This window comes from Mustelus asterias, chromosome 7, assembly GCF_964213995.1.
Source record: "Mustelus asterias chromosome 7, sMusAst1.hap1.1, whole genome shotgun sequence".
Classification (NCBI taxonomy): Eukaryota; Metazoa; Chordata; class Chondrichthyes; order Carcharhiniformes; family Triakidae; genus Mustelus; species Mustelus asterias.
Window position 1 is genome coordinate 88,137,460 of NC_135807.1, and position 144,179 is coordinate 88,281,638.

The following is a 144,179-nucleotide window of genomic DNA, read 5'->3' on the forward strand; positions in this document are numbered from 1 at the left end:
TGAATAGACAGAGTTCATATGGGTTCAAAGGAGGCTGGAATGTTTGCTTTGCTTGGGCTAGAGAGAAGGAATTTCCAGTGTAACCTTCGCAGTGAAAGACAGTCCTTGGATTATAAATTACCTGGCTGGGAAAGGAAAAAGGAAGCAAGCCATTGGGAACAGAAAATAGTGTTGGAGTGGTTCTGGAAGAACAACCTGTCCGCTAAAAGGGACAGAGTAAAGTATAACTATAGCAGGAAATCTTGGGTTGTGCTAAAAAATAAGTGGGGAGCTTCCTTTCTGTAGTTTCGAGTATTATACGCCTATAAAATAATGTTTATGTCAATGTTGCTTTTAGTTTGTTTTTTATAGTACAAGTCTTAAAATTTGAAATCTTGTCTTTTCAGTCAGCCATTGGAAATTCAATTATCTTTTCCAATGTTATCAGTCTTTATGGGGATCATGACATTATTCATACCTTTGGCTTTCTATGGGGCGAGTTTACCATCGCATTGTTCCCGTTTTCAGGCACGACATGGTCGTAAAGGGGGGCATAAAGTGATTAGCGCGATTGGCACTGGTTTTCGCGACCGGCACCATTTTATGAGCGCCGGATTTCCGGCGCTGTCAGCCTCTCGCTGGAAATGGGCGAGAGGTAGGTTAATGTTTTGAAATTTATGTAAAGAAGAATTTACATTTCATTAGTGAGCCTGGTGCTCAATCATCCAGGCTCGACCCCCCCTTTATGACCTCGCCGGGAAAGGTACTCGTCGGTGAGAAATAGACATGGTCCCCACGAACGGGGAGTAGTCGACTTGCCGTTTGCAGTAAAACTGGAGCTCATTGAGGCCTCCCAGGGAGGCCGAGGGCAAGGGGGATGCCCCTTGGGCAGTGTCATACAGGCAGTGCCATCCTGGCACCTGGGCAATGCCAATCTGGCATCTGGGCCATGCCCACTGGGCACTGCCAAGGGGCAGGGGCCCACTGCCACTCTGCAGCGATCGCTGGGGGGAGGGAGAGGGGGCCCGCTGTCACTCTGCAGCAATCGGTGGGGGGAGGGCAGTGAGGCCATGATCGGTGGGGGAAGGAGGGGGTCCGCGGCGGGAGGGGGTCGATGGGGGCTGTATCCCGGGCTGTTGGTCTTTGCGATTGGGGGGGTGCGGAGGGGAGTGGGAGGGAGCTGCTTTAGGCTGCTTGCACTACGGGGGCCCCAACAGCTCTCTCTTTGTTTGTCAGACCCCTGCTACTGCTAATGCGCATGTGCAGTATCAGAGGCCTGCGCATGCGCGCTACCTCCCTCTGCAGGCTTTCGGGCGCAATAAGCCCCACCCACAGGCCTCTGCAACGAGCAACAAGTTCTTCTCAGACTATATGCTATAAATATCCTTGGAGTTGTTCCTGCATCCTTTACCAAAGCTGCAACATGTACTCTGTTAATGTGTGAAAACATCTGCTGTACTTTAGTGAAGTGTTAAAGGCAGAGCAGGAACAGCTCCAGGGAAAGCCCTCGAAATGGCATCCAGCAGTGTGCTGTTTTCATGAATAGAAAGTAATAGAATCACCATTTCACTGTTTCTATCCTCTATACTGTGCAAAATGTGAAAGCAACATTTTCATACTTTCATGTCTCTAGAATAGATATTTATGCTCTTTCATAACCAAAGATGTCAGCTATTTCCTTCAGCAGAAAAATGTTCTGGCTGATAATTGCTCTGAGATCTATTAAACAAAGTGATTAATTAAGTGGCATAGTGCAGATATAGATAGTGAAGGAATGCAGATGACGCTCACATAATTGAATTGCAACAATATATTGAACAACTCTGATTCCATGTGCTGTGAAATTTAAGTTTAGCAAACTAATGGAATTGCTAGAAATTTAGAGACTACAGTGGATGTGTTTTCTGAATTGACAATTGGAATGCTGTTTTTAAAAGCCTTGTGTTACAGTCCTCGTTCCATGGGGATAAATTTGTAGAATGTAGGCAGAAATATTTTGTCACATCATGGATATGATTCTGGTTAAAGAAGCAGGACAACTGAGCGGTTGGAGTAGAGTTGAACGATAGTCCTCATAACCAGATTAGCTTCATATTGTGAAAATAAATAATGAAGGTGTGCAATCCATGATAAGCAGGGTGGACTAGAAATTAGCAACTGCATTGAATTGAAAGCTTAGATGAATTGGTTGTAATGGCTTATTCCTTTTTTATAGATTTTCTGAATGAAATCCATATCCTTGTAATACATTCCCTCTGCTGACCTGCTCAAAATCGTGTTTAAATGGGCACATGGCATTAAGTTCATTTGAGAAAAAGGGGCCATAAAAAATGGTTTGTATTAAAGCAATTTTACAGGATTAAGATCAATGTGCTGCATCCTTAGATGGTGCTGCAAAAATGGAGAATAAGCAAAAGTAGTAATAAAGTTAGGGTTACCCAATCCCGACATTAAACACAACATTTGTTATAAGTTATGAATTTTCATGTAACGTTTTATGCAATGTTACTGGATGTTCGCTCTATGGTATTTGCATTTTTTTGTAACCTGCTTAGCATCATATTTCTGAAGATCATGTGTTATAATAAAAAATGCCTTTATCAAAGTTTGGGCATAATCTTGTGTGTCCCCCGTGTGGTGACCCTGGTGGCCTCGGCAACTCGGCAATGGGAGGTGTGGTGGCACAATGTTGCAGCATTGCTGCCTCACAGCGCCAGGAACCCGGGTTCAATTCCAGCCTTGGGTGACTGCATGAAGTTTGCACATTCTCCCCGTGTCTGCATGGGTTTCCTCCGGGTACTCCCGTTTCCTCCCACAGTCCAAAGAAGTGCAGGTTAGGTGGATTGGCCTTGGTAAATTGCCCTTAGGTTAGTGGGGTTACAGGGTAGGCCTGGGTAATAGTCAATGCAGACTCGATGGGCTGAATGACCTCCTTCTGCACTGTAGGGATTCCATGAATTCTATTCTTCTATGAGTTCCACAAGCTTTCCCCTTTTAAATTCGATTCATTATCTTTTTAAATAGAGCACTTGTTTTTCAATTAGAATCCTATTAAAAAAAAGAGCTGGTATTTATATAGTGACCTCAGAACGTCCCACAGTGCTTGACAGCCAATTAAGTACTTTTGAATTTTAGTCACTGTTGTAATATCAGGAGAACGTCACTGCTCTGTTTCAGGTTGTGCTGTGGGATCTTTTTGCATCAACCTGAGAGAACAAATGGGCATCACTTTAATGTCTGATTCAAAAGAGGGATGCGGTATTGTATATACCTTCTTATCTGATGTAGCATTGAAAACCTTTTCAATTAGAACATTCCTTGGACCATTTCTTCGCTGCTCAGTTCTAATTAATAATCATTCAGTTTCCCCTGAGTACTGATCTTCAAGATGACACATGCCCCTTGATTACATGTGTCCACTCTGTAGCCTGAGGTGGGAAATTGATGTTAAAATCCTTGTCGCCCAATCTTTGTGTGACAAACCTGCCACCGGGATTGTCCAGTCCCGCTGAAAGTCAATGGACTTTTTGGACGGGCCATCAAATCTTCCCTGACGTGTTGGGACTGGAAAATCCCAGACTTCGGGTTTTGCTAAGCACCAACCCGAAACTCAATTGCTTTGGTTGAAATATCTTTAGGAGGACCTTATAAAGTACCTGATCAATGGAATTTCCATCCGGGGATGAGAAACAGAAATCAGAACTGTTTCTGAGTCCGGAGCTTGCTCGTGATGGGAAACAGTCACTCCTTTGGATTTTGATTGGGCATCCATTTAATTGACATGGAGACAGGTTCTCCATCCAATTGAGTGTGGTTGGTGATCTCTTGAAGTCAGTGTGCCACTGAGTGGCCTGCCTGGCTTGAGGTGAACAGCAAGCTGCAAGGGATGGTAAGTAACTGAAAGGGTGCATTAATATGGAGCTGCCCTCTGATGAACATTTTAAAAACTTCAGTTAAAAAATTGATCCAGCAGCAACAATCACAATAATTTACATTACAGCAGAAAAAAGTGCTGATTGGTTGGCATGTCAATCCTTCCTCATAGTTTCTAACAGCACTGTGGGTGTACGTACACCGCATGGACTGCAGTGGTTTAAGAAGGTGGCTCACCACCAACTTCTCAAGGGCAATTAGGGGTGAACAATAAATGCTGGCCGAGTCAGTGATGCCTACATCACGTGATAAAATGTTGCCATGAAAAAAGCAGCAGAGAACTACAGGTTCTCTGAGTTCCTGGGTGATTCAAAAAAGGTGCAAGGTTTGAACACGTTACTTTTGTTTGCAGGAAACAGTCCCTGTGTATGAATGTATGGCACTCTGTGAGCTTTGTGCCACTCTGAAGGGATAGATCACTGCCTAGAAAGACCCTGCACACCACCTCAGAGGAACAAGGCACCCAAGCCTTAGAGGAGGCAACAACACATCTTTCCCCCGCACCCTCCACCAGCACAGATACAGTCACCTTGATAAGCATGTGGTCACGGATTGGTTCAGTGCCTCAAGATGGTGAGAAGCTCACTAAAACACTGGAACAGCCCATGCAGGTGACTGCAGCTGAAGGTTTTGATGGCAACTGTTAAAGAGAGCCAGATCCAGCAGACCAGTCAGTGCCTTCTGGGTATGAATGCAGACCTGCATACCATCCATTTTGCCTGAGCTTGATAGGCCACAGTGGTGAAGTGAGAAGGGGACATGGCACCTGGAGACCTTCAGCTGCCCCTCCATCTCCAGTGGGCACGGAGGTGTCGTTTGTTGCGTACCGAGAAGCTGGAGGATCTGCATGGTGCCACGTCCCCTCTCCTGGCATCCCAGGATGTACAGTTGCTCCTCAGCCCCTCTGCCATTGACCTGACTGTCTCCAGTGGATTGGGCAACAAAGCAGGCTTCTGCACTGGAGAGAAGCCCCACAGCATGTAGGCATCCTCAGAGCCTCAGGCACTCAAAGGACAGACTCCAAGATCATCTCAGACCTTGTCCAGGAGCCTGCCTCTATCTCAGCCAGGTCCAAACATCTTATCAGAGCCTTTCAAAATGCTTTAGAAGGAGCACCCAGATTTACCTGAGTGGAATGGGTGTTTAGACGTTTGATACTGAACTTTGATCTTTGTGTTTGATTAAAAGGGTATTAGTGCTTATATTGATTGGTCCTTTATTCATTGACAGCCTTATGGAACCTTTGGATCCCCATGTACATGTTTGAATGGCTGAGAGCAAAGGCTGGTCCTATCAATGCAATACAGCTGCATATATCCAGAGACTGAGATTCAGTTAATGTTAAGTAATCCTGCTACTCTTGAATGGAATGTTCTGCAGTTGCCCCGCAGATTGACTCCATTACCCAAATGCTTCCTCCTCTCTCTTGTTGACCAAAGGTTGCACAGCAATGAAAGGCAGCACCACTCTGGTTGTCCGTCCACCCAGAGTCAGAGTCTCAAAACCATCACCTTTTAATCAGATGTTTGATGGTACAAGATCCTCATGTGCTGCTCATTGAATTCAAAAGGCTGCATTAAATCCAAATCAGTGGCATGTAACTTCGAGTTAATAAGCTTTTTAACAACCTGGAAGACCTTTGTGCTACTTCCAAGTGGCAATGCCACCTTGCTTCTTTTCCACCACACACCTGATTTACTTCAACTTTGCTGCCATCAGGGCTCTGTCATGAAACTCCCTGCATATTTCCAGGGCCCCTGCCCCGGTTCCAGCTCCAGTTGTGTAAAGATGCTTGTTCACCAGTTTAGGGAAAACACAACTCGTTTATTTACAGGTTAAAATACACAGAATCCTGCAGACTCGAGGCTGCAACCAGCTCCCGAGATGACTGAGTACAGAAGCCCACACTTATTAAGGTGATCCCCCACCCTGCTCCCCGATTGGTTCCCCAGCTCATGTGACCCTCATTCTGCAGATTGATCCTTAACGGGACAGTCACCAAAGTCGCCTGCATTAAATTCCGCCCCTAGTTATATTAGGGCAAATCCACGGAATCCGTGCTCCCAGAGTAGGGTATAGTTAGATGGAGGAGGTCATTTTTAACTTTATCACCTGAAGAGTAACCGAGAGAGTAATTTGTCTGCCCTATGTGGAACCCACCTAATTTACATCTAATCAATGGGATGGAAAACGAGTCACTGCTACAACAGGCAGACAATCCCCTCCATCTGATTACCATGTAAATGGGGAAGGTGAATCTAAAACAGGGGCTGTAACCCTGTAGTCCCAATTGTTTAATCAACACTCCTCATCTACCAAGGCTTCCTTCCAAGATCGTAGCTTCTCTGAGCTTGTCCTTTTATGTACAAATGAAAAAATGCAAGTGCAACATAGTTGCTGTATGCCGAAAGTAAATTGGAAGTACATATTCTTCGCAGGCATCTATATCATTATTTCACAACAAACTGGTTTGGCCTGGCTTAGTCCAGTTCTATATTTTTGCGTTTCATCTCAAATAGCAGATTTAAGCCCTACAGAATTAATTTCCCTGGTGCATTCATATTAAATTTATGTCTGCACTATTTTAATACAGTTATTAACCTGTTTATTTTAAATGGGCTAAAACTGCATTTAAAATAGGGCAGGGACAGATTTAATGCAAACAGGCTAACCATTGTGCTAAAAATAGAACCATTAAGAAATTAAATAGCTGTAAGTGTCCATAACAAGTGCGATTTAATTTTGGTGTGGTTTGGATGCAGGATCACTTATCCTGAACAGCTGACCATGGAACACTGCAGTTTCAGGTCAAATGTAAGTGAAAGTCTGCTGTTTTCACCTGAATGAATACAATGTTTTCCGCAGCATTCCTAAAATAGAACTGACCTTTGAAAGGGTAATACATCTGAGAATAATCTGTTTTTATCTTTCCATGTTGCCTGTGAATGACAAGGTCCACCTGTGTTATTCGACAAGGTGCTAATACACTTGAAAAAGTGGATCAAGTTCACCTTCAAAAGTGTAACAAATGAATAAGATAAGGGGAATGTATTCAGCTGCAGAATTCCTCGGGCTGTTCTGTTATGATGTAACTGCAAAGTGGAGATTTCCAATTGAGGCAACATCAAACAGAACCAGCATCTGGGTCAGACACATGCTTTTGTTAAACTGAAGTTGCCAGTTTATTGCAGCAAGTGCAAGAAACATAAGGAACATTCTTTTTTGGGTACTGACTGCCCATTCTTGACAGCATTTCGTTCCCACACTTCCTTAAAGTTAAGTGAAGTTTATTTATTAGTAGGCTTACACTAACACTGCAATGAAGTTACTGTGAAAATCCCCTAGTTGCCACACTCTGGCACCTGTTCGGATGCACTGAGGGAGAATTTAGCATGGTCAATGCACCTAACCAGCACATCTTGCAAACTGTGTGAGGAAATCCGAGTGCCTGAAGGAAACCCATTCAAACACGGGGAGAATGTGTAGACTCTGCACAGTGGCCCAAGCCAGGAATCGAACCCAGGTCCCTGGTGCTGTGGGGCAACAGTGCTAACCACTGTGCCACTGTGCCACCCACATGGAAATGGTCTGTGAAAGTAGAGGGAGTGAAGTAACACCAATCACATTAGATCAGAGAGCTCTAAAAGCATGCAGCAAACCCCCAGGCAGCTGGGAAATTGTGTTCTGCTGCATCTCCAGTAGCAGCCTGGTAGATCTTCGGAGGGGAGGCTATGATTGAGAATAGATGGTGGGCAATTGTGAGAGGCCTATGAGAGGAGATGGAAGAGATCAGGGGTGAGTTAGGGAGAAGAGGTGATCAGAAGAGGGGAGGAGGTGATCAGAAAGATACCGGGTAGGAGATTGCAATGGTCTTTATGATGACTGTAGAGCCATTAGAAGCAGGAGGCCGCATTCTGGTAAACAGTTTTTCTTAAACTTGTCCTTTCAATGGTGGCTTTTGGCAGTCCCTTTAAGGACCAGTAGGAGGCCTAGCATCAGCTGCATTCAGGGCAGCCCAAGTTGGAGAAAGGATCTGGAAACTGGCCTTGGATCCCCTTTCTGCCTTTGCAAAGGGCCCGACGCCTGTTTCGGACATGGGCCTTGAATGTCTACATTGCAGCTGTTACATTATGGGCCGGTGCACCTTGAGTGCAGAATGCTTCTGCATGCTCCCTGCTATATTGAATGCTAAGGTACCTGCTTCATTGCTGCTTCATCCCGGCATCATTAACCAATTTCTCTGCCAGGAAATAACTTTTAATCAGGGAATTCAACTAACCAAAAATAAATTGAGAAAACCCAAGTGAGAGCTGATATAGTGCATGACTCCTTCATCATGCAGTGCATCAAGGGAGTTACTAGGGACAGTGCATCTTGACACACTGAAAATTGAAGCTTCAGCACCCTGGGGCACAGTGAAACCAATGGTGGCAGTGAATTTCCTTAGACATTTCCCCATTTTTCCTCCTTAGTAGGAGTTCAACAGAAACACCAATCATTCATAATGTTTCTGCAAAATGTCCAAGTGTGAGAAGCCTCTAGAATGTATATTGTGATGTTAAATTTAGAAATATCCAAGACCTGGCCCGGTATACAACTTTAATCAGAGTAATGAGGGTGCAATTGGAGTAAATAGATTGGATGAGGTTGTTCAAGAATTCTTCAATGTAGTTAGGTATATACAGCTCTAAAATCAGGAAACATAGACTAAACAAATGGAACACAAATTAAATTAATAAACATGTTACAAATAAAAGTCAGAAGAAACGTAGAAGCATAGAATCCCTATAATGAACAAGGAGGCCGTTCGGCCCATCAAGTCTGCACCAACTCTCTGACAGAGCATCTTACCCAGGCCCGTAAACTTGTGTATATCCGCTACTAATCCCCCCAACATACACATCTTGGACACAAAGAAGCAATTTAGCACAGCCAATCCATCTAACCTGTACATCTTTGGACTGTGGGAGGAAACCGGAGCACCCGGGGGAAACCTGCGCAGACATGGGGAGAATGTGCAAACTCCACATAGACAGTGATCAAGGCTGAAATCGAACCCGGGTCTTTGGCGCTGTGAGGCAACAGTGTGAATCACTGTGCCGCCCGAAGTTGCATTCACAAATCCTGCAAGGAGAAGAAGGAAATTCAGTGGGGTGGATATAAGTAAATGCAGAAACATGTCAAAAAGTTGTTCTGATGGGCTAAGAGGGATCTAGAAAAAAGGATAGCAGCAGAGGTCAGACACAGCAGTAAAATACAGAGGTCCATCAGAGATAAACTGAAAGCTAATAAAGATACAAGTCGGATTGAAACTGAAGAAGAGCACAGAACAGTCAATATTCTGAATGATTACTTCTTCCAACTGCTCAGAGAGGAAGATATGACCTATATGCCCAGCGGTAAGCTAAGTGAAATCAGTGAATTAGATGGGTAAAAGCTAATAAATCATCTGATTAGCCAGTATCTCTTGGTGGTGGCACTTCTGTCCATAGGGCCCCGATCCCAGGGAAGGCCTGCCACTGCCGATTGACATTTAATGCAGTAGACCTTCCTAAAAAGACGCAGGAGTCTCATCAGTTCTCCAGCCAGTGGGCAAGACCTTTGTTGCCTACGTTAAATACAACTCGAAGATTGCCTGTACAGAAAGAGAAGATGGTGATCGTTGATTTGCCAAGAGTCCTTTCAATCTCAGGCTCATAGAATCATAGAATCCCTACAGTATAGAAGGAGGCCATTCATCCCATCGAGTCTGCACTGACAGCAATCCCACCCAGGCCCTATCCCTGTAACCTGACGTATTTACCCTACTAAACTCCCTGACACTAAGGGGCAATTTATCATGGTCAATCAACCTAACCCACACATCTTTGGAGTGTGGGAGGAAACCGGAGCACCTGGAGGAAACCCACGCAGATACGGGGAGAACATGCAAACTCCACACAGGCAGTCATCCAAGGCCAGAATTGAACCCCGGGCCGCTGGCAGCAATGCTAACCACTGTGCCACCGTTTGTTGCTACTGGGAGAAAATAGGTTCAAAGTATAAAGGAAGCTAATGAATTCCCAAATGGCAAATAGAGAGTAGCTTCTAATAAAATTTCGCAGAAGTTTCTTTAACGATGGAAGTAGAATGGCCATGTTCCTTGCATTTTCCAAAGTACTGGGAACTGCAGAAAAAAACAACATTTGCTGGGGCAACATGGCATCAAGCTTTCACAGAAAAATAAATATTGTGCCTTCAACATTTAGACTATTGCTCTAGGCTATCACATGTTTATCCAATACTTATTTAGAACTGTTGCTGTACCTATAGTTTAATTTGCAAGCCTGAGTCATTGATATTATGAAACCCATATTTTATTTCAAAGAAATTAGTATTTGTTGAGCTGAAGCTATCAGTTAAATGCAATGACTGAACAGCAACAACTTTTTTACAGGAGTGTGAATGAAACTCCTTCTGAACCATTCACAAAACAGAAAACCTAAGTATTGAACTAAGCGTGGAAGAAGCCATGAGACACAATGGATGGAACTCTGTCACCTCGCCCGCTATGGAATCGGTCCGGGCGAGGGTCCAACAACGGAAATCTCCATTGACCCCGGGCGGGATTTTCCGGTCTCGCTCAAGTGAGGCCAAAAATATCCCGCCCAATGAATTTGGATAATGGACCCATGCTGAAAACGGAACTTTTCTAGCCATAATCTAATTATATCTAAGCCATGGACTTGGAATCAACTTGCTATGACCATGTTTGGGCAATTAGTCTGTTTGTGAATGGAGATCACGTGTTGAGCCAACTTTTGAATGTTAAGAAACTGCTTTTCTCCAGGCCAGGGAACAGAAAAAGAAGAGATGCAGAAGAAAAAGGACCCTTTGTGGTCTCTGTCTCTCCATTCATCCCGCAAGCTTGAGCTCTGCCTGTTGTTTGACTAGCAAATGCTGAGGGCAATGCCTAAAAAATCAACCCACCAACTGCTGACTCTCAGAAAACAAACAGGGATCATCCATCAACATCTTTAAATGGTCCCATCGCAGAATTAGCAAAGTCTATTGAGCCCAGTCTGAAGCCACCAAGACATCAATGTACCGGATCTGTATCCAACTTAGCTGTTTTCGACTCTCAAACGACTTAACCGTTCTTCCCGTTTGTAACTTATGTGTGTGTGTGTGTGCGTGTTTTTATTATTTTTATTTCGATTAGCTGTTAAGTACAATAAATGCTAATATATTTTTTAAGAACTTGCAAGGAAATCTATTTCTGTGTCTTTTGCAGTGAAAGCACTTACACAGTTAAACAGTCACTGAATTGGCATGAGTATTCTTTTTTAAAAGCAAATGTTTGTGATGAGATGTACCCCAGGCTACTGTGGGAGGCGAGGGAGGAGATTGCTGAGCCTCTGGCGATGATCTTTGCATCATCAATGGAGACGGGAGAGGTTCTGGAGGATTGGAGGATTGTGGATGTTGTTCCTCTATTCAAGAAAGGGAGTAGAGATAGCCCTGGAAATTATAGACCAGTGGTTGGTAAGTTGATGGAGAAGATCCTGAGAGGCAGGATTTATGAACATTTGGAGAGGTATAATATGATTAAGAATAGTCAGCATGGCTTTGTCAAAGGCAGATCATGCCTTACGAGCCTTGTTGAATTTTTTGAGGATGTGACTAAACATATTGATGAAGGAAGAGCAGTAGATGTAGTATATATGGACTTCAGCAAGGCATTTGATAAGGTGCCCCATGCAAGGCTTATTGAGAAAGTGAGGGGGCATGGGATCCAAGGGGATATTGCTTTGTGGATCCAGAACTGGCTTGCCCACAGAAGGCAAAGAGTGGTTATAGATGGGTCATATTCTGAATGGAGGTCGGTCACCAGTGGAGTGCCCCAGGGATCTGTTCTTGGACCCTTACTCTTTGTGATTTTTATAAATGACCTGGATGAGGAAGTGGAGGGATGGGTTGGTAAGTTTGCTGATGACACAAAAGTTGGAGGTGTTGTGGATAGTATGGAGGGATGTCAGAAGTTGCAGCGAGACATTGATAGGATGCAAGACTGGGCGGAGAAGTGGCAGATGGAGTTTAACCCAGATAAGTGTGAGGGGCTCATTTTGGCAGGTCAAATAGGATGGCGGAATATAATATTAATGGTAGGACTCTTGGCAGTGTGGAAGATCAGAAGGATCTTGGGGTCCGAGTTCATAGGACGCTCAAAGCAGCTGTGCAGGTTGAGGCTGTGGTTAAGAAGGCGTATGGTGTACTGGCCTTCATCAATCGGGGAATTGAGTTTAGGAGTCGTGAGATAATATTGCAGCTATATAGGACCCTGGTCAGACCCCACTTGGAGTACTGTGCTCAGATCTGGTCACCTCATTACAGGAAGGATGTGGAAGCCATAGAAAGGGTGCAGAGGAGATTTACAAGGATGTTGCCTGGGTTGAGGAGCATGCCTAATGAGGATAGGTTGAGTGAGCTCGGCCTTTTCTCCTTGGAGAGACGAAGGATGAGGGGTGACCTGATTGAGGTGTATAAGATGTTGAGAGGTATTAATTGAGTGGACAGTCAGAGGCTTTTTCCTAGGGCTGAAATGGTTGCCACAAGAGGACACAGGTTTAAGGTGCTGGGGAGTAGGTACAGAGGAGATGTCAGGGGTAAGTTTTTCACTCAGAGGGTGGTGGGTGCGTGGAAGGGCTGCCAGCAATGGTGGTGGAGGCGGATTCGATAGGGTCTTTTAAGAGACTTTTAGATAAGTACATGGAACTTAGTAAGATAGAGGGTTATAGGTAAGCCTAGTAATCGCTAAGGTAGGGACATGTTCGGCACAACTTTGTGGGCTGAAGGGCCTGTATTGTGCTGTAGTTTTTCTATGTTTCTATGTAAATGAGTGGAAACAGAGGAGAGATAGTCTAACCTTTGTCACCTGACCGTGACATAGGCATATAATCAGGACTATATTAGCTTTTGGGGTGCTGCTTTTTTGAGGCTGTTGGTCCACTATTACCAATTCTCCAGCTTTTCCCCTTTTTCCAGTTCAGACAAAGGTGGCATGAACCTGTCTTTATTTTTTCCCAATGAGCCAGATGTGCATTTCCAACAATTTCTGGTTTTATTTCAGATTTTTGAAAAAAGTACTTTCACAAAGAGTAGGGTTTTCTGATTATACAACTTAAATGTTCTTCCCTCCCAAAGTCTCCAGCCAGTGGTAGCTCTTGTTTCCCACAGTGGCAGAGAGTGGACTTATCAAACATTTATTTGCTGTCTGCCCTGGGAAATGGAATCTGGGTCAACGACTGTGGTAATATCCTGCACAGAGGAGTGTTAGACAACCCTGTTAACCTGAGTGGAGAAATTAAATCCCACACATTTTAAAGAACTTTTAACTAACATGGAAGTATGATTTATCTTGTGTAATTGACAACACAGCAGCTTGAAATTTAGAGCCACAAGGTAGAATTTTATGAGATTTTTTCTAAATGTCCAACTAGCGTGAAAACGGGAAAGTTCCTGATCTGCTTTTTGGGGGAGTTTTCTCTTCCAGTTTTATGCACTCAATTATTGAAAATATGGGCTAGACCATTTCTAGCTACTAGAGGCAGTGGGCGGAGCTGAACTTGCCAGATAGCCTGCAGCTCAGATCGGAGCCACAAACTGCATGTGCAGACAAAGTACTAAAAAAAGCAGCTTTCCTGACAGAACCCCCCGAGCCACATCCAGCTTCCTCCTCTCCCCTCCCCCCTCCGGGATCCCCTTGCACATGGCCCTCTCATCACCCCGCCCCCCCCCAATCAGCCCCAATTGCTGAGTGACATGACCCTCTCTCCCCTGCCCCTGATCATCACAGAGGCACAATTTCCTCCCCCCACCCCCACCCCCCACCCCACCCCAACTTACATCAGCACACCTGCAATTACTGACTTGGCTTGCCCTCCGTGGTAACAAGGCAAAGTGCATTAAACTCACTGGAATGCTCTAATGGACGCATGACTCACCCAAACTGCCTGTAGCTGCTCTGCCCTAACAAGGGAAAGCTCCAGAAACACCCCAAGGATGGACAGATGGGCAGGCAGCGCAGGAAGAAATGGCTTCCAGCAAGACAACCCCCAATTTTCAGGTAGTGATCTGACCAGGTTGCTGCAGGCGGTGGAGGCAAAGCGGGACACCCTTTTCCCCTCCAGCAGGGCACTGTACCAGAGGAAAGGATGGAAACGCAGCCTGAGAGGAGGTGGCAGCATGCATTAGTGCCAGGGCACTGACCAGGAGGATCGGGAAGCAGTGCCACAAGAAACTGAATGACCTAATCCGGGCAGCAAGGGTGAGTGTTTAATCTCATCCATTCCCCCTAAATGAGCCCAGATCCTTCCACCACCTGCACCCTATATGGTTTCAGCCCCTGACCCCCAAACACCTCCCTCCTCCCCGCCCCCCCCCCCAAGTGTGCCACAACCCTTGCCCTCTGAGGGCTACCCTCTGATACCCTCCAGGACTCGTGCCATCAGATTTTACATGGCTCCTTCTGTCCCCACAGGACAAGAATGTCCATAATCACCAGGAGAGGGCAAAGGCAGGAGGTGGTGTGCCTGAGATCTAGGTCCTCACCCTCTTTGAGGAGTGGGCACTAGAGCTTGCGGGAGAGGAGGGGATGCAGACCATTAGTGGCAGCAGGGTCGGGCTGGAGCATAGAAGTGAACAACTGTCAATCCTCCACTTGTTGGAGAAATCTCAAGTAAGTTTCATGTAACCCAGATTCCTCTCTCTCCCTTGCACTTAACCTTGTGTTCTGTGTTGCAGGAAGGGACCCAGATGCATCGGGGCCATCTGGCATCACGGCCCCCACTGCTGCTCCCACCCATCCTGCCCGACAGTTCGGAAAACTCCTTGGAGGAAGCGTGTGAAGGGACCTCCGAGGCTGGCACTAGTTTTGCATCAGCAAAAGTCAGAGACTCTCACATCGATGGGTCAAGTTAGTGGCACGGCATCTGGGTTACCCTTTGGTACGCATAACACACCTGCTGATGTACATCGGGTGGAGGAGGGAATGTCCGAGGACTCTGGTACATGGGGGCCTGTCGGAGGGGAGGACTCAGCTGGCCCCAGGCTACCTGCTAGGCCTCTGAGATCACTTCTCCCTCAGCTGCTGGAGATGCAGCAACAGAGCCAGGGAATGCAGGAGGGGCTGACGACCACACTGGACCAACTGCGAGGCTGTTGGGAGGAGTCCCAAAACTTTCAGGCAGACCAGCTATTGCCTGTCTTGTGTGGTTCCCAGGTCAACGCTGCAAGGGTGGCGTCCACAATGGAAAGCTTGGGCAGGAAATCCTCACCATGGGTGGCAGGCCCCAAGCGATGGCCGAGTCACAGCAGGCCACAGCTGAGGGACTGAACAGGCTTCTCGAGATTCTGTGGCCCATGGCTGAGAGGCCCGAGAGCTTCCAGGAGACCCAGCGGGACAGCACTGAGACACAGCGGGCGACAGCAGCAGCCCTTGAGAACGTGGTCCAGTCACAGAGGGCCATGGCTGAGGGGCTGCAGAGTGTGGCCCAGTCTCAGAGGGCACTTGTTGCTGCCATTGACAGGTGGCCACCGACTCAGAGGGGCCATGGCAGAGGGATTGACCACCATGGGTAGGACGCAGGTGGTCCTCCAGGACTGGCATGGCCAGGTGATGCCGGAGCTTCTGGAGCTCACTTCAGAAGCACCGCTGTCCCATGGAGTGACCCAGGGCCCACAGGAACCTGGAGGGAGGAAGAAGGGCTTGAGTCCATGCTGGGGCCTTCCACCCAGGAGACTGCAGCTGTGGTTACACCTTTTGACTCCCCTCTTCCTAACACCGGGTCATTTCAGGGGCGACTGGCGGCTACATCCTGCTCCTGGTGGCCATCTCCCTCTACTCCTGCGAGTTGTAAGGCCTGGAATTCCTCTGCCCACAATTCATCCTCCTCCTCAGCTCCAGCAGCAACCAAAAGAACAGCAAGATCAATGGGTTGCATTGCAAAAGCCATCTCGTCAATCTGAAGATGGGGTTGTTGGGGAAGGGGAGAGACGGATGGAAAGGTTAAAGAACTCTGCTCGCCCCAATCCAGCAACACACACTCCCTATACCCCTCCCCCCACACAGCCCCCCAGCAATACACACTCCCCACATTCCCCCCACAGCCCCCCAGCAACACACACTCTCCATACCCCCCACAGTCCCCCAGAATCCCAAATCAGTACCCCCCCACATTCCCCCCCAATTCAAACACACCCAGAACCCATGTAGTAGTGGCCACAGACAGTGCTGCTTGACAAGTCCTGAGGCTGCAGCACTGCCACATTAGAGAGTTTCCAGCCCATCCCCCACCAGCAACAGTGCTTGCTGCTGCCAGCACTAGGACCCAGAGTCAGCGCTGAGACCTGAGGTCAGCGCTCAGACCTGGGTCCATGCTGATAGTCCAGATTCGGACCCCGTGAACAACAGCAGCCCCCCCCCCCCCCCCCCCCCCCAAAAGCACAATATGGCTGCCATGAAACAACTTCACCCATCAGCAGCACGGAGCAGTTTGAAAGCAGAGATTTACCTCCTCACTCACCCTCACCCAGCACCTGAAACTGACTTTTATACTTGAGGTGTTTTCCTCACTGATTCCAGCTGCAGTGAACGAGGTGGTTAAGGCAGGAGAGCTGGGACGATTGGGAGTTAAGATCATTAATGACATTGTGATGAATGCAAAAAAATGCAAATTGACATTTCACCCGTTTTGGGCGGGATCCCGATCGCACCGAAGTTTTTTGCTGTTAATATGGGAATGGGAGTGAACACGGGTGCCATTCCCGTTAGTCACATCATGCCCAATTTTCCCGCAGCAAAAAAGATGCGATGAGGTTGTAAAATTCCGCTCACAGTCATTTATAGCATAGCTGGAGACTATTCAGCCCATTGAGTCCATTGAATCATAGAAACCCTCCAGTACAGAAAGAGGCCATTCGGCCCACCGAGTCTGCACCGACCACAATCCCACCCAGGGATAATGACTCCCTGCTACTGCAAGTTCACCTGCAAGTTTATTTCAAGTACATTCAATTTTACAGAATCAGTGCAGAATGAGGCCATTTGGCCCATTGAGTCTGCACTGGCTCTCTGAAAGAGCCTTCTATCTAGTCACACTCCTCTGCATTATTCCTCCTTTGAAATGATTGATTGTTTCTAAAACTACTGGCCTTCTGGGCAGCAAGTTCCAGATCATTACCACCCGCTGTGTAAAAATATTCATCTTGCATCCCTTGCCCAGAATATTAAATCTGCGTCCCCTCGTCCTTGTACAATCAGCTAAGGGGGAAAGTTTTTCCCTGTGAACCATATATAAGCCTGTCATAATATGGTATCAAACCTCCCTTCAATATCCTTTGGTCCAGGGAGATCAAGACCAGCCCTTCCAACCTAACCTTGCGGGAGATTTTATGGAGCCCACAAGAGTGGGAAATGTGGCATATGGGGGCTGACCGAATTAGGCGGCATGAGGTACAGAGACAAACGGCTGGATTTTCAGGGAGTCAGGCTTCTGATAATGATTGTTTTGGTGCTTTGAAGAGATATTGGTGGTCTTTGTCCCATAGGAAAGGCACATGCTTTCTCAACATTTAATTAGTATTGAATATTTTTGAGCAAAATTGGGACTGTATGGACACAAGGAATTAAAGACACCCAGACATCTTTGAAGATTATCTTGAGGAGTTGGTATGGTCCTAATATCCTCTATTTTACTTGGATCAGACATATGCCAGCACTGGAATAAATAGAACCAAATAAATAGATCTACTGCATATACTTCAGACTGTTGAAGAGCAATCCTTTTTTTACATGCCGTAAGTGGAGATTATGGTCATGTTCTCGCTTTGTTCTTCCTATAACAGCAAAATCACCTGTGATACAGATGCATCCTAGTTGAGTGAATGTAATGTGGTCCATGTGACTTTGAAAGAGATCCTGGCTAACAGCTCAAAAAGAAGTAATTGAAAACAGTATTGTCTGAACGGGGTATGAAAAGTAACTCTTGGGACTTCTCCATGAGATGTACTGACCAATAACAAAGCTTGTCATCAAGCTTCAAGAGGAATTTTGCACCGGTAAATCTCCGATTTAACTCTTCTAATGTGGGTATTTTGTAAGGACAATGTTTCATAGATGCATTTGAATGTCATGGATTAAGGCATGCTCTCAGTGAACTGTCCTCCTTTCAGACACATGATTGAGCTGCAGAAATCTGTGTGCTCTTGTACTCTTCCAATTATTCCATCTATCTCCATTTTGTTTCACTCGACCTTCAACTTGTCTTGTTAGTGGATGCTACACTTATGGTGGATCAGTTGGCAGATTTGCATTCTTCTGCAAGTGTAATGTTTCAGCTCTCATGCAACTACCAATGTTGTTAAAATATTTTGGGTATTTTGATATTAGGGTATGTGCTGAGGTGATAGGAGTATTTCTGGGGTTTATCTGCCTTGTGTTCACAAGAATGATCCCTGGAATGAAGAGCTTGCCACATGAGGAACGGTTGAGGATTCTGGGCCTGTACTCATTGGAATTGAGAAGGATGAGGGGGGGATCTTATTGAAACTTACAGGATACTGTGAGGCATGAATAGAGTGGACATGGAGAGGATGTTTCCACCAGTAGGAAAAACTAGACCAGAGGGCACAACCTCAGGCGAAAGGGACAATCCTTTAAAACAGAGATGAGGAGGAATTTCTTCAGCCAGAGAATGGTGAATCTGTGGAACTCTTTGCCGCAGTAGGCTGTGGAGGCCAGGTCATTGAGTGTCTTTAGGACAGAGATAGATAGGTTCTTGATTAATAAGGGGATCAGGGGTTATGGGGGAAAATGGGGATGAAAAAAAATCAGCCATGATTGAATGGCAGAGCAGACTCGATGGGCCGAGTGGCCTAATTCCTATGTCTTATGGTCTTATGATGATGTCTAACTGATTGTTACGAATATGAGATCCCGACATGCCAGTGGACCTGCAATCACTAGACATTGTATTTCCATGATGTAGAACATCTGTGGTACCCAGGAGGATTGACTGGACTTGCAAACCAGGACAATGGATCCGGCACATGGACAACTATACACTGAAAGTGTCACAGGAATAGGTTTTTCCATGGCCTTTCACACCTGTGGATTCATAGCTTTTAGAATTTGTAGATGTAATATGTTGGCCCTTGCCCTTGTGTCAATCCTGACCAATAGCAAATAGTTACCAACCTTCTTGGGGCAGATATTTTGAATCATGACAAACATTTTGGATGGTGTGGCGGCAACTATTCTTTCCACAAGATTGAAACATGTGGTCACTGCTCTTCATCTCATTGTGAACATCATCATCATTTTCTGGTTGATCAGTCAGCTCATGTATATGTTTCTGATGGGATATTGGATGGTATGTCTTATTGTTTGAAGGTATCTGTTGTGTACAATCTGTTTGGGTCAGTGCATGGCTCCATCAAACTCGAAAGGCCCAGCTTTCAAATCAAGACTGTGAAAGCATGGCAGCCAGTTCTCAAATTCAGCTGTGAATCCATACCCAGGACACCTTGGAAGACGGGGTGCACAGATACTCCGGGCCCCATTTTACCATTCTGATTCTAAGTGCTCGGCGGATGTGAAACTGGGAGTGTTTCAGATCTGACTTTGGGACCCGTTCTCCGGCACCCCCATACATACTCTGCCTGCAAAAATATCAGCGACTCCGAAACGCACTGCACAAGCCTGTGGGCGGGGCTTAACACACCCAAAATCCTGCAGCTCCAATCAGCACTACCACCCCCTGCCAACCAACCAAATTCCTCTACTTGAAAGGCTGATCCTTATATCAGATTGCACTCAGCCCCACTGTCTTGATCCTTGGGCCTCTGATGTGGAGGAAGGAGCAGGTTAAGTCAGCGAATGTCCTCATTGGTCTGCTCCTCAGTCTGGCCAAGGTGGCGATCAACACGTTCTGGTATTGCCCGGTTAAGGAGGCTGCCTATCTTGACTGGCTGTCTTTCATCTGCAGTTATGCATATAACTAGGTGTTCTTGGAGAAGAAGAATGTGGGACCTGTCAGTATAATGGTGCACAAAATTGGATCACTATTTTGGGCACATTCATTCACTCGATTCTGACTGGTCCAGTGAGGTAACTGATTTGATCTGTTTTGATTTATTATTGTCACATGTTGGGATACATTGACATGTATTGTTTCTTGCATGCTATACAGACGAAGCATACCGTTCATAGAGAAGGAAAGGAGAGAGTGCAGAATGTAGTGTTACAGTCATAGATAAGATGTAGAGAAAGATCAACTTAGTGCAAGGTAGGTCTATTCAAAAGTCTGATGGCAGCAGGGAAGAAGCTGTTCTTGAGTCATTTGGCACGTGAGCTCAGACTTTTGTATCTTTTTCTGGATGGAAGAAGGTGGAAGAAAGAATGTACGGGGCGTGTGGGGTCCTTAATTATGCTGGCTGCTTTCCGAGGCAGTGGGAAGTATAGACAGAGTCAATGGATGGGAGGCTAGTTTGCATGATGGATTGGGCTACATTCACAACCTTTTGTAGTTTCTTGCGGTCTTGGGCAGAGCAGGAGCCATACCAAGCTGTGATACAACCAGAAAGAATGCTTTCTATGATGCATCTGTAAAAGTTGGTGAGAGTCGTAGCTGACATGCCAAATTTCCTTCATCTTCTGGGAAAGTAGAGGCATGGGTGGGCTTTCCTAACTATAGTGTTGGCATGGGGGGGACCAGGACAGGTTGTTGGTGATCTGGACACCTACAAACTTGAAGCTCTCGACCATTTCTACTTCGTCCCCATTGATGTAGACAGGGGCATGTTCTCCACTGTGCTTCCTGAAGTCAATGACAATCTCCTTTGTTTTGTTGACATTGAGAGAAAGATTGCTGTCATCGCAACAGTTCACCAGATTCCCTATCGAACTGCCATCCATCAAATGAGGAATGAGGCCAGGTTAGCGACTAAAGATTGCAACCATGCTCCTGAGCCAGGCCACTTGTGAACATTGCCAGAGAGACTAACTGGTGTATACAATTACTATGTGGGAACCTGCTTGGTTGTAAATTGATGATGTCCTTTTTTGACTGAATCAATAAGATGCATTTTGCATAATATCGTTAAAAAATGTTAATTTTAAGTTAATTCCAACATTAGTTGAACTGAAGCTTTTCTACCTGCGATCATTTGCAATCTTAATTGCAGATAAGATAACAGGAGGTACAACACGTTAATTATTTTATTCAGACCAGGGAAAATCAAGTTCTGAAAGTTACAGATATATTTCACAGCCAAGATAACATTACTTTATTTAATTATTCCATGTTACAAATTTCAGAGCTTGCTTTGTTAACACAAACTCTAACCAGTACAAAGAATTTATTACGTCTCGCGGTTTGATGGTAGATAATTTCTTTTTGATTTGCACTATTTGGTCTAGGGTTATCACATGCGCCCAGAACAGTCACAGAACAAAAGAGATGGACAGCACGTGAAAGATTTAATAGCTGTCCTGATGTATAAAATCTAGTACAAAACTGGCTTCTATCAACAACTAGTTCCTAAAACTAAAAGATTTGAAGACTTCAAAGTAATATAACAATGGTTCAGTTAAAATTTCCAATAAATAATGGATATATAATAAATAGTTCAGAAACATGATCTTGGATCTATTTAGTTGAGTGTTTGCATATCTCAGTTCATCCTCAGTTAAACTCCATTACTTAGCAACTTGACATTTGGAAATAATTACAGGAGTACTTTATGACAATTCTGCCACGTTGATAAACAATCATTTACAGATATGTTGGGTTACTAAAGTAGTCTTGCAAATAGCAAATCTGCTTGTCAATAAAATCCAAGACCTTGTGACTGAGGAGGCTGAATCGATCAGAAAGATATAATCACAACTGTTGTTAAGACTTGAAATTAAGTTCAAAAATATGTAATGTTTGCGATTGAGATAAATGTACTGAGCAACTATGTGCAGCTTTGAGACACTGTAGCTTTTAATAAAGTTTATAAATAACTGTTAGCTTTAAATTGTACATTATATTAACTAACATTTGGTCACCACATGTCATCTCCAGCACTACTTCTGGTACTCGCCCTTTCTCTATTCTTGATTCGTAACATCTCCATAATGCTGCGAGCATAAATATCTCGCAAATTAACATTTACAACAGAATCAAATGCTGAATTCTTGGTGAGCCTCTTCAAAGCATCACGGTGTCGAAGGGCAGCATCTTTCATCTTCAGAGTAAAGTAACAGGAGGAAAACCTGTCATTTATAATAGCTATGGGTAGTGATAAAACTAATATGCCAGTCAAAATGCATAAAAAAGCAATTATCTTCCCGATAGTAGTTTCAGGTCGGATATCTCCATAACCCACAGTGGTCATGGATGTTGTTGCCCACCACCAGGCAGAGGGGACACTAGAAAATGTTGAGTCTGGGACACTGTGCTCCACAGCATACTCCACAGTTGAGAAGATAGAAATGCCCACGGACAGGAAAAGAAGGAGTAAGCCAACCTCTTCATAACATAGAGCGACAGTCATTCCTAAAGATTTCAGACCTGCATAATGACAAACAATAAACAATGGTCAAAAAGCACTCAAATATTATCCAAGTTAATTCCACACACTGGTCCAATGATTGGTCCTCCTCATGTAGAATGTGGTCGAGTGCTACTTCCATTGACCATTTCCTGACAGGTAATTAAATTGCTGAGCTGTGAATATTTCCTGCTCAATGCTGTTCTGTGTAAGTGGCTTGGAATTGATGTTATGTTCGACATGATTTGGATACACATTGTGATCTAAGCAAACAAGCTGATATAACTTCAAGGGAAAAGCAATAAGATGTTGAAACATTTTTTTGGTTTGTAGCAGAGACCTCTATGCTTCTTCTATGAGTGTTCATAGACACTCATGAACAACAATATTCCAGTATTGCTGACAAGAATATCAATGCAAGGGAAAGCAACTAATTTATACTGTATGAGAAGACAGTGAAAATTGTTTGGCAAGCAGATTCTGATTGGTAGAGGTGTTGCCATGGAAAATGCACCAGTTGATGGTGACTGACAGTTAACTGTCAAATATTGTTTGACATTTAAACCAGGCAACTTGACTTGGCATTGGTATTCTTGTGAATTATCCTGATGAGTGCAAGATTACTTTGACAAAATGTCTCTTTTTCCAGCAATACTCTCAAATTATTATTAATAATATTCCACTTGTGTGGACCATGCGCCAGTTTCAAATGGGGAAACATCTTTAGAAATGACTTTCATCATAAATTTTTACAGGAAGTCCTTTGGCCCATTGTGTCTGCACTGCCCATCAAGCACCTGTCTATTGTAATCCCATTTTCCAGCACTTCGTCTGTGGCCTTGTATACCATGGCATATGTACACGCCTTTCAACTGATCATCTTAAAACACTGAAAGTTCCTTCTATTTTACATTGTGTAGGTTTTTATGTTTTCTCTGAGATATTTAGAAGTTGCCCTTTGTAGATGTTACTTTGTTTTTCTCTTGTCTGCTACCCCAGAATTTCTCTCTCAGTTAATCACTTCCACCTGCACTATCCTCAATTCGGAGGAAACACAGGGCAGGAATTTACAGCCTCGCTCATCCTGAAACGGTAAATTGCCCGAGGTCAAAGGACCTTTCCATGGTCTGCCCCTCGCCCGCTCCGTGGCGGGCAGGACGGTAAAATTCCGGCCACAGACTCTGCAAATATTATTAATATTAATTCTCATATCAAGGTGTGTTTGTAAAGTGTGAAGAACCTTCCCCTTGCCCATCATCAGACTAAAATAGATTTGGAGGAAACCAGGTTCAATTCTGGGCCTATGAACCCAATTCATTGGGGTATTTACTTTCTCCCTGTGAGACAGGATATATAATCCTACAGGGAAAACTAACAAATGTTCTCAAAAGCAGGATATACATCTTTTCCAGATTTGTAGAAGAAACTTGATTTTTAAGCTGAAATGTAGTCAAAATGATCAGGGGGCACCACTTAGTCACTGGCATGTAACAACTGCAAATCATAGTTATTTTCCACTGGTGTGACCCTCGACCAGTGTGATAATAAAGCAGCCCTTATACATCGTAAGGACTTGGCATACCACAGGTTCCTGCTGAGGTAAATTGGGTGCAACAAGGGCACCTCAACATTGATGCTCTCAGAGGTCATAGAGTCATAGAGGTTCACAGCATGGAAACAGGCCCTTCAGCCCAACTTGTCCATGCCACCCTTTTTTTTAAAAACCCCAAAGCTAATCCCAATTGCCCGCATTTGGCCCATATCCCTCTATACCCATCGTACCCATGTAACTATCTAAATGCTTTTTAAAAGATAAAATTGTACCCGCCTCTACTACTACCTCTGGCAGCTTGTTCCAGACACTCACCACCCTCTGTGTGAAACAATTGCCCCTCTGGACACTTTTGTATCTCTCCCCTCTCACCTTAAACCTATGCCCTCTATAGTTTAAGAGTCCCCTACCTTTGGGAAAAGATGTTGACTATCTACCTTATCTATGCCCCTCACTATTTTATAGACCTCTATAAGGTCACCTCTAAACCTCCTCCGCTCCAGGGAAAAAAGTTCCAGTTTATCCAGCCTCTCCTTATAACTCAAACCATCAAGTCACAGTAGCATCCTCATAAATCTTTTCTGCACTCTTTCTAGTTGAATAATATCCTTTCGATAATAGGGTGACCAGAATTGCACACAGTATTCCAAGTGTGGCCTTACCAATGTCTTGTACAACTTCAACAAGATGTCCCAACTCCTATATTCAATGTTCTGACCGATGAAACCAAGCATGCCGAATGCCTTCTTCACCACTCTGTCCACCTGTGAGTCCACTTTCAAGGAGCTATGACCATGTACCCCTAGATCTCTTTGTTCTGTAACTCTCCCCAACGCCCTACCATTAACTGAGTAAGTCCTGCCCTGGTTCAATCTGCCAAAATGCATCACCTCGCATTTGTCTAAATTAAACTCTATCTGCCATTCGTCAGCCCACTGGCCCAATTGATCAAGATCCCATTGCAATTGGAGATAGCTTTCTTCACTATCCACTATGCCACCAATCTTGGTGTCATCTGCAAACTTACTAACCATGCCCCCTATATTCTCATCCAAATCATTAATATAAATGACAAATAACAGTGGGCCCAGCACTGATCGGGGCGGCACGGTAGCACAGTGGTTAGCACTGTTGCTTCACAGCTCCAGGGTCCCGGGTTCGATTCCCGGCTCGGGTCACTGTCTGTGTGGAGTTTGCACATTCTCCTCGTGTCTGCGTGGGTTTCCTCCGGGTGCTCCGGTTTCCTCCCACAGTCCAAAGATGTGTGGGTTAGGTTGATTGGCCAGGTTAAAAATTGCCCCTTAGAGTCCTGGGATGCGTAGGTTAGAGGGATTAGTGGGTAAATATGTGGGGGTAGGGCCTGGGTGGGATTGTGGTCGGTGCAGACTCGATGGGCCGAATGGCCTCCTTCTGCACTGTAGGGTTTCTATGATTTCTATGATTTCTATGATCCCTGAGGCACACCGCTGGTCACAGGCCTCCAGTTTGAAAAACAACTCTCTACGACCACCCTCTGGCTTCTGTCAAGAAGCCAATTTTGTATCCATTTAGATGCCTCGCCCTGGATTCCCTGAGATTTAACTTTATGCAACAACCTACCATGCAGTACCTTGTCAAAGGTATGGATCTAAAATAAAAATTATTAAGGGTGAAGCCATGAGGCCACTTTGAGCAGAGGGAAAACCCTTCCAGGTGAGTTGTTTAGGCCAAGGATATGTCCTTTCCTGCCTGGGATCATGTCTGAGTAAGGAGCCCCCTGCTTTGATGGCTCTCCATTGAGCCTGTGGTCTCCACGGGTGGGATTTTCCAGTCTCGCCCACCCTGCCACTGAAAAATTCCACAGACCTTTTGCTTGTCCATCAAATTCATAGCCCTGCGCATGGTGGGCGGAAACAGAAGATTTAGGCCTAACTGTGGAGAGTGGGGGGACTATCGAGCGGACAGTGGAGGTGTGTGGAGGGCATTGGGGATGAGGGGGGGTGCAAGTGGGGCAGTTCACTGGCTGGAAACAGGCTGTGAGTTTGCAAAATTTCCCCTAACCAGGATCTTAAACATTTTATCTGACTATCCACCTCTATGAAGCTATCTATTCATCCTACTCCCAACCTGTCCCTGGGATAGGTCTCCAGTGTTGAGAATAGAAACATAGAAACACAGGAGTAGGCCATTTAGCCCTTTGGGCCTGCACCAACATTCAAGATGATCATGGTTGATCATGCACTTTCAGCATCCCACTCCCACTTTCTGTCCATGTCCCTTGACCCCTTTAGTCACAAGGACCATGTCCAGCTCCTTCTTGAATATATCTAACAAACTGGCTCTCACAATTTCCTGTGGTAGAGAATTCCACAGGTTCACATCTCCCTGAGTGAAGAAGTTCTTCCTCATCTCAGTCCTGAATGGCGTACCCCTTATTTTTAGACTGTGACCCCCTCGTTCTGCACTTCCCCAACATCGGGAACATTCTTCCCACATCTAGCCTGTCCAGTCGCATCAGGATTTTATATGTTTCTATGAGATCCCCTCTCATTCTTCTGAATTCCAGTTAGTACAAGCCCAGTCAGTTCAGTCTCTCTTCATATGTCAGTCCTGCCATTCCAGGAATCAGTCTGATGAACCTTTGCTGGACTCCCTTGATAGCAAGAACATCCTTCCTCAGACAAGGAGACCAAAACTGCACACAATACTCAAGGTGTGGCCTCACCAAGGCCTTGTATAACTGCAGTAAGACTGCGTCCCAACATTACTTCTCCCTTTTTCCCAGCCCATTCTACCTTCAAGCTCGCCACCATAGGGGTAGGACAATTCAGACCAATGTGTCAATACCGTATTATAACACTGCAGGAAGAGGAATTTAAATTGGATTCTGTGAATCTCACTGGCAGAATAACACCTTCAAACTCACAAAATAATTTACTGTATATTTGGCAGTATTCAACTGCCCATACTTGCCGTTGCACCATTAGCTAGGCTTGCAGCTTCGAGTACACCTCCCTGACAATGACGGGGTTTAGTTCCACACCCCGTTTGGTTCCACACACAAATAGTTGAAAACCTCTGTCACCTGCTCAAGAAAACCCACTGTCAATCTGCACCATAATGACTCCAGTGTCAGTCAAAGTCAAGCTCACCTGTTGCACCTTTTTACTGTCATCTCCTGCCACGTATACTAGATGATTGCCCTCAGATAAGGATGTCCTGTAAGAACAGCCTTCCTTATATTCACCTCATTCGACAACATCTCTACATGCCCAGTTATCAAACAGGATGTTCATGTGCTGTACTGTCATGTTACTTTACTGCACACTTTGCTTTCTGCCTCCATCCTTATTTTGCATGTTTTGTGTCTCCAACAGTCTTCATAAAGGGTGAAACATACATTGCAGCTATTTATACTATCATTAAAGCCTCAACAGCTTTTTGCCCCAACTTAACTTAAGAGTTTACATCCCACAAGTAACTTCTTTGGGTTTTATGCGACACTAGCACTAATACTGGGACAAGAAGAATTGGTGTGCTGGGATGGGGTCCATCTGAATTGAGCTGGAATAAGGATCCGAGCAGAAAGGATAAACAGAATAGTCACGGGGATTCTTTAAACTAGTTGGTGGAAAGGGTAGCTCAGATGGAAAAATGAATGCAAATAATCATTTTAAAACAACTGAAAAAGACAGCAATAGTCAGAAATTGTAGCATTAAGTGCTACAGGTAAAGGCAAAACCAAAAGGGACACCTTAATTAAATCAAGAGAGAGAATGATTTGATTTGATATGAAACATGTGAGTACAGCAACATTAGAGCAGGAGGACAAGTTAGCATGTGTAATCCAAATAAGTGTTTGTTACTCAAGTGCTCAGGTAAGGGACACATTGAATAGGTTCCGAGAGCAAATTCAACATAAAGGATAGGACATGTGGTAATCATTACTGAGACATGGCTGCCAGATAGTCAGGACTGGAATATACCTGGATGTGAAAGAATATAGTAAGAAGTTTAACAACACCAGGTTAAAGTCCAACAGGTTTATTTGGTAGCAAAAGCTACCAAATAAACCTGTTGGACTTTAACCTGGTGTTGTTAAACTTCTTACTGTGTTTACCCCAGTCCAACGCCGGCATCTCCACATTGTGAAAGAATACACCAGGCTATAATTTCTACAAGAGATATAGATGATCTGGTTGAGGAAGAATAACATTAGTGATTAAGGGCTAAATCATTTCAATGATAAAAGATGATACAAAGATAAAGTGGAGGCTTTATGGGTAGAATTAAGAAATTTCTTCTTCGGGTCTCTGTCCACAGCACCATGACCTCCAGCACAGGTAGGTCAAGGGGGCAGGGGCCATATCCACCCTAGCCAGAATGGGGATTGTCCCCTGTGCTGTTGGCGCCAATTCGAACCATACTGACTGTCCAGCCAACTGAGCCAACTGCCCCCCCCCCTCCATCCTCCGTCCCTCATCCTGCTCCCAAGAAGTCCGAGTTGCTGTGGCAACATGCACTTTTTCATGCATGCTGTAGTTCAGAACTATGGATAGTGATGGTGGAGCCTCCAATTTTCTAAAGGAAGAAATTGAAAAGGATTTAAGACTGTTGCTGAAGTTGTGTATCGGCCCTTGGTAGTAGTTGTGATGTGAAAGAATGTATTAATACAGAGATTAGACAGGAATGTAATGAAGACCGAGTGGTTTTAATGGGGGTTTTTTAATTTCCATATGGATTGGACGAAGCAGTTGAGCTCATGTTAGAAAGATAGTAAATTTCTTTGAGTACCAACAAAAATGGCTGAAAAGGTTCAGGTCCTGATTGTCCATGCAATCACACAATGATTTGTCTCACAATGGGAGGTGATTCTCCCGGCTTGTTGTACTGGGAGCTGGTGGCCCGACCCCACTGGAGTGAAGGGAGGCCATGGTAACCCCCCCCCCCAGGAGGTTGGGGGTAAGGTAGGTGCCCCTGGGCATTGCCAGCTTGGACATTGCCAGCCTGGACCCCTGGCACTGCCCAAGGGGCAAAATGGCAGTGTCCCCCTTGGCACTGCCCACCAGGCATGAGGAAGTGCCAAGGGGCCGGAGCCAGAAGGGGTCTATTGGGGGTGGGGACAATGTGTGGGGAGATTGGTGGGGGTCCCGCTGCCACTCTGCATTTGGGATCGAGGACAGAGAGAGGGTGGACAGCATAGGGGCTGGCCATCGGTGTGGGGGGGGGAACAGGACTGCGGCAGGGGGAGGGGCTCGGGGCTGCTGGTGTGGGGGGTGGGGCTGGATTGGGAGATCAGGATTGCCGGGGAGGGTGGGGGGGGGAGGTTGTTGGGGCTGGCCCGGAAATGTCCAGAAGGCCAGTGATTGGGGGGGTGGGGAGATTGCGGGGGCTGTGGGCCTGGCCAGCAATCGAGCTGGCCAGTGATTGGGAGGTTGGTACTGCGGGCCTACTGTGCATGTACCGATCTCCGCGATGAGAAATTGGTGCATGCGCAGTGGCCTGCTCAGCGCTATGCTGCCGGCCTCTCCAGTGGGAAAAGACCTCGCTCCCAGATTGTTAACAAGATTCACACTGCTGCACGCTGCAATGCACAGAGTGCGGGAGATACATTTCAAAAATCCCGCTAAAAAAAATCAGTTTTTACGCAAATTTGGCACTTAGAATTTTTTGAGGAGAATTCCACCCATTGTTCTACAACTGAAAAGCCACCGGTTTGGTTGCAAGAACTTCGCAAACTATAAGTTTCTATGGCACATATATCTGAGATGTTAGCTTTCTATCAATCATTAAGTGCATTCACAAGTCTCTCTGCATTGCCAAAGGATGGTTATCATTTCAGTGTGGATAAATGACTGCGTGATCTTATCTGATTATGAAAGATGTGGGCCTGAATTTGCACTCCTGGGTTGGAAGCACGGAGTCAGCTCAATTCCCAAACCTGCAAACCCAGTCTGGGAAGGTCATATTTTAATTCCATTACTGAGGACGAAAATGGGAGGCAACTCTGGAAAGAGGGCAGATGCAGGATGGGTGAAATTGTCTTCTTGGTGCATTGCCACTTTGTGTCGATTATAAAAATAAGCAACAAAACAAAAAGCAGCCTTGCGTCCCTCACACCCTCTCACACTTCCAATCCCCCCCACACACTCTCCATGCCCAATCCATACGAACTCATGCCACTTAATGCTATCACCATCTCTCATGGACCCTCGCACCCTCCATGTGAGCCTATGCTCCTCCACCCAACCTCATGGACTTTTATAGCAAGTGTGCCAAATAAGTGACAGCTCATGCCAGTCCATGCCTCTCATCCACCACCCTTTTTCCTTACGCCGAACCTTGCCAACTCACCAGAATGCACCTTGGGCAGACCTTACCATCTATGCTGTGATTAAACAAAATTCTCAAGTCTATATTGATGAATTCACTACTTCAATAACCAACACTGTCATTGATAAAAACTCATTCATTACATTTCAAGTCATAGAATCATAGAATCCTGACAGTGCAAAGGAGGCCATTTGGCCCATCGAGTCTGCACCAACCACAATCCCACCCAGGGCCTATTCCCGTAATTCCACATATTTATCCTGCTAATCCCCTGGGTCTAAGGGTCACTATAGTATGGTCAATCAACCTAACCCACACATCTTTGGACTGGGAACCTTTAATCCCTTATGAAAGCAGGTATTTGTATTCAGTATTCAATTTAATCAAATTGTGAACTGAAAAGCACCCACTGCGATAAGAAAGGTCATGGAATCGTTTATGCAGCACTAATGCTGTAATGATAACCCCTAGATTTATGCCAACAGACTGAGTGAAATAGCAAATATTTTTTTTACCACGACAGATTGCTTTTTTTAAGAAAGGTGATTTAAATCCCTTGACAGCCTCACTGCTATCTTGATAATTATCTTGACCTTTCCAATGAGTTTATGCACTTTTTATGCACATTCCCGTCTACTTTTAACAATCCCAACAGTCATCAAGGGTGGCATGGTAGCACAGTGGTTAGCACTGCTGCTTCACAGCTCCAGGGACGTGGGTTCAAATCCCGGCTCAGGTCACTGTCTGTGTGGAGTTTGCACATTCTCCTCGTGTCTGCGTGGGTTTCCTCCGGGTGCTCCAGTTTCCTCCCACAGTCCAAAGATGTGCGGGCTAGGTTGATTGGCCATTCTAAATTGCCCCTTAGTGTCCTGAGATGCATAGGTTAGAGGGATTAGTGGGTAAATATGTAGGGATATGGGGAAAAGGGCCTGGGTGGGATTGTGGTCGGTGCAGACTCGATGGGCCGAATGGCCTCTTTCTGCACTGTAGGATTCTATGATCTTACCACTCTCAAAAGACACCTTACCTCTCCCAAAGGGCACTTTACTACTCCCAAAGGGCAACCTATCTGGTCCGAACATGCTCCAGGACCACATCCAAAAGGGTACCCTACCTCCCAAAAAAGGTACCTTTGCTCTCCATAGAACTCCGGCAGCTTCAGATTTTCTCCTACCTGGTCTGAAGTGCACATGTCATGTTTTAGACAGACCACTAGCCCAAATCAGATCAGATTGAGACTGTTGAACTTTAACATGTGCAGTTGTCTCCGTAAATCAAGGATGCATAAATCATACCCCTGCCTCCAATTCTGTCCCCCAAATCCCACAAAAATGTGGACCTGGATCTGGGCCTCTGCCACCATTTTCACAAAGGTGGAAGGACTCAGCATCTGTGGAAATATTTAAGTCTTAGTCACTAGCTACCCTTTTCTTTAATACATTTGTGGAGGTGGCTGCATGCCACTATCATATGAATCAAAGAATCAGACCTCAGCCTGGGTTCATGGGCTTGATTAATAGGTGTGTGTGAGAATGGGACATGCTGGCTGATTGAATGCATTCCCCTATGGAGGGCAGCTCAATGGTCAGAGGTTTCCCATCACAGAATTATACTGGGACAATCATGTGACAATCTAGTGTCAGAGTTTTGGTCTTGAAGCCGACAGCAGAAGAGTTGTAAATTTTAAAAGGCTTTGGGTCAGTCAGCAGATGCAGCGGAGCTAGTTTTCACATGATAGTCAGTTCTACAGGGTAAGAGGTGAGTTGATATTTTGAAGGCTCCCAATGGAGTATTGCTACCTACAGAGTCTAAAGATGAAGTGAATTCCCTGGAGGTACAATAATAATCAAATGAAATATCTTAAATATAAAATATGATATATTTGGTTAAATAATATATCTATTATAGTATGCTTTATCATATAGTACAAACAAAATAATTGATAATTCAGTAATACAATAAAACATTATTTAATATATCAATTGTAAAATCAAAAATCATTAAAACCAATTTAAATATAAAAAAGATCAAAATGAGAAAGTTTAATTACCTTTGGGAGTACTGGGGAGACATGTGGACTGAATGTTTACTGAGGCAGTAATGAGGATGTAAGTATTTTCTATTTGTATCGGAGCTAATGACTCTGGTCACTTATTCCTGTGGATCTGATTTCTACTTATGAAAAGAGAGGAGAAGGAGAATGGCAAAAGGGAGAAGGTAAGGCAGAGGAAAGAGAGAAGAGAGCAGAAGATGTTGAAGGGAAGGAAGGTGGAAAAAGATGACATTTTATCCAATGTTTTGCTTAATTATAAGTGCAGCTGCAGAGATATTTATTAAGGAAGGGAAGATACAAACAGGAAGAGTTTTTTTTGTCTTTTGCTTTACAGTCACATAAAATAATAGAATCCCTACAATGCAGAAGGAGGCCATTCAGCCCATCGAGTCTGCACCGACTCTCCGACAGAGCATCTTAACCAGGCTCACTCCCCGCCCTATCCCCGTAACCCACGCATTTACCCCACTAATCCCCCTAACTCACCCATCTTTGGACACTAAGGAGCAATTTACCATGATGAATCCACCTAACTTGCACATGGGGCAGCACGGTGGCACAGTGGTTAGCAATGCTGCCTCACAGCTCCAGGGACCTGGGTTCGATTCCCGGCTTGGGTCACTGTCTGTGTGGAGTTTGTACCTTCCCCTGTGTCTGTGTGGGTTTCCACCGGGTGCTCCAGTTTCCTCCCACATTCCAAAGATGTGCGGATTAGGTGCATTGGCCATGCTAAATTGCCCCAAAGTGTCCCGGTTTGCATAGGGTAGAGGGATTGGTGGGGTAAATATGTGGTGTCACAGGGATAAGGCCTCGGGATTGTTATCGGTGCATCGTGTTGTGCGGCACTGTCACTGTGCTGAATAGGACAAACTTCGAACCGATCTAGCAACTCAAGACTGGGCATCCATGAGGCACGGTGGGCCATCAACAGCAGCGGAATTGTACTCCAGCACAATCTGCAACCTCATGGCCCAGCATATCGCCCACTCAACCATTACCATCAAGCCAGGGGGTCAACCCTGGTTCAATGGAGAGTGCAGGAGGGCATGCCAGGAGCAGCACCAGGCATACCTAAAAATGAGGTGTCAACCTGGTGAAGCTACAAAACAGGACTACTTGCATTCCAAATAGCAAAAATAGCAAGTGATAGATAGAGCTAAACGATCCCACAACCAATGGATTAGATCTAAGCTCTGCTTCCACATCCAGTTGAGAATGGTGGTGGACAATGAAACAACTCACTGGAGGAGGAGGCTCCACAAATATCCCCATCCTCACTGATGGAGGAGCCCAGTACATCAGTGCAAAAGATAAGGCTGAAATATTCGCAACAATCTTCAGCCAGAAGTGTCGAGTGGATGATACATCTCGGCCACCTCCAGTGGTCCCCAGCAACTCAGATGCCAGTCTCCAGCCAATTCGATTCACTCCACGTGATATCAAGAAATGGTTGGAGGCACTGGATACTGTAAAGGCAATGGGCCCTGATAACGTTCCGGCAATAGTACTGAAGACTTATACTCCAGAACTTGCCGCTCCCCTCGCTAAGCTCTTCCAGTACAGTTACAACACTTGCATCTACCCAACGATATGGAAAATTGCCCAGGTATGACCTGTACACAAAAAGCAGGACAAATCCAACCCAGCCAATTACCGCCCAATCAGTCTACTCTCGATCATCAGTAAAGTGACAGAAGGGGTCATCAACAGTGCTATCAGGCAGCACCTGCTCAGCAATAACCTGCTCAGTGATGTCCAGTTGGGCTTTGCCAGGGTCACTCAGCTCCTGACCTCATTACAGCCTTGGTTCAAACATGGACGAAAGAGCTGAATTCCAGAGGTGAGGTGAGAGTGACAGTCCTTGACATCAAGGCTACATTCGACCGAGTGTGGCATCAAGGAGCCCTAGTGAAACTGGAATCAATGGGTATCGGAGGAAAACTCTCCGCTGGTTGGAGTCATACCTGGTACATAGGAAGATGGTTGTGATTGTGGAGGGTCAGTTATCTCAGCTCCACGACATCTCTGCAGGAGTCCCTCAGGATAATGTCCCTAGGCACAACAATCTTCAGCTGCTTCATCAATGACCTTCCCTCCAATATAGGGTAGGAAGTGGTGATGTTCGCCGATTACAATATTCAGCACCATTTGCGACTTCTCAGATACTGAAACAGTCCATGTTCAAATGCAACAAGATCTGGACAATATCCAGGCTTGGGCTGACAAGTGGCAAATAACATTCATGCCACACAAATGACCATCACCAATAAGAGATACGCAAATCACAGCCCCTTAACATTCAATGGTGTAACCATCACTGAATCCCCCACTATCAACATCCTTGGGGTTACCATTGACCAGAAACTCAACTGAACTCACCACATAAACACAGTGGCTACAACAGCAAGTCAGAGGCTAGGAATACTGCGGCGAGTAACTCACCTCCTGACCCCCCCCAGAGTCTATCCACCACCTACAAGGCACAAGTCAGAGGTGTGATGGAATGCTCCCCACCTGCCTGGATGGGTGCAGCTCCAACAACACTCGAGAAGCTTGACACCATCCAAGACAAAGCAGCCCGCTTGATTGATACCACATCTACAAACATTCAATCCCTCCATCACCGACGCTCAGTAGCAGCAGTGTGTACTATCTACAAGATGCACTGCAGCAATTCACCAAAGATCCTTAGACAGCACCTTCCAAACGCACGACCACTTCCATCTAAAAGGACAAGGGCAGCAGATAAATGGGAATACCACCACCGGCAAGTTCCTCTCCAAGCCACTCACTATCCTGACATGGAAATATATCGCCGTTCCTTCGCAGTCATTGGGTCAAAATCCTGGAATTCCCTCCCTAACAGCATGTGGGTCAGCCCACAAAACATGGACTGCAGCGATTCAAGAAGGCAGCTCACCAGCATATTTCCATGTCCCATGAATGAATAAAGAAAAGACTTGATGGGCCGAATGGCCTCCTTCTGCACTGTAGGGTTTCTATGATTCTTTCTACCTTTAGACTCTGGGAGGAAACCTGAGCACCCAGGGGAAACCCACGCAGACACAGAGAGAACGTGCAAACTCAACACAGACAGTCACCCAAAGTTGGATTTAAATCTGGGTCCCTGGTGATGTGAGGCAGCATTGCGAACCATTGTGTCACCATGCTGCCCCTTCCTAGACAATTGAACAGTTTTTTTAAAAGTCCATATTGCTAGCAAGGTTTATTGTTCTGTTTTCCTCTGTAAGTGGATCAATGTTGGTGAGAATATGGAATTGTTAGCGTTCATTTTTGAGTGATTACAGGTGCCATTAGGGATCAGTAATAAACACACACACTTAAAATGTAAAGTGTAACGCACGCCATATCTGTAAAGGGGTTTCAGCATTATTGTAATTAATATCCACAGGAAGTGTGCAGAGCAGGCTGATCATTCAGTCAATGCAGAATTAACAACAGCACTGTCATTTTGGAGCCCTGCAATGCAGCTGATGTCACGTGTTGAGATTGAACAGCCAAAAATGCTGCAGGAAAGATTCATGCACCCCTCTCCCCTCATCGGTGCTGTTTAAAAGGGACCATTAGCTATTTATTTGAGTTTAAGAGTTCATTTATTGATCTCACAATCAACACTGCAATGAAGCCACTGTGAAAATCCCCTAGTCATAGGTTGCTGGTTGAGTTTCCCTCTGACTTTACATAGTTGTTCCAATTTTCAAAAGAACAGGATTTAATCTGGCAGATGTTGAAGTATCTTTTGCTGACTTCAAAGTTACTGCACAAATTATTTTGCCCCAGGCATTGATGCATTAATAGGCCTTCTTATGAAATCATACATAACATTGGCAATGTGCAGAGATCATGTAGAGCACGACAAGCTCCTAGAAGAAGGAGGAGGAGGAGGAAGACATGACCATAATCACCAAGGGTGTTGGGGAGTAATTCTCCTACTTGATCCTCAGTGCTGACCAATATTTGAGATATCTGTGCTTCACTATGGAGATCCAGATTGAAAGCTGCTCGCTGCTGCAGCCTGAGAGCAGGGCAGGGATCACAATGCCAGTGGCTGTGAAGATAATAGTGGTCATGAACTTAGACTGCTTCCAGGCTGGTGCTGGAGAGAATAGCAACATCTCACATTTGCATGGCACTGTTGCATAATGCCAATTACTGAGAGATAAATTCATTAAATTCCTTTTTGCCAGAGAGAAGCAGATGGAGTAACAGAAGGATTTGTAAGGTTTTACAGGTGTCCCCATGGTACAGGATGCCATTGATTGTACGTATGTTGATTTGTGGGGGGTGAGGGAGGGAGAATGCATGTCAGTTCTGCCCATGTAACTAAAACAGATTCCACTCCCTCAGAAGCAGCTGTTGTGTGACCATAAGCAGTTTATCAAGCAGTTAGTGCCCAGTATCCCGGCAGCAGTCATGATGCCTTCATTCTGTGATTGTCTGTCCTCTGCATTTCAGCCGCTTTAGCAAACCAAAGGCTGGTTACTGCATGACCACCTCTATCCACTAAGGACACAATAGTGACTCCAGTTCATAACCCACACATACAGGCACAGCAAGTATACAATGGGCTGGATTTTGCCAAGATTATCAGCATGTTAACATCAGCACCATTTCCAGGTTTTGAACCCACTTACATTTATTTACTATTGGATTCCATTCTCACTTCTAATCTGTATGAATGTAAATGCTTGTGTTTTACCATCTTTTTCCTTACCTATTTAGTAGTTAATAACCTCACACTATTTTTAACTTGAGAGAATATGGTTAAATTGGCTCCTTTTTAAACATAACTATTGGGTTTGGAGAAGGTCCCTATGGAGAAGGGAACCTTGTTAGATTGAACCTTGTTGCTATCAGCAGCAGGAGTTGAATTAGCACAAGCCAGTGCAACCTCCCTCCCCTAGTTTGTAACAATTGTGTGGCTATCCGAACTGGATGGTGACAAATCGAGGGGTCTGATCCAGAGCAACAAAGCTGAGGAACAACACCTGCGGGTGGTTGTAACACAATCTGTTTTCTTTGATTCATTTATGGGTTGTGGGTGTTGCTGACTAGGCCAACATTATTGCCCATCCCTAATTGCCCTTGAACACATGGCTTGTTAGGCCATTTCAGAAGACATTTAAGAGTGCCACATTACTGCAGATCCAGAGTCACATACAGTCCAGGTGAGGATGGCAGATTTCCTTCCCATAACGATATTGGTGAACCAGATGTGTTTTTACAACAATCGATAATGGTTTCATGGTCGTCATTGGACTCTTAAATCCTTGGGAGCCGTCTGCCTCCGTCTGCCAATTAATTCTGCTTCTCTCCACAGATGTTACCTGACCTGCTGAGTGTTTCCTGTTGAGCATGTTATGTGTTTTATTTTAGGATTTGAGATTTGTTATCTCCACTTTCACCTCCTCCTCCAGTGCTACATCCTGATGGAAAATTACTGAGGAAGGCAACCCCACATGAAAATTATTTTTAGGAAGTTGAATGCAACTGGGAGTCACCACACACTGATGCACACTGCAAAGGCTGGACAGACAATGAAGGATGTTTACCATGGTCAAAGCAAACCCTGGCAGCAAGAAGCCCAGAATAAAGAGCTAATCATAGACAGTGTTTAGCTATTTCTAGTTGAGCAACCGAAGAGTCTATGACAAACCATATGGTACTGTGCTAAAGTCGATGTCTACACTTGGGATTTCCAGGATCTACAGTATTTTTTTATTTTCATGCAAAATATTGCACTTTCCAAAATTATACCCTGGAAGTTTAATGATTGACTCTCCTGGAAGAGACTGTGGAGAAAAGTTGAACTTGGTTCTCGATGGAGTTGAAAATGTCAGCAGTATGAATCATCTTATTCAGACTTCGTACCATAATAATAGTTGTGCTAACCTGCATTGCGATACCTATGATAATTTATGTCACATTAGAGTTTTATTTGACAGTATTCTACGTGCAATCTCATCCACCAATTTTTGGGATTATACTCATCATTGGACTTACACTGGGCGCTATCTGCTTCATAAACGACTTATGGTTTATGGAAGATGAAAAATGGAAGCCAGTCCGCAGAACATTGGGATAGCACAGTAAGATTGTTTGGCTGATAAGTCCACCTCTATGTCTTAAATTGAGTTTTAAAAAAAATAATTTATATTAAAGCTAATTTGGATTGACATTTTAGGTCTGACAATTCCTACATGAAAGCTTACCTGTTGAGTGTCTCCCAAGTTTCAACATACGTAATGATCTCATCAACCTCAGGATCTGGACAACTTTCCCCACATTTTCCAATTCTGTGAAGCCTCCGTAAAGCTGCTCCACCAGCATCGTGATATAAAATGGAATCACAGCAATGAGGTCTATGATATTCACCAGACTCTTAAGGAACTTGCACTTGTTTTTCACACATAGAAATCTCAGTAGATACTCTGCAGAGAACCATGTGATGCAGATATACTCAACCGCATTCAATAAAGGGGGTTCCAGTATTGTATATTCAAGGGAAAAGAGAGCCATATTTGCAATGGAAATGAGAACGAAGGCTACAGAAAGGATTCCAAATATTTTAGCTAGCTTTGAAGAGTCAGGTTTCTCCATCATGACCCATAATTTTTGTCTCAGTTTTTCACAAATTACTCCAGAGAAATCTTCCTCTTCGTTCTGAATCATTTCTGTGTCTCGTTTTATGTCTAAAGCTTCATTCATTTCTTTCCGTCTGTAATATTTGTCTCGGCAACAAGCGTCAATATTAAGCTCATCTACTCCCCAGTATTCAATTTCCTGCAAAAAGGACATTGCACAGAGTTCTTCATTTACATGCAATCTTCCAGTTTTATAATAATTTATGATGTACTTGAATGTCTGAGAACTCCGGTCAAAAAAATATTCATTGTCCACAAAATTGGCATCGTCACACAGCTCCAGCACAGAATCTTGTTCCGACATAGCCAGCTTCCCCAGACGTGTTTCAGGGTAGGATAAGAGAGTTTCATGTGACAAAGTGAATCTGCTGCCTCCAACGTTTATGACAAAGACGTTTAAAGGATTTTTATTCAGATGTTCTTCACTGCAGAAAACACTGGATTCCAGTGAGAAAACTGAGCAATTACCTTCATTCTGTTGAACTAACCAAGGAGAACAATTGGGAGACTTCATGGTACATGGTCACTGCTGATGGCCTGATAGATAAATTAAAAATCATCTTTGTTAGGGCACATAATGAACATTAATAACATTGCTATGTCCCTTTTCATTGCATTACGCATTACCCATTAAGGTCTAAAAATGGATTACACAAAACACTTAATAAAAAGCCCCTTCAGCATTTTGTTTAGATGTTAAACTTCATAAAACTGTAACTGTCTCCAGCGCATGTGCTCATTACTGTGAAGTATGATTATGAATGAATGTTCAACATTTTTTTCCCAACAGCAGTACAAGAATTTTTATGACATGTCCTTAACCTAGATTGGTGGAAAGCATTGTTGTAACTTAAGCACAGAAAAATCTCCATCATCACCTAATGCAGGAGGGAAGTACATAGTAAATGGCAGAACCCTTAGAAGCATTAACATATAGAGGGATCTAGGCGTACGGATCCACAGTTCCCTGAAAGTGGCAACACACGTGGATAAGGTGGTCAAGAAGGCATATGGCATATTTGCCTTCATCGGTCGTGGTATAGAATATAAAAATTGGCAAGTCATGTTGCAGCTATATAAAACTTCAGTTAGCCCACATTTGAAATATTGCAGACAGTTCTGGTCATCATGCTACCAGAAGGATGTGGAGGCTTTGGAAAGGTTACAGAAAAGGTTTATCAGAATGTTGCCTGGTTTGGAAGGTATTAGCTATGAGGAGGGATTGGCAAATTTGGTTTGTTTTCACATGAACATTGGAAGCTCAGAAGCGACTTGCAAGAAGTTTACAAAATTTTGAGAGGCATGGATAGAATGGATAGTTGTAGTCTTTTTCCCATGGTAGTAATGTCAATTACTGGGGAACATAAGTTTAAGATAAAAGGGTTAAAGTTTAAAGCAGATGTGAGAGACAAGTGTTTTACACAGAGGGTGGTAAGTGACTGGAATGCACTGCCAGAGGAGGTGGTAGAAGCAGATACAATAGCAACATTTATGAGGCATCTTGACAGATGCATGAGAAAGCAGAGAATAGAGGGATATGATCCATGTAGAGGCTAAAGGCCTTTAGTTTAATAAGGCGTCATGTGTCGGTGCAGGCTTGGTGGGCTGAAGGGCCTGTTCCTGTGTTGTAATGTTCTTTGTTCTTTATCAAATATGCATGCAAAATCTAAAGACATACCCATTGGAGGAAAGCAAATCTGTGATGGATGCTTTTTCAGTTTGATTGAACGGAATTTGTACCTTTCACTGAAGTTCATAGAATCAATATGAACACATGATCATGTAAAATCCTTGATGGGCTCCCTCAAGATTTAGGATTTAGTGACCTTCTCCTTCTGATTCTCTTGGGAAAACTGTCCCTTTAATTCAAAATGCTGCTTGACACCCATTAACTTGGTATATGTCGCTGGATCTTCTATGTATTTGCAAACTTCCAGGATATGTTACTTTCCAAACATCAATGATTCTTTAAGTAAAGTTTCATAATCTGGAAAATAGTTGACATAAAAGTGTATTGACATTTTGTGAAAGCCAATCTGAGTAATTTTTTAATATATGTTTAATGTTTCCTTATATGGTTTATGCCCAGAGACTGAAGATAATGATGCATTAATTAATAATTGAATCGCTACAGTGTAGAAGCAGGCCATTCGGCCCATTGAGTCTGCACTCACTCTGTCCGAGACAGCATCTTACCCAGACCCTATTCCCGTGACCCCAAGTATTTACCCCATTAATCCTCCAAATCTACACACCCTGGGACACTAAGGAACAATTTACCATAGCGAACCAACGTAACCCGCACATCTTTGGATTGTGGGAGGAAATGGGAACACCTGGAGGAATGTGCAAACTCCACACAGTCACCCATTGTCAGAATTGAACCCAGGTCCCTGGCAGCAGTGCTAATCACTGTGCCACCATGCAACCCCAACAGCCAAGTTGGGGCTCGTCTGGGATTTGAACCCGGGACCTCCCATAAGCATTTCTAATTGTAACACCCAAAGCGAGAATCATACCTCTAGACCAAAGAGCCAAGACATTGGGAAAAAATGAATCTCACCAACAACAATCATGCTAAAACAAGAAACTGCAAAGTCTGGAAATCTGAACTGAACACAGGAACAGATAGAAATACACAGTAGGTGCTCTATGCATGACAGACTGCAGCTTCATTGTAATCCAGTATCACATTTGAGTATGGGGGAGGGAACGGAGGTAATTGACAGAATGGCGAAATAGATTACTTTTTTTAAATTGCAAGAGGTGAAAACTCATTGAGATAATATCAGGTGACAATTAGAAGTATAAAACGCAGTGAATTAGGTCACTAGGATAGTCAAGCAAAATGAGGTAATGAGCTAATTATGCTTGCTGCAAAGCACTAACAATGCAAGTACGAAACATTCCAAGTAGCTAAGATCAATCAATTTGCATAATGTTCAATTTTCTTTTACAAATATATCATATTGAATCCTCAAATGATGCAATAAGTTTTAATAATCACTGATAAAAGAGAAACTTGCGTTTATAAAGCGCTTTGTATGACCATTGCTTTACAGCTAATTCAGTACTTTGGAAAGGTAGGGTGGAATCTTCCCATAATTTGTCAGAGTGTCGGTTTCTGGGGGTGTGGTTTCTGCCATCACTCTGGCAGGGCTGGGCCTACTGCAGCTGGTAATGCTGGCTCTATAGAGTTCAGGGTGCCATCATTAAAGATCACCCTGATCTGCGCTTGAAATAAACCCCCCCCCCCCCCCCCCCAACCCCCAGCCCACAGACACACGGGACCCCCTCAAGCATTGGGGCAACCCCTCCGCATAAGCATTTGAGCAACTCAACACCCAAAAAGCATCAAGGCACCCCCCCCCCCCCCCCCACGCCAACACAGGCATCAGGGCAATGCCCCGCCCCACAAGCATCGAGGAATCAACCCCCACACACACACAAGGTGAACACCCTCCCCTCCAGTGTGGCTCCCCAGAGGGCCTTCTCTGGCAGTGACACTCTGGTTGGCACTGACAGATTGGCACTGACCAGTTGGCAGTGCAAGGACAGTGCCTGGGCATATCCCACTCCCCCAGGAGCTATACTTATCCTTGCGTCCCCAACATGTTCCCCTCAACTGCTTCACATTTTTAAAATATCTGTTGTGAACCTCGCCGACATGATATGAATATTCAATGAGTGGGGAACAGATTGTGGGGAAGCCCTTTGATAATATTTGCACTTATTAAAATTTATTGAAATGATATTCCTGCCCTTTCCGTTTGGAACCTCGTCATGTCATCGGCGACGGATGTGGGAAATTGGAAAATGAGGCGAGAATCTCATTTTTCAACTCTCATGAGATTTTGGGTCTGTGTCGCCGTTTTTGCTGATGACTCACGTAGGCTTCAAATCACTCGTCACTGTTGTCTTGTAGGAAATGAGGCAGCCAGTGCGTTGTGAGTTTTTTAAATTTATTAGTGTCACAAGTAGGCTTACATTAACATTGCAATGAACTTACTGTGAAAATCCCCGAGTCGCCACACTCTGGCGCCTGTTCGGGTACACTGAAGGAGAACTCAGCATGGCCAATGCACCTAACCAGCATGTCTTTGGGGGTAAACCGGAGCATCCGGAGGAAACCCACGCAGACACAGGGAGAACGTGCAAACTCCATACAGACAGTGACCCGAGCCGGGAATCGGACTCGGGTCCCTGACGCCGTGAGGCAGCAGTGCTAATCACTGTGCCACCGTGCGATAGAGGGTCAAGTATTGGTCCGGATACCAGGGATAACTCCCCTGATGTCTTTTGAAATAATGCCATGTCATCTTTTACACCCACCCGAGTAGGCAAATGAGCATCAGTTTAAAGTCGCATCCAGAAGAAGCAACCTCTGACAATGCATCCTTGTGATCTAGAGGGGTGTAGCAATGCTAAGCATCTAATGAATCATTTTGTGGTTTATTTCAGGAAACTTTCGGCACACAGCCCGTGATTTCCAGAACAGTGCCACCTTCAAGCAGCATTCCCTGCTGGGAGCACAAAGTGACAGAATGACCTCTGGTATATCATCCGAGAAAACACTGCAAACAGTAAGTTTATCTTTCAGGTACGAGTGAAAGTCTCAGATACATAGTTTGTAACCTAAACTTTGAAGGCCGGAATTTTCCAGCTGTTCACCCTGATGGGTTCCTCTGGTTGTGGCCGCAAAACACGCAGTGGATTGCGTGGAAAATCCCGCCATCTTGGATTTATCTAATGTGACAGCTGTCATTTTATCACTTGTATCATTGATGTCCTTGTCACTTTCCAAAGTGTTGTTGCCTTCTACTTGTATTTCCTGGATTCATCTGTACAGATGGAGACAACAATGTTGGATTTCAGCTGTGTCCACATTTTTGATACAAAGACGATAACACAGTTGTGACTGAAAGAACAAAACAACTTACATTATTTACAGTGAGCACAATAAAAATAAAGGATGAAGAACAATAGTGAAGAATTTTCAAGATTTTCTAATATGGTATGTGGCATGCTTTTCTAGTAACTTTATAGACTTCATAGAATATGACGTATTGGGGCTGAACTTCTGAAAGGCTTCTCCTCATCCTCTTCAGCTGAAGAACAGTAGAAGCCTCGGCATAATGGCTTAAACTAATGAATGCCTTATGAAGTTGTTCTTCGTGGGTTTGAATATGATCAGCTTCTGGATGATATTAGCCAATCGGGTTAAATAGATAGAGAAGTGTTCTTTGACTCAAATTCCTCATAAACCTTCAATCAACAATATGGTTTCCAATTCGCAACAGTTATGTTTAAGGCACAACATACATCATTCACTACCATTTTAACATATTGCAAAATAACTGCAATTATGTTTAAATATGACTTTCCAGATAGTATGGCAGCCCCAACTAAGGAGGTGATTGGGTGACTATCTGGGGCCGCTAGTCCCAGCCTGGTTTCCAATGGCCGGATGAATTGGACATGAGGGTCAAATCGAGATTTCGGCAAGAGTTAAGCCCGTTGTGAGTCTCCAGGCCTGATCCGCTTGGCAAGATCAAGTTCACATCCAGAGCGGGCGAGAATCAGATTAGAATTGATTTAAATGCATCTGAATCCAACAGTGACTGGAAGGCTGAGTCAACAGCCCCCTGGGATGCTCCCCACTGTTCCTTAGCCAGAAGACACACAGGTACCAAGTAGTCCATGGTTATGCTTTAGAAGTACCATGAAGTACAGGGCTACGGCCAAGGGCTGAAAAATGAATGTCTTTTGGCCGGCAGACATCTGATGGGCTGATTGGCCGCGTCCTCTGCTATTAATTCTATAAATCTATAGCCAAGCTCCTCACTTCATCTAATGATATCCTCAGAAGAGCCATTCATATTAGTGAAGCAAGACATCCAAATAATTCTGCCATTGACATATGAGATGAGAATGCAAAAAATCTTGTCCATTTGAACAATGGTTCATTTGGTAATGCATTGGCTCTTAGAAGTTTCACAAGTCCGACTTTTGTTGTGGCTGCCTTGTGGCTGCCTTGGATTTGAAATTAACCTCAGAGTTATGACAATACCACACTTAATACGCCAGATCCTGCATGTGAATATTGTTAATTAAAGCACCAGACTCTTTCTACATGACTTTGTTTTCTCCTCATCAATGTTTGCCATCTTAAGAACTCTTAATAATATTTCAGTGTAATTCATTGGCATTCTGGGATATCATTACAACATGATACAAGAATACAAATCTTTTTATGATGGTTTTGTCATCACTTTCAGCATCCACGAGTGAGATGGTGGGCAGCTGCTCACGAAGAGGTCTGAAAGAGCTGGTATTGGCTTAAATCTCCCTCCCTGTGTGGGGAGTGTTTGCCTTCCAATGATGAGATGAGATTGGTAACTTGTGAGGCATTATATATGCTAATCTATATCTCTGCTTTATTGAATAAAAGCTCAAACCCTAGTGCATTGTGCCACCCTGATACAAAGAACAAAGAACAAAGAACAATACAGCACAGGAACAGGCCCTTCGGCCCTCCAAGCCCGCGCCGCTCCCCGGTCCAGGATTGAATCCTGAATCCAGGATCCCCGCCCAATTTTCCAGCCTATCTACATACCAAAATCCTATCCACCGAGCTGTCCCTCACAGCTACGATGCTTTGTTCATTACAACCTATTAACTCACCCCCACCCCCCATTCCAGACCATGTGATCTCCAGGGAGAGGCGAAAACCCAGAGTGAAAAACCCCAGGGCCAATATGGGGAAAAAAATCTGGGAAATTCCTCTCTGACCCCCTGAGGCGATCGAAACGAGTCCAGGAGATCACAATGGCCCTGATCGGGAAATGCTTCCCAACCCTAGTCATTTCCACTTCCACGAACACCATATGAATTCCCTGCCCCCGAGACAGGTTCCCAACTATCCGCAGTCTCACTCTGTACTGCCACCAGCAAGATGATCATAGAATGAAGCCTTGAAACGAGAAACAAGGAACAATTAGCCCGCGCCGCTCCCTGGTCCAGACTAGACCACTCTTTTGTATCCCTCCATTCCCAATCCGTTCATATAGCTGTCTAGATAAGTCTTAAACGTTCCCAGTGTGTCCGCCTCCACCACCTTGCCCGGCAACACATTCCAGGCCCCCACGACCCTCTGTGTGAAATATGTCCTTCTGATATCTGTGTTAAACCTCCCCCCTTTCACCTTGAACCTATGACCCCTCGTGAACATCACCACCGACCCGGGGAAAAGCTTCCCACCGTTCACCCTATCTATGCCTTTCATAATTTTATACACCTCTATTAAGTCTCCCCTCATCCTCCGTCTTTCCAAGGAGAACAACCCCAGTTTCCCCAATCTCTCCTCATAACCAAGCCCCTCCATACCAGGCAACATCCTGGTAAACCTCCTCTGTACTCTCTCCAAAGCCTCCACGTCTTTCTGGTAGTGTGGCGACCAGAACTGGACGCAGTATTCCAAATGCGGCCGAACCAACGTTCTATACATCTGCAACATCAGACCCCAACTCTTATACTCTATGCCCCGTCCTATAAAGGCAAGCATGCCATATGCCTTCTCCTGTACGTGGTACAATTTCAGAACTAGAAACCTCATTCTGTTACCATGGGTGTGTGTGAAAGATAGAACCATTGAGATGCATTTGTCATGGAGAAAATGACAGGTTTGATTCAGTCATATCACATATTTTAAACGGACATTGCATTGAACATCTAATTAGTCTTGTGATGAACTAAATTTTTGAGGAGCAGATCAGTTACAGATTTCAATGATTTTTTCTGGGTTCTTGCTGCAGTAGAGACTGTCAGAGGTAAATCCATAGTTACAACTCCAGAAGATTGGTTTCATAAAAGATCTAACATCAAATACTTCCTGCATTGATGTGAGACTGGGTGATTCTTCCTTCAGTAATTCTGAATGAAGAAAAAGCAGGAAGTGTTCTTGAAAGTCAGCTGAACAGCTGATTGCTGATTCAGGAGCCTCACATAGAATTATAGAATCATACGGTGCAGAAGGAGGCCATTCGGTCCATCGAGTCTGCACTGACCACAATCCCACCCAGACCCTATGCCCAGCTAGTCCCCCTGACTCAAAGGGGCAATTTAGCATGGCCAAACCACCTAACCTGCACATCTTTGGACTGTGGGAGGAGACCGGAGCACCCGGAAGAAACCCACACAGACACAGGGAGAATGTGCAAACTCCACACAGTGACTCAAGCCGGGAATTGAACCTGGGTCCCTGGCACTGAGAGGCAGCAGTGCTAACCAGTGTGCCACCGTGCCGCCCATCTGCCTGGCGTAGTTAGCCCAGCATGATTCACATGGGGGCAGTTTTTTGAGAACTTAATTAAAGTGGCTTAGTCCCACCTCAGTGGTGCTACCACCAGTGGGAACTGCACCCATTTTCCTGCTGGTGTCAGTGCTAAGGATTTTACTGGGAGATTCGCGGATGACGTTTCCATCACATTTTGGTCTGTGGAGACAAGTTATGATATTTCCATGCTCTAATTTACTAAGCTGCATTGGATTTCAGCTGTTAATTACTTTCAGCTTTTTGTTGTATGTACCAATTTTCATTCCATTGACCCCTTGAACTTCTAAATTCAATTTTGACAACCTATTAGTGTCCTGTAAAATTTTCATTGTCTTTTCATTTGTGATACAGTGGCACAGTGGTTAGCACTACTGCCTCACAGCACCAGGGACCTGAGTTTGATTCCAGCCTTTGGTGACTATCTGTATGACATTTGCAAGTTCCTTCCTTGTCTGCGTGGGTTTCCTCTAGGTTCTCCGGTTTCATCCCACTGTCCAAAGATGTGCGGGTTAGGTGGATTGGCCATGCTAAATTGCCCCTTGGTTTCCCAAGATGTGTAGCTTAGGGGGAGTTGCGAGAGAAATGTGTGGGGTTGCGGGAATGGGGCAGAGAAGTGGACCTGGTACGGATGCTCTCTCGGAGGGTCGGTGCAGACTTGAGGGCCCAAATGGCCTTTTTCTGCACTGTGGGGATTTTATGATTCTATTATATCCATAAATAAAATCAAGCCACGCTTTTGCTAATTCCTATGAATTGAAACTATTTCCTTGTGCTCCACTTTTAGATTTCCATCATTGGGATGAAGTTTTACTTTGCTAAAATAATGATCTGTTATCATTATGTGAATGTTCATTGGGATTAGCAACACCGTGATAGGGTTTGTCGCGAGAGCTCCAAAACTGACCTTTTCCTGGAATTCTGAGGTTTATGTTCTGGGGACTGCATGCAGTCCTCTTCCTGTCTACTGCAGCTTCTGGCACTGTCAGATTGGCCAGCAGCTCTCTAAGGCAGGTCTTCATCCCCAGTGAGGGGCGGAAATCCCATCTGCAGCCAATTAACGCTTGTGAAATGCTGCGGGGCAGGCAGTGTCAGCGGGGATGTGTTCCCTGCCAATTCTTTGCATGGCGGAATAGGAAACCTTGCCATTCTAAAAATCCTAGCTGTCGACATGTTCAATGTTACTAATGGAAGCTGATATTTTGGTTGAATGATTTAATTTTTTGCAGACACCCTGACAAAATCTAGAGGTGAAAATGAACTATTAATAGCCATAGATTGAAAGAATCGTAAAATCTTTTCAAAATGATTTAGATCTCCCAGCCCCGAAATTTCACATCCCCACTAAATTCCCCTGTCAAAATTATTGACTGGTTAAATGGAAACAATAAATTGTAAGATTTACATTTTGGAATTTTGCTCTGTTAGGTTTGTTCCTGTTTCACTCCATGGGAAAATGAGGAATACCTCTGATGTATGTCTGTATTGTAGTTCATCAATGCCTCATTTAAAACTTCATTAGTTTTTCAGTCATAGCAAAGTGTATATTTTTTCCCACAAAGACAAAGACCATAGAAAAATAAAAGTAAGCCAGCTACAATATTTGGGTTGGTTGCAACATGACTAATAAATGTGACAACATAAAACTCAATGCAATCTATGTGAAACTGAATGATGATACATATAGTTTAATAACTCGCAAAAATAGTTTGTTAAAAATTATGCAAAACGATTTCATTTTCCTGCGTTGGTGAAACATGTGTAATGAAATGAGTAGCCCTTGGCTCTAATCATTTAAAAATCAATCACAAGCCTTAACGTCGTGCAGTTTAGGAGAGAACTACCTTACGTTTATTCATTAATTTATCTATTAGTTTCACAAGTAAGCTAACATTAACACTGCAATGAAGTTACTGTGAAATTCCCCCAGTCGCCACACTCCGGTGCCTGTTTGGGTACACTAAGGGAGAATTTAGCATTGCCAATGCACCTAACCAGCACATCTTTGGACTGTGGAGGAAACCAGAGCACCTGGAGGAAACCCATGTAGACACGGGGAGAACGTGCAAACTCCATACAGACAGTGACCCAAGCTGGGAATCAAATCCAGGTCCCTGGCACTGTGAGGTGGCAGTGCTAACCACTGTGCATGCATGTCCTATGATAATGAATCATAGGACACGTGTGCAATCTTATGTTATAGAGTTCTCCATTTCAGCTGTATTGCTGTAAGGAGAAGTAAGTGAAGAACAATGTGATTCCTCTAAAAAAATAATAAAATTGTAACACCACTGTGGTATTTTTGTGCACATCTTATGTGTTTAGTTCAAAGTGGCATTTATCGAACAGTAGGAGGTCCATCTGTTCTCATGACATGTTGTCTCAGTAACCGATAAAGCAGCATATTGATCATGTCACTGGACTGGTAATCCAGAGGCCCAGGCTAATACTCTGGGGTCATGTGTTCAAACCCTACAATGGCAGTTGGTGGAGTTTGAATTCAGTTAATCTGGAATACAAAGCGAGTCTCAGTAATGGTGGCCTTGACAACTATCATTGTTGTAAAAATGCACATTTGTCCTGTGACCCCTTCCACAGCACCCTCGCTTTACCATCGGTCTGGTAGGTAGAGCCTTGCCTATGATCACTGCACCCCCCACTCCACACCCCCACCCAGAGAACGATGAGGTGCTGCCTGTGAAGCCTGATTCTGAGTTGAAGTACTACAAGGACTGTGTCATGAAAGGTAGGTGGACAAACCCCAAAGTCATGAACTAAGTGCTAGCCGCGAGGTGCACATCGCTTATATCGCACCAGCCGTCGGCCTCATTAGATGCCTACATGACCTCTTGTTCCAGCGTGGGAGGATGATACCAGCAAGTGGCTTCTATAATATTCATAATATTTAAATATAATCAAATTGCTTCCTGAACGTCAGAAAACACACTCCGCCTTTGCAGTACAGTACAGACAATAGGACCCTGTTTTCCTGCTAATGTAACACAGATTTTTATGCTCTCACCATATTTTCTGCTCTCCTCCTACCATGACACCTGCCACAGGTGGGAGCAGAACATCCTGGTAAAATGTGTTTATTTGTGAGGATGTTTTCCGGCCAAGCTTTCCTCCAGGTTTCAGTATTATGAAGTTGGGGATGATTGATCTGTGCCCAAAGGGAGTTTTGTAAAGCCACATAGTGAGTTAGGGGGTCTTGAAGGTCTCTATGGACAGGGAGGTTCAAGTTGCTGTGAATATGACTTATTTCTTTGCATGTTGCTGCATTCCGTCAAATGGTGGAATGGGCAATATTTAAGAGGACTGGTATCTACTGAATTGTAGTTATCTCAGAGTTCCAGAGATTATTCTCATTACTAAGTTAAGCTGTTTGCTAATGAGTTTGATGTGGTGACTTGAGGCCCATATGGGTGCAAAGTGCTCAGCTGCCGAGAAGACCAGAACTACAGGAGAAGTACGAAGGATAATGGTTCTTGCACCTTAGATAGTGCTGGCAGGTGAGGTCCACTCATGTCTTGCTCTTTTTCGGCAGTCCTTAGATGGTGGTGATGATAAGTTAGGGAGTGCTCACCGGTCACTCCAAGATAGGTAGGAGTTAGGTCATGCCACATTTTTCCCCACAGAAGGTAACATTCAGGGTGTTGTATGTGATTTTCAAGCTGGAATGCAGAGACAATGGATTTGGCTGGGTTTGTTTGCAGTCTCCACTCATTAAATATTTAGCCATTTCTGACAGGTCAGAGTTTAACATGACTTCCATACTCTAGAAAGATTTTGCCTGCATTCTCAAGGAAATATTGTTGGCGTTATGATGGGCATGTGTGACATGGTGACACAGTGATTAGAACTGCTGCCTCACAGCACCAGGGGCCCAGGTTTGATTCCAACCTTGGGTGACAGTGTGGAGTTTGCACATTCTCCCCATGTCTGTATGGGTTTCCTCCGGGTGCTCCGGTTTCCTCCTACACTCCAAAGATGTGTGGGTTAGATTCATTGGCCATGCTAAATTGCCCCTTAATGTCAGGGAGATTAGCAGGGTAAATATGTGGGGATACAAGGATAGGGCCTGGGTGGGATTGTTGTCTGTGCAGGCTTGATGGGTTGAATGGCTTCCTTCTGCACTATAGGGATTCTACGTCATTTAAGTAGATGTTAAAATGTGTTTGTACGGAACAGTGTCCTGTGGGAGGTTTTGAATGTTCTTGGACTGTTGACTTTGTCTCGTGGGTGATCCCCATCCTTCTGCTGCACAGAAATGTTCACAGCAGCCAGAGTCATTTGGCACATGTCAGCAGCAGGGACAGTTTGAGCATCGGTTTATGTTTCCACAGAGTATTGTAGGCAAAGTAAAGATCTAGGAAAGCACCTCCAGTCCTGATGATAACCACACTCAATGGTTGTGGTGATAGTAAGGACTTGTTCACAAATGAAGATTCCACTTTTCATCAACTGTGGCCACGTTGTGCAATTGTTCAGTATGTTTGACACACAATGAACCAGATTCTTCAACCTCAGCTGGGAATTTCCAGTCCCGCTGCATTGAACGGAGATATGGCATGAATGGCCGGAGAGTTCCAGCCAATTAATACCCAGAGCTTAACTCTTAACTGCAACCTCTAATAATTCACATTCACTCACTCAAATTCAGTGAGTTGGTCAAACCGCAAATAAAAATTACTGAGGGAGATAGAGAATGGGTGACCACCAGACCACCAGACAGAGGAAGAATAGGAAGGCAGTACAGGGGCCCTCAATGGTCATCTCCCTCTAAGCCAGATATACTGCTTTGGATACTATTAGGGGAGATGGCTCACCAGGGAAAGGTGGCAGCAGCCAGGTTCATGGCACCATGGTTGGCTCTGCCGTGCAGGAGGGCAGAAAAAAGAGCTATAGTGATAGGGGACTCAACTGTAAGGGGAATAGACAGCCGTTTTTTCAGACACAAATGAGACTCCAGGATGGTATGTGCAAGGGTCAAGGACGTCTCGGAGCGGCTGCAGGACATTCTAGAGGGGGAGGGTGAATAGCCAGCTGTTGTAGTGCATATAGGCACCAATGATATAGGTAAAAAACGGGATGAGGTCCTACAAGCTGAATATAGGGTGTTAGGAGTTAAACTAAAAAGTAGAACCTCAAAGGTAGTAATCTCAGGATTGCTACCAGTGCCACATTCTAGTCAGAGTAGGAATGTCAGGATAGCTAAGATGAATATGTGGCTCGAGAGATGATGCAAGAGGGAGGAATTCAAATTCCTGGGACATTGGAACCAGTTCTGGGGGAGGTAGGACCAATGCAAATCGAATGTTCTGTACCTGGGCAGCACTGGAACCAATGTCCTATGGGGAGTGTTTGCTAGTGCTGGGAGGGTTTAAACTAATGTGGCAGGGGGATGGAAACCGATGCAGGAAGTCAGAGGGAAGTAAAGTGGGGACAGAAACAAAAGAAAGTAAGGGGAAAAGTGGAAGGCAGAGAGACCAATCAAAAAGGTACACAGTACAGAGAACTCAGTGAATGGGTCCAGTAAAGCTAAGAGAAATAAAACACAGGGAGAATGTACAAAACACGACAGGACAGATAGTCTGAGAAAACAGGGCAGAGGCAAGAGATGTCTAGATTAAACTGCATTTATTTCAATGCAAGAGGCCTGACGGGCAAGGCAGATGAACTCAGGGCATGGAAGGGTACATGGGACTGGGATGGTATAGCTATTACTGAAGCATGGCTAAGGGAGGGGCAGGACTGGCAGCTCAATGTTCCAGGGTATAGATGCAAAAAGAAAGATAGACAGGAGGTAAGAGAGGAGGGGGAGTTGCGTTTTTGATTAGGGAGAACATCACAGCAGTACTGAGAGGGGATGTATCCAAGGGTTCGCCCACTGAGTCTATATAGGTAGAACTGAGAAATGAGGAGGGAGAGGTCACTTTAATAGGATTGTACTACAGGCCCCCAAATAGTCAATGGGAAATTCAGGAGCAAATATGTAAGGAGATTACAGATAGCTCCAAGCAAATAGGATGGTTATAGTAGGGGACTTTAACTTTCCCAACATTGACTGGGACAGCCATAGTATTAGGGGTCAGATGGAAAGAAATTTGTTGAGTGTATTCAGGAGGAATTTCTCATTCAGTATGTGGATGGCCCGACTAGAGAGGGGGCAAAACTTGATCTCCTCTTGGGAAATAAGGAAGGGCAGGTGCAGAAGTGTTGATGAGGGATCACTTTGGAGACAGTGACTATAATTCCATTAGTTCTAAGATAGCTATGGAGGATGATAGGTCTGGCCCAAAAGTTAAAATTCTAAATTGGGGTAAGGCCAATTTTGATGGTATCAGACAGGAACTTTCAAAAGGTGATTGGGAGAGTCTGTTGGCAGGCAAAATGACGTCTGGTAAGTGGGAGGCTTTCAAAAGTGTGTTAATCAGGGTTCGGGGTAAGCACATTCCTTCTAGAGTGAAGGGCAAGGCTGGTAGCAGTAGGGAACCCTGGATGACTTGGGATATTGAGGCCCTGGCCAAAAACAAGAAGGAGGTATATGACATGCATAGGCAATTGGGATCAAGTGCATCCCTTAAAGAATATAGAGGTTGTCGAAGTAGAGTTAAGAGAGAAATCAGGAGGGCAAAAAGGGGACATGAGATTGCTTTGGCAGATAAGGCAAAGGAGAATCCAAAGAGTTTCTACAAATACATAAAGTGCAAAAGAGTAACCAGGGAGAGAGTAGGGCCTCTTAAGGATCAACAAGGTCATCTATGTGCGTATCCACAAGAGATGGGTGAGATCCTAAATGAATATTTCTCATCGGTGTTTACTGCTGAGAAAGGCATGGATGTTAGAGAACTTGGGGAAATAAATATTGATGTCTTGAGGAGTGTACATATTACAGAGAAGGAGGTGCTGGAAGTCTTAAAGTTCATCAAGGTAGATAAATCCCTGGGACCTGACAAAGTGTATTCCAGGACATTGTGGGAGGTCCCCTAGCAGAGATATTTGAATAATTGACAGCCACAGGTGAGGTGCCTGAAGATGTTGTGCCTTTGATTAAGAAGGGCTGCAGGGAAAAGCCTGGGAACCACAGACCAGTGAGCCTAACGTCTGTAGTGGGTAAGTTGTTAAAAAGTATTCTGAGAGACAGGATCTACAGGCATTTAGGAAGGCAAGGACTGATTAGGGACAGTCAGCATGGCTTTGTGAGTGGAAAATCATCTGACTGAGTTTTTTGAAGGGATAACCAAGAAGGTAGATGAGAGCAATGCAGTCAACATTGTCTACATAGACTTTAACAAGGCCCTTGACATGGTAGCGCATGGTAGGTTGTTGCATAAGGTTAAATCTCATGGGATCCAGGGTGAGGTAGCCAATTGGATACAAATTTGGCTTGACGACAGAAGATGGTTATAGAAGGTTGTTTTTTAAACTGGAGGCCTGTGACCAGCGGTGTACCTCAGGGATTGGTGCTGGGTCCACTGTTGTTTGTTATTTATATTAATGATTTGGATGAGAATTTATGAGGTATGGTTAGTAAGTTTGCTGATGACATCAAGATTGGTGGCATAGTGGACAGTGAAGAAGGTTTTCGAGGATTGCAGCAAGATCTTAATCAATTGGGCCTGTGGGCCGATGAATGGCAGGTGGAGTTTAATTTAGATAAATGTGAGGTGATGACTTTGGTAGATCAAATTGGGGAAGGACCTATTCAGTTAATGGTAGGGCATTGGGGAGAGTTATAGAACAAAGAGATCTAGCAGTACAGGTTCATAGCTCCTTGAAAGTGGAGTCACAGGTGGACAGCATGATGAAGAAGGCATTTGGCATGCTTGGTTTCATTGGTCAGAACATTGAATACAAGAGTTGGGACATCTTGTTGAACTTGTACAAGACATTAGTAAGGCCACACTTGGAATACTGTATACAGTTCGGGTCACCCTATTATAGGAAGGATATTATTAAACTAGAAAGAGTGCGGAAGAGATTTACGAAGATGTTACCCGGACTTGATGATTTGAGTCATAAGGAGAGGCTGGATAGACTGGGATTTTTTCCCTGAAGCATAGGAGACTTGGGGATGATCTTATAGAAGTCTATAAAATAATGAGGAGCATAGATAAGGTAGATAGTCAACATCTTTTCCCAAAGGTAAAGGAGTCTAAAACTAGAGGGCATAGGTTTAAAGTGAGAGAGGAGAGATACAAAAGGGTCCAGAGGGGCAATTGTTTTACTCAGAGGGTGATGAGTATCTGGAACAAGCTGCCAGAGGCAGTAGTAGAGGTGGGTACAATTTTGTCTTTTAAAAAGTATTTGGACAGTTACATGGGTAAGATGAGTATAGAGGGATATGGGCCAAATGCGGGCAGTTGTGACTAGCTTAACGGTAAAAACTGGACGGCATGGACAAGTGGGGCCGAAGGGCCTGTTTCCATGCTGTAAACCTCTATGACTCTTTGACTCTAATGTGAAACAGAAAAATAGTTTTACTTCCTGCTATTGCTGTTGCTCAGTTAAGGAACATTAACTGCAGTTATTAAACTGCGTCTGGCTGTTTATGGAAATTCAAAATCAGTCACTTCATCACTGATTTATTTAATTAACAGATAGCAAGGTAAACCACAGTTTTGGGACAAGCAGGATACAGATGCGATCCAGGCTACAAATCATAAGCATTAAATCCCACATTAAATCCCACTATATACACAATGACGTGCTTTTGTAAATCTCTGGTCAGAAGATTTGCATCACTGATGTTAAAGCTTTGAACAAGCAATACTGGGGAAAGATTTCCTCAGTTCCATGTGTGAGCGATGTTATCAGTGTTAAAATATCTCTGATGTCAACTTATTGCACAATGTAATCTAACTAGAAATAGCAAATTGAGGAAACCTTCCTGCTAAATTGTCAAGTCATTAAAGAAAGAAAAAAATTTTAAAAAAGCATCTTTCATAATGTCAGTACATTCCGATGCACTTTATAGCCAATTAAATACTTTTGAAGTGTAGTCCCTTTTATAACATAGAGGAGCACAGCAGTTAATATGCACATCGCAAAGCCCCACAAGCATCGCTCAGATTATTGGCCAATTAAATTGTTTTAGCAATGTTAAATGAGAGATAAATTTCCACCAAGACTAATCTATACTAATCAGGCTAAATTTTCCCAGTGGTTGTGTTGAGGATTAATGGCAGTTGTACTATCATTAAAGACTACAGTGAGAGAAGATTTGATGGAGATGATCAAAATCATAGACTAAATCAGGAGAAACTATTACCTATTACAGAAAGATCGGTAACCCAAAGCCACATTAAATGAGGTGAGATGAGGGATCTTCTTAAAAATGCAGCAGACTGCTGTAATTTGAAAAGTACTACCTGAAATTATTAGTTGAAATAGGTTCAATGGCAATTTTCAAAAGGAAATTGGGTAAACACTTGAATGATGCAACCATAAGTCAAGTATAACACAATGGGACCGATTTTCCCATCCCGGCGCGCACGTTTTTTGGCACGTCTGGTTGGGAGATGCGCGCGTGTCGGCCATTTTGCGGGATTCGCGCATGCATTCCCAATGCATGCGCGTCTCCCACCGCCGGAGAGCAGGCGCAATCGGGACCACGCTGGAAACCATGGTGGGAAGACAAGGGAAGAGATTTAAATCTGTTTTTAATCTATTTGAAATGTTATTACACAAAGTGGTGTGGTTAGCAGAAGGGAGAAGACTGCTGGTTCCTTACAAACTACCAGAACATGGGAGGGAGGATAAAATCTGATCAAAAAGATGCATGCTGGGGCGGCACGGTAGCACAGTGGTTAGCACTGCTGCTTCACAGCTCCACGGACCTGGGTTCGATTTCCGGCTTGGGTCACTGTCTGTGTGGAGTTTGCACATTCTTCTCGTGTCTGCGTGGGTTTCCTCCGGTTTCTCCGGTTTCCTCCCACAGTCCAAAGATGTGCGGGTTAGGTTGATTGGCGGTGCTAAAATTGCCCCTTAGTGCCCTGAGATGCATAGGTTAGAGGGATTAGCAGGTAAATGTGTAGGGATATGGGGGTAGGGCCTGGGTGGGATTGTGGTCGGTACAGACTCGATGGGCCCAATGGCCTCTTTCTGCAGTGTAGGGTTTCTATGATTCTATGACAATCCCCTTGAGACATTCCCCAAGAATTTAAATAAAACAGGAAAAGCTTAGCATATTTGGCGGCATCTGTGAAGAGAGAAAACAAATCAAAGTAAGGGACATAGGCCATGGTGTGCATTTGTTGAACTCAATGTTGAGTCCAGAAGGCCGTAAATTGCCGAATCGGAAGACAAGATGCTGTTCCTCCAATTTGCATTAGACTTCACTGAACCATTGCAGCAGGCCGAGGACAGGAATGTGAGCACAACAGCAAGATGGTGAATCAAAATGGCAAGCAACAGGAAGGTCAACACTTAAAAACTTGAAGCTTTGACCATTTCCACCTCAACCCTGTTGACGTAGACAGGGACATGTCCTCTGCTAAGTTTCCTGAAGTCACTGACTATCTCCTTTGTTTCACTGATATTTAGGGAGAGATTATTGTTATCGCACCATTTCACCAGATTCTCTATCTTTTGTTACATCTCCCGTGATTGCAGGGTAGCTGTGGGGAATGGAGAAGTGTCTGTGGTGATAGAGGAGTGGACCGGTGTGTCATGGAGGGAATAGTCCCGATGGAATGCTAACAGGGGAGGTGAAGGAATCCAAATATATTTTTAAAGTTATCCGTCTCTGCAGAGGTCCTGAAATATAATCATAAATTATTCTGCTTCTTCCTTTTAGCATATTGGCTGTACAGGTAGTGAGCAGTTCTGCATTCTTTGGGGTCCTTTGCTTCTTTCCTAGGATGCCTGTGGTTAATTGCCATCTATGTTGTCTTCCTACTTCAATAATCTTTTTCTCGTTCTTGCTTCATTTACTTTGCATATATGTTATCCCTCTGCATTGTTAATTTTGTTACCTCACTCTGGGTTCAGAAACTTAAGCTGAGGCAATTTTTAAAAATTTGCAACTTTTATTTGACAGTCAACATATCATTCTGCCAATATTCAATAGCCTCGAAAGATACCACCGAAACAGGGATATTACCCAAGTAAATCCTTTTGATTATGCCAGGAAGATTTTGTCACTTGTCTGGCTTTAACCTTTATTGCACTGAATGTCTGTAATGTGGCATAGAATAGCCATCTTTCTTATAAATATTAAACCAACACAAATGCCAGAGCAACATACAAACATATGAACCTGTTTTGCCATTTAATAAAATCATGGCAGGTCTGATAGTGACCTAAAATCTACAACTTGCCTACCTCTGATAACCCTTGCTCACCAAGAATCTATCCACCTCTGCCTTAAAAATATTCAAAAACTCTGCTCCCACAACCTTGTCAGGAAGAGAGTCCCAAAGACTCCCCTCTGAATGAACACAATTCACCTCGTCTCCATTTTAAATTGATGACTCCTTATTTTTAAACAGTGACTCCAAGTTCCAGATTCTCCCAGAAGAGGAAACATCCTTCCCGCATCCACCCTGTCAAGACTCCTCAGGATCTTATATGTTTCAATCAAGTCATCTCTTACTCTTCTAAACTCCAGCAGAAACAAGTCTAGCCTGTCCAACCTTACCTCATAAGACAACCCACCCATTCCAGGTGCAGTTCTTTGAACTGCTTCAAATGCATTTACATCCTTCCTTAAATAAGATGACCAATGCTGTACACAGTACTCCAATTTTTATCTGGTCCTAAGACAGTTGTATTTGCTATACAACTCGAGAGCTTCATTATCACTAAAAAGGTCAGTTTGTGTAGCTTTTGAGATGCTAAGTGCAGCTGTAAATTCTGCTGATTTTAAGTTGTACGAGGATCGATTGCTATTAAAATGTGTTGATGTTAACCTTTATAACAAAGATTCTCCGTAGTAAGGAAATCTGTAACCATTTGCTGTTGTTTTTGTATGAATTATTAATTCTTAAACCTCACTACGTAATTGTATTAAAATGCCAACCTTAGTTGTTTTCCCTAACAGGAGCATAGGTAAATCTTTCAGCAATGCACTGAAACCATACAACTTATGAGGATTGCTTTACTTTACGTAAAATTTACAGCACAGAAACAGATCATTCATTCCAACTAATCTCACTTGTGCTTTGTGTGACTAAAGCATATCCTCCCTACTTTTGTATTCAATTCTCCTCACAAGAAATGATAAACTTCTATCAGCTTTCCTCATGACTTGCTGTACTTGCATACTAGCCTTTTGTGATTCATGTTCGAGGAAACCCCCTGTTTCTGCTGCACGTCAGAATTGAGAGATTATCAAAACAGGCTCTTCCCTATAGAAAAGAGAAGCTGAAGGGTTCCCTTATAGAGGCCTTTAGGGTAAATGTAGAGAAGAAATTCAAAAATACAGGTTGTAAAACATAGTCGCTAATACAGTCAGTAAGGAATTCAGGAGAAACCGCTTAACCCAGACAATGGTGAGAATTTGGAACTAGTTTGATTTGATTTAATTTGATTTATTAATGTCAGATGTATTAACATACAGTGAAAAGTATTGTCTCTTACGCGCTGTACAGACAAAACATACCATTCATAGAGAAGGAAACAAGAGAGTGCAGAATGTAGTGTTACAGTCATAGCTAGGGTGTAGAGAAAGGTCTAACTAATGCAAGGTAAGTCCATTCAAAAGTCAGACAGCAGCAGGGAAGAAGCTGTTCTTGAGTTGGTTGGCACATGACCTCAGACTTTTGTATCTTTTTCCCGAAGGAAGAAGGTGGAAGAGAGAATATCTGGGGTGCATGGGGTCCTTAATTATACTGGCTGCTTTGCCAAGGCAGCGGGAAGTGTAGACACAGTCAATGGATGGGAGGCTGATTTGCGTGATGGATTGGGCTACATTCACGACCTTTTGTAGTTTCTTGTGGTCTTGGGCAGAATAGGAGCCATACCAAGCTGTGATACAACCAGAAAGAATGCTTTCTATGGTGCATCTGTAAAAGTTGGTGAGAGTCGTAGCTGACATGCCAAATTTCCTTAGTCTTCTGAGAAACTAGAGGCGTTGGTAGGCTTTCTTAACTATCGAGTTGGCATGGGGGGACCAGGACAGGTTGTTGGTGATCTGGTCATCTAAAATCTTGAAGCTCTCAACACTTTCTACTTCGTCCCCATTGATGTAGACCGGGGCATGTTTTCCTTTACGCTTCCTGAAGTCGATGACAATCTCCTTTGTTTTGTTGACATTGAGGGAGAGATTATTGTTGCCGCACCAGTTCACCAGATTCTCTATCTCATTCCTGTCTCGTTAGAATAGTTGTGTGAAAAGCTTAGGCGCATTTAACAGGAGGTTAATATAAGTACATCAGGGAGAAAGGAATAAATGGTTATGTGATATGACTAGAAGCTTGTGTGGAGTACAACCACAGTATAGACTAGTTGGGATGAATGATCTGTTCCTGTACTGTAAATTTTATATTAAAATAAAGCAATCCCCATAAGTTGTAATGTTTCAGTGTGTTACTGAAAGATTTACCTATGCTCCTGTTAGGGAAAATAACTGATGAAGGTTGACATTTTAATATAATTATGTAGTGAGGTTTAAGAATTAATAATTCATACAAAAATAACAGTAAATGGTTAAAGATTTCTTTACTCCAGAGAATCTTTGTTATAAAGATTAATATTGAACACATTTTAATAGCAATTGATCCTCGTACAACTTAAAGTCAGCAGAATTTACTGCTGTACTTAGCACCTCAAGAACTACACAAACTGACCTTTTTAGTGATAATGAAGCTCTAAAGTTGGATAGCAAAAACAACTGTCTTAGGACCAGATAAAAGTAGGGGTGATAGTCATACCAAGATAAGTTAGAATCCTCTGCAATGGGTGCAAAGGTAAATATGTGACTAGCACAAGATGGGTCTGTTTTTGGTAAAACCTATAGGATATTGGTATGTAGATAGGCTGGAAAATTGGGCGGGGATCCTGGATTCAGGATTCAATCCTGGACCGGGGAGCGGCGCGGGCTTGGAGGGCCGAAGGGCCTGTTCCTGTGCTGTATTGTTCTTTGTTCTTTGTATTGTTAGATCAAAATTTAAACAATGTCTGTGTACATGCAAGGCATGGAAAAATATGTGCAGCTTTTTTGTAAACACCAGAGTCTGCCTCAGAGGCCTTTCTCTCCCTGCATATGCTTGAGTAAAGCGATCGTAACCTGCTCTGAGTCTCCTGTGGTTAGTTCGTAAGAAATCAGTGATAACCGCAGCTATTAGCCTTAGCTTACAGACATCACTGTTATGATACTTATATACTATATCGTGGACAAGCAGGTAGGCCCAGTGATTGAAAGAAAAACTACTCCAGTGGGTAATGTTGGGTGACAGAGGGAACTAAGGGCCCTTCTTAGACTATGAAACCTCCGGAGGTGCTAACCACCCCAACCCCCACCCCTGGAAACCAGTGGGAGACCATTTCCACACAGTTGGCAGCCTCCCCACAAGACGGTGGGGTTGCATGGCCAATGGCAAAATGCCTCTGGCCTGCGGAATTGGCTCTCAACTGGGTCTTTATATAACTGCTCTTTCCACAGCTAGTAAAATGGTCTGGTAGTGGGACTGTATCAGGAAGTGCTCCTGATGCAGCTTCCTGGCATTTTACCAGGCCCATGACTCTAGCTCATAACCCGAGGGCTAGTAAAATTTCTCCCCTGTTTAGTCATAGATGTGCTATTAGATAGATGCATATGTAGCTTGTCAAAAATACTACTATATGCTTCATTCCTATTAACAAAATGCAGTGAATTCTATTATGAGCAGTAACATAAACTAACATAAACCTGCCATCATTGCCTCCCTCCTCAAAAACCCATGATTGACCTCATAAACCCATCAATGTTCTCATAAAACGTCATTGGACAGAAACATAACACCTGTTTCCATCTTCACAGATACTGCTAGATCTACTGAGAATATCCAGCACATTCTGTTTTTATTTGATTTCCAGCATCTGTCTTATCTTGCTTTCCCGCTTAAAGAGGTGCTACAGTACAGGCTGTTTTTAATTCATTGCAGAAGAGGGAGATTGAAGGAAGTTGGCAGAGCAGGAAAGGGAGAGAACTCCCAGATTTGGTGACACTGCCTTGGAGGTATTAGTAACATTGGTGAAATCCAGGGGGCTGCAACCTCCGAAAGAGTTGGGAGAACATCACTGGTGTTAGGCTGCCCCTTATTGACATACTTGTGTAGTTAATAAGACTCAAGTTATCAGATTATACCATACACTATTTTAGTGATGGAAAACCTTCATTTGTATGTGTTGTTAAGAAGTCTTTATATTGGCATCTCCAAGTGTAAACTATTGTTGGAGTTGGGATCCATGTTGCATTCAGGCTCCAGTGAGTCTAGTATTAGTCGTAAAATGAAGCCAAAACTGGAATACTGACTGGTTGAAAGGATGCCTGAGGGATAGGATTGGAAGAAAATGATACACATCAAGATTAGTTTGTTGTAGTGAAGCCATAAGTACTTCTCCCATTGGTTAAGAATTGTAAATAAAAGGAGCACGTTGAGGCTAGTTGTTTGGAAGCAATGAGCTCACTTCCCATTGGTCAGGAGTTACAAATATTTGGGAAAAATTGCTGGTTGTATTTACACAGAGGCTGAGACTTGGGCTGAATGTTCTAAAAGTTGTCTGAAAAAGAATAGAAAAATAAGGCAGTAGCTCTGTGGTCTTTGCATTTGCCAGAGCAGAGCATTAGTCTGAGGAGACTTGTTAAAAGGGGGCTCTTGCTGGGAGAGAGTTAGGAGTTGTGCCAGTTCACAGGCAACATTTGACTTGACAGCAAGAAACCCAGAGGTGACTAGAGGCGGCACGGTGGCACAATGGTTAACAATGCTGGCTCACAGTGCCAGGGACCTGGGTTCGATTCCCGACTTGGGTCACGGTCTGTGTGGAGTCTGCATGTTCTCCCCGTGTCTGTGTGGGTTTCCCCCAAGTGCTTCGGTTTCCTCCCACAGTCTGAAAGACGTACTGGTTAGGTGCATAGGCCATGCTAAATTCTCCCTCAGTGTACCCGAACAGGTGCTGAAGTGTGGTGACGAGGGGATTATCACAGTAACTTCATTGCAGTGTTCTTGTGACACTAATAAATAAATTTTAAAAGGCTAGGGATGTTGTAAGAATCTAGAAGTAATGCTAGGGATTAGCTGTAAGAATCCAAAGGTAAAGCTTAGGGATTTGCCATAAGAAGTCCAAGTTATCAGTGTTGGAGCAGTATCAGAATTTAATATTAGAACTGGAGATCATTGAATATTTTTAAGGTGGAGGTAGATGGATTCTTGTTAGACAAGGAATCAAAGATTATCAGGGGTAGATGGGAATGTGGAATTTGAAACACAAACAGATCAGCCATGATTTTATTAAATGGTGGAGCAGACTTGAGGGGCTGAATGGCCTACTTCTGCTCCTAATTCATATGTTCTTATATATATGAGATAGTTGCTTTAAAACGAAAGTGGAAGCTGCCTTAAGCACTCAGCAGCAATTGTAAATTAGGAGGGTGAGAGAAAGAAAGAGAAAACATTTAGCAAGTGGCTGTAAAATAGACTGGGAAATTAGAAATCTTAAAGCTGCAAAGGGGTTTTGTAGGTATATTAGAATCCCTACAGTACAGAAGGAGGCCATTTGGCCCATCGAGCCTGCAATCCCACCCAGGCCCCACCCCCACAACCCCACGTATTCACACTGCCAGCTAGAATTAAGTTGACTGAGGTAAAATCATCAGGACTTTGAGAGTCAAAACAAAAAAAGAGAAGACACTTAGGGGACGATTTTACCATTACATTGCCCCCGTTCTTGGGCGTGACATGGTGGTAAAGTCGGGGGTAAAGTGCTTATCACATTTGGTGCCGATTTTCACGACCACTGCCATTTTATGAGTGCCAGATTTCTGGCACGGTTAGCTTTGCGCCGGAAATGGGCAGAAGGTAGGTTGATAGATGGAAATGTATTATAATGCTGTTTTACATCTGCTTAGCGAATCCGGCCCTCAATCGCCTGGGCCCACTCCACTTCCCCCCCTTATGACCTCACTGGGAAAGCTTCGCGCCGGCGAGGAATAGACATGCTCCCCATGAATGGGAAGCAGTCGATTTTATCTCGTCAGTGGAACAAGAGGCCATTGAGGCCCCCTCGAGGTGCCCCTTGGGCAATGCCACCCTGGCACCTGGGCAATGCCCACTGGGCAGCGCCAGGGGTGGAGCCAGTGGGGGTGGGGCCAGTGGGGGTGGGGCTGGTGGGGGCAGGGTCAGTGTGGCAGGGCCAGTGCGGGAAGGGTTAATGGGGGAGGTGCCAATGGGGGAGGGAATAATTGGGGGAGGGGACCTGCTGCCACCCTGCTGCAATCGGTGGGGGGAAGGGAGGAAGAGGGGGCTCGTTGCCACTCTGTGGGGATCAGTGGGGGGGAGGGAGGGAGGGGGGCATGCTGCCACTCTGCAGCGATCGGTGGGTGGAGAGTGGCAGGTCCGTAATTGGTGGGAGTGGGGGGGGCGGGGGGAGTCCGTGATAGGTCTGGGTGCTGGGGGGTTTGGTGGGGGCTATATCCTGGGCCGCGGGCCCCTGTGCAAGGGGAGCTGCTTCAGGTACTCTTCACTAACAGGGGCCTGACAGCTCTCTCTTTGTCTGTCAGCTCCCTGCTACTGCTAATGCACATGTGCACTACCTGCACATGCGCACTACCTCCCTCTGCAGGCTTTCGGACACATTAAGCCCCACCCACAGGCTTCTGCAATGAGCAACAGGCTTGCTGATATTTTTGCAGGCAGAGTGCTTGTGCTGGGGCCTGAAAACATGCCCAAAAGACGGATCTGAAACTCTCTCAAGTTTCAAATCTGCCCAGCACAAACAAATAGTAAAATTGCCCTGCAAAAGTCTCACAAACCAAGAAGAAAAGATGCCAAAAGTGTCAGCATCCACTGGAAAGAGGGTGTATCATGCCATGCCTCGACTATGGGATGTTAAGTTGAACCTTTGTTGTTCAATAAATCTCAATAGTTTGCATTCTAAATTTATGATTGCCCCTTTTGCCAGTAAGGTTATTCCCCAACAAGAGCTTTCTTACTCTGGGGTTTAGTACAGAGGGGAGATGGTGGCATAGTGGTAATGTCACTGGAACAGTAATCCACCAGAAGCTCTGGCTAATGCTCCGGTGACATGGGTTCAAATCCCACAATAGCAGCTAATGAAAGGATTAAAATTCAGAATTAAGAGCTCGACTCAGCAATGGTGACAGTGAATTTATCATTGTCATAAAAACCCAGCCAGTTCACCAATATCCTTTAGAGAAGGAAACTTGCCATTCTATGCGACTCGAGATCCACAGTAATGAGGTTGACTCTTAAGTACCATCTGAAATGGCTTAGTGAGCCATTCAGTTCACTACATCATTAATAATACCAACCTCTCAGGCAAAGTGCTACTCAGGACCTCAGGATTTGTACCTAATACTCATATAGTCCATCTTCACACACACCTATTGATGCTGCCTTGCACACTCCTCATGAACCCATGTCTCTACAGACCTCCAGTTGTTCAGCTGATGGCAGGCATATCATCCAAATACATTGCAGCGCAATCATTGACATTATGTCCCCTCTCTTGCTGTACAAGGTGGCTCAGAAATGTCAGGAAAACTCAGAAAACCGGTGGTGTATCTTTGCTACTCCATCCTCTGAGCTCCCTGGAGATGATGGTGCTCTGTATCGTGAGTTTGAAAGCAACTCCTTCCTCATTGTCATTCTGAGATGTGGCTAGAAGTGAGAGCTGTGGATGTTAAGTCATGGAACTCCTTCTTTTCTCCTCACTCCTGCTTTCAGCTATCCAAGAATGACACCTGGACAGCCCGAATGCTTCAGAAAGAGGAAGAGCAACTCCACAGCAAGCCAAACACTAAATATGCATCATTCTCTGCTGTACTCCTAGCCTGGTTTTCTTTTCATTACTCTGCAACATCTTGGAGGTATTAATCATAGAGGGAGATTTCAAAGCAAAATGGATGTGAACTGGACAGGGCATTCACATCAAGTGGGCCCATACTTTCCATTGCAGAGGTGAGCACTACCTGCATTGGACATTGACAGCTCGCCTAGGAATTCAGGCAGAATGGTCACTTAAAGGTAAGCTGTATCTCTTAGAAGGGAGATGCATTTGCCTTTGGGGCATGTTTCAGACTTCCAAAAGCCAAGTAAACATGAGTTTTTCAGCGCCAGGGACCCGGGTTCGATTCCCGTCTTGGATCACTGTCTGTGCGGTCCTGCACGTTCTCCCCATGTCTGTGTGGGTTTCCACCTGGTGCACATCCAAAAGATGTGCATCGGCCATGCTAAATTCTCCCTCAATGTACCTGAACAGGTGATGGAGTGTGACGACTAGGGGATTTTCGAAGTAACTTCATTGCAGTGTTGATGTAAGCCTACTTGTGACACTAATAAATAAACTTTATTTTTTTTAAAAAACCTTAGCACAGGTACAGAGTCCCTCCCAACTGTTCCACCTGGGATTGTGCATGAGACGCAAAAGCCAGTCTGCAGGTGCAACAGGTGATCAGGAAGACAAATGGGATGTTGGCCTATATCGCAAGGGGGATAGAATATAAAAGCAGAGATGTCTTGCTGCATCTGTACAGGGCATTGGTGAGGCCGCAGCTGGAATACTGTGTGCAGTATTGGTCCCCTTATTTGCGGAAGGATATATTGGCCTTGGAGGGAGTGCAGAGAAGGTTCGCCAGGTTGATACCAGAGATGAGGGGTGTTGATTATGAGGAGAGACTGAGCAGATTGGGTTTGTACTAGTTGGAATTTAGAAGGCTGAGGGGGGGATCTTATAGAGACCTATAAGATAATGAAGGGGCTGGATAGGGTAGAGGTGGAGAGATTCTTTCCACTTCGAAAGGAAGCTAGAACTAGAGGGCACAGCCTCAAAATAAAGGGGGGTCAGTTTAGGACAGAGTTGAGGAGGAACTTCTTCTCTCAGAGGGTGGTGAATCTCTGGAATTCTCTGCCCACTGAAGTAGTGGAGGCTACCTCGTTGAATATGTTTAAATCACGGATAGATGGATTCCTGATTGGTAAGGGAATTAGGGGTTATAGGGATCAGGCGGGTAAGTGGAACTGATCCACTTCAGATCAGCCATGATCTTATTGAATGGCAGGGCAGGCTCGAGGGGCTAGGTGGCCTACTCCTGCTCCTATTTCTTATGTTCTTATGTTCTTATGATTTGTGGAAAGATTCGCAAATGGCAAATTCCATGATCGACCTGTTGAAAATGGCCGAAGGGTACTCAACCACTCACAAAGCCCTCAGGTGCAGGTGCTATTTAGGGCAAGCACCCGAAAAGACACCATATTCAAAGTGATGCTGAATGGGCTGTTAGTGGATATCAGACAAGAGAGAACCCAAAGCAAGTTTCAGAGGCCGAGAACCCAATTAAACATTGCTAAATGAGTCAGAAATCTAACACGTAATATTTATTCCTTCAATAAATGAAGCTCTGACACTTTTTTGTTTAATTGATTGAGATGTTTGTGTTGGCACATGATGAATTTTATAGATTTTTAAAGCAAAGTATACATAAATGTTGTCACCACCCAGTATAGAATAGAATCATACTGTGCAGAAGGAGGCCATTTGGCCCACCAAGTCTGCACTGACTCTCCAATAGAACATCTTACCCTATCCCCATCACCCCATGTCTTTACCCTGCTCATCCCCATGAAACTTCACGTCTTTGGACACTAAGGAACAATTGAACATGGCCAATTCACCTAACCTGCACATCTTTGGACTGTGGGAGGGAGCCAGAGCACCCAGGTAAACCCACGCAAACACGGGGAGAACGTGCAAACTCCAAACAGTCACCCAAGGCCCTGATATTGTGAGGCAGCAGTGCTAACCGCTGCATCATCATGCGGCCCTGCAATCTGCAGAAACAATAATGTATTTAGTAAGATACTTTGGTGCTATGGATCTCCAATCAGATGTAGTCTATGGATTCAAAATTAAATTTACAGCCCAAGTATAGAGTACCTCATTGCAGTGAAAATATGAAGGACAATTAAACACAAACATTGGTTTTAAAGGTTGAATCTACTTTGAATCCGCTGTGCAATGAGTGAGTTACTGCATTGGTGCGAAGGACCTTTGTCAGCAGATTCAAAATAAATAGGTTAACTGCTTTGTCAAAATGCCACACAAAGAAATTTTACACAAGTGTGTGAACCAAGGTGCTAAAGTTAGAACTGAAAATGATAATCACCCCATGAGATTTGCACAACTCAGTGGGCAGAATTTTATTCAGAAATAGGCACAGCTGGACTCTAAGAGATTCATTGTCTTGAAGAACATCAGACCAACAGGAACTTATAATAGGATTCCCATTTTACAGTTCTTCCTTTTCAGAAATGTAAAAGAAAATTCAGGACAAAGAGTGCATCAAAACTATTCCGAGAATGGCAGATATCTGTGGGGCTTCTGCTGAATCATTCACAAATGTCCAAAGATGTGCGGGTTAGGTTGATTGGCCAGGTTAAAAAAATTGCCCCTTAGAGTCCTGGGATGCGTAGGTTAGAGGGATTAGTAGATAAAATATGTGGGGGTAGGGCCTGGGTGGGATTGTGGTCGGTGCAGACTCGATGGGCCGAATGGCCTCCTTCTACACTGTAGGGTTTCTATGATTTCTATGATCTATGAAATGGCGGGCATCCTTCAAAACGCATCATTAAAGTGTTTTCTCCACACGTGCAGAAGATTAATTTTATTGTTAATGTTGCAGATATTCCAGTGAATCCAACAAGACCTGACTCTCACTAACCTCGGTGCAGGTGATTTCTCATTGAATTGATATTGTAGTTTTTTTTAGTTTATTTATTAGTGTCACAAGTAACACAGTAATGAAGTTACTATGAGAATCCCCCAGTCGTAACACTCTGGTGTCTATTCGGTTACACTGAGGGAGAATTTAGCATGGCTGATGCACCTAATCAGCGTGATTTCAGACGGTGGGAGGAAGCCCATGCAGACACAGGGAGAATGTGCAGACTTCACACTGACAGTGACCCAAGCCAGGAATCGAACCCTGGTCCCTGGCGCCGTGAGGCAGCAGTGTTAATCACTGTGTCACCGTGGATGGCATGACTAAGGAGGCTGCATCTGTGCTAACGGACAACATTTTTGACTTCGGTTTGACTGGCGGGGTCTCACAGTAAATGGAAAAGGAGTATTTCCCAACATGTGAAGCTCCCCACTTCCACTGTCACCGCATTTGGTCTTTCCCACTCCTCTCTGAACCTGAATGTGCTGTTAGCTGCCCACATCCCCAGGCAACAGCAAAGATTCTCCTGAGCTACCCCGCTAAGTTAAATTGACCACGAAACACCATCCTTTCTCTAAGATAAAAGCAATATACTGCGGATGCTGGAGAGATGCTCTGACGAAGGGTCATCTATTCACTCCCCACGGATGCTGTCAGACCTGCTGAGATTTTCCAGCATTTTCTGTTTTTGTGCCATCCTTTCACTTTTTATTGTGGCTACACAATTCCACAAAATAATCAGCCCACCTGATTCCGGAGTAATTTGACTTTGTACAACACTGACCAAGATTCCTCTAAACAGACAAATTAAAAACTAAAGTAGGGTCATGTGGACTTGAAACGTTACTCTGTTTTCTCTCCTTACAGATGCTGCCAGATTCCAACATCTGCAGTATTTTTCTATTAAACTAAAACGTTCCCGCCGTTCACGCTGGCAGGATCTTCTGGTGCTGCCAGTAGCATGCCCCCATTGTGGATTTCCCAATGGTGAGGGGTGCATTCAACGGGAAACCCCCCCCCCCCACCGTTGATACTGGTGGAACCAGAAGATCCTGCCACCAGCCAAAGTGTGGAGTCCGTCAAAATGCTTAACGATAGGATGGGGGTAGAGGGAGATGGTTCCCGGAAGGGTCGGGGGTTTTAGTTCAGATGGGCAGCGTGGTTGGTGCAGGCTTGGAGGGCTGAAGGGCCTGTTCTTGTGCTGTAATTTTCTTTGTTCTTTGATGCACTTTGCCGCAATATCAGCCTTTTGGCAAAAATGACTCAAAGCCATTGAGAGCATCATTGGAAACGAGTGTGGAGTCAGTCAAAATGCTTAACTCGTTGAGATATGCAGTTTCCGCAATATCAGCCTTTGGCAGCAAAGACTCAGTGGAAGTGAGAGCCTCTTTGGAAACAAATGTGAAGTCAAACAAGATGCTGAACTCGTTAAGATATGCCTCCGCAAAACACAATGCGGGTTGCGCGGAAGCTCCTACCTTATATTTCTGTTAACTATGTTAAGTGGTCAACCACACATGGATTCTTGTAATAAATGGCATGATGTGATTTGCTCCTGGAAAACCCATGAATCAAACACTTTGAATGATCAGTGATATGGGACAGAATCCAAGGACACTGATAAGAAGCTGCACCTTCATATTGGTGTCTGTGGCGTATCAGACCATGATGTATCTCCTGGAAACAGTTAACAGTAACTAACTTTACTCTGGTCTATCCTGTGACTAGCAAGAAAGAATCGAATAAATATATTTATTGTAGACAAAATGCTTCTTGTCACAAATGTACTTAAAGACACAAAATTATAGCTATCATAGTACTTAATAAAATTTAAGTTTCTTGAGGGTCAAACATGAACCATGTGTGTTGATGGCCCCATCTGATGTGCAGTGGGGTTCCCTGGTAATTCCCCATCGTAGAGATTTTCTGCCATCCATGTAATTTAAGTATTTTCTGCCAGATTGTTGGACTGTTGGACGAGCTCGCAGGACTGATTGATCCCAATTTCCCACAATCAATTGGCTTAAATATTTAATCATAGCTGTCTCTGCAGCTTTTAAGTTTATTTTAAGTTTAAGTTTAGTTATTAGTCACAAGTAAGGCTTACATTAGCACTGCGATGAAGTTACTGTGAAATTCCCCTCAGAGTCGGAGCAAAGCTTCATGGAGAATATAGAAATTCTTGTCAGTGGATCCAAAGGAAAGGCAGCGACACATTTAAAGGTATGCAAGTGAAAAAGGAAACATATTCACCCTTCATCAAGTTGCATAGTGAATTTTAGATCTTCATCAACCAAAAAGGCAGAGATGGGAAAGGAATGCTCGGCCTAACTGAAGCATGAAACAGATTGTCACCATGATTGAAGTATAATATAGTGATTTACAGACTGGGAAAGTCCACCATTTGATCCCGATCGTGCAGAATCAGCTCAATCTGAGGCAGAACAATGATCAAACTCTTGTAATAAAAACACAGAGTGCTGGATAAACTCAGCAGGTCTGGCAGCATCTGTGGAGAGAGGATCATAGTTAATGGGGGTGATGCTCCCAGCCCGCTGTGCTGCTCTAGCAGTGTAATGAGCCAGGAGACATTAGCGGAGGCTGGCTAGCAGGCTCCCCGCTGGGCACACAGGCCTCTGCACGTCTCCATGGCAAAGTTTTTTAGAGTAATCAGCTCCACGCCAGAAATCAGCGTGGAGCTGATTTCAATATTTAAATTTGCATTTACATCCCATTAGCGGGCACAGGACTGAAGTCTTTGGGCCTGCAGTCTCCGAGCCTGCTAGTGTCACCCTCCCCCAGGAGTGGTTCATTCCTGTGGGGTTTACCACTGCCCCGCATGAATGGGGAACAGGTTGCCCCATCCCGCTGGAGTGAAGAGAGGCTATTGAGCACCCCCCCCCCCCCGAGGGGGAAGGGAGGTGCCCCCTGGGTAGTGCCAGCCTGGCTCCCTGGCACTTCCCAAGGGGCAAACTGGCAATGCACAAGGGGCACCTTGGCACTGCACATTGGACATTGGGCAGTGCCAAGGGGTGTTGGGCCAGAGGGGGTGCAGAAATTTTGGAGGCAGGGTCTTTAAGCGGGGAGGCGATCGGTAGGGGTGGGGGTCCACTCTGCAAAAGGATCGGAGAGAAGGAGGACGGAGATTGGGCTGGCCATTGGGGTGAGGTGTAGGGGTTGCTGGGGGTTGGGGGGAGGGTTGGGACTGTCAGGGGATGGATCGGGAGATCGGGGCTGGTCGGGTGGGGGGACATTGGGGCTCACCCGCAGAAGTCTTGGGGGTCAGCAGTTGGGGGTGGGGGTCTCGTAGGCACAACGATGAGGGGAGGGGTTATGAGGCTGGCCAGCTATCGAGAGGCCAGCAATGCGGAGTCACTGCAGATGCGCCAAACTTGTCACTGACAAACCAGTGCATGCGCAGTGGCTCGCCCAGCACTATGCTGCCGGTCTCTCCAGTGGGAAAAGGCCCCGCCCCCTGATTTTCAGAGTGAATCCTGCTAGGGCACTCCTCAGTGCTCAGATTGTGGGAGATTCATCCTGAAAATCACGCTGAAAAAACCGGTGGGAGTTACTCCCGTTTTCACGCGAATTGGGGACTTAGAATTTTTTTGGGAGAATCCCGGCCATCGTTTCGGATCTAAATGGTCCTTCTACAGAAGTGATGCTGTCAGACCTGCTGAGTTTATCCAGCATTTTCACTTTCTATTTCTGATTTTCAGCATCTGCAGTATTTTGCTTTTGTCAAACTCTTAGAATTGGTCTCAGGACAGCTGGGTTTGGAAGGAGAAAACATTGAGTTAAGATTTCCATTTCTGATCTCCTGCCTAGTGACCACCTGCTGGAAAGTGTGTACATGAAAGTAACTATAAGTGGCATTCTGTCTATTGATAATTTTGGCAGGAAAAAAAACAGTTTGAGTACTGAATGAGATTTATCACTGATTTTCTCTTTCGCATTATTGACAGGAGGACTTTTATTCTCTCTTTAAGTCCTGTCAGTTGTAATTACATATCTAACATCACACATTTTAAAATATCCCTTTTGAAGAGCTGTAATCATTCATTTGCTACACAATAATTGGAACAGATGCGCTAAGGCATCATAGGGTAATGGCATCCCCTTCCTGTAAGGATAATCATGAGCAAGCCCATGGAAAATCTCCCCTCTAACAGATGTCTAATTACCTCTTCAATTGCCAGCGGCTAAATGCTATTGTTAATTCTCATGCCATAGATTTCAGTTTTCTTCTTGGTTTTGGCAACTTCCTTCTTATACAATGCTGAACCACAGAGCAAATCGGACCTTGAATCTGAATGATCAAATGTTGCAGATTTACAACTCTTTCTTCAGCATGTAGATATAGGCACTTCGCCAACGATCCTACTCTTCCATTTCAACAATGAGAAGATTTTTTTTAAGTTTAAGAAAGTTGCCAAGTCCTTCAGTTACAATTAACTATTTTTATATAAGACTATTTCTTTGGTCTGGTTGCATTCCTTGTGAAATACACTCCAAACGACTTAATACCTGAAGTACTCCATCGATGCAAATGCAAAATCATTTGCATTCATGTAAATACCATTGTATGACAGGCATAAATGTCTATAAACAAATGAAGTGGTCAAATTGATCTCTTCTGCCAGTTTGTCCTACATGCTGTAGGTGGAATCAGGTATGGAGTCCATCACTTGTCAGAAGAGCATAATCAGATACAGCACTTAACAGCTTTTCTAGCTTAGTAGCCAAGGCTTGGGTGGAGAGCTTCAAGATCCAGAAGTAATTGTGAAAGCAAGTGATACCTTCAAACTTGTCCTGAAATGTTTGTCCTGGTGTTTTTCCTTTGCGTGTTTTAACATCTAATTTCCTCAATTCTAGTCTTCAATTTCAAACCTATATAGACTATGATTGCCTCAGTGTTTAATCTCAAAAAAAACCAAAAGGCGGTCATAAATGTTAAACATAACTGGGGCATTTCTCCATTCACATCACTTTTAGTATGAATGTAGATCTTCAGTTACAAACACTTCACCTTAATATATTTTGATTTTATAATCATCCAGATCAACAACAAACATTATGGATTTTTAAAAAAATTGTTAATGGATGGAGGCTGTCAGTGGCTGGGTCACCATTTATTGCCCATCCCTAATTGCCCTTGAATTTAGAGGGGTACGGGATTCATCACAGCAGGAGGGACGGTACATGATAATCAGCAAGACGTTTCCTTGCCCATGTTTGACCTGGTGCCATGAGACTTCATGGGGTCCAGAATCAATGTTAAGGACTCCCAGGGCAATTCCCTCCCGACTGTATACCACTGTGCCACTACCTCTGCTGGGCCTGTCATGCCGGTGAGACAGGACATACCCTGGAATAGTGATGGTAGTATCTGGGACATTATCTGTAAGGTATGATTTCGGAGTATAGAATCTACAGTGCAGGAGGAGGCCATTCGGCTCATCAAGCCCGCACCGACAACAATCCCACCCAAGTCCTATCCCTGTAACCCCACATATTTACCCTCCCCATCCCCCTGACACTAGGGTCAATTTAGCATGGCCAATCAACCTAACCCGCACATCATTGGACTGCGGGAGGAAATCAGAGCACCCGGGGGGAACTATGCAGACATGGGGAGAACATGCAAACTCCACACAGATAGTGACCTGAGGCCGGAATTGAACCCGGGTCCCTGGCGCTGTGAGGCAGCAATGCTAACCACTGTGCCACGCTATAGTATGACTATGTCAGGCTGTTGCTTGACTAGTCTATGAGATAACTATCCCAATTTTGGCGTAAGCCCTCAGATATTAGTAAGGAGGACATTACAGGGTTGACAGGACTGGGTTTGCCATTGTTGTTTCTGATGCTTAGGTCAATGCCAGGTGGTCAGTCTGGTTTCATTCCTTTGTAGCGGTTAAGTACAAATGGCTTGCTAAGCCATTTCAAAGGGTAGGGTTGGGGCATTCAAAGGGGAGAGGGAGGCACTTCCAAGCACATCTTTGGGGCACGCCCCAGTTACACTGCCCTGGAACTCAGAAGTTACGGCTCATGAGCTCACAACTCGCTGTTACTGTGGAATTTAGATTCAGTTAATCAAATCAGTGGTTCCTGAACTGGATTCTGCAGACCGTTGGAGGTCCATAAAGACCATCTCAAGGCAAAATGATATGAAAATGCTTCCCGAACAGGGCTGGTCTTACATGCGGATGACATGAGCAGCTGGAGATGGGCTTCCTGTGAGCTGGGAGTGAGGGACAGCTGCCATATGTCCACCACACCCTGGAGGGGAATGTGCATGAAGGAGTGTTGAGAGTAGATAGAGAGACCCCATTTCCACTGGTTGGGAGCCACAAGGGGGCTGGATTTTATCAGGTGAGTGGGGGACCCCGATATCGGGATGAAGGGGCAATCCCGTGGCCACACTTGCTATTATCGCGACCTGCTGGGTAATTTTATCACAGGCGGTGATGGTGCCTCTGGAACCTTCGCCATCCAGTTAAAGACAACGGATTTCTCCTGATGCTGCTGGCCCAATAACACAGCCAGCAGCCCTGAAGCCTCCGTTCTGTCACCGGGAGAGGTGGTCACTGCTGAGGAATGCAGGAGAGCTCAGGATCATGGATGGGTAACTTTAAAAGAAAATAAAAAATTGCAGGTGCTGAAGGGGTTAGAGGGGAACCCGTCTGGATTGCCTTGGGGAGCTGGTCTAACTTGCAGTCTGTGCTTTTACTGTCTCTGTATCCCCAGTCCACCTCCCAGTGAGGGGTGGGGGGGGGGGGGGGGGGGGGGGTGGGGTGGGAGCGGTGTGGTTACATTTTGCTCTACGACTAGGCAGCATGAATTAAAAATTAGAGACAGATCTTACAGACCTTTCAGCAGTGAAATTAGGAAATAATTATTCAACAAATGGGTGGCAGAAATTTAGATCTCTCTTCTGCGAATGCCAATTAATGCACGATAAATAGTTGATCATAAAACTGAGATGTATTTTAACCACAGCTATTAAGGAATATGGCACAAAGGTGAGGAAGTGGAGTTGTGTTGCAGATCAGCCATGATCCCAGTGAATGGTGAAACAGAGTTGAGGGGCTGAACTGTGTCCTCTATTTTTGTTTTTCTAAGTTGTATTATTAAAACACTCTTTACGTGCAGTATTTTCATATTATATGTTTTGTAGAGGATTATAATTTAAATGGGGGGATCCGGCAGGTGTTGCAATTACCAATCCCTTTGAACAGGGCTCATTCCACCAAAATTAGGGGGCACAGTGGCACAGTGACTAGCACGGCTGCCTCACGGTGCCAGGGACCCAGGTTCGATTGGATCACAGTCCGTGCAAAGTCTGCATGCTCTCCCCGTGTCTGTGTGGGTTTCCTCCGGGTGTTCCAGAGCGTAAATGCATGGGATTACGTAGCTAGGGCAGGGGGTGGGTCTGAGTAAGATGCTCTTTTGGAGACACAGTGCAGACTCAATGGGCTGAATGGCCACCATCTGCACTGTCAGAATTCTGTGATTAGCTCGGAAATATTTTAAAGCTGTATGTGCCAGCCTGCATAATCTATTCATTTAATTTAGGAGTAATGTTTATGCACAATTTCCTGCAATCTTACAGTAGAAAAATCCTTCAGCCACTAGGAATAGATCCTCTGGAATTCTTTTCCAAAATCCCTTTGTCTTACTCCTTTACGAATCCCAATTATTTTGTATTTATTTTAAAAGTTTAAAAAAAACAGAAGTTGGCCATGCCTTCAGTATCCCACACTTTCAAATCTCTTCATTTCCTACTCAGGAGCCTTGTAACATTCTCTGAGATGTTCTTCTTTCTGATGAGTGTGGTAGAAAATTATGTTGCTTGCAATTGGTAGCTTTCCATTCACCTCACAACATTGTCCGAAAATGTAAAGCAACTTGCAGGCTATTTCTTCAGGCTAAGCTGCCTGATGGTAATAAATTGCATTTATTGCCAAGTTAATTCTCACAATGATGCCTGCATTGCTTGTTTTGCTTTCACAGAATCATAGAATCCCTACAGTGCAGAAGGAGGTCATTCGGTCCATCAAGCCTGCACCGACAACAGTTAAGGTCAGTTAAATTTGCCATGCCATTTACCCCACTGTGTAAATGATCTAACTCCTCTGGCAGACCTTCTTCTCATGTGTTCCCTCTACTGTTCACCCGATGTTCTGCCATCGACTAATGCAGTGGATCGCAACTCATTAAGATATCTAGGTTATTTCAATAGAGCAATGTCATTGTATTTGAATTTAATTTCTGCCTGTGGTTTCAAATGATTAAAAAAATGCATTTATACAGCGCCTTCCATAACCTCAGGACATCCTAAAGCTCTTTACAGCAAATTAAGTACTTCTGAATGTAGTCATTGTTATAATGTAGGAAATAATGTCAAGAACATGGTTGAAATGGATACCTCTGAAAGTAGGAACAAATAACTTGTACTTATACAGTCCTTTACTAACCACAGAACATCCCAAACTGCTCCACAACCATGAAGAACATTTTGAAATGTTACTTTAATGCCATTTAGCAGTGTGAGCCTAGATGTTGTTCAGGTCTTGCTACATGTGAGCATTGGACTGTTTTGTTATCTGAGGAATGGTAAATGGGGCTGAACACTATGCAATTATCAGTGAATAGCCTCTGTGTACAAACATTGCCCCTCTGAACCCTTTTGTGTCACTCCCCTTCCACTTTAAACCTGTGCCCTCTAGTTTTAGACTCCCCTACCTTTGGGAAAAGTTGTTTATCTATGCCCCTTATTATTTTATAGACCTCTATAAGATCACCCCTAAGACTCATATGCTTCAGATAAAAAAAGTCCCAGTCTATCCAGCCTCTCCTTATAACTCAAGCCATCAAGTCCCGGTAGCATCTGACTAAATCTTTTCTGCACTCTTTCTAGTTTAATAATATCCTTGCTATAATCGGGTGACCAGAACTGTACACAGTATTCCAAGTGTGGCCTTACTAATGTCTTGTACAACTTCAACAAGACATCCCAACTCCTGTATTCAATGTTCTGACCAATGAAACCAAGCATGCTGAATGCCTTCTTCATCCCCTGTCCACCTGTGACTCCATTTTCAAGGAGCTATGAACTTGTACCCCTAGATCTCTTTGTTCTATAGCTCTCTCCAACACCCTACCATTAACTGAGTAAATCCTGCCATGGTTCTATCTACCAAAATGCATCACCTCACATTTATCTAAATTAATATTAGTTGTATTAATTGGCAGCCTGATTCCAGTCAGTGAGCGGCCATACTGCTGCCATTCCTACCACTGGCATTACCCTGAGGGCATAACAAATGACAGACTCTCCTTCCGATACCTTCCTCCCCCATTTTGTGAGGCCTCCCTCCAGCTAACACATCTCCACAAGGCTGGTAACAATCCGCGCATTATTTCCATTGGTGGATAATCTAAAATTGATGTTCATTAATATAAAAGTGTCCTGAATAAATCCAACAAGGAATTTAGGAGAAAAGCTTTTATGCAGGGAGTAGTGACAATGTGGAAAATGTGTCTAAGTGGTTGAGGTAAATATTATAGATGTATTTAAATATATAAGTGAGAAAGGAATCAAAGTATAAGTTAATTGGGTGGGATGTAGTAAATCAAATTGAATGAAGCTCTTATGATGGATAAACACCATGAGAATTCCTGGTTTCTGTGTTGTAATGTAATCACTGGTAAGTTAATGCTGCTTGTTAGCACTGCTAACTGATGACTGTGAGTAGAGAGATGCAGCAGGAGGTGGTTGGGGTGGACTTGTTGGTTGGGGTGGCATGATGGCTAGCACTGCTACCTCATTGCGCCAGGGACCCAGGTTCAATTCCCATGTGGGTCACTGTCTGTGTGGAGCCTGCACATTCTCCCTGTGTCTGTGTGGGTTTCCTACGGGTGCTCTGGTTTCCTCCCACAGTCCGAAAGATGTGCTGGTTAGGTGCATTGACCATGCTAAATTCTCCCTCCGTGTACCCAAACAGGCGCCGGAGTAAAGTAAAGTTTATTTATTAGTCACAAGTAAGGCTTACATTATCACTGTAATGAAGTAACTGTGAAATTCCCCTAGTTGCCACAGTCTGGCACCTGTTTGGGTCAATTCCCCTAACCAGCACGTCTTTCAGAATGTGGGAAGAAACCGGAGCACCCGGAGGAAACCCACGCAGACACGGGGAGAACATGCAAACTCCACACAAACAGTGGCCCAAGCCGAGAATCGAACCCAGGTCCCTGGTGCTGTGAGGCAGCAGTGCGAACCACTGTGCTACCGTGCCGGGATTTTCATAGTAACTTCATTGCCGTGTTAATGTAACTTGTAACTTGTGACAATAATAAATAAACTTAAAACTTTACTTGTCCTGCTTTTTCTAGGCACGACTTGACAATTTTGCACTTTGTCAGGTCGATGCAGGTGTTATGGGATCAGCTTGTCTAAGGACTTGGGTAGACCTGAAGCACGGATCTTCAGCAGTGCAACTGCGGTGTTGTTAGGGGCCTGTAGTTTTTTGTTATGTGAAGCACCATCAGTTGTTTTCTGATTATGTGCAAGGAATCAAGTTGGCTGATAATGGACACTATTGATGTAGAGATTTTTGGCAGCCAATTTATTCAGAGCGTAGTCTTAAAAAAACACCAATGACAATGCATTAGTGATATTAGCTGAGGGATAAATGTTAGCAGGCACCAGGAGTATTCCTGATGCGCTTCACATGGTGCTACATTATATTTTGTGTCACCATAAGAGGATCTTGGTTTAATGTCTTATTCAAAATATAGCACTTGCAACATTTTAGCACTCTATCGGTACTGCATGTGAAGATGATGTTGTCAAGTGCATGAATTAGGATTTGAACCCACAATTTTCTGACTCTGAAGGTGACAATGTGCCCACCGAAGGCATAATTCTCTAAAAGCAGTCTTTCCACTCATCTTGCTATTCAAATAAAGATGTAAAAGATGGTTAAAATTAAGACATTATGGAAGCCTCTGGGGAAAATGAATTCACGTGCATTATTCAATGCTGCCGGTTGCATACCAGGTGCACAGGGAAATAAAAGTTGTATGTTCCAAATGAGGAATTCAGCGCACAGGAGCCCAAATAATAACATGGGCGCAAGCATTGGCCTCCTGATTCCTGCAAAGCCAGTGGATCTGCAGAGTTGTTCACACAGCTGTTCATGTCAGTGGTAAAAATGATTATGGCCCACTCGATAATGCCTGTGATTTTCCTCATGTATATCCATTTATTTATTTGTGTCACAAGTAGGCTTACATTAACACTGCAATGAAGTTACTGTGAAATTCCCCTAGTCATCACACTCCGGCACCTGTTCGGGTACACTGAGGGAGAATTTAGCATGGCCAATGCGCCTAAGCCGCTGCATGCCTTTCAGACTGTGGGAGGAAACCAGAGCACCCAGAGGAAACCCACACAGTGGGTTCCCAAGCCGGGAATTGAACCCAGGTCCCTGGCGTTGTGAGGTAGCAGTGCTAACCACTGTGCCACCGTATTGCCCCGGGTAGACAGCAAACAGGATAACAATGCAGATGCCACCAATGCCAGCCTGAAAAGAGTGCCACACATTAAAAACTGACCACAAGTGGTGATTATGATGGTTACTGGCATTGTTGTGTAAATGTTTATACCTGTAAAATTTAATTGACAAGATGTAATATCTATAACCTTCCCACTTAACTGCAGATTAGATGAATACATTTATTTTTTTCACTCCCAGGAAGCTGTACTTAAGACAATTGTATGTACTATGTACCAACTTTCATGCTATCTTATATCAAAACAATGTTTTCCTGCTCTTGCTGAAATTTCTCAATCAATGTAATGTATGTGGAACACTGAATCCAATACTTACTGTACACAAAATATTCAAGGCTATAGCGCAGTATTGTACCAGTGAAATGTGTGATAGCATCCTGGCCGTGCATTTAAAACCCAGGCCTGGTTTCTTTCCCCCATTGATTTCACAAAATGTAATAAAAAGCCCAGACAGGGTGTCAAAGGTGCTGTCAATGTGTTAGCACCCCTCAGAAAGCAAGTACAATTATAAAGCACAGGTATAAAAGGACTGTTAGAAATAAAATAAAAGGAACAATATTAAAGGTAAACTAAGCCCTCTTTACAGAATGTTCAAACCAAGACTGTACAATGAGGGCATTAATCTGTAGTGAAGAACCAGGGGCATTAATCTGTAGTGAGGAACCAAATGCACAGGTGTGGCAACTATGAATTGCAGGTTAAAATGTAACCAAGAAAGATAGGGAAAGAAGGAATAGGGTGGAGTAGCTGTGCTAATTTGAGATAACACAATGCAGTAGGAAAAAAATGTTTAATTATCAGAAAGATGGAAACAGAATGCATATAGAATGAGAATTGATAAAGGATCAAAAAACCACCAGGGGTTTACTACAGGCCACCAAATAGTAAGAGGCAGGTGAAGGATGAAATATGAAAGCAAATATGTGAAATGAGTAAAGAGTATACCATAGAACTGTGAAAGATTTTAACAATCCTCAAATAAACTGGCAAGAAGCAATAGCAGAAGAAGTACATGGGTTGGAATATAAAAAAACATATGTACAGGATTCATCTTACCCAGCATGTAAAAAGCCCAACAGGAAAGGGTGCACTGCTGGATTTAGTAATAAGAAATGAACCAGAACAGATAAATAGCTACAGGGAAACATTGGGACCATAGCTAGCACAACATGATAGGATTTCAGATAAAGTTTGAGGAGACAACTAAGATAAAAAGTGAAGAAATAATTGATAAATTAACCAACCTTAGAGAGGGGAAAATCACTGTTTTGATGGATTGCATCCACACACATTAAATGAAGACGGGAAAAAGAAAGAAGAGTCACATAAATATGTATAAATACATTGAAATGTGAATAGTGCAATATGACTGGCAGAGAGCTAATCTGATTTCTGTTTTTACAGATGGAGATAGAAGAAGTTCAAGGAACTGTAAACCAATTAGCTTAATATTGGTGGGAAAAATAATGGGATCTTTATTCAAAAATGTAATAGAGAAACATCTAGAATCTAAAAATATAATGAAGAATGTCAGCTTTCAGAAGGAATAAGTCTTGCCAGGCCCTGGTAAAACCATGCTGACTACCTCCATGACTCTTCAGTGGGCTGGCTGCAGTTCCAGCAGTGGTCACTGCTCCCAGTGGTGCTGCTGGATCTGGAGAGGTGCGAACTATCTGCTCCCTCGTAGGGCAGAAGTCATGACCTCAATTAGCAGCCTGGTGATCACCAACCCCAGGCTGATGAAGGTGGGCTTGACCCCAAATGTATGGGGGCGACACGTTGGCACAGTGGTTAGCACTGCTGCCTCACAGCACCAGGAACCCGTGTTTGATTCCCGGCTTGGGTCACTGTCTGTAAGGAGTTAGCACATTCTCCCCGTGTCTGCGTGGGTTTGCTCCAGGTGCTCCGCTATCCACCCACAGTCCAAAGATGTGCGGGTTAGGTTGATTGGCCATGCTAAATTGACCCTAGTGTCAGGGGGATTAGCAGGGTAAATATGTGGAGTTACGGGAATAGGGCCTGGGTGGGATTGTTGTCAGTGCAGACTCGATGGGCCAAATGGCCTCCTTCTGCACTGTAGGGATTCTATGATTCTATGAAAATTTCAGCCAGTTGGTGGGGCCACTGCTTCCATGAAAAACCTAGGCCTAAGTGTCTGAACGGGGTAGCGGAGCAAAGGGATCGTGAGAGGAAGTTGGGGGGGGGGGAGGGGGGGGGGAGGCTGTGTAAATGAATCATTAAAAATAGCATTTAAAAGAAAGTTTAATAAATATCCTGGGATTAATTTCTACAATTACTGAGGAGAGAAATTATGTTAACTTGCATAGGACCTTGGTTAGAGCACGCTTGAAGTAATATGTACAACAATATGTACAATATTATAAAAAGAATATAGATGCACTGAAATGATGCAAAAAGATATATTAGAATAATAATGAAAACAAAAGACTTGCATTTATATAGCACCTTTCATAACCAAAGTGCTTTGCAGCTAATTAAGTAGTTTTGAAGTGTCGTCACTATTGTAATGTAGAAAACCAGAAATAAGAGGTTACAATGACCAGAAAAGATAAAACAGTCCAGAAAAGAGAACACAGGGAGAGATATTTAAGATGATGAAAAGATGTGATCGGGTGGATGCAGAGAAGATGCTTTCACTCATTTGGGGAGACTATGGGGCCATAAAAACAACAGTCACCAATAAATCCAATAAAGGAATTCAAGAGAAACATCTTCACCCACAGTCTGTTTATTTATCAGTGTCATAAGTAGGCTTACATTCACACTGCAATGAAGCTACTGTGAAAATCCTCCAGTTGCCACACTCCGGCGCCTGTTCGGGTATATTAAGGGAGAGTTTAGCATGGCCAATACACCTAACCAGCACATCTTTCAGATTGTGGGAGGAAACTGGGGCACCCGGAGGAAACCCACGCAAACACTGGGAGAACGTACAAACTCCACAGTGAGAGTGGCTAGAACGTGGAACTTCCTACAACAAGTAATAATAGGGGCAAGTAATATTGATATATTTAAGGACAATCTGGACAAACACACAAGGAAGAAGAGAATAGAAGGGTATGTTGACAGGATTCGATGAAAAAGGGTGAGGTGTGTGTGGAGCATGAGGGCTGTCATGAACTTGTCAGGCTGAATGGCCTGTTTCTGCAAATGCTATGTTATGCTATATAATAATTAATGATAATGAAGGGCTATAACCTTGCTGGCATTGGGTGGCAAACAGTGGCAGCACGATGGCACAGTGGTTAGCACTGCTGCCTCACAGTGCCAGGGACCCGGGTTTGATTCCCGGCTTGGGTCACTACTGTCTGTGTGGAATCTGCACATTCTCCCTGTGTCTGCGTGGGTTTCTTCCGGGTGCTACGGTTTCCTCCCACAGTCTGAAAGACGTGCTGGTTAGATGCATTGGCCATGCTAAATTCTCCCTCAATGTACCCGAACAGGCGCCGGAGTGTGGCGACTAAGGGATTTTCACAGTAACTTCATTGTAGTGTTAATTTGCCGACGTGTGACACTAATAAAATAAACTTTAAAAATACAAAACTTGCTCCAAAAGCTCACTGGGAGAACAATGGTTATGGCAATGGACTCTCAATCTACTTAACTTTGAATTTCTTCACTAGCATTAACTTATGTATTCTCAGTTATGTGCTGGTGCGTGGTTAAAGTGATGCGGTAGTGTGTCATCATTTTATCACTTATGTCTACAAATTGATCCTAGCAGTCCTCACAGATACCTCAGCAAGACAACATGGATTCCAAAGAACAAGACAATAGCAATAGGACTGAAATCACCTGTACAAACCAACATTAGACAGGAATGGCAATTTTTATAAAGTTCAGACATTGGGAGCTATAAAGTAGATGAGGGATCTGTAAGAAGTTGAAACAGAGACACTGACAGCTGATATATTCCCACTGGATTTTAAAAAGATGGGCGCATGGACGAAATTGGACCACATTGTGGACAAACGGAATCAAACGGGTTTTAGAAGCGTTAAGTATATGGGCACATCTAAAGCCAGTCTGTAACAAAGCTTAAATTGCATATTTACTCTGCAGTTCTAAAAGCAGAGAGAATACTGAGACCAAACTGAAATGAAGTGATTCAGAAATAAAATGACAGGGTCGAAAGGATTACAAATGTCATACAACAGAAATATATCTGAACTTATTGCAATAACAGACACACGGATAGAGAAAAGGGCACAAAAAAGTATTAAAGCGCTGCTAAACTGCTGGAAGCTGCAAGGGGCACACTGGAGAGATCAATAAACTAATATACAATGGAGAAGTCGGAGGAAGACCTACCTGGGTGCTGGGTCAGACTCTGTCCTCATTGATGTGAAGCTGGCACTGCCCACGAGCTCCGGGGTCACTGGGTTGCTTTTGCCCCGACCCTATAGCAGCGCTGGTGCCCCTGCTTGCTGTGCGCTCGGTGCCGCAGCGTTCAAGCAGAGAGCGGATGCGATAGCTTCCCGCCCCGTTACTGTCCCCCAGATGTTGTCTCCCAGATGTTTCATCCCAATCCACGTGGTCCCGGGGAAAGCAAATTACATCTGCCTCCCCACCTAATTGAAAATCAAGGCGTCCTCGGTTGTAACTGAGATGCCATTCTTTCTCACATCTGCATTCCAACGCTTGCCCCCAGCTGTACAAAGTACTCTGTAGCTCTTCGCATCCCAGGATCTCGGATCCGCCCGAACAATTCCGCGACTTGTCAGTCACCCAGGAAAACTTTGGAGCAGCCTTGTGCTTCCTGAGAACATACCCTCTCACTAGCACTCCCTGCAGTCCAGCCAGACTCTGCCTGCTGCAGGATCCAGCTCTCTCCACTTCCCCACACACACCGCTCTGTAACTCAGAACAAGTTCCCTGTCCTACAGCACTGCTCCCTGCAACGCTCAGCTAGTAACATCATTCCGGCGGCAAGGGGTAACAGTGCAATCCCTGATCAGGTCAGATTTGAAATGTTCACTTTTAAACGATTCATCTCACAATGAATTGCATTCTCAAACCGAGGTGAATATTTGTCATATATGGGATAAAGTGTGGTATAAGGTAAGGTAAAGTCGCCATAATCGCAGATAGAATCCCTGCAGTGCAGTAGGCCATTCGGTTCATCGAGTATGCACCTACTCTCCAACAGAACATCTTACCCAGGCCCTATCTCCATAACCCCACATATTTACCCCGCTAATCCACACAAAGGCGGAATTTAGTATGGGCAGTGGGAGGAAACGGGGGCACCCGGAGGAAACCCACACAGCCACGGGGAGAACGTGCAAACTCCACACAGTCACACAAAGCTGGAAATGAATCCGTGTCCCTGGTGCTGTGAGGCAGTGGTGCTAGCCACTGTGCTACCGTGCGGCATAGGTGACCATCAGCTGCTTTCTCCTTTGAGGGAGAGAGCTGACTGGTGGTGATTTAACTTGAGGATCACCACACCTCAGACGAGGGGTAAGGTTGGCTTGGTGGGCCTTCATGAACAACCACAGCCAGTATGAGAATTGAACCAATGCTGTTGGCATTGTTCATGGTACATGATAGTTGTGATACATGATAGTTGTGATATATGATGGCACATGGTAGTTGCGGCACATGATGGTACATGATAGAACATAGAACATAGAACATTACAGCACAGAACAGGCCCTTCGGCCCACGATGTTGTGCCGACCTTCATCTGAAACCAAGATCAAGCTATCCCACTCCCTACCATCCTGGTGTGCTCCATGTGCCTATCCAATAACCGCTTAAATGTTCCTAAAGTGTCTGACTCCACTATCACTGCAGGCAGTCCATTCCACACCCCAACCACTCTCTGCGTGAAGAACCTACCTCTGATATCCTTCCTATATCTCCCACCATGAACCCTATAGTTATGCCCCCTTGTAATAGCTCCATCCACCCGAGGAAATAGTCTTTGAACGTTCACTCGATCTATCCGCTTCATCATTTTATAAACCTCTATTAAGTCTCCCCTCAATCTCCTCCGCTCCAGAGAGAACAGCCCCAGCTCCCTCAACCTTTCCTCATAAGACCAACACTCCAAACCAGGCAGCATCCTGGTAAATCTCCTCTGCACTCTTTCCAGCGCTTCCACATCCTTCTTATAGTGAGGTGACCAGAACTGCACGCAATATTCCAAATGCGGTCTCACCAAGGTCCTGTACAGTTGCAGCATAACCCCACGGCTCTTAAACTCCAACCCCCTGTTAATAAAAGCTAACACACTATATGCCTTCTTCACAGCTCTATCCACTTGAGTGGCAACCTTTAGAGATCTGTGGATATGGACCCCAAGATCTCTCTGTTCCTCCACAGTCTTCAGAACCCTACCTTTGACCCTGTAATCCACATTTAAATTAGTCCTACCAAAATGAATCACCTCACATTTATCAGGGTTAAACTCCATTTGCCATTTTTCAGCCCAGCTTTGCATCCTATCTATGTCTCTTTGCAGCCTACAACAGCCCTCCACCTCATCCACTACTCCACCAATCTTGGTGTCATCAGCAAATTTACTGATCCACCCTTCAGCCCCCTCCTCTAAGTCATTAATAAAAATCACAAAGAGCAGAGGACCAAGCACCGATCCCTGCGGCACTCCGCTAGCAACCTGCCTCCAGTCCGAAAATTTTCCATCCACCACCACCCTCTGTCTTCGATCAGATAGCCAGTTACCTATCCAATCGGCCAACTTTCCCTCTATCCCACACCTCCTTACTTTCATCATAAGCCGACCATGGGGGACCTTATCAAACGCCTTACTAAAATCCATGTATATGACATCAACCGCCCTACCTTCATCAACACACCTAGTTACCTCCTCAAAAAATTCTATCAAATTTGTGAGGCACGATTTGCCCTTCACAAATCCGTGCTGACTATCCCGGATTAATCCGCATCTTTCTAAATGGTCGTAAATCCCATCCCTAAGGACCTTTTCCATCAATTTACCAACCACCGAAGTCAGACTAACCGGTCTATAATTACCAGGGTCATTTCTATTCCCTTTCTTAAACAGAGGAACAACATTTGCCACTCTCCAGTCCTCTGGCACCATCCCCGTGGACAGCGAGGACCCAAAGATCAAAGCCAAAGGCTCTGCAATCTCATCCCTCGCCTCCCAAAGAATCCTAGGATACATTTCATCAGGCCCAGGGGACTTATCGACCTTCAGTTTATTCAAAACTGCCAATACATCCTCCCTCCGAACATCTATTTCCTCCAGCCTATTAGCCTGTAACACCTTCTCTTCCTGAAAAACATGGCCCCTCTCCTTGGTGAACACTGAAGAAAAGTATTCATTCATCACCTCGCCTATCTCTACTGATTCCATACACAAGTTCCCACCACTGTCCTTGACCGGCCCTAACCTCACCCTGGTCATTCTTTTATTCCTCACATAAGAGTAAAAAGCCTTGGGGTTTTCCTTGATCCGACCCGCCAAGGACTTCTCATGTCCCCTCCTAGCTCTCCTCAGCCCCTTTTTCAGCTCATTCCTTGCTAACTTGTAACCCTCAATCGAGCCATCTGAACCTTGTTTCCTCATCCCTACATAAGCTTCCCTCTTCCTTTTCACAAGACATTCCACCTCTTTTGTGAACCACGGTTCCCTCACTCGGCCATTTCCTCCCTGCCTGACAGGGACATACCTATCAAGGACACCCAGTATTTGTTCCTTGAAAAAGTTCCACTTTTCATCAGTGCCTTTCCCTGACAGTTTCTGTTCCCATCTTATGCCCCCTAATTCTTGCCTAATCGCATCATAATTACCTCTCCCCCAATTGTAAGCCTTGCCCTGCCGTCCGGCCCTATCCCTCTCCATTGCAATAACAAAAGACACTGAATTGTGGTCACTATCTCCAAAGTTCTCTCCCACAACCAAATCTAACACTTGGCCCGGTTCATTTCCCAGTACCAAATCCAATGTGGCCTCACCCCTTGTCGGCCTATCCACATATTGTGTCAGGAAACCCTCCTGCACACACTGCACAAAAAGTGCCCCATCCAAACTATTCGACCTACAAAGGTTCCAATCAATATTTGGAAAGTTAAAGTCCCCCATGACAACTACCCTGTGACCCCCACACGTATCCATAATCTGCTTAGCAATTTCTTCCTCCACATCTCTATTACTATTTGGGGGCCTATAGTAAACTCCTAGCAACGTGACCGCTCCTTTCCTGTTTCTAACTGCAGCCCATATTACCTCAGTGTGCATATCCCCCTCAAAGTGCTTTTCCGCAGCCGTTAAACTATCCTTGATTAACAATGCTACTCCTCCACCTCTTTTACCAGCTTCCCTACACTTACTGAAACATCTATACCCCGGATAGTTATGATACCTGATGTTACATGATATTTGTGGCACATGATGGTATATGATTATTGTGATACATGATGGTATATACTTGTGACAGTTGCTTCCTGTAAGCAGCTCAGAGGAAGCCCATGTTATAGAGAACAAAGAATACCTCAGAGCGAGCTGGTTTAAATCAAACAGAAAAAGATTCAAACTTCTTTTTGCCCCTATCCCATTCCATTCCATCTAGCCTCTGCCTTTTTTCATTTAATTTAATTGTTTTTTTTATTTTCTATTTTGAGTATTTTTGTAATTGTTTTTAACATGCTGTATTTCCTACTTTACACAGTAAGGAGTCTAACAACACCAGGTTAAAGTCCAACAGGTTTATTTGGTAGCAAACGCCACTAGCTTTACTAGTGAAAGCTAGAAAGCTAGTGGCGTTTGCTACCAAATTAACCTGTTGGATTTTAACCTGGTGTTGTTAGACTCCTTACTGTGTTTACCCCAGTCCAACGCCGGCATCTCCACATCTTTCCTACTTTAACCAGTGAGTGCACTGCAAAAAGTACTAAATTAGCTTTAATGCATTTCGGGAAGCCCCAAGATTGTGAAAGGTGCTATATAAATGCAAAACTTCTTCATACTTTTTTTTTCTCTTTTTCCCAACTTTAAAACCCTTTCGGTATCTTTTCTCTTTGGCTTTCTACTCTCACAATGGAAATGGAAGAAAGTTTTCTTTTGGACTCGAAGGATTAAATTAGGGTGAAAGATTAAACAAATTTAAATTAGATTTTTTGGAACAATAAAGGTTAAGAGTGATTTAGTCAAAGTTTTCAAGGGGGGACATATAGGATAGACAAAGAATAATTATTGGCACTGGTTGGGTGATCAAGGACTGGGGACATAAGGTAGAAATTGGTGCTTGGCCATTCAGGAGTGAAGTTAGGAAACACTTGTACACAAAAAGGAATATAATTTGGAACTCTCTTCTGCACATGGAAATTGATGCTAGATTAATTAATTTTAAATATGAGATTGATAGATTTTTGTTAAACAAAGGTATTAATGGTGATGTGGCAAAATTAAGTTTATAGAGTTAGATTACAGATAAATGACTTAAGAGGATAAATCTCCTACCCTTTTTCCAATTGGCTGTACTTTCCAGTGAGTTTTGGCACCTTAACTTCAGGGCCACATGGGGTCCCATTTCAGTTAGAATGGTGTCATCTTGCAGGATACAGCCTCCTCATTGGTTGCCTTCATGCTCATCACCCTGTTAAAGATGGTGAGTGGGTTTGAAGACTGGGGGCACAATCAGAAGGCTGGCATCTTTGGCGCCTCAGCTGGCCATTATGAAAAGTGGATGCTGCTGATGCAGGATAAGGCAGCAATACATTGTCTCAACATGACTCATCCTTCATTTCCAACTTCCCATCCCTTCAAATTCCATCTCCATAGAATCTGGGAAAATCCAATCCTGTCTCCCAATGACTGAAAACTGACTTCAACGGCTGAATTCACAGCAACTCAAAAGCTTATTTTTACAGGTTCAATCATGGTGGTCCTTGATGTGAAAAGGCACTTTGATATAGTGAGCTTGCCGCACTTGCCAATGCACATTTACTGACTGAATCAAAATTGGACCATTTTCAGATGAGTAAATTCACCTGTGAAGGGAATTTAAAGAGGTAAAGATGCAGCAGCATTGTTATCCTTGTTGGAACAATTTTTGTGAGATATTTAATATTTTCTCTGCATCTTTTGTGCTCCATGTACAGCGCTGTTGCCTGTCAGGGATTTATTGGAAGATCTGCCCTCAGGTTTGTTATCCCCATTGGAATGGTTTCATCTCTGATTGCATCAATATGCAAGTGATAGTGGGAAGACCTTTTCTGGCAAATAAGCTCACCCAGCTTATGAAATAAGAAATGTCAGGACTGAGGATTGAATACCTTTACCATGCCAATGTCAACGTCAATTAAACCCAGGTTAAGTACAGCATTGGTCACATTCAAAACAGCTTCCAGATAATGCACCTTAATGTTATCTTCAGGAAAGTAATCCCGAATGCACCTTGGAGTGAGAGATTTTCTTCCCCACTCATCCGAACGGCTATACCTGTGACCTCTCTGAGGGCTAGCAAATACCAAATCCTGAAGAATATTGAATTGCATTTTTACAGTCACTACAAATTCAGTTAAAATTGATCATATTCATCGTAAGTTGTGTTTTTACAGATCCCATCAAATTGTGCTGCAGTAAAGCCTGGATCCCAGAGGGCAGGGCTTTGTGTTTGACCATTCAGCCACCAAATTATCAGAGATTCGTGCAGTAGCTTACCGTGTGGAGAATTGGTGGTGGGGGCTGATTACTTTCTCACTCCATCATACAGTAGAACTTCAAACGCTTTACTGATATGTTTACCAAAAAGATGATCATATTTTAACTCATATAGGAGGTAATGTGTGAGATTTGAAAGGAGCTGGTGGTAATAGGTTTGGAGGTGAGGGGTCTGGTAAATTGGTTGGAGAATATGTCAAAGCAGATTCTGTACTTTTCCCTGCTGCTGGTCATAGTTCCCAGGGATGGCTGAGAGCAGGATTGGGGCCATGCAGGCCAGTGTTGGGCATCCAGTTGAACCCGTTAAGCAATCAAATGACCGCAACTTTCAACTTAGTAGACTCTGGGGGTACAAAGTTCCCAAGGAGTGTCTGTGACTCATCTGCTCAAAGGAGTCGAGATCTCAGAGGCATGTGAGTGGTCGGCTGAAACCAGCAGCCATTGAGTTCTGCCACATTTATAAGCTGGCAGAATCAAGTCAGTGAGAATTGATGGGTGGCACGGTGGCACAGTGTTTAGCACTGTACCCTTACAATGTCAAGGACCTGGGTTTGATTCTGGGCTTGGGTGACTGCCTGTGTTGAATTTGCATGTTCTCCCCGTATTTGCATCAGTTTCCTTTGGGTGCTCTGGTTGCCTTCCACAGTCCAAAGATGTTCAGGTTAGATGGATTGGCCATGGTAAATGCATGGGGTTATGGGGATAGGGGTTGGTCTGGGTAACATGATCTTTTGGAGAGTTGGTGCAGACTCGATGGGCTGAATGACTTATTTTTGCCCTGTAAGGTTTCTATGGAAGGCTGAGAGGGATTGCAATGTGGAAGGCCAGTATGGATGGCTGTGAGTGGAAAAGTTTCTTCCAGGTCTTCTGCACTGAGTACAGGCAATGCAAAGGGGTGAGAACCATTGCTCTGTGAAGGCTCCAAAGTTAAAAGGCTGTTCTACATTCAGAGTTTTATTTCTTCAGTGAGGGAGAGAGATACTACATCAGCCATGTGGAGATGGGCAACAGCAGCAGAGGGGCAGCAGCAGCATAAATCTGCAATGGGACATGGAAAAGGGAGTGAGCATGGGGGCAGTAATGTAGATACACATTTGAAGAAGGCAATACCCAGGGAAGAGGGTGGATAGGCAAAGGCTAATCATCATGGAGTTGTCAGAGTCTGTCAAAAGACTTCTGTCAAGATAGATTGTCACTGGCCTGTGTACCATGCTGGAGGAAGAGTTGGGGTCACTGGAATGCGGTGGAGTCATTGCCTATGGCAGTAAGGTGAGCCACCCAAGTGGACTCTCTTGTGCAACTAAAATGTGTTTTCCCTTTTCCATTACTTCTACCCTGGTGGAAGGTGAATCTGGAGCTCAGCATTTTCACTTCAGGCTTATTCCAGGGATTGTCTTAAGACATTCATTGGATCTCTCAGCCAACACTGCATTATAGCAGCTATAGATGCCTTGTCCCAGAGCGCAGGGGGATACACCGGCTTTCATACCAATCCGGCCAGTCAGGCTGAGAGGGTGACTGTATTCAATACCATGGCAGCATTCCCTCAGGTCTGGAGGCTTATGGACTGCTTACATGTGCCCACCATGGCTCCCTTAGAGTAGGTCGGTGCATTTATTAAACGGAAGGGGTTCTACTTGCCCCATGTCTAAATTTCCTGTGACCACCACAAAAAGATCTCCCAGAATTGTACAAGATTGTCAGAAAGCTGGAATGGCTCATTCATCCTGAGGGAGCCTCAACTGTTCTCTCCAATGAAACATGCATGGCCCCGGGGTGACAAGGAGTATTCACTTAAAACATGGCTGTTCACATCAGTCCAGAACCCCGACACTGAGGTTGGCATGTGTTTACAAGGGTGACTTCCAAACAGGCAATTGAGTTGTAAAAATATGGTTCAGATGCTTAGAATGACCTTTGGGGAATGCTACAGCATGTCCCATCAGGGGTCTCCCATGCCATGGTGGTGTGCTATGCTCTGAACAACATAGCACAGCAGAGAGAAGTTAAATTGGAGACAGAGGAATATACTGAGTGAGATCTGGATGCCCATCTCCAGGCAGCTGCACTGCTCACTGCAGTGTTGGGAAAACAGAGAATGACTGGGATTTTCTAGTTGGCCTCCATAACATGAACTTAAGATTCTTTGTGAATCTAATTGACTGTCTGCTTCAAGGGGGCAGTTGGCCTTGCTGGGTCCTGAACCAGCCTTGGCCAAAATGGTTGACACTAGGAATGGGGTTAGGAAACCAGCACACCAGCCAATGCCAGTAGTTTCAAGTCACCTCTGTTTCCATTCCTGACTGGGTTTTGGTGCTGGTGGGACAAATATAGAAACAGAAGCTGAATCTTAGGATGTGCTAAAGATCAGCAATGGCAGATGTTCAGGGAGATATTGAATATCTCTCAATTAAAGTATTTTCATGAGATGAGGAGGAATTGTAAAAGGAAGGAAAATGTTACAAGGTTAGACAAGGAAGTCAAAGAGGACATAAAGGCAAAAACTAGGCCATATAAAACTGCAAAAGCTCGTGGTAAACTGGAGGATTGGGAGAACTTTAAGGTTCAGCAAAAGGCTACTAAAAATAGAATCAAAAGAGCTAAGATGAACTACAAAAAGAAACTAGCAGAAAACATAAACACAGATTCCAAAAGCTTCTGTAAGTATATAAAGAGGAAGAGAATAGCTAAAGTAAATATTGGCCCTTTAGAGGACAATGCTGGTGAGGTATTAATGGGGAACACAGAGATGGCAAAGGCACTAAGCCAATATTTTGCCTCTGTCTTCATGGTAGAGAATAATGAAGATTTTCCAAAAACTGTTGTTAATGCAGAGGAACTTGGTGCAATAACCATCACTAGGGAATAAATGAATAGGATTAAAGGCAGATAAGTCTCTGGGATCTGATGGCCTGCACCCATAGGGTATTAAAGGAGGTGGCAGCAGAGATAGTGGATGCATTGGCTGTGATACTTCAAAATTCCTTTAATTCTAGTAAGGTCCTGATAGATTGGAAACACTCTAATGTGACACCCCTATTCAAAAAGGGAGAGAGACAAAAAGTAGGAAACTATAGCCAGTTAGCTTGACCCCTGTGGTGGGGAAGTTGCTGGAATCAATCACGAAGGAAGAAATGAATGAGCATTTGGACAGACAAAGCTCAGTCCATCATTGTCAACATGATTTTATGAAGGGTAAGTCATGCTTGACAAACTTACTTGAGTTCTTTAAGGACATAACCAGCAAGGTGGATAGTGGGGAACCTGTGGACATGGTATATCTGGACAAGGTGCCACGTAAAAGACTGATCCAGAAGGTAAGATCACAGGGGACTGGGGGTAGAGTACTGGATTGGATTGAGGATTGGTTGACTGACAGAAAGCAGAGGATCGGGATAAATGGATTCTTCTCTGGCTGGTGAAATGTAACGAATGGGGTGCTGCAGGGGTGAGTCCTCGGACCTCAACTGTTCATAATCTGTATAAATTATCTGCAGGCAGAGGCAGAGTGGAACACAGCAAAATTTGTGGATGATACTAAAATAAGTGGGGAAAGCAGGCAGCGAAGAGGATATAAAGATTTTATAGATAGGCGAGGAGAATGGGCCAAAATTTGGCAGATGGAGTTGTCCATTTTGGCAGAAAAAATAGAAAGGCAAATTATTACCGAAATGGAAAGCAAATTCAAAATGTGTCCAGACAGAGGAATCTGGGCATGTATGTTTATGAATGGCAGAAAGTGAGTAAGCAGATGCAGCATTTAATTAAAAAGGCAAATGGGATGTTGGCATTTATTGCAAAGGGATTGGAGTATAGAAGTAGAGAAGTGTTGTTGCAATTCTATAGGCTGTTGGTGAGACCACATCTGGAATATTGTGTCCAGTTTTGGTCTCCTTATTTGAGGAAGGATGTGGTGGCATTGGAGGTCCTTTAGAGGAAGTCACCAGATTGATTCCAGGGATGAAGGGTTGATGTATGAGGAGAGATTAAACAGTTTGGGCTTGTAATCACTGGAATTCCGAAGGATGAGAGGGGATCTGATCAAGGAATCTAAAATTTTAAAAGGATTGATAAAGTAAATGTTGTCCAAATGTTTCCTCTTTATGGGGCAATCTAGAACAAGATGTCACAGGTATAGCTTGAGTGGCGGTTTAATAGATTTAAAACTGAGATGAGGAGAAACTACTTCCTGCAGAGGATGGTGAATTTGTGGAACTCGCTACCCCATACAGCGATGGAGCCTGAATCGTTGAATAGTTTCAAGAAGGAGAGAGACATATTTCTAATAAAAAAGGGATAAGGGAAAATGGGGAACAGGTGGCGAGGTGGATTTGAGACGAGGCAGAGATCCACCATGATTTGATTGAATGGCAGAGCAGGCTCGAAGGGCTGAATTTGCCCACTTCTGCTCCGAATTCCTGTGTTTCTAAAAATGGTGCGCTGTTAGAACCATGGAAAAGTTGTGTGTAGAAAAAGGCCATTTAGCTCATTGTGTCTGCGGCGGCCAAAAGAACAGAAAAAGGAAACTAGCTGTTTACTTCAATCCCACTTTCCAGCACCTGGTAGCCTTGCAGTTACAGCACTTTCAAATGAGTTGAACATTTCAGCCACCAGCAGTGAATTCAAGACACCCACCACCCTCTGGGTGTCCCCTCCAATGTCAGCTGGTATTTGACCCCTTCTCTTCCTCGAGCTTCCGTTGAGCTTCGTTGTAGAAGTGTAAGATAGCGAGGTCAGAGTAGAAGTGGGATGGAGAATTAAAATGGCAAATGGCTGGAAGCTCCTTGTCATTGTTTGCAGATTGACCTTAAAAATAAAGCCAGGCCATTCAAAGTACTGTCAGGAAGCACATCTTTACATGAAAGGTAGTGGAAGTTTGCAGCTCTCTTCCCAAAAAGCTTTTGAGGCTAGGTCAATTGAAATTTTGAAACTGAGATGATAAATTTTTGCCAGTTAAATGTAATCAGGGTTACAGACCCAAGCCGGATACATGGGGTTACGTATCAACTATGATTTAATTTAATGGTGGAATTGGCTCAAGAGGCCACATAGTGACTTGAAAAGATAGAAATATAGGAAATAGAAGCCAGAATAAGCCATTTGGTCCCTCGAACCTGCTCTGCAATTCAGCTATACCTCAGTGCCATTTTCCTGCATTATCTCCATATCCCTTCATAACTTTAATATCGAGAGTCTATCCATCTCTGTCTTAACGCTGAATGCTTTACGTCTGTTCCTATGTTACTATTTTCACATGCTGCTATTAAAACCCAGGTGAATGAATGTTTTAGAGTAAGTTAAACATTTGTCTACTAATATTGCAAACAGTGATTTCAAACCAATTATTATCTAAGTAGCTAAGTACAGGTGACGTTCAAACAGCTCACGGTTGCCATCTACAGTATAAACATTAACACATGTTTCTTTTGATCCTTTGTAATATTACATTTATTTTCAAACTGGCTCGACTGAAATTTTGCAGTGGTCCTTATGGGTAACTTCAGCAAGAGATTGGTGGAACCACCATACAAACACATTTTCTGACATTTCCAATTTATGCTCCATTGTTTTGCTGATCTCCCACTGGTGACCTTGCCTTGGACTCCAGGTGGTATGGTGGCACAGTGGTTAGCTCTGCTGCCTCACAGCACCAGGGACCCAGGTTCAATTCCGGCTTCGGGTCACTGTCTGTGTGGAGTTTGCACGTTGTCCCTGTGTCTGCGTGGGTTTCCTGCAGGTGCTCTGGTTTCCTCCCACACTCCAAAGTTGTATGGGTTAGGTTGATTGGCATTGCTAAATTGTCCCTTAGTGTCAGGGGACTTGCAGTGTAAATATGTGGGGTTATGGGGATAGGACCTGGGTGAGATTGTGATCAGTGCAGACTCAATGAGTCGAATGGCCTCCTTCCGCACTGTAGGGATTCTATGATACTTGTAGGACCTGCTCGTGTTGGAAGACACATGTTCATTTTTCAGGCTGACATAGCTAATTGTTTCCTTATTTCAGAGGCAGATTCTGTTAGAGTAACTGCTGTTTTAATAACCATCACTTACTGAGGTCATGAATATTTCAAGATTAGGTATTCTGTACTCATTAGTACAACATCCCATAGATACGTGAGATTCCTTATCACTCAGGCCAACTGCAATGAAAAAATAAACAATTGTGAAAACACAAATCCTAATATGAAATCCATTCACTCCACTACTGCCATGCTTTCTGCTTCAGAGGGCTTCCAAATGACATCAGGTAAAAATATAAAAAAACGATAAAACAAAAAGCACCATATCAGAATCAGCAAAATCTTTGGAACAAATAGATGAATTATTAACACAGAGAGAAATTAAGGGGTTTGATCTAACCGCCATTAAAGAACATGTTTACAAAGTGACAAAGTTGGCAAGTAAATATTTCAGGATACTTGACTTTTAGAAGAGATAGGCTCAATGGAAAAGTAGTGGTGGACTATGGGTTAGAACTTCGAATAAAAGGTAGAATAAAGGCAAACGCAAAAGGATCTTAGCTCAGATAATCAAGATGTAAGGCAGTTTCCAGCCCAAAAAACTGACCAGGTAAATGCTCAGAGACGGGGGAATTCAGAACTGAGGGACACAGAAAAAGCTTCAACCTTTTGGGAATAAATCCCTTTGCTTGAAGCATTCTAAAACTTTGATATTTTCTATCGCCGAGAGCTGTGGAGGGTCAGTCACTGAGTATATTCAAAACAGCGAGCGAGAGATTGTTGAGTTTTAAAGATTTTAAAGGATATGAAGATAATGTGGAAAATAGAATTGAGTGGAAGATTAACCATGATCATATTGATCGTGGCAGGATAGGCTGAAAAGGCTGAATGGCCTCCTCTTTCTCCTATTTGTTATGTAGTTTATGTAATTTACATTGTTGCAGGAGAACATTCTGTGAACATTCTGGGCCAAATCCACTTTAGATATGCTTTGTTATTAATTCTATTAATTTACTGCCAAAGTAATCAGGAATTGAACCACCCTTGGATTTTGTAATGAGAAATCCAAAATTGTTAAACATTGGGAGCAATCAAGATTGAACGTTTGTGATTAACCAAGCTGCAGAGGAAGCCCTGACCCACGTAATAAGTGAAAAGTAGTAACTCTGTTGGCTAAGCTGATGAAAAAGGTGTTTGGAGGCGTTTGGAAGTGTTTGAGGCAGCATGGTGGCACAGTGGTTAGCACTGCGGCCTCACAGTGGCAGGGACTCGGCTTCGGCCTCAGGTAACTGTGCGGAGTCTGCACGTTCTCCCTGTGTCTGTGTGGGTTTCCTCTAGGCACTCCGATTTACTCCTCCAGTCCGAAAAACATGCTGGTTAGGTGCATTGGCCATGCTGAATTCTCCCTCAGTGTACCCGAACAGGTGCCGGAGTGTGGCGACTGGGGGATTTCCACAGTAACAATAACTTCATTTCAGTGTTAATGTACGCCTACGTGTGACATTAATAAATAAACTTTAAAACTTTAAACTGGAAGCAACATATTCAGAACATGAGCAGGACCTGTTGAATTCTGTGATCTCAGATCTCTGGCAGTGGGGCTGGATAGCCCTCAAGCTCTCGGCCAGGTGGCAAGTCTGGGATGAGTGAATTGAAGTGAACATAATCATAATGAATAGGTACGTATTGCAGAAAATTTGAAAAAATGTTATGAGGTTGAATCTATGAGGCTCTGTGGTCTCTGCACTCTCCAACCACCCCAGCTATAAAGTCGGGCTGTGGGGGGAGAACATACCCATGATCCTGATGGCTACCCCTGCAACAAGTTAGCACTGTGAGCAGTGTTGATTACTTTACATCGAAACATAGAAGGTAGGAGCAGGAGGAGGCCATTTGGCCCTTTGAGTCTGCCCCATGATTCATCACAATCATGGCTGATCGTCCAAAGCAGTAACCTAATCCTGCTTTCTCCCCATAACCTTTGATCACATTCGCCCCAAGTGCTATATCCAGCTGCCTCTTGAATGCATTCAATGTTTTGGCATCAACTACTTCCTGTGGTAATGAATTCCACAGGCTCACCACTCTTTGGGTGAAGAAATGTCTCCTTACTTCCCTCCTAAATGGTCTACCCCGAATCCTCAGACTGTATCCCTTGGTTCTGCACTCCCCCACCATTAGGAATATCCTCTCTGCATCTATCCTGTCTAGACCTGTTAGAATTTTATAAGTCTCTATGATACAGCAGGACTTGCGTCCCTTTCTTGGGAGGAAGTCCTGCCTTAGAGAGATGTCAGCCAATCGGAATGGCCAGCAGCTCTGTAGTCCCACAATCACCACCAAGAGCCAATCCTACAAATCGTTCCCAGTGAGGGTCACAGTGAGGGGGTTGAGTGAGGAGAGTGCAGTGTGGTGGGGGAACCAAGTTCAAGAGGCAAGTGTGGTCAGATAAAGGGAGAAGGGAATGACCTCAAATGATGGGCTAAAGGAGCCCCCAAAGGAGTGCCTGACACCAGCCTGCGCAGTTTAAGTTACCAGGCTTTGATTTGATTTAATTTATTGTCGCATGTATTAACATACAGTGAAAAGTATTGTTTCTTGTGCGCTATACAGACAAAACATACCGTTCATAGAGAAGGAAACAAGAGAGTGCAGATTGCACTATTACAGTCATAGCTAGAGTGTAGAGAAAGATCAACTTAATGCGAGGTACGTCCATTCAAAAGTCTGACAGCAGCAGGGAAGAAGCTGTTCTTGTGTCGGTTGGTATGTATCTTTTTCCCGAAGGAAGAAGGTGGAAGAGAGACTGTCCAGGGTGTGTGGGGGTCCTTAATTATGCTGGTTGCTTTGCTGAGGCTGTGGAAAGTGTAGACAGAGTCAATGGATGGGAGGCTGGTTTGCATGATGGATTGGGCTACATTCACGACCTTTTGCAAGTCGTGAATGTAACCCAATGCTTCCAACAATGGGGAAAGGGTGAGGCACTGAAGTAGTCATTTTAATTGGCCATTTATTGGCCTTGATAGACCCAAGAACTGGCTGTCCATCCATCCTCTCCACTGCCTGTTGTCAAATATCAGGCAGGTCAGGGATGGTAGGAAGGCCGCCTACTTAGATTTTACATGTTCCCCGTGCCTTTCACGGGTGTGCAAAATGCAGCTCTCAATGATGTGAAAATTTCAATTGAAAATATAATTTCATTTACCTGCTGAGGTAATAGTGTGATTGGAAAGATCCCCAGCAAATAAAGGGCATCACACCCTTAGAAAGTTTATTTATTAGTGTCATAAGTAGGCTTACATTAACACTGCAATGAAGTTACTGTGAAAACCCCCTAGTCGCCACACTCCGGTGCCTGTTCGGGTAAACTGAGGGAGAATTTAGCATGGTCAGTGCACCTAACCTGCACGTCTTTCGGACTGGGGGAGGAAACCAGAGCACCTGGAGGAAACCCAAGCAGACACGGGAAGAACGTACAGACTCCAAACAGACAGTGACCCAAGCTGGGAATCGAACCCAGGTCCCTGGTGCTGTGTGGCAGCAGTGCTAAGCACTGTGCCACCGTGCCGCCCAAATGAAGGTGACTGAATTGTTCTGTACTTAAAGCTAAGAGAATAGGAGTGCTGCTGAAACCACTCACTCTCTGAATCCAGGGAATTGACTAAAAGTGATGTTCCAACTTGATCACAATCTGCAATAGGTGGTGTCATCTGTGAATGCTGTACAATGATCTAAGTAATCCTATTTAACTAGGTGTCACTAATTTATCCTTAATTGCATGTGAGAATCTTATCAGATAGTCCTAATGAGTACTGTTCTATCTCCACAATTGAAGTGGAAACATCTCAAGGCCAGGGGCAATATAAACATTACTGCCATCACTGTTACAGAAATTGTAACACCTGCACCACTAATCCTTAGAAAGCATCACAGGAAGAACATACCACTGGCACAGAGGTTGTGAAAAGAGCTATGTACCTGTGGCCTGTAACTTGCGAGCTCCGCAGTGTCCTATTGGGGAGTACTCCAAAGGTGTACTGGGGAATCCCCTTTGGACATCCCACAGTAAGAGTTTGCATGGCAATTGCCTGGAAGTGCAAACTTCCTCTGGGTAATTGCCCATTTCTGGGAAGTACCTTGAAAGTATGATTTAAATTGCAAACTTTGGATGGTTCTGACTAAGTTTCACCAATAGTTCCCCATAAAAAGGGAGAAGGATTAAAAACACTTCTAACTTGTGGGTAACTATTGTATAGACCCAAACCCTCCCCGACACAAGGTGTGACACCCTCCCATCCGAACCCTGACCCAATCCGACCCAAGGCCCTACCCCCTGACCTCTGACCACCCCAGCTGACCTCTAACTCTGACCTCCAACCCCCCCCCAACTGCCATATGCCCAACCCCTGATTGCCGCACTGATTCTGATCCAGCCCCTCACAAATCCTATCCAGTTACCTCAGATACATAGCTTCTCCCTGGCTTGTCAAGGACACTTAAATTGCAATGGATGTTTAAACATAAGGCAATTAATGCTGTACAAAAAGGGGCATGGTTGCATTTTGACACTAGATTCTGGGGTCATACTGCACTGCCTGGGTCTCACCTGGCCTGAGTTGAAAGGTTTGATGAGATAGGTTGGGAAAAAATTTAGAAAAGAAATTGGGCACTGAATAGTAATCCATGCACATTGCCTCTGCAAGGAAGTTCAGGCCATAAGACCATTAGAAATAGGAACAGGAGTAGACCATTCAGCCCCTTAAGCCTGAAACCACGTATCGATCTGATATATTGTGGTATTTCTACTCTGACTAGCAAGTGGCACTGGTAGTAATCCTGAGATCACTACCTTTTGAGGTCCTACTTCAATTTACTTCCTAATTCCCCATATTCAACTCTTAGGACCCCATCCCTTTGTTTAACCTATGTTGTACCAATGTGTACCATGATCACTGGCTGCTCACCCTCCCCTGCCAGAATGCACTGTAGTCACTCTGAGATATCCTTGACTCTAGCACCAGGGAGGCAACATATCTTCCTGGATCTTTTTATGGCCACAGAAATGCCTATCTATTCTCTTTACAACTGAATCCCCTGTAACTATTGCACTTCCACAGACTTTACTCCTTACCTGTGCAGCAGAGCCAACCCTGGTGCAACAAATTTGGCTGTTACTGCTTTCCCCTGAGAGGCTATTCCCCCAAACAGTATCCAAATGGTATATTTGTTCTCCAGGAGAACAGCTACAATGGTTTCCTGCCCTGCCTGCCTAGTCTTCTTGCTCTGCCTAGTGGTCACCCATTCTCTTTCCCTGGGAAATCTTAGCCTGTGGTGTGAGCACCTCTCTGTATGTGCTATCTACGATACTCTCAGCTTCGCAGATGCTCCACAGTGTTCCCAGTCACTGTTTAGCTCCAAAACCCTTGGTTCCAGGAGCTGCAGCTGGAGACACTTGCTGCACACATGCTGGCCCCAGGCACTGGAAATGTTTGCGGCTTCCCACATGGAGCATGAGGAGCACACTACGGCTTTGAACACTCCTGCCCCTTTAAATTAAACTTTTAAATCAATTACTCCAGGGCCCGTCTTTCCTGATCCTCTACCAGAGAATATACAAACAATAAATCACAAAGGAATCTTACAATCTTTAAGCAATATAAGTAGTAAATACTTCCCGACTTTACCACTACTTCCCAATTAACTCTCTCCTTTGTAGCTTCTACTGCTGCAGCAGAGCAAGCCCGCTCTCTGAAGATTTAAGAACTTGGAAAGCAAAGAAAAAGTGAAAAATGCACCTCTTCCCCTCTGCACCGAATTCCCACTCTGCTCCAAATCCTCAATGTCCACATTCACTCTGGCCGTGTCTCACTCACAATGTGGCCTCTCCCGCTACTTGTGTGCAAGCTCATTGATCCCATTGTGTATGTAGTATTATATTTCTTACAGCATCTGAATGTTGCACATCAGTTCAGTTGATTGAACCTCACCTTAATATTAGGTTTGATCAGTATTTTTAGTTATTTTAAAAATTCATTCATGGGACATGGGTGTCGCAGGCTGACCAGCATTTATTGCCCATCCCTAGTTGCCCTTGGAGGGCAGTTGAGAGTCAACCACGTGGCTATTGCTCTGGAGTCACATGTAGGCCAGACCAGGTAAGGACAGCAGATTTCTTTCCCTAAAGGACATTAGGGAACCAGATGGTTTTTTCCGACAATTGACAATGGTTTCATGGTCATCAGTAGGTTCTTAATTCCAGATATTTTTAAATCAAATTCAATTTCCACCATCAGCCATGGCAGGATTCGATTCATAATCAATCAATGTGATATTAAACCCATAAGTGAAACGACAACTCAAAAGTTAGAATGGGGAGGAAGATTTTCACATTAAGCCTTTTGATCTCATTGACAAACTGGGAAAACCTAGTGGTGCTGGAAACTATCCAAGCCTAACTCCATCTTTCAAAACTGCAATAAAATGCAGAATGAATCAACAGTACAATGTTACAAACCAAGAAAGTGAATGGAACATTTTTACTTCTTTTCATTATTTTAATTCTCCAACAATCACTGTTTGGGATTGTGGCAAAAACCAGAAACAACAAAAGCTGCAACAAAGTGGTACATTTAATTGTTTCCTTGATTCACAATATTCTGTGGACATTTATGTTTCGGGTACATTTTTACCTGTAGAATTTATCACTTAAAATAACTGGAAAAATGTACAGGTTTTAATATCTTATTTAGCTGAAGGGAATGCTGCATATCAGCAGAAATAATAAAATCAGATGGAACATTCAAAATATACAAGTTATTCAGGAATGACAACATCAATGGATGACTATTGAAGCGAGCGGGAAAGTTTTAAATTTCAGAATATACTTGTGGTTCTCCCATGACATTACTCGTGAGTGGCCCAGCATACCTAAATCATTTGTAATGGAGCATGAGATAATGGTGAGTTAAATGGCACTCACATTCATTAACGTGCAAATCATTCTGGCATTTGTCGTGAGGAAGGGATACCCCATGAATTGTCACAATCGCTGGGTGCGTTGTACCATTCCACTGTCAGCCACATCAGCAGCCTCGCCACGGGCTTCATGAATTGCTGCTTTTGCCCACCCATCAACTTCCAATTCAACTCATGGCAGAAATGTGGAGATGTTATTTAAGAGTGTAAGTATCTTATAAATTAATATTTATACATGGAGGGGGGGGGTGATTTTTCAGCCGGCTTTCACCGTCAGGGAGAATGGCGACGCAGGCTGAAAATCCACAGAGGATCTGGAAATGTGATTCCCTCTGGAGAGATTGTAGGCGGATTTCTCCGGCCGCACTGGTCTAAAAACTGGAAATTCCCGCCCGACTGTCAATGGGGTTTCACATTGTCCGCTAAGTGTCCCCTAAAATTCCAGTGGCGGGCGGGATAGGAGAATTCCAGCCTGTGTTACCAATTTTCCCTCCCCCTTGCCAGTGACGTCGCGAGGTTCACGCCCCCATATTTCCCTCCCCTTGCAGTATTTTCATGTCGGAGAGGTTGACAGCACCCAGGTTCACCCAGATGTGAAGCAGTGATGGGGTTCCCTCCAGGGGCGTAAAGGTGAGTACAGCCTCCGGGGGAGGGGAACATGCTCAGGCAGTGCCAACTTGGCAGTGCCAACCTACGCTAGGCGACAGTGCCAGAAACAGGCCCTAGTGGGAGGCTCATTGGCGGGGGTGGGGTGGGGGCATATATTTGTAGTGGGATTTAGGAAGAGAGGGAGATGCTGGTGATTACTGTTGGTGGGGGTGGTGGTGAAATGGAGATGCTGGCATTGATCCCGGGGGAGAGGGGAGTGGTGGGAAGCAGAAGGGAGAGATGCCAGGAGATGCTGGTGTTGATGGGAAGGGGGAGCCCCTGAGACCTCCATGGTGGAGTGGGGGAGGGGGGCAGTGGGGGCACTGTTTGGTTATTCTTTGGTCTGTTGCCTCAATCTCAGTCCAGCTGGCTTTACCGTTGTGATTAGACCCCGCTCCTCGACATGACGGTGTGAAACATGTCCATCTGTTTTTTTAATGTGTCATAACTTGTGGAGAGAAAAATTATATTTCTCTGGATAGAAACACACCAGTTTTCAGTCAAAGCCAACATTTTGCCATTTTCTGGTAAGATTCTGCCCATGGTCTTGTAATGTCAATCATCGTCACCAGTAAGGACAGGCAACAATTTAAAGACAGAACCTTTGTCTTCCACGTGATACATTGTTTATTTAGCAATTTTCAGCCTGATTATTGTGTGACATAGATTGGCTTAGTGTGCTCTGAGCCTTTCCATAGGAGCAGAATCAGAATCACACACAGCCAAATTTATTCCCAGTAGACAGCGCTAAGTGCCCAGGAACTCAAGGTGACCTCTGTAGATTCCAGACTGAAGCAGCACTCAAGCTTTTGATTGAAGGTCAAATATTTCTGCTGCAAGATATCTTAAACAGGCATTTGGATTCATTTTATAAGTTGGCTTAATATTTTTAGAGCAGAGCATTTGAAACTTTTATGTCAGAAATTTTAGCTCAGGATTTGCTGTCAAAATAACGGTTGGCAAATGGTGGGCTATACATCACGTTGAGGTGGAGCAGATGCTGGAGACTGTGACTGTAGTGGAGAGTCTCTCTTGGAGGGTGCTGCACCCTAAATTCTACTCAACCGAGCACAGAAGCTGAGCATCGAGGATCAGTGGCCAAGAGGAATTCTGAAGCAGCAGCAGAAAACGTGTAAGGTTCTGCCAGCCTTTCCATGGGGCACTGTGTGCCCTTGGAGAGAGATTAGGAAACCCGTCTCCTGCATATTTTGGGCGGCACGGTGTCACAGTGATTAGCACAGCTGCCTCACAGCATCAGGGACCAGGATTCAATTCTGGCTTCAGGTGACTGTCTGTGTGGAGTTTGCACGTTCTCCCCGTGCCTGCGTGGGTTTCCTTCGGTTTCGTCTCATATTCCAAAGATGTGCGGGTTAGGTTGATTGACAATGCTAAATTGTGCCTAAGTGTAGCGGGATTAGCAGGGTAAATACATGGGGTTACGGGGATAGGGCCTGGCTGTTGTCAGCGCAGGCCCAGTAGGCCAAATGGTCCTATGATTCATATGTCTCACTGTGTCTTTGTGCTGTTGCCCACCTCCATGGAAAGAGTGGCCACCTATGTGGGACGTTAGATATGGCAGGTAACAGGGTGCATGGCGGCCCTCAGCAGATTCAGTGTGTCAGTTTAAATAGGATGGAAAGTCTCGTTTTGTCTCCTCAGTATCTCACTGAAATGCAGTAAAGTGCTCTCCAGCTCTTGGCTATCAGGGAAGTACGAGTGTCCCATGAGAGAGAAGATGGAGACTCTGCTTAAAGTGCTTTCACTTCCCATCCTCTGCACCTCCCCCATCTCAATCAAGGTTGCACGTCTCACTTCCAGTCCTGGCCCCTCTGCGTCTGCACAGGTGAAGATGGGGCCATCTTTGGAGGTGATCTCAAGGACTCCAGAATGCAGAGAAATTGGCCACAATCATATTGGCAGTCAGGGCTGGGGAACAAGCAGACTGCCCGGAGTTCTGCTGAAGCCACAGGTGTAGCAACATGTCAAAGTAACAGAAAAATCAAAAGAAAGTTTTGGAGTAGGATCAAGGGACTAAGTAGTTTGTTCATTTTCCTATGCTCACTCAGGAACTCGCTTGGGTTTCAAAATAATCATGAATGTTTATTCACTATAAACCTTATTTCAGCTCTTCATTGACCAATATCTTCATTCTGCCTCTCAGCTGCCAAGTGAGCCTCAAAATGAAATGTAGTTGTCAGTGAAATGGAAGGATTATTGACTGTGGGAATGCTTTGGGTGAATTTTCTTGACCCCACAGAGGTGGATTTATTGGGGGGGAATGGTTAACAGAGGGCAGCAGAAATTAGTTTCTTGGAAATGTCTTCCACAGCAGTGAAAGCTCACTGTCAGAACAAGTTCTGTGAGCAGGAATCATTCGCCTAGGCAAAGAAGCAGCTGGCGTGGTTCAGTACTTAAAGACTTTTCAGCCTATCAATTTTACTGTGGCAGCATGGCCCCTTTAAAGGGGGTGTTCATTCCATGAAAGCCACATGATCAGGCCGGACCGGATGGAGTGTTGAGGCATGAAGCAGAGCCAAGTGGGTGCAAGGGCATCTATCCTGGCTCGGCGAAGATCCTCAGTTGGAACCAGGGAGGAGTATTGTATAGTCACATAGTCAATTCTGACCCTTTGTTATAAATAACTATTTATCAATGACAATAAATCCTTTGTTACTTTGAGCCAAGTCATCCTTGATTTATTACATCTACAGTCCTGCTATTGACACCAAAATGTTTCAAGGAGCCTGGGAAACCCATGCGCTGGCAGTTAAAGCCAGATGCAAGGTTAAAATTTTGGATAAGAACAAAGAACAAAGAAAATTACAGCACAGGAACAGGCCCTTCAGCCCTCCAAGCCTGCATCGACCATGCTGCCCGACTTAACTAAAACCCCCTAACCTTCTGGGGACCATATCCCTCTATTCCCATTCTATTCATGTACTTGTCAAGACGCCCCTTAAAAGTCACTACCGTATCTGCTTCTATTACCTCCCCCGGCAACGAGTTCCAAACACCCACTACTCTCTGTGTAAAAAATCTGCCTCGTTAACCTTGCCCCACGCACCTTAAACCTATGACCTCTAGTAATTGACTCTTCCACATTGGGAAAAACACGTCTGACTATCCACTTTGTCCATGCCTCTCATAATCTTGTAGACTTCTATCATCCCCTCAACCTCCGTCACTCCAGTGAGAACAAACCAAGTTTCTCCAACCTCTCCTCATAGCTAATGCCCTCCATACCAGGCAACATCCTGGTATGGAGGGCATTAGTCCAAAGGAGGCCATCCAGTCCAAAGATGTGCAGGTTTGGTTGATTGGCCATGCTAAAATTGTCCATTAGTGTCCTGAGATGTGTAGGTTAGAGGGATTAGTGGGTAAAACATGTAGGGATATGGGGATAGGGCCTGGGTGGGATTGTGGTCGGTGCAGACTCGATGGGCCGAAGGGCCTCTTTCTGCACTGTAGGGTATCTATCTATCTATCTATCTATCTATCTATCTATCTATCTATCTATCTATCTATCTATCTATCTATCTATCTATCTATCTATCTATCTATCTATCTATCTATCTATCTATCTAAATCTTTTCTGTACCCTCTCCAAAGCCTCCACATCCTTCTGGTAGTGTGGAGACCGGAATTGAACACTATATTCCAAATGCGGCCTAACTAAGGTTCTATAAAGCTGCAACATGACTTGCCAATTTTTAAACTCAATACGCCGGCCAATGAAGGCAAGCATGCCGTATGCCTTCTTGACTACCTTCTCCACCTGCATTGCCACTTTCAGTGACCTATGTACCTGTACACCCAGATCCCTTTGTCTATCAATACTCTGAAGGGTTCTGCCTTTTACTGTATATTTCCTATCTTTATTAGACCTTCCAAAATGCATTACCTCACATTTGTCCAGATTAAACTCCATCTGCCATCTCTCCACCCAAGTCTCCAACTGATCTATATCCTGCTGTGTCCTCTGATGATCCTCATCGCTATCCGCAAATCCACCAACCTTTGTGTCGTATGCAAACTTACTAATCAATCCAGTTACATTTTCCTCCAAATCATTTATATATATTACAAACAGCAAAGGTCCCAGCACTGATCCCTGAGGAACACCATTTGTCACAGACCTGCCTTCCGAAACGCACTCTTCCACTGCTACCGTCAGTCTTCTTTGACCAAGCCAGTTTTGTATCCACCTTGCCAACTGACCTCTGATCCCAGGCAACTTCACCTTCTGCACCAGTCTGCTATGACGGACCTTGTCAAAGGCCTTACTGAAGACCATGTAGACAACAGCCACTGCCCTACCCTCATCAATCATCTTTGTTACTTCCTCGAAAAACTCGATCAAGTTCGTGAGACACGACCTCCCCTTCACAAAACCATGTTGTCTCTCACTAATACGTCCACTTATTTCCAAGTGGGAATAAAGCCTGTCTCAAAGAATCCTCTCCAATAATTTCCCGACCACTGATGTAAGGCTCACCGGCCTGTAATTACCTGGATTATTCTTGCTACCCTTCTTAAACAAAGGAACAACGTTGGCTATTCTCCAATCATCTGGGACCTCCCCTGTAAGAAGTTTAACAACACCAGGTTAAAGTCCAACAGGTTTATTTGGTAGCAAAAGCCACACAAGCTTTCGGAGCTCCAAGCCCCTTCTTCAGGTGAGCCAGTGAGGATACAAAGATTTCTCTCAAGGCCCCAGCAATTTCCTCCCTTGCCTCTCTCAGTATTCTGGGGTATATCCCATCAGGCCCTGGGGACTTGTCTACCTTAATGTTTCTCAAGAACCCCAATACCTCCTCCTTTTTGATCTCAACATGACTTAAACTATCTACACATCCTTTCCCAGACTCACCATCCACCAAGTCCTTCGCTTTGGTGAATACTGACGTAAAGTACTCATTTAATACCTCGCCCATTTCCTCTGGCTCCACACATAGATTCCCTCCCTTGTCCTTGAGTGGGCCAACCCTCTCCCTGGCTACCCTCTTGCTCTTTATATATGTATAAAAAACCTTGGGATTTTCCTTAATCCTGCTGGCCAATGCTTTTTTGTGACTTCTTTTAGCCCTCCTTACTCCTTGCTTAAGTTTCTTTCTACTTTCCTTGTATTTCACACTTGCTTCGTGCGTTCCCAGCTCGTAGCTTTGGCAAATGCTTCCTTTTTCTCTTTGACTAGGCTCACAATATCTCTCGTTATCCAAGGTTCCCAAAACTTGCCATACTTATCCTTCATCCTAACAGGAATGTGCCGGTCCTCAATCCCTATCAACTTACACTTGAAAGCCTCCCACATGCCAGATGTTGATTTGTCCTCAAACATTTGCCCCCAATCTACATTCTTCAGTTCCTGACTAATATTGTTGTAATTAGCTTTCTCCCAATTTAGCACCTTAACTTGAGGACTACACTTATCTTCATCCATCAGTACTTTAAAGCTTACTAAATTGTGGTCACTGAGACCGAACTGCTCCCCTACTGAAACATCGATCACCTGGCCGGGCTCATTCCCCAATACCAGGTCCAGTGTGGCCCCTTCCCCAGTTGGACTATCTACATACTGTTCCAGGAAGCCCTCCTGGATGTTCCTTACAAACTCTGCCCCATCCATGCTCTTAGCACTAAGTGAGTCCAGTCAATATAGGGGAAATTAAAATCTCCCACCACAACAACCCTGTTACTTTTACACTTTGCCAAAATCTGCCTACATATCTGTTCCTCATCTTCCGCTGGGTGGCCTATAGTAAACCCCCAACATTGTGACTACATCTTTCTTATTCCTGAGCTCTCCCCATGTTGCCTCACTGTATGAGCCCTCCGAGGTGTCCTCCCTGAGTACAACTTATGATATTCTCCTTAACCAGTAGTGCAACTCCCCCACCCCTTTTACATCCCCCTCTATCTCGCCTGAAACATCTGTATCCTGGAATGTTAAGTTGCCAATCCTGTCCTTCCCTAAACGAAGTCTCTGTATTGGCAACAACATCGTAGTTCCTAGTACTAATCCAAGCTCATCTGCCTTACCTGTTACACTTCTCGCATTGAAACAAATGCACTCTCTGATTAGCAATCCCACCCTGCCTGCTGTTTCTCTGAGTCTTACCGGCCCTACTCTCTGGTTATCCTTCAGCTAATTCACCTTTACTTTGGTTCCCACCCCACTGCCAAACTAGTTTAAATCCTCCCGTGTGACACGAGCAAACCTCCCGACCAGAATATTTGTGCCCTTCCAGTTTAGATGCAACCCGTCCTTCTTGTACAGGTCCCAGCTGCTCTGGAAGAGAACCCAATGGTCCAGATATCTGAAACCCTCCCTCCTACACTAGCTGTTTAGCCATGTGTTGAGCTACACTATCTTCCTATTCCTAGCCTCACTAGCATAGGGAATAATCCTAAGATCACAAACCGAGAGGTCCTCCTGCTTTTTAACTTTCTACCTAACTCCCTAAATTGCTGCTGCAGGACCTCATCACTCTTCCTGCCTATGTTGTTAGTACCAATATGTACCACGGCCTCTGGCTGTTCACCCTCTCCTTTCAGACTGCTTTCTGCCCGTTCAGAGATATCCTGGACCCTGGCACCAGGGAGGCAACAGACCATCCTGGAGTCTCTTTCACGTCCACAGAAATGCCTATCTGCACCCCTAACTATAGAGTCCCCTATAACCATTGCTCTAGTCCTCTTTGTCCCTCCCTGCTTAACAACAGAGCCAGCCGTGGTACCACTGCTTTGGCTGCCACTGCTGGTATCCCCTGATAGCCCATCTCCCCCAACAGTATCCAAAACGGTATACTTGTTAGAGAGGGGGATGACCACAGGGGATTCTTGCACTGACTGCCTGCCCCTTCTGGTGGTCACCCATCTATCTGCCTGCACCTTCGGTGTGACCACGTCTCTGAAGCTCCAATCTATGATGCTTTCCGCCTCTTCATGCTCCTAAGTGCATCCAACTGCTGCACCAACCTATCCATGCGGTCTGTAAGGAGCTGCAATTGGGTGCACTTCCTGCAGACATAGTCATCCGAGACATTGGAAGCGTCATGGATCACCCACATCTCACAAGCACAACACTTAACCCCATTGACCGACATTTCGAGCACCAATTAATTTATTTGAGAAAATTTATAAAACTCTTACCTTCACTTTTACTGTCTCACAGTGGCTTGTAATTTCCATTTTACATATTTTGCAGAACTCTCTCTCTGGTATGGGTTTTCAACACACCCTGAAACATGGTTTGATTTGATTTGATTTATTATTGTCATATGTATTGGTATCTAGTGAAAAGTATTGTTTCTTGCACACTGTACAGACAAAGCATACCACTCATAGAGCACATAGGGGAGACGGAAATGAGGGGGCACAGAATGTAGTGTTACAGTCACAGCTAGGGTGTGGAGAAAGATCAGCTTAAAATAAGGTAGGTTCATTCAAAGTCTGTCGGCAGCAGGGAAGAAGCTTGAGTCAGTTGGTATGTGACCTCAGACTTTTGTATCTTTTTCCTGACGGAATAAGGTTGAAGAGGGTATGTCCGGGGTGCGTGGAGTCCTTGATTATGCTGACTGCTTTTCCGGGCAGTGGGAAGTCTAGACAGAGTCAATGAATGGGAGGCTGGTTTGCGTGATGGTCTGGGCTACGTTCACAACCCTTTGTAGCTTCTTGCGATGGTTAAGTGCAGAAGTTGACAGGCTCATATTGGATTCCTGATACATTGGCATTTTGTTCATCTTTAATGTGCCCTTGCCACACCCTGCAGGTTAAAATTCCACCCAGTTGTTAGGTACTTTATAACTTCCGTGTTTTTTAAAAGTAGATTTTACAGTAAACTGTATTAAAAACTTACCCTTAAATAAATTGCGATAAAATATGGGACAGAATTATCATAAGAAGACTAAACTTATTGCCTGTGGTCAACTTGGAACAAAAAAATATAGGATACATAGAAGTATCAGTCCCTTATGGTATTAATATTTTAGAAAGACTTTATTAATTGACAATGATATTAGCCAGAAATATTCTAATAGTATCTGGTTCTTGCTCTCGTGAAACATTTATGGTTTTTAATGACACTCAATAAGTAAACCATAAAGTAAAGGTGGTGAGTGCTGGCACATTCATGAATCGTGAAACACAGAAAATGATTGTGAAAGTGCTAATTTGGCCAATTAATCTTTCTGGCCATCTGGATGATATCAGTTAAATGTTTCTCTTCATTACAGTCATGGTAGTTTGATCCAAAGTGGTAATCTGTTAGGATGGGTGAGTGAACAAATTAAAACTGTAGCTATAACACTAACAGATATTTCAATTCTTCAGCATTTAGTTTGATGTAAATATTACACAGAAGTTACAGCACAGAAACAGGCCACCCAACAAGAGTATGCCAACACTTATGCTTCCAGAAAAGCCTTCTTTCGCTCTATCTCACCCATCCAGTCTTGCTTTCAGGCTTATCTTCTGTTCTGTCCAATCCGCACATACATAATATAAGATGGAGGGCGCAATCTTACCAGCCGATCGCGCCACGCTCTCGCTGCAGCGAGATTGGAGAATTTGGCAGCCAGCCAAATCTCCATTCACTGCAGCAGGATGGGAAAATCCTGCAGGGAATGGCTATAACATTGCAGCCAGTGTATCATTGCAAACATAAATGTAATCGATGGAAGAGATTGAAATGATCACGTAAGGGTGATCTGGTTAATAAAAATGTGTAAAAAAACACATTAACCTCTATATGTCCTTCAATTACTCTCAGGAGGTTATTTCAAATTCTTAAATGGATTGGACAAGCCTCCTGACAGTAAAACAAAGCACTTATAGGTTTTAAAAGAACTGAAAATACGAATCCGCAGCAACAGAAATTATATAATGCACAATTAGAAAACAAATAATAAAGGGGCTAATTTCACCATCCAGCCCGACATGGGAATCAGAGCGGGCAAGGGGCAGACCATGAAAAGATCCGTTGACCTCGGGTGGGATTTTCCGGTTTCAGGGCGAGCGAGGCTGGAAGATCAGTTGGGAAGTGGGATCCAGTTCATTGTAATTGTCATATTTAATACATCTCCGCCACCTCGGCCAGTGGGAATCATATCAAGGCTGTTGTGTGAGAATGGGAAATGAGAACAAAGAACAAACAAAGAACAAATAAAATTATAGCCCAGGAACAGGCCCTTTGGCCCTCCAAGCCTGCACCGACCATGCTGCCCGACTGAACTAAAACCCTCTACCCTTCCAGGGACCATTTCCCTCTATTCCCATCCTATTCATGTATTTTTCCAGACGCCGCTTAAAAGTCACTACCGTATCCGCTTCTACTACCTCCCCCGGCAGCGGGTTCCAGGCACCCACTACCCTCTGTGTGAAAAACTTGCCTCATACATCTTCTTTAAACCTTGCCCCTCGCACCTTAAACCTATGACCCCGAGTAATTGACTCTTCCACCCTGGGGAAAAGCTTCTGACGATCCAATCTGTCAATGCCCCTCATAATCTTGTAGACTTCTATCAGGTCTCCCCTCAACCTCCGTCGTTCCAGTGAGAACAAACCAAGTTTCTCCAATCTCTTCTCATAGGTAATGCCCTCCATACCAGGTAACATCCTGGTAAACATTTTCTGTACCCTCTCCAAAGCTTCCACATCCTTCTGGTAGTGTGGTGATCAGAATTGAACACTATATTCCAAGTGCAGCCTAACTAAGGTTCTGTAAAGCTGCAACATGACTTGCCAATTTTTAAACTCAGTGCCCCGGCCAATGAAGGCAAGCATGCCGTATGCCTTCTTGACTACCTTCTCAACCTGCGTTGCCACTTTCAGTGACCTGTGTACTTGTACACCCAGATCCCTCTGCCTATCAATACTCTTAAGGGTTCTGCCATTTACTGTATATTTCCTATCTTTATTAGACCTTCCAAAATGCCTAACCTTACATTTGTCCGGATTAAACTCCATCCGCCCAAGTCTCCAACCGATCTATATCTGGCTGCATCCTCTGATGGTCCTCATCACTATTCGCAAATTCACCAATCTTTATGTCATCCACAAACTTACTAATCAAACCAGCTATATTTTCCTTCAAATCATTTATATATATTACAAACAGCAAAGGTCCCAGCACTGATTCCTGAGGAATGCCACTTGTCACAGCCCTCCATTCAGAAACACACTCTTCCACTGCTACCCTCTGTCTTTTATGACCGAGTAAGAAGTTTAACAACACCAGGTTAAAGTCCAACAGGTTTATTTGGTAGCAAAAGCCACACAAGCTTTCGGAGCTGCAAGCCCCTTCTTCAGGTGAGTGGGAATTCTGTTCACAAACAGAGCATATAAAGACACAAACTCAATTTACATGAATAATGGTTGGAATGCGAATACTTACAACTAATCAAGTCTTTAAGAAACAAAACAACGTGAGTGGAGAGAGCATCAAGACAGGCTAAAAAGATGTGTATTGTCTCCAGACAAGACAGCCAGTGAAACTCTGTGGGGGTTACAAATAGTGTGACATGAACCCAATATCCCGGTTGAGGCCGTCCTCGTGTGTGCGGAACTTGGCTATCAGTTTCTGCTCAGCGACTCTGCGCCGTCGTGTGTCGCGAAGGCCGCCTTGGAGAACGCTTACCTGAATATCAGAGGCCGAATGCCCGTGACCGCTGAAGTGCTCCCCAACAGGAAGAGAACAGTCTTGCCTGGTGATTGTCGAGCGGTGTTCATTCATCCGTTGTCGCAGCGTCTGCATAGTTTCCCCAATGTACCATGCCTCGGGACATCCTTTCTTGCAGCGTATCAGGTAGACAACGTTGGCCGAGTTGCAAGAGTATGTACCGTGTACCTGGTGGATGGTGTTCTCACGTGAGATGATGGCATCTGTGTCGATGATCCGGCACGTCTTGCAGAGGTTGCTGTGGCAGGGTTGTGTGGTGTCATGGTCACTGTTCTCCTGAAGGCTGGGTAGTTTGCTGCGGACAATGGTCTGTTTGAGGTTGTGCGGTTGTTTGAAGGCAAGAAGTGGGGGTGTGGGGATGGCCTTGGCGAGATGTTCGTCTTCATCAATGACATGTTGAAGGCTCCGGAGGAGATGCCGTAGCTTCTCCGCTCCGGGGAGGTACTGGACAACGAAGGGTACTCTGTCCACTGTGTCCTGTGTTTGTCTTCTGAGGAGGTCGGTGCGGTTTTTCGCTGTGGCGCGTTGGAACTGTTGATCAATGAGTCGAGCGCCATATCCTGTTCTTATGAGGGCATCTTTCAGCGTCTGGAGGTGTCTGTTGCGATCCTCCTCATCCGAGCAGATCCTGTGTATACGGAGGGCTTGTCCGTAGGGGATGGCTTCTTTAACGTGTTTAGGGTGGAAGCTGGAGAAGTGGAGCATCGTGAGGTTATCCGTGGGCTTGCGGTACAGTGAGGTGCTGAGGTGACCGTCCTTAATGGAGATGCGTGTGTCCAAGAATGCAACCGATTCTGGAGAGTAGTCTATGGTGAGTCTGATGGTGGGATGGAACTTGTTGATGTCATCATAGAGTTGTTTCAGTGATTGTTCACCATGAGTCCAAAGGAAGAAAATGTCATCGATGTATCTAGTGTATATAGAATCATAGAAACCCTACAGTGCAGAAGGAGGCCATTCGGCCCATCGTGTCTGCACCGACCACAATCCCACCCAGGCCCTATCCCCACATATTCACCCGCTAATCCCTCTAACCTACGCATCCCAGGACTCTAAGGGGCAATTTTTTTTTTTAAACCTGGCCAATCAACCTAACCCGCACATCTTTGGACCGATATAGCATCGGTTGAAGGTCCCGTGCGGTGAAGAAGTCTTGTTCGAACCTGTGCATGAAGATGTTGGCATATTGAGGTGCGAATTTGGTCCCCATGGCTGTTCCTTGTGTCTGGATGAAGAACTGGTTGTTGAAGGTGAAGATATTGTGGTCCAGGATGAAGCGGATGAGATGTAAAATTGCATCTGGATCCTATGACCGAGCCAGTTTGTATCTATCTTGCCAGCTCACCTCTGATCCCATGCGACTTCACGTTCTGTACAACTCTGCCATGAGGTACCTTGTCAAAGGCCTTATTGAAATCCATGTAGACAACATCCACTGCCCTACCTTCATCAATCATCTTCATCACTTCCTCGAAAAACTCAATCAAGTTAGTGAGACACAACCCCCCCCTTCACAAAACCATGTTGTCTCTCACTAATACGTCCACTTATTTCTAAGTGGGAGTAAACTCTGTCCTGTAGAATCCTCTCCAATAATTTCCCTACCACTGATGTTAGGCTCACTGGCCTGTAATTACCTGAATTATTCTTGCTACCCTTCTTAAACAAAGGAATAACATTGGCTATTCTCCAATTCTCTGGGACCTCCCCTGTAGCCAGTGAGGATACAAAGATTTCTCTCAAGGACTCAGCAATTTCCTCCCTTGCCTCTCTCAGTATTCTGAGATATATCCCATCAGGCCCTAAGGACTTGTCTACCTTAATGTTTCTCATGAGCTTGGTGTTCATACCACCAGAGACCTGGCATAAGTTTTCTGCTGCTAGGGAGCGATGCAGCAGCCGTGTCAGTAGGAGGAGAGAGAGAGAGATAACAGCAGGGAAGTGTTGGGACGTATGAAATGTAATGATATAATAATAGGAGATAATGGTATAATGGGAGAATATAAAGTGATTTATCCTCACTGTTATCATAATGGAATGGAATAGACCTGCTGCTTTTATTGGAACTGTCGTAACTGACATGGCTTGGTTGTATCACTTGTGCTGCTTGAAACAGAAGGTTGCGATTTCAAGTCCCACGCCAGAGACTTGAGCAAGTGACCTAGACTGGCGTTCCTATGCAGCACTGAAGGACTACTACAGTCAATCGTGCTGGTTTTAAAATGAGATAATAGTGACTGCACTTCAAAAGAAACATAATTGCCTAGAAAGTGCATTTGAACATCCTGAGGTTGTGAAAGGTGTTGGATAATTTTTCTTTAAATTCATTCTTAGGATGTGGGTTTCGCTGGCTCGGCCAGCATTAATTGCTCTTCCGTAATTGCCCTCGAGAAGGTGGTGGTGAGCTGCAAGTCTTTTAACTTGTTTGATATTTTTCTTTTTAGCTGAATTGTATTGTGATTATATTGTATGAATAATATGCTAGGCACTCTTACGTGTATATTACATTGGCTGTTAAAATTTACTTTGTGGTCTGGAATAAGATCAAAAACAAACTAGAAATATGTCAGCCTCCAAACTCAGCACCTTTGTAAGTGTTATTCATCACCTTGTCTGCTTATAATTATACTATGGCAAACAAAATTATCTACAAATATTCATTAATGATGGGTGTGACTTTCACCCTCAAGTCAGACAGAGACAGTGCATGGGAGAGGTTAGCATCGCCCGAGTCACTCCATTCATTGCACTTTATCTTTTCCAACTTTCAAGTTGGTTAAGACTCCTGTTGGAGGCAGGGGAAATGCAATTAAAATGTAAGATCATTGAAAAAAGCTGTGATTCATTGATGCCATTAGTGTTACAATGGTATTTCTGCTGGAACTCAGCGGGAGACGAGCCAGCTTTCATTATTTATTGCTAGAGAAAATGAGTCACAGCCCCTGGTAACCACTCTCAGCCAGTCAGAGGTCATCTCTCACCAGGACAGAGGAGTTTGAAAGCAGCTGGTACGAAGGCCCATCGGAACAAAAAGGCAAGCTGTTGAAATGAAAACAAACTCCAAAAGCCTGCTGTGGTTCTCTTCACACTTTATGGTTGAAAAGCAGTACTTTGTCATCTCTTTAAACAAAAATTGCTGAGCTGCCAATTGCCATACTATTAGCATGTCACATTGTGGGGGAAGCCTGTTCCACAACAAGATAAACAGGAAATAATGGGCAACAGATGGATATGAGTATTGCTTTAACACTAAAAAAAATGTGGGGAGTCAGGTTTTAAATGAAGCTACCTAGCTTCCCATCTTTTTAAATGTAATGTCATTTATTTGCATGTTACAGGAACATCATCTTACAGTGGTTTGCTTTGATTTGATTTATTATTGTCACATGTATTAGCACACAGTGAAAAGTATTGTTTCTTGCGCGCTATACAGACAAAACATACCGTTCATAGAGAAGGAAACGAGAGAGTGCAGAATGTAGTGTTACAGTCATAGCTAGGGTGTAGAGAAAGATCAACTTAATGCAAGGTAAGTCCATTCAAACGTCTGACAGCAGCAGGGAAGAAGCTGTTCTTGAGTCAGTTGGTACATGACCTCAAACTTTTGTATCTTCTTCCCGACAGAAGGAGATGGAAGAGAGAATGTCCAGGGTGCGTGGGGTCCTTAATTATGCCGGCTACTTTGCCGAGGCAGCGGGAAGTGTAGACAGAGCCAATGGATGGGAGGCTGGTTTGCGTGATGGATTGGGCTACATTCACGACCCTTTGTAGTTCCTTGCGGTCTTGGGCAGAGCAGGAGACATACCAAGCTGTGATACAACCAGAAACAATGCTTTCTATGGTGCATCTGTAAAAGTTGGTGAGAGTCGTAGCTGACATGCCAAATTTCCTTGGTCTTCTGAGAAGGTAGAGGCGTTGGTGGACTTTCTTAACTATAGTATCGGCATGGGGGGACCAGGACAAGTTGTTGGTGATCTGGACACCTAAAAACTTGAAGCTCTCGACCCTTTCTAGTGGTGACTAGTCTTCTGTGCTCCTGGAACAGGAAAGAGCTTTGGACTTTCATTGAAGGAAAGTAATTTTTGAGTATCTTCTCGTTGCCAAATTTAAAACATCACAGTGTAAACCTCAATGTTTGACTCCAAGCAAACTACATAGAGAGAAACAAAATCTGTTATTAAAAACCCTAATATAAGTAGAAGCACAGTAGTTCAAATACAGTCAAGTTTAAAGACAAGGCATTGCCATCTATCTCCTTGTATAAAGGTGAATATCTTATATAACCACACAAGCATTCGAATGGTGTATTGCAAAGGGACTGGAAAATGAACTTGGATTTATATAGCTTCTGGTCAATTTCTCAGGATGCTCCCAAGAGGTTCAGAAACAATGCTTTGCATTGGAAACATAACCAAATGTGGCAGGCAATTAGTTCACACCAAAATTTGATGAATAGTAAATGACCAGTAAATAACGTTTTTATGGCTATTTTAACATGAAAACAGAGTTTGAGATCCCATCTGAAAGAGTACTCCCTTCGTACCACTCAGTTATGGCAATGGCTTCCGTTTTTAAGTTTATTTATTAGTGTCACAAGTAGGCTTACATTAACACTGCAATGAAGTTACTCTGGCGCTAGTTCAGGCACACTGACGGAGAATTTAGCATGGCCAAAGCACCGAACAGCACCTCTTTCAGACTGTGGGAGGAAACCGGAGCACCTGGAGGACACCCACGCAAGCATGGGTCGAATGTGCAAACTCCACACAGACAGTGACCCAACGCTGGAATCGAACCCAGGTCTCTGGCGCTCTGAGGCGGCAATGCTAGCCACTGTGCCACCATGCCGCCCCTGGTAACAACATAATTCAATACATCCACTGACAAAATGCAATGATGACTCAATGCCCATAATTTAGATGTCAAAACACCTTAATGGAAAATACTTCCGACTGATCAAAAATCAATTTTATCTTAACCATTTTTAATTAGACAGAAGAATTGGAATTATTCTGGTCACTGTGCACTGCAATCGCTTACATGTGCTTTTTAAATACTATATTGAATTTGTTACAATTTTTATTATTCATATTTATAATTTTTTATGCACACACTCATTATGCATTTTATTTGGGCATTTATGGAAATCTAAAATAGTTAACATCTGTGTCTAAAATTGTTATCACATATAAATGGGGCAATAAATCCCAACATTCCATTTGCCTTCTGTGGTAATGTGGCCCCTTGAAGGGACAATCCTTCGCGGGCCAAGTGATCGGGCTGGACCCTATGGAATGGATGTGTGGGAAGCTGGGTCAATCTGGAGTGAGGGTGCACATCCCGGGACGGGAAGGAGTTCAGTTGGAGCCGGAAGGAGAAGAGAGCAGACCTGTGCGATGTTCCTGTCAGACCCTATAGTGTAAATAGTTATCATAGTTAAATAAACCTTTTTGTTGTTGGAGTCACATCAACTTGCTTCCAGTTATTACGCCTCCCTAATCACTTGCTGAACCTGCATACTAACTATTTGTGATTCACGTACCAGGACACCCAAATCCTTCTGTACGACTGATTTCCGCAATCTCTCGCCATTTAAATCTCTCTTTCCTATTTTTGCTACCAACATGGTTAAGTTCACATTACACTCCATCTGCCAAAGATTCTGCCAGCAGGAGAGCTGAAATTAATTGAGGGTGGAGGATAAGCAGTTTAAAAAATTCTTTCACGGGATGTGGGCATCGCTGGTGAGGCCAGCATTTGTTGCCCATGTTGAATTGCCCTTGAACTGAATGGCTTGCTAAGGCCATTTCAGAGGACAGTTAAAGAGTCAACCAGTTACTGTGGGTATGGAATTCCATGTAGGCCAGGTAAAGTATGGACAGTGGATTTCATTCCCTAAAGGCAATTAATGAATCAGATGGGTATTTTTATGACAATTGACAATGGTCACCACTTTTCGTTCCAAATTTTAATTTAATTCAAATTTCACCATCTGCCACAGTTGGATTCGAACCTGGGTCGCCAGAGCATTATGCTGAGTCTCTGGATTACTAGTTCACTGACAACACCACTCCACCACACCTCCCCTAGATGGGAAGAGCATTGGAGTGATTGAATTTGGTGGCGAGTGACGTTTTTGGCAGCAGCTGGGTTGAGGCAAAGACAGAGGTTGGTAGTGCGACAGAGTTGGAAAAAGGCAGTCTTTGTAACAGCGAGGAAATGGAGCTAGAAGCTTAGTCTGGGCTCAAAAAGAATACTGAAGTTACAAACTGTTATGTTTGAATGTGGGGCAGTGATGTGGGAGGAGGATGGAATCAGTGACGATAGATTGGCATTTCTGGGGCAAAGAGGGGCCAAAATAATGCCGTTCATCTTCCTAATTTTACCTGAAGGAAATTGCAACTCACCTGGGACTAGATATCAGACAAGCCGGCTGACAAGACAAAGACATTGGAAGATTCGCAGGAGATGTTGGTGAGGAATAGGTAAATGTTGTACAGCATACATGCAGAATCTGACACATGGGCTGTGATTGTCCGGTCGCACCCCGGGAGAGATGGATAATTTGGTGACCAGGCAAAATGCCCTTCGACTTTCAATGGGAATGGGGCCAGAAATTTCCGGCCATGATCTCTTTGGAAAAGGCCATCATCGGGCAATATGTAAATGAGAAATAAGTGGGGGTCAAGAATATATCCACGAGGAACTCCAGAGTAATGGAAAATGTCATTTGTGACTTTGAATGGGCTCTGACAGGGGTGGAAGCCTGATTTGAGAGAGTCAAACATAGAGTTATATCAAAGGTAGGCACAACACGTTCGAGATCTATGGAGGAGAAAGTGAGGTCAAAAATGCAGGGGCAGTTTACAAGAGGAGAGGGTTTGAGGATGGGGTATTTGAGAAGGGGTAATGATGGCCATTTGGAAAAGGAGGGGGACCTGTTGAAAGGGAACGATTTATAAAGTGAGTTACTGGTCAGGAAGGGGAGTTGCAGAATGGGACTGAGAACTTTATGAAGATTATGATAATTTGATGTACAGCTAGACTCTTATGCAATCATAACTCTCAAATGATTTATTGCGGTCCAACCAGTCTAATAATATTTTGGTACATTTAAACATGTTTAAAAGTGCCTATTTGTGTCTGTCAATCAAAATATAGAAGATTGGAATAATATTATTTTTTGTGTAAAGACCCAGGCCAGAGAGTCCAAAGTGTTTTGTTAAATTAGCCTAGACCCTGAGTTTTACATTTGATTATGGCATTGGTGAGCATAAGGTGTTTCACTCCAGGTATGATTCAAGTGACCCACTTTTATCAAACAAAATTTATTTAAGAACATAATTTGAATATAACAAAAGGAATTAGCATAACTTTTACCAATTATAAGAATTAAACATGACACAGTATAACTCTTAACAGCTAACTATCTCTGTTGTTCCAATTTAAAACAATATCCCACAGATATACATCTATCTTCAGAATTAATTAGCACAAACACAAGTACACTCATGTGATGCTGGATTTCCAGCTTTGTAACACCTATGGACAGAAATTCAAGCCAGCAGCTTTCAGAAAAGGATATATCCTCAAAACTGCAAAGTCTCAGCGGGATAAACCCAGTCTCTGGTAGCTTCCAGTCTCCAGACTTCAGAGAGGGGAAAAGAGAGAGACTGCTCTCCCTTAACTCAAAAGCAGCATCTAAAACAGCAACATTTAGATAGCAAAACTCCAATTCCAGAGAGAGGGAAAAACACTGCTGTTTCTCTCAGCTCCAAGCAGCTTCTAAAAAACGAAACTAAAACCTACTCTGAGAAAATAGCTGTCCATAGTTACATGATCTGACTTGTTAATCACCCCCAATCAAGCTCTATTCTGCCATCCCAGGGGAACACTAAAACAACAGAACACTGCATTAGTTTAGATTAAACCAACATGAAGTCAATTATACAGCTTCAGTAACAATAAAGGAGACCGGCGACAGACAACACAGCTCCGACAAGATCTCAGGGATGTTAAAACATCCTTTAAAGAAACATAATTGAAGTATATTACTTAAAGGCAGAGTATCGTCACATTGGACAGACTGCAGCAATGTTGCTCCCTGGTGGTATACTGTAGAACTGCATGGATTAATGTAACACATGAATTGAACAATGGTCTGAATTCTACGCCTGTTGGGCGCGTGCATTCGGTGGGCCTGGAAGTGGGCACAAACCCTGCTTCTAGCTGCGGTTGGCCCCAGAATGTGATTTCACACTGGCTGGCTGATTTATTAGACAGCCAGTGTGAAACGTACACTGAGAAATGCTCAGCGCTGCTGGTGAGGGTGGTTACCAAGGAAAGGGAGGGTGCAGGCTGGCACTTCTAATGGGCTCGCTCAAGAAGGCAGTCAGTGTGGAGCTGTCTCAGGAAACTACCACTTACCAATGGTAAAACGCTGCAAAGAATATCTGGGCAGCACATTTTTTAAAAAAAGCCTCATTCCTTTTATAAATTTTCTTTCAACCCTCAACCCTGGCATTTCAGCCCACTGTGGATTGAGGTTGCAGCTAAACTGTAAAGGCTGCCATTGTTTCAATCAGCCTCTTAATGGGCTAAATTGTCTGCTTGACTGTCGGTGGATGCGCTAATGACTCTTGCATGATGGGCCCACTGACTGAAATATCATGCAAATAAATGATGATGTCAGGACTCGCGACCAAAGTCTTCTTGTGCGATTTCATGTGCTTCCAGGTTGGGCGTGAGTCCGTCCCAGCAATGTAAAATTCTGAGGCATGCTTTAGTTCCTCAACAAAAAGCATTCAAATCTGTAGATGTATTTACCCATAAGTGAGGTGCACTGAGTAATTGATGAGTACAATTTACTTCTGTATACTGTAAGCACAGAAAATATTAGAAATCTATAGAAGATCAGTCAGAAGTTTAAAGAAAAATGTAGCTTACCAATTCCATTGGACTTTTAATTAGATTTTCATTAGAGTTATGAAACCATGCTGCATTCTATATCCCAAATTTCAGCTAATTAACTTTGTTTTGATATGTTCGTAAGTAATTTAGTTTTTTTTAAGAATATGTTGTCATAATGATTGAGTCAGCATGTCCTGAAGAAGGGGAAGTTGTTGGTATGGGATTTGTATGCTAGCTAAGTGGCATATCAAAGGAGGTTGGAGTATAAAAAGAGGCAATGGTTATGAATGTGAAGGTGGTACTTGTAAATTGTGAAGTAACAAATCCTAATAATGGCAAAATGCTCTGTGACCCCTCAAATCTGCAGGCCCCAGCATTCCTGTTGCGACCATACCTGCTGGAACCGTCTGCTGCTGACTAGAGTGAACTTCCCGAGGTCTGGGGCTGTTCATTGTTTAGTCTGCAACTGGAAGCTGTCTGAAACATTGTAAGCACATCTGAGGCATTTACTAAAAGCTGGAATGTGCTGTACCCTATAAATAAGAGAAGTATTGTTACTCCCGTGCCTTACAATCCCAGTATCTGTAGTTTAGCAGTCACTTTATTGAACTAGTAAATTCCTGCTGTGGGCTGATAATCCATTGAGAATGTGTTCAAATTCAACCATTGAAAGTTTAAATCCACTTTTAAAAAGCTTTAAAATGTATCACTGTAAGTGACCACAAAGCTGTTGTGAAGATTGAACTCTCATGACCTTTAGGAAAGGAAGGATACCTCCTTTAAACAATCAAGCATTTTTGCAACTCCAATCAAATATTAATGTGGAGGGAGTGAAATTGGCCTCAGTAGGAACTGTTTCCTGGTCCCTTGGAGTTCCAAAATGGCATCCACGGCCACGTGCACACTTGTAACATGAAATGTACTGGGCATCATTTTGATATAAAGGGTTAGTGTGTGTACACCTAATAACCATTGGATCCAAACAGGGCAGACAGATCATAGTCAATTAGCATGCAGTTGATTTGATGCCAACATTGCCATTTGGACTTTAGTGCATCAATCTATGTCCCCTCTTGTCTTTTCAGAGTGGAACTTGGCATTGAGCAATGTGAACGACTCCCCGTCAGTGTTATTTAAATGATAATCAATTGCCCACAAGTAATTGCCTGTTGATTTATTTTGGCTGTCATAACATTTCTGTACATTTTTGGCACTTTCCATAGTTCCAAATCTCAGAGATCTACACAGGATGGTGGGGCAGGTTGGCACAGGTGATATTTTTCAGAATGTTTCTGTCACCATTCTAAGAGGCAGCATTTTCAGAAGGAAAATTATGTAAACTAAATAATGCTTTTCTGGCCTAAATATTAGTGATGTGGAGATGCCGGCGTTGGACTGGGGTAAACACAGTAAGAAGTCTAACAACACCAGGTTAAAGTCCAACAGGTTTACTGTTGGACTTTAACCTGGTGTTGTTAGACTTCTTACTAAATATTACTTCCAGGATATAATATTTTTCAGTGAGATCTGTTTTGCTGAAAATACATTCATACAAACGCAGCCAACTAAAAGCAGATCTGGGAATGTTTTACTGAATATCCTAAAGGAAAATGTTCTGGCATCTTTGTGATGCATGTTGATTATTTCTTATGAACTGGTACTGAGAATTGTGCTATTAATAAGATTAGAGTATTTGTGAATGGAAGATCATGTCTCACAAATTTGATTGAGTTTTTTGAAGAGGTAACCAAGAAGGTAGATGAGAGCAGTGCAGTCAATGTTGTCTACATGGACTTTAACAAGACCTTTGACAAGGTACCGCATGGTAGGTTGTTGCACAACGTTAAATCTCATGGGATCCAGGGTGAGGTAGCCAATTGGATACAAAATTGGCTTGATGACAGAAGATGGAGGGTGGTTGTAGAGGGTTATTTTTCAAACTGGAGGCCTGTGACCAGTGGTGTGCCTCGGGGATCAGTGCTGGGTCCACTGTTATTTGTTATTTATATTAATGATTTGGATGAGAATTTAGGAGGCATGGTTAATAAGTTTGCAGATGACACCAAGATTGATGGCATAGTGGACGGTGAAGAAGGTTATCTAGGATTGCAACGGGATCTTGATCAATTGGGCTGGTGGGTTGACGAATGGCAGATGGAGTTTAATTTAGATAAATGCGAGGTGATGCATTTTGGTAGATTGAACCAGATTGAACCAGGGCAGGACTTACTCAGTTAATGGTAGGGCATTGGGGAGAGTTACAGAACAAAGAGAACTCGGGGTGCAGGTTCATAGTTCCTGGAAAGTGGAGTGACAGGTGAATAGGGTGGTGAAGAAGGCATTCGGCATGCTTGGTTTCATTGTCAGAACATTGAATACAGGAGTTGGGACGTCTTGTTGAAGTTGTACAAGACATTAGTAAGGCCACACTTGGAATACTGTGTACAGTTCTGGTCACCCTATTATAGAAAGGATATTATTAAACTAGAAAGAGTGCAAAAAAGATTTATGAGGATGCTACTGGGACTTGATGGTTTGAGTTATAAGGAGAGGCTGGATAAACTGGAACTTTTTTCCCTGGAGTGGAGGAGGTTTAGAGGTGATCTTATAGAGATCTATAAAATAGTGAGGGGCATAGATAAGGTAGATAGTCAACATCTTTTCCCAATGGTAGGGGAGTCTTAAACTATAGAGGGCATAGGTTTAAGGTGAGAGGGATGAGATACAAAAGTATCCAGAGCGGCAATTGTTTCACACAGAGGGTGGTGAATGTCTGGAATGAGCTGCCAGAGGTAGTGGTAAAGGTTTGTCTTTTAAAAAGCATTTAGACAGTTACATGGGTAGGATTGGTACAGAGGGATATGGACCAAAAACGAGGGCAATTGGGACTAGCTTAATGGTAAAAACTGGGCGGCATGGACAGGTTGGGCTGAAGGACCTGTTTCCATGCTATAAACCTCTATGACTCTATGAAATATGGAGTAGACTCATGAGGATTTTAAATATATATATTAAGGTATTAAAGAGAATAGCTTTGAAATAACTTTAAATTAACAATTCGATACAGAGAGTATCTCTCTCACCCTGATTAATCTTGATAGGTCACCACAGAGAAATTGTTAGGTGGAATTTTTCGATATTCTTCGAAGTGTTGGTTTCAGCGAGAAAACTGGAGAGAATCGCACTGGCGTTGTTAGCGCGAAAGATCACCATATCTTCAGCCACAGCTCGTGGTGGCCTTCCCCTGATTCACACGCCCCAGCATCACTTGGTCTCAGCAATCATGCGGGGGGAGGGGGTGGTGGTGCAGTGGGGGGTAGAAACTTTTAAACACCTCCCTAGGGCGCCCCAGCACTTGTTCCAAGTCCAATCAGGATGATGGCACCAGGATGACAGCACCACGGTTCAAGGAGGGAGCCCTCAACAAGATGCTGGATGGGGTGGAGCAGAAGTGTGACATCTGTTACTCTTGCACGGGCAGAAGGCCAGTCAGCAAAATCACCAACTGCGCCTGGGAGGTGGAGGGAGTGATAATGAGCGGCTGATCTCTGCACAAGAGGACGGGCATCAAGTGCAGGAAGAAGGTGAATGACATTCTTTGTGCATCCAGGATAAGTCACTCTTCTGACAAAAGCAAAATACTGCGGATGCTGGAATATGAAACAAAAACAGAAAATGCTGGAAAATCTCAGCAGGTCTGACAGCATCTGTGGAAAGAGAACAGAGCTAACATTTCAAGTTTGGATTATCCCTGTTAAGTCATCCATTTCATGTGTCCACCTCCACCCATTAATACACCCATCATACTTCCACAGTGATCTCACTCCCAGCCACCTCTCAGGATCCCAACACTCGACCTGCTGCCCTCTCACTGCCCCCCCCTTATCATCCCAGTTACCCTCTCCCCCTCACATCCCTACTCCCGCTCACCTACCACTCATGCCAGAGTTAATTGTCATCTGACCTGGCATGACTCCCGCCTACACTCTCCCCATCTTCCTCATTGCAGGACAAACTGGAGAACAATCAGTGTGAGTGGGCACCACCAGCCGGTGTGATGCCCAAGCTGAAAGCCCTCACTCCATTTGTGGAAAGAGTCCTTGAGCTGGCTGGAGAGAAGCAGGACTGCAACAGTGCTGAGAGTAAGGTTGGGGCAAGAGACAAAAGTGAGAATCCTCAACACATCCAGCCATGGTGCCATCCTCACCTGAGTTTAATTGCTACTATTCTTATGCCCTGTGATGCACTAATGCTATCTCTTGCATGTCAATCAGTTGACCAGCCCAGACCATCCTCACACCCTCTGGAGACCACAGCCCGAGCAGCTCTGACAGAAACGTCTCAGAGATGAGCATTGAAGAGATGTCACAGCTGTCACCCTCACCCTCTAGCAGCATACATACCCACACCTCAGTGGGAACTGGTCGACAAGCTTCCGGTCACTCACTGGTAAGCACCTCGCAGCTGAAGATCCATAGCAGGCGGAGGCAGGGATATCCCAGGGAACCGGCACTTGGAGGGATGCCAGAGGCCAGGACTCTGCTGAGCCTTGTTCAGATAACATGACCCTGGGTTCGGTCATCCCAAAGCTGCCGGAACTACAAAGGCAGAGTTGTGAATATCAGGAAGGGATGTCAGCATCCCTCCTCATCCTGCAAGGCCAAATGGAGGAGTCCCATTGTCATCTGTCTGAGGAGATGGTGCCATTACTCCAAGGCAACCAGGCCAACACTGCGAGGGTGGCATCCGCAGTGGAGACCTTGGTTCAGGTTATCATCTCCATGGCTGAGGGCATAGCTGAGGGCATGGTGCAGGCACTACTGGGAATCCACGAGTGCCAGCACCAGAGGACAGTGGGCTTCTGGATCTCACTCTAGGTGCCCGTCCATTCCATGGAGGAGCCCGGGGCCCCCATGCACCCATAGGGAAGAGGAATGCCTGGTGTACAGCCCCAGGCCTTCCACCCAGGAGACCCTGGGGGTGTCCATCTGACTCCCCCCTTCCTGTGAGCGACGCACTCCCAGCCCTGCACACCGAGGAGGGTAGCACTACAACACCCGTGCTGCCCAAAGGCAGGCCCAGACCCTCATGATCCCGACCCACCAAGGAACACTCGCCAAGGTCATTTCAAGCAACAGGGTGTGGAAGTCAGCAGGCCCCTCAACCTCAGCTGTGGATCCTGGGGAGACACCTAGACATAATGGTGGATAAGGGAAGGGTAAGATATTATCGTAAGAAGTCTCACAACACCAGATTAAAATCCAACAGGTTTATTTGGAATCACGAGCATTCGGAGCACTGCTCCTTCATCAGGTGAGTGGAGAGTTGGGTTCACATACAGGGCATATATAGACAGAGACTCAATTGTAAAATAATGGTTGGAATGTGAGTCTTTACAGGTACAGACAATGTGAGTGGAGAGAGGAATAATCACAGGTTAAAGAGGTGTGAATTGTCTCAAGCCAGGACAGTTGGTAGGATTTTGCAAGCCCAGACCAAATGGTGGGGGTTCTTGATTAATAAGGGGATCGTGGGTTATGGGGAAAAGGCAGGAGAATGGGGATGAGAAAAAAAATCAGCCATGATTGAATGGCGGAGCAGACTCAATGGGCCGAGTGGCTTAATTCTGTTCCTATGTCTTATGGTCTACATGTAGTGTGACATGAACCCAAGATCCCGGTTGAGGGTATCATGTTTGCGGTACTTGGGTATCAGTTTCTGCTCGGCGATTCTGCATTGTCATGTGTCTTGAAGGCTGCCTTGGAGAACGCTCACCCGAAGATCGGAGGCTTAATGCCCTTGACTGGTGAAGTGTTTCCCAACAGGGTGGGAACACTCCTGCCTAGTGATTATCGAGCGGTGACCGTTCATCCGTTGCCGTAGCGTCTGCATGGTCTCGCCGATGTACCATGCCTCGGGACATCCTTTCCTGCAGCTTATCAGGTAGACAACATTGGCCGAGTCGCATGAGTGTGTACCGTGTACCTGGTGGATGGTGTTCTCACGTGTGACGATGGCATCCATGTCGATGTTCCAGCACGTCTTGCAGAGGTTGCCTTGGCAGGGTTGTGCGGTGTTGTGGTCGCTGTTCTCCTGAAGGCTGGGTAGTTTGCTGTGATGTGGAGATGCCGGCGTTGGACTGGGGTGAACACAGTAAGAGTTTTAACAACACCAGGTTAAAGTCCAACAGGTTTATTTGGCAGCAAATACCATTAGCTTTCGGAGCGCTGCTCCTTCGTCAGATGGAGTGGAAATGTGCTCTCAAACAGGGCAGAGACACAAAATCAAGTTACAGAATACTGATTAGAATGTGAATCCCTACAGCCAACCAGATTTTAAAGATACAGACAACGTGGGTGGAGGGAGCATTAAGCACAGGTTAAAGAGATGTGTATTGTCTCCAGACAGGACAGCCCGCAAGTCCAGGAGGCAAGCTGTGGGGGTTACTGATAATGTGACATAAATCCAACATCCCGGTTTAGGCCGTCCTCATGTGTGCGGAACTTGGCTATCAGTTTCTGCTCAGCGACTCTGCGCTGTCGTGTGTCGTGAAGGCCGCCTTGGAGAACGCTTACCTGAAGATCAGAGGCTGAATGCCCGTGAGTGCTGAAGTGCTCCCCCACAGGAAGAGAACAGTCTTGCCTGGTGATTGTTGAGCGGTGTTCATTCGTCCATTGTCGTAGCGTCTGCATGGTTTCCCCAATATACCATGCCTCGGGACATCCTTTCCTGCAGCGTATCAGGTAGACAACGTTGGCCGAGTTGCAAGAGCAGGTACCGTGTACCTGGTAGATGGTGTTCTCACGTGAAGACGGCCTAAACCGGGATGTTGGATTTATGTCACATTATCAGTAACCCCCACAGCTTGCCTCCTGGACTTGCGGGCTGTCCTATCTGGAGACAATACACATCTCTTTAACCTGTGCTTAATGCTCCCTCCACGCACATTGTCTGTATCTTTAAGATCTGGTTGGCTGTAGGGATTCGCATTCTAATCAGTATTCTGTAACTTGATTTTGTGTCTCTGTGCACTGTTTGAGAGCACATTTCCACTCCATCTGACGAAGGAGCAGCGCTCCGGAAGCTAATGGTATTTGCTACCAAATAAACCTGTTGGACTTTAACCTGGTGTTGTTAAAACTCTTACTAGTTTGCTGTGAACAATGGTCTGTTTGAGGTTGCGCGGTTGTTTGAAGGTAAGTCGTGGAATTTTGGGATGGCCTTGGTGAGATGTTCGTCTTCATCGATGACATGTTGAGGGCTCCAAAGGAGATGTCGTAGCATCTCTGCTCCAGGGAAGTACTGGACGACGAATGGTACTCTGTCGGTCGTGTCCCGCGTGTCTTGAAGGCCGCCTTGGATACCAAATAAACCTGTTGGACTTTAACCTGGTGTTGTGAGACTTTTTACTGTGCCCACCCCAGTCCAACGCTGACATCTCCACATCATAAGATATTATAGTCACAGCATGAGTTTAAGCATGAGTGGAGATTAGTCACCAATGTTAGCACCATTAAATGTATTAAAAATCAGGTTATACACCCTAAAAATGACTCCCTGCGCTCATTTCATTGAAGCATGTAGAGCCAACGCCAACATTTAGGCTGGAAGCACATCACTGGTACACCCTCAATCACCTTCCAGAGAGACTGGCAGCTCAGTGGTCGTTCCCCACTCCCACTGTAACAACACAGTCATGCTGATAGAATCCTGGTCATGGGACCATCTCCCTCCGCAGCGAGGATCTCGCTTCCCGACTCTCGGGACAATTTGGGCCCAGGTGGCCATTCACCCTGATGGCTGATGTGGACTCTAAACTCCACCCATTAAATCTAAAGCAGAGATGGAGCAGTTGCAAAGCTTGATTGGTTAGTTGAACTGGTTGGGCAATCAGACTAGACCAGATGCTAGTTTGCTCTATTTGTTAAATGTGAGAATATTTTAAGGACAAATACATCATTTTTAAAAATGGGAGAAATGTATGCTTAACTTCCTATCCATATGTGACCCAAAGAACATGAAACTAGTCATTTTCAGTGAAGTTTCACATGCTAATATCCCTAATGGATATTCGAGTGCAGTTTGTTCACTAATATTTCTTATGGGTAAGAATGGGAAATATTCATAGAAATCATAGAAACCCTACAGTGCAGAAAGAGGCCATTTGGCCCATCGAGTCTGCACCGACCACAATCCCACCCAGGCCCTACCCTCATCCCTATATATTTACCCACGAATCCCTCTAACCTATGCATCTCAGGGCACTAAGGGGCAATTTTAGCATGGCCAATCAACCTAACCCGCACATCTTTGGACTGTGGGTTAATCTTTGGATTATGCTACAATGAATGATTATCCACATAAAATTCAATGGATAAACGATCGTTAGCAAACCCATCATACAGAATCTCAGTTAAAATTTATGTCAAGTAGAATCTCAGATCCACTGTCTTCAGAGAGTGAGTTTCAGCAACGAAAGTATTTTTAACAAGTCTTTTTTATTTTTAAAGTTAAAGTAAAGTTTCTTTATTAGTCAAAAGTAAGGCTTACATCAACACTGCAGTGAAGTTACTGTGAAATTCCCCTAGTCACCACAGTGCAGTGCCTGCTCAGGTCAATGTACCTAACGTCTTTCAAACTGTGGAAGGAAACCAGAGCACCCGGAGGAAACCCATGCAGACACGAGGAGAATGTGCAAACTCCACACAGACAGTGACCCAAGCCGGGAATCGAACCCAGGTTCCTGGAACTGTGAAGCAGCAGTGCTAACCACTGTGCTACCGTGTCGCGCTATTGTCTGAAAGCTTGGGGAGCTAAAATGGGCGGCACAGTGGTTAGCACTGTTGCCTCATAGTGCCAGGGACCCAGGTTCAATTCCCAGCTTGGATCACTGTCTGTGTGGAGTTTGCACATTCTCCCCGTGTCAGCGTGGGTTTCCTCCAGGTGCTCTGGTTTCCTTCCACAGTTTGAAAGACGTTAGGTACATTGACCCGAGCAGGCACTGCACTGTGGTGACTAGGGGAATTTCACAGTAACTTCACTGCAGTGTTGATGTAAGCCTTACTTTTGACTAATAAAGAAACTTTACTTTAACTTTAAAAATAAAAAAGACTTGTTAAAAATACTTTAGTTGCTGAAACTCACTCTCTGAAGACAGTGGATCTGAGATTCTACTTGACATAAATTTTAACTGAGATTCTGTATGATGGGTTTACTAACGATCGTTTATCCATTGAATTTTATGTGGATAATCATTAATTGTAGCATAATATGCACTCTATAGATTTACTTTGCTGTCTTGAAGCAAATACTGCCCACAAAGGAAATTACTAAAATTGAATGGGTGGATCCAAGTCATCAATCTCCTCACGGATTTGGCAATACAATACATTGCATAGAATAGGGAGCATTTAGTTTGGTTTGAAATTCTTGTTCTAAATTCTAATCTTTATTTGAGAGAGAAGAGAATATGTTAATTTGATATTGTGTTTAATTGTGTGCAGGTGGTCGGAATTAACTAGGAATTTACTTAACTTCACAAATAGTTACGGATTGAAACAATAGTTATTGGGTTAGGAGGTGTGTGATAGTAATGTGTCACTATATATTTAAATACTTAGAGAAGTGTGCAAAAATTGGCTCCTGTTCTATCCTTCACCAGCTGGCTTGCTAGAGTATGATGTGGAGATGCCGGCGTTGGACTGGGGTAAGCACAGTAAAAAGTCTCACAACACCAGGTTAAAGTCCAACAGGTTTATTTGGTAGCAAATACCATAAGCTTTCGGAGCAATGCTCCTTCGTCAGATGGAGTGGTCTCTGTTCTCAAACAGGGCACAGACACAGAAATCAAATTACAGAATACTGATGAGAATGCAAATCTCTACAGCCAGCCAGGTCTTAAATGCACAGACAATGTGGGTGGAGGGAGCATTCAACATAACCCCCACAGCTTGACTCCTGGACTTGCACAATTTCACAAGCTGTACTGTCTGGAGACAATACACATCTCTTTAACCTATGTTGAATGCTCCCTCCACCCACATTGTCTGTGCATTTAAGACCTGCTGGCTGTAGAGATTTGCATTCTAATCAGTATTCTGTAATTTGATTTCTGTGTCTGTGCCCTGTTTGAGAACAGAGACCACTCCATCTGACGAAGGAGCATTGCTCCAAAAGCTTATGGTATTTGCTACCAAATAAACCTGTTGGACTTTAACCTGGTGTTGTGAGACTTTTTACGTTGCTAGAGTATAACAGCAAGGTTGAGAATTGCCTTTCTGGGACCTGGTCCCTAGTTACCTGCTTGGGTAGTATGGAGCAGTAAGTTTGGCTCTCCTCTGGTGAAGAAAGTTCAGGAGTATAGGAACTCACACCTCTGCACTCGACTCCATTGATCTCAGCTGGTGTCATAAGAAACTTGCAATGGCAACCCAAATATGGAATGCCTTCAGGTTGGATGGGTTGAGAATTCTCAGGTATCCGACGTTGTCCATCTGCCATGCCCACCTCCCAGAGTGCTTTTCTTCTCCTGCACATTGTGAGCCCACTTGCCCTGCAAATACAAGAACAAATGTACGTGAGGTTTACAGTTCACGGAATTGCCGTGTGAGAGATGCCAGCGTCAGTTTGGCAGCTTGTTTGAGGGTTGCAATATTTGCAGGTAATATTTGCAACATAATATTGATTTGGGGTGGTTGATGTTCTCTAAGACTGCGTTTTCTCTCTCTTGCCTGCTGCTACTTGACTGTCTTTATTATGTCACCTCCTCATCTTTAAAACCTCTCTCTACCTGTCCAATGGAGATTAAAAGGGTTGGCCACCATTGAGGTGCCAGTTAAGAGAAGTGTTGTCTTGACATGGTGAGGTAAACTGAAGCTGAGTAAACACATACAGTGATACACACCTTCCAACCATTATTTGGGGTCTGTGTGGGAAAACAACTGTCCACTTTGCATATTAAATACCAGTCTCTGTCGCTACAGTTCAGCAGAAAACACTTTAATGCAGTGGTGGCTCAGAGTACATTTTCATAGTTCAAATTTACTCTCTGGAATAAAGGAACAGAATGCTGAATTTGCCAACTCCAGGCAATTCATTTAATTTCTATTCAGTGGGTCCACGGGTTCTTGGTGTCTGCACTGCTACAGTTATGGTGTTTCTAAGATTATTATATTTTAGGACCATAGCTTTTAGCGAAGGCGAAAGTGATCTGTTCCGCAGTATGCCTGATAGCAAACCTGGGTGGCTTAATTGTTAGAGATCAAAGGAAAATTCAGATTGTTTTCTGGGTAGAACGTGCAAGGTATTTCCACTTAGAGCCAATGTCAGCAGTTTCTGATTCACCGTGAGTAGTCTTTGAGGGTGGAATCTTCCTGTCCCACCCGCCACAGGAATCGTAGTGGGTAGGATACTGACCATGCAAAGGTCTGTTGACCTCAAGCGGGGCTTTCCGGTCTTGGGGCAAGTGTGGCCAGAAAACCCTGCGTTGGGTCTCTCGGAGCCCCAGAAAGGTATTGTGTCCATCAGGCTGCTGGCGGTTGTGCTGTAAATTATCCACTTACTTCCAAGGTGCAGGAACCTCTGAGAAACCGTGGATTGTTTGCTTAGAGGACTGTAATTCTAAGTGCAATGGGTGATAAGTATACAAGAGGAATGTTTATTTCTGCTGTTAAAGTATAAGTTACAGATGAGAAAGAAAATAATGTTTAGTCAACAGAGTTTTTTGAAATATTTTACAGTAAAAGTTTTAAAATGTGAAATCTTGTGGAGTCCTTTCAGCTATTAATTGGAAGCTCAAACTTCTTTTTAAACTTTATCGGTCGTGACAGAACTTGAAGCAACTGAGAGTCAGTGCTACCTTCCTCCAGGTAACTTAACTAAATGAATAGGATGCTTAGCCTTACAGCACCCTTCCCAACTTGATTTTTTCCAAGATGCCCTCCCTCCAAGAAATTTCTGGCCCTCTTCTTGGCTCCTTTCTCCTCAGTGTACAGTTTTGTGAAAAGCCTTCCAGGTACTACAAACAGCAAGTATTTTTCTTCAAGAAAAAGAGATTCAGTCGGGTAAATTGCACTGCACATTCCTACAACACCTAAGCAGCACTTTGAGGAATCACTATTATCCTGACCCTTCTGCACATCTGGCGACATGTCCTGAGAGCTGCCTGGGTTTGTGATTTTAAACCAGTTTATGCTGGCGTATGTAAATGAAACTTTTCAGGAAATGGTAGCAAAATCATTGGCGAGATCAGCATAGAAAGTGTTTTAATATTAATTGCCGATTGTGTTGATCCAGGTATTTCCGAACATTTAGAATTATACTGACTGAATATTATGCTATTCTGCTAAATTTGCACTAGGGGGCAATGTTTCTTCACTATAGTTTCCAATTTCAAAGTTTAATAAGGAATAAGACGGTAAGTAAATTACTGCTAATTATCAGACAATTATTGAAAATGTCTTGTGCTCTTAGCTCTTATTTGTCTGTGTTTGATATCTGGATCTTCTACACTGCCTCCTCCTGCTCTTTCACCTCCATTTTCAGTAGTTCCATTCTGCAGAGGGGAACATGGTAATCAACCAAAAATTAGAATGTGCAAAATCAAAGCAATGTTTGCTACTTATTACAAACATAAAGAGTTGGCACTTTGACTTTTTTTTAAAGTGATTTTTAGATTTGAGCTTCAAACGGTTTGGTTTGACACAGAGTCAGGGCCTTCACCTGGAACAGTAGAGGGATGTCAAGAGTGTGAGCCTGCAGGGTGCTGGCTCTGCTCAGAATGCTTCACTGCTTTGTAATTTAGATAAGAAACAGGAGAAGCCCAGACAGTTCCAGGCAAGTGAGCTCAAATGTTAATTAAGTCTGCAATTTGAACTTGTGTTCCTCTGGCCTCGGGAGATGTGCTTTGTTGCTGGAGCTTGTATTGATCAGGAATCGTAATTATACTAATGACTGCAGATTTCTATAGACAAGTGCAGGTTGATTTAAAAGAATCCTGAGAACTCACTATCGTTGTGAAGAAATATTCCGATTTCAGAGCAGTTTTAAAGATACAAATCACACCTTGGAGAATAGAGAGAGTTCATTTATGCTTTGTAGAGATTTGCAGGTTCAATTCCAATGTCTGTTCTCACTGCCCGATTATCCGAGTAAAAGGCCAGGAGTGTTTATATAACGTGGTGAATTCCTGGACCAGGAAAAACACTTTCAACTTCTGCAAAAAACCTGCAGATTTAAAAAATATAAATGACAAATACGTAACAATTATATATTATAGGGAGTAATTTATCCAATCAAGCAGTGATAAATAGGTAATATATGTTGCAGAGTTTTACATATCAAAATGAGCAGACTGATTTTATGAAGGAACTCCAAGTTGCAAGTTTGCCTTGAAATTTTGTGGATGAGGTCAACACACAGGTTCTGCTGCAGAGGGCTCAGTTAGGGACAAAGTTTTCTAGCTGTCCCTGCCAGTGGGATCGTCTGTTCCCTCGGATGGTGATCTGCTGCGCTGGATACTCCAGCAGCGGAGGGTTCGAACAGTGTGAAGACCCCATTGACAGCGGCAAGATCAAAAAATCCCACTGCCTCAAATGGTGGGTGGTATCCTCCCTGCCACGGTGAGGGTGGGCGGAGGGACAGGGGGAGGTATACACAATGAAATATTGGTGCATTTGATAGACCGGGTTGAAAACCTGCAATCAAGGTCAAGGAGCAAGGAGTGGTCCAGCACCAACCTGGCACAAAGTTTTTCACAGAACCTGGAGCCCATCCTTTCCAATTTGCAAGCTGTGGCAGGAGTGTGCTTGCAAACCCAAACATTATGCAGTGCTTGCTGGCCGATGTGGCAGCTTCCATTGACAGTTAGCCAGTCCTTATGCTGGTTATTGTCAGGTACTCTGCTTTATTAGTGCCTGAATGGTGCAGTCTGAAATCTGACTTTCTAGGGCCAGAGCTGCTTAAAGTTGGCCTACAAGGCTACCTACAGTCACATTCACTGGTATTGCAGGCAGATGAGTCCATTATCGACAGTCCAGCCAGAAAGGGACTGTGTTGGTTGCTTCCTCCCTTCCTCCTCTTCCAGTTCACCTGGTCACCATGTGGCTGGTGGGAAGGATGGTGCTACCATGTACAGAATGTGGCAGACCATTACCAATCTTGGCACATGCACTGTCAAGTTTTTTGCAGAGCTACTGCAGAGCAATCCAGGTGGTGGAAGTGCTGTTTAAGAACCTCATATTGTGCGCAAGCATGGCTTTTGTTATATTTTATGTTAAGATGCTGGACCCAAACCCCAAGGTATGTTGTGAAGCCAGACTAGACCCCAACAATTTTTCTATTTTGGCATTAATGTGAAAAAAGATGCTTTACTCCAGGAGTAATTCCACTGACAAATTCTAGAATTCCTACAGTGCAGCAGGAAGCATTTGGACCATCGAGTCTGCACTGACTGTCTGACAGCATCTTACCCAGGCTCACCCCCTGTCCTATCCCCATAATTACACCCATTTACCTTGCTAATCCCCCTAACCTACACATCTTGGGACACTAAGGGACAATTTAACATGGCCAATCCACCTAATCTGCACATCTTTGGATGGTGGGAGAAAACTGGAGCACCCAGAGGAAACTCACGCAGACACGTGGAGAAAGTACAAACTCCACGCAGTCACCGAAGGCTAGATTTGAACCTGGGTCCCTGGCGCTGTGAGGCACCAGTACTAACCACTGTGGCACTGTGCTGCCCTTTTATCAAAACAATCTTTATTCATAATACAGTTTAAACATTCAACAGAAACATAAAATATATCAATATCACAGTATCATCAGTCTGTATGCTGTCCTTGTGTGCACTGATTGAGCGCCAGTGTCACGAGCCACGTCAGTGAATAGACCTTGGCGACAAGAAGTCACGTTGTAGTTTTTGTGGTGGCTCAAATGCAGATGACACAGTGGATAGCTGCAGACTCTAACAAAATGAAACAGTTTAACTCTTAAACATTGAACAGATGTTAAACATGAAAATAAACTATTTTTAACTTTTAACTTATCACTATTTCAGTTCCAAGTAAGCACCAGTCTTTCCATAGACTTAAACCCCACTTTAAATACAGTTACCAAACTCGGGATACTTGCTTTAAATTATGTTAACAACCGTGATGGTTCCAGAGAGACTTTTCAGAGAGAGAGAGAAAGAACAGCTTGTAGGCTGCTATCTTTGAATACAGAAAAAAGTGTTTTTTTTCTGCTACAAACCTAGCTCCTCCCACTTCTTTTAACACATGACTCTATGTCCCTGTATACCTAACTCGTCTTCCATTACTTTAATTAAAAAGAAACACGGGTCCTTTCCAGTTATAAACAAAAAGCAATTAGCTTCATTCTAAGGAAACACAATTGGGTTAAAATGAGAGTAATTTTCTGTTTTCCAGCATCTGCTGCATTCCCCTCAGACATACCGAATGCTTTGCGAAATAAAAACACAACTTTAAACATTCAACAGAAACATAAAATATATCAATATCACAGTATCATCAGTCTGTATGCTGTCCTTGTGTGCACTGATTGAGCGCCAGTGTCACGAGCCACGTCAGTGAATAGACCTTGGCGACAAGAAGTCACGTTGTAGTTTTTGTGGTGGCTCAAATGCAGATGACACAGTGGATAGCTGCAGAATGAACAAACACATCATGACCATTACTGCGATGCCGGACATTGACTAGCAGAGTATGCTGCCCATAGCACTGGATTTTCAGTTGTGGTACATCGTAGAGTGAACATACAATGCCCATAAGGCAATGTGCATGCGGTCAATGTCGCCCTGCATTACTCAGATCCCTGCAATCCTGTCAAGTCGTGCGTACTTGCCCTGCTTACTTCTCTCTGGAGGTTTCATGATGCCCTTCCTCCCATCCTCCTCTCCTCTGGTAATTCCATACATTCATCCTAATGGCACACCACCTTCCCACAGCAATTGGAAAGCAAACAGGCTCTTCCTGACTTCATTGGATGATTCAGAACTCTCAAACAGCTCATTTTCTCAATTCTTACATTGTTATCAGTAACAGACAAAAGTGTTCAGAGACAAAAAAGAAAAAAAGGCACAATGTATTTAATAAATAATCCTATGACTTTCCTCCTGGGTTGCTTGCAGCCGTATCCTGGAAACTCTATGGGAAAATCTAGCGGAGCTGGCAACCTCACTTTATTACAACCCTGGTCTCACCTAGCTGCTATGCAATCCAACCAGCATAGTGCAAATTGATGGTCAATATCCCATGATTTCAAGCACTAGTGCTTGCTATCACAAGTTTTCAGATCCCTGAGCTTCCTTGTTTGGAGGTACAAGCTCATTTCACGTCCTGTTGTGGAACATCTCAAACATTAGTTCACAAGTTTGTGAAGCTGATTACATGCCAATTGCACCAAGCTGCGTGGAGAGAAAAAAACAGAAGCAAACAATGATCAAATTATCTCCTGAGAGTCAATGCAGACCCGATGGGTCAAATGGCCTCCTTTTGCACTGTAGGGTTTGTGATTCTATGATATCGCTTTAACATGGGAGGGCGAACCACTGGGGAATCTGTCACCAGATTTCTGACTAGGTTACGAAAATTGGCAGAGCACTGTGAATTCAGGCCACCCCTGAATGACTTGCTGTAAGATAGTTTGGTCTGTGGAATTAACAACGATTGACAGTCAAAAAGAAATTATTGGCAACACCCAATTTGAATTTTTTTAGGGAACATTAAAACTGACAAAGCCCCAGGGCCTGATGGCATCTATCCTCGACTGCTCAGGGAGACGAGAGATGAAATTGCTGGGCCTCTGACGGAAATCTTTGTCGCTTCTTTGGACACGGGTGAGGTCCCTGAGGATTGGAGGATAGCGAATGTGGTCCCGTTGTTTAAGAAGGGTAGCAGGGATAACCCAGGAAATTATAGGCCGGTGAGCTTGACGTCCGTGGTAGGGAAGTTGTTGGAGAGGATTCTTAGAGACAGGATGTATGTGCATTTAGAACGGAACAATCTCATTAGTGACAGACAGCATGGTTTTGTAAGGTGGAGGTCGTGCCTTACAAATTTGGTGGAGTTTTTTGAGGAAGTGACAAAAACGGTTGATGAAGGAAGGGCCGTGGATGTCGTCTATATGGATTTCAGTAAGGCATTTGACAAAGTCCCACATGGCAGGTTGGTTAAGAAGGTTAAGGCTCATGGGATACAAGGAGAAGTGGCTAGATGGGTGGAGAACTGGCTTGGCCATAGGAGACAGAGGGTAGTGGTCGAAGGGTCTTTTTCCGGCTGGAGGTCTGTGACCAGTGGTGTTCCGCAGGGCTCTGTACTGGGACCTCTGCTATTTGTAATATATATAAATGATTTGGAAGAAGGTGTAACTGGTGTAATCAGCAAGTTTGCGGATGACACGAAGATGGCTGGAATTGCGGATAGTGAAGAGCATTGTCGGGCAATACAGCAGGATACAAATAGGCTGGAAAATTGGGCGGAGAGGTGGCAGATGGAGTTTAATCCGGATAAATGCGAAGTGATGCATTTTGGAAGAAATAATGTAGGGAGGAGTTATACAATAAATGGCAGAGTCATCAGAAGTATAGAAACACAGAGGGACCTAGGTGTGCAAGTCCACAAATCCTTGAAGGTGGCAACACAGGTGGAGAAGGTGGTGAAGAAGGCATATGGTATGCTTGCCTTTATAGGACGGGGTATAGAGTATAAAAGCTGGAGACTGATGATGCAGCTGTATAGAACGCTGGTTAGGCCACATTTGGAGTACTACGTCCAGTTCTGGTCGCCGCACTACCAGAAGGACGTGGAGGCATTAGAGAGAGTGCAGAGAAGGTTTACCAGGATGTTGCCTGGTATGGAGGGTCTTAGCTATGAGGAGAGATTGGGTAGACTGGGGTTGTTCTCCTTGCAAAGACGGAGAATGAGGGGAGATCTAATAGAGGTGTACAAGATTATGAAGGGTATAGATAGGGTGAACAGTGGGAAGCTTTTTCCCAGGTCGGAGGTGACGATCACGAGGGGTCACGGGCTCAAGCTGAGAGGGGCGAAGTATAACTCAGATATCAGAGGGACGTTTTTTACACAGAGGGTGGTGGGGGCCTGGAATGCGCTGCCAAGTAGGGTGGTGGAGGCAGGCACGCTGACATTGTTTAAGACTTACCTGGATAGTCACATGAGCAGCCTGGGAATGGAGGGATACAAATGATTGGTCTAGTTGGACCAAGGAGCGGCACAGGCTTGGAGGGCCGAAGGGCCTGTTTCCTGTGCTGTACTGTTCTTTGTACTGTTCTTTGTTCTTTGAATCTAAAGAAGACCATTAAGACGTCTCTAACATTGGAGAATGCAGAGGAAGGAGCTCAGAAACTACAGGAGACATCAGACAGCAGTATCTTCCAATTAGGAGGAGGGGCCTCAAGCAACATTCATCCCTCAGCTGAGAGAGTGATTGGGCGGAATTTTAGCGGCTCATCCTGCCCATCGATGGGAAAAAGTGACCTGGTAAAATCGCGCGAGAGCCAAGAAATCAGCATCACGCCCGATTCCTCAGCTCTCACCGTTTTACGAGAGCTGGATTTCCAGCAAGCTCAGTCTCTCACCGGAAATGGGCGAGAAGCTGGATAATTTATTTAAATATATTAAAATGCTTATTTGCATGTGTTGAGTGAGCCCGGCGCTGAATTGTCCAGGCTCAATTGCCTTTATGGCCTCGCTGAGAGAGGTTCTCTCAGGTCAGGAAAACACCTGCTCTTCTTGAACGGGGAACCATTGTGTTGGCCTTGCCGGTGGAACTGGAGGTCTTTGAAGCCACTGGGGAGGCCGAGGGCAAGGGGGGTGCCTCTTGGGCAATGCCAGCCTGGCAGTGCTAGCTTGGCACCTTGGTACTGTCAGCCAGACACCTGGGCAATGCCCAGCTGAACCAGGGCTGCAGGGCCGAAGGAGTGCATGGCCTATGGAATTTGGCCTATGGGACAGGGCCTGTAAGAGGTGGGGACTATGGGGGCAGGGCCTGAGGGACAGGGCCTGACGGGGGCCAGGCCTGAAGGGGGCGGGCATGATGGGGGGCAAGATGAAGGGTGTGGGGCATTAAGGAGTGGCCTGATCGGAGAGGGGGGGGTGTCCCACTGCCACTCTACAATGGGATCAGATCAGGGAGAAGGGTCCACTGCCAGTCTGTGTTGCGATTGGATCAGAGGAGGGGGTCCCAATTGTTCTGGGTGGCGGGGAAGGTTGGGGGCTAGATGCCCATGTGTTGTGGGGCTCGCGATCGGCCGCAGGCCCCCACGATTGCTGTGGGGGGGGGAGCTGCTTGAAGCTGCCTGCAGTAGCAGGGCCTAACAGCTCTCTCTCTGTCTGTCAGACCCTTGCTGCTGCTATTGAGCATGTGCAGTAGCTCCCTTGGCAGGCTGGCTGGCCAGCCCACTGCCTGCAGTAGTTAGAAA

At 44.3% G+C, this 144,179-nt stretch overlaps 1 protein-coding gene across 1 annotated transcript; it reads right to left on the reverse strand.

The window, feature by feature from the left end:
* Positions 1-21,152: 21,152 nt before the first annotated feature.
* Positions 21,153-85,326, reverse strand: kcnv1 (potassium voltage-gated channel modifier subfamily V member 1). Its single transcript, XM_078217117.1, has 3 exons — positions 85,199-85,326; positions 38,639-39,607; positions 21,153-22,508 (listed from the first exon to the last, which is right to left on the reverse strand). The coding sequence occupies exons 2-3, from the start codon at positions 39,582-39,584 to the stop codon at positions 22,000-22,002; spliced, it is 1,455 nt and encodes a 484-aa protein (XP_078073243.1). The 5' UTR covers positions 39,585-39,607; positions 85,199-85,326; the 3' UTR covers positions 21,153-21,999.
* Between the last annotated feature and the right edge of the window lie 58,853 nt (positions 85,327-144,179).

Excerpts from the sequence above, each read along its gene's own strand:
- kcnv1 (XM_078217117.1), bottom strand. The coding sequence starts at position 39,584 with ATGAAGTCTCCCAATTGTTCTCCTTGGTTAGTTCAACAGAATGAAGGT. Across the intron at positions 22,509-38,638 it reads ACTTGGGAGACACTCAACAG|GTCTGAAATCTTTAGGAATG; the intron begins GTAAGCTTTCAT and ends GTCATTATGCAG.